General features: G+C 39.6%; 1 protein-coding gene and 1 pseudogene across 4 annotated transcripts; one reads left to right on the top strand and one right to left on the bottom strand.

Moving 5' to 3' along the window:
- Nucleotides 1–1,791: 1,791 nt before the first annotated feature.
- SMURF2 (SMAD specific E3 ubiquitin protein ligase 2) lies at nucleotides 1,792–100,862 on the bottom strand. Of its 4 annotated transcripts, none has more exons than XM_036339936.1 (19): nucleotides 100,297–100,862; nucleotides 43,913–43,951; nucleotides 38,386–38,494; nucleotides 35,620–35,753; nucleotides 34,055–34,120; nucleotides 32,319–32,403; nucleotides 29,655–29,738; nucleotides 27,101–27,303; nucleotides 24,576–24,660; nucleotides 17,619–17,777; nucleotides 16,994–17,189; nucleotides 14,087–14,190; nucleotides 11,375–11,489; nucleotides 9,464–9,642; nucleotides 8,587–8,724; nucleotides 6,133–6,277; nucleotides 4,005–4,206; nucleotides 2,669–2,744; nucleotides 1,792–2,370 (listed from the first exon to the last, which is right to left on the bottom strand). In XM_036339936.1, exons 1-19 carry the CDS (start codon nucleotides 100,346–100,348, stop codon nucleotides 2,271–2,273), a joined length of 2,271 nt encoding a protein of 756 aa, XP_036195829.1. In that variant the 5' UTR covers nucleotides 100,349–100,862; the 3' UTR covers nucleotides 1,792–2,270. The 4 variants fall into 4 exon arrangements, with proteins under 4 accessions (XP_036195829.1, XP_036195831.1, XP_036195833.1 ...); XM_036339938.1 differs by having other exon boundaries at nucleotides 6,133–6,253; XM_036339940.1 differs by lacking the exon at nucleotides 8,587–8,724 and having other exon boundaries at nucleotides 6,133–6,253.
- Nucleotides 70,754–71,228, top strand: LOC118671330 (annotated as a pseudogene).
- Nucleotides 100,863–101,942: the final 1,080 nt, after the last annotated feature.

Raw genomic sequence — 101,942 nt, 5'->3', positions numbered from 1 at the left:
TTTGAAAATGAAATCTAAATCATGTTTTTATAAATTACATTGGTGATACCACAGACTATTAGGGTAATTTATTTATTTAAAGCTCTATTAAGTCATTTTTATAAAATTTTAAAAGGCACTGAGAAAGCGATGGTATTTGCCTGCTTGATATTGTACTTTATGACAGTAGCATTTCATTAGCACTGCCTCCATCAGCTATGATTTCTCTAAAATGTTCATGTACTTAATTTTTACCGAAAGATTCTAAGAGTAGGCACAATGACACTGCACTAGTGCTGTAATATGAGAGAGATGGACCTGCGACTGATTATCAAATAACATACAAACCTTTTCTGTACCTTTCAAGATGTTCTTCCGTTGCTAAGAATGCAGAGGGAAAGCACAAAGTGGGAAGAAAAAGGTCAGCAAAAGCACAGTTAAGATTATGACTAGGTTTGCATGTAGCAGTCAAATTTGGCTGAATACAATGAATTTAAATTTTTAGAAACTACACAAGTAGTTTTCAACTTTTTTTAAAAAGCAGGTTTCTATTTCTTTTATCCTCCCCCTACCCCTGTGAAAGCTTACTTGGAATTCCAATATATGAGAGAGAAAATCTGGAGATGCTCTGAGTAAAGGGGGTGGGGAGTTAGAAGCCCTGCTGAATACCAACTAGTCCTTTCCTCTCCCTCACTCTGTCCCTCTTCTCACAAACCACTATTCTGAGGCACCTCTGAGGAACCCCTTCGCTCTATGAACAGACTGAAAACCAATCCATCCCATGAAAGAACACACGGGCCTATTCATTTGATAAGCCACAAAATTTAAACAAAGCTATATCATCAAAATTTGCTATTGTTGGTTTCACATCAATATATTGAAAAAAGAATAGTTCAGATTTCTAATGGCTGAATTTAAAAAAACCTGCCCATGATTTCAGATTTTTCCAGTCCCTCACTCCAGAATTTTGGTTGCCTTCTGGATCATGCGACATGCCTCACCCTGAAAGCTAAATCTGGATATTTCAAAATCAGATGCTGATCTTCAACACCAAGGGAACTGGGATTCCCTTACTTCCAAAATTCACTCTTCGGTTTAAAGTAATTTATACTATAGAGTTAGAATCACTGTTTCTTTAGTAATCACATCCCCAGCCGCACCAGCCCCACTGCATTTTGTTAAATAAAAGCAGGATGTTTTAAGTTTGCTAAATAATCTTTAGAGCAAATTGTTTTCTTTTCATAACTTTAGCTGATTAAAATATCATGAGCAGCTGAATAAAGATTTAGGATGATTTGCTTGATAGAAACTTACACCATAATTAAAATATAATATAAACTAGGTGTACTGGTCAGAGGAGACTTTGGTTTACAAGAAATAGTATATCTATTAAAGTTAAGTTGACCCAGCAAAAGAGTTAAAATCCTATCCCATCCACATGATCTGAGAAGCTATAAAAATGCAGGATTTCCATTTAAGGTGAAAAGTAAAATCCAAAACACCTGGTCATATTGATTCAAGATAAAAAATTAGGATTTGTTTTTAAAGTCTCTTAAAAATAGGGAGCCCCTGAAAGCATCTTATGTAGCAAATAAGCTACTAAGTTTAGACTAAATGGTTGCATTAGGAATTTGACAACCAAAATTATATAGCTGCATTCCAGGTAATTTGTACTTGAAAAAATATAAAAAAGACTCACCTAGGCTAGATTGAAACATATAATGCTTTTAAAATATAATGCTTTGCTATAGAAAAATGTAATTAAACGTGTAAATGGCTTACTTTTTTAAAGACAATGATTCTTTTAGCCAATTGTTTACAAAGGTAGAATAATTCAAAATAATTTTATTTCATTTTTTTACAAAGAGCAAGTACAGGAGCTGTTCAAAATCATGTATTCAATCAAAATGAAATGTGACTTGTACCGCCTGCTGAAGTTGTCTTGATGTCTGAGACTTGAAATCTGTGAAGCGATGTGAATAGGTTACCTTTTATAAAAATAGTAGTAGTCTTTAAGTGTAGAATACTGCCTAACTCTGGAAATGTAGGAAAAGTCAGCATTCTTTAGGTTCAAGATATTAATTTTAAATAGCAGCTGAATGCGGCCTCATGGCAATGCATAAAGACCTGTTTTTTTCCTTGAAAAGGAATTTCAAAATTGTCCTTTCCCCTCACAGTGTCCTAAAATTTAAAAAAGGGAGAGAGGCATGTTCCTGTATTTCAGCATTCCTTGACACTGCTGAGAGGAGGCTGTCGAGCATAAATAGTCCTGGGTAGAACCTTGAAGTCTGTCATTCCACAGCAAATCCACACGTTTCTTCGATGGCTGTTAGCAGCTTCTCATATAACTTTTCATAGCTCTCATAGGGTGGAATGTCGATTCGATTGAAGCTGTAAATAAGCACATCAGATTTAACACAGTTCCTTCAAGATAAGCAAACCAGCCTCCAATAGCCACATCGCTCTTTGTGTCACACAGAGAAGTAAAGGAATAAGGTTATATTTCTGTAGAGCAGAGATTACCACTTGTGGGTGTTCCTACCAATGTCAGAATAATCTTAAATCACTCAGAGTTGCTTATCATTCCTTTTAAAGGTCCATTTAATAGTAAGAACAATAAATGAAAAGCTACCTGTTTAAAACTACAACACACATGGAATAAGAGGGGAAAGCTACAAAAATAACTCACCACGTGTGGGCTTTGGGCAGGTTGTTAGTGCAGGCATCAATCTGGTGGATGGTAAAGAGTCGTGGGCCTGCAGCACCTGCCAAAGGAGTAAACATGGGTCAGTTCACTGCAGGTGCCTGTACTCATCTCTAAAACATCAGGATGAAACTGGTACATAAACCACAGGGTCTAGGGATAGAGGAAAACTGGTGACTCCACACAAGCTGCCAAAAAAAATTCTTTTCCCAGGAAAAGAATCTGGGTTTGAAAGCTGGAATTGACCTTGGATAGGCTGGATTCCTTAATATCCTAGCATTTCAAATTTGAGAAAAAGTTCAGGATTGAAATCCTCTGCCAACTTCTTTCTTATATAGGATATCAATGTCCCAAAAGCATGAGAAGAAAAGTAAATGGGCAAATCCACGATTAAATATACACCATTCAGAAAGATGATGGCCTAAATGCAAATTTAGGTTTTAATGGCTCAGACTTGGCTGAGAGTAAAAAATCAGCAGTCTACAGAATAAATTTGTTAACATAAGACAGCCCATACAAATATATGTAGAAATACAACTTCACTTTATGGGCAGTCTGATAAGGATGAGTTCTCCAAGTAGGGACTGTCACACAACTCCGAGTATGCTTTCCCCAGGGACTTCTGACACTGCGCTGTGGGCAACACTGTAGGAGCATGTACTGTCTGGCTTTGTATATCCTCAGTCATCACCAGCAGCAGCAACTTGGAAAATGAAGAGCTTCAAAGATAAAGCACTGCCATCCAGTGAAGCGCCATCGTCCAGTCATTAGCAATATTACCAACTCATCCAAAAAGCAAGCAGCTATTCCACAGAAAACTATGCTTTAACACTGAATATGGTTGTAAATAAACAGGCTGATGCCATGCAATGCACATGCGCTGACCCAACAAATGGCTTCCACAACTCATGCTGCCTCTTTCTGTTAAAGGATGAAAAAGGAGAGGGGAGAGGCACCCAGGGGAGGTGTGGGGGTAAACGTTCTGCCAGGCTGAGATGTGGAGATGGCAGTGGACAGACTTTCCCCACAGGAATGTGCAGCAGAATCGAAAGCAAGGGGCATGGAAAGGCAGAGCATCACCACACACAATCGAGCGTGCGGCACTCACTACAATCACAGAGAACCCCAGCAGAAAAAGCTCTTGGGAGGGGAAAAAAGAGAAAGAAGGAGAAGAAGGGATCAAGATGTGAGAGTTACAGATCAGAAAGAGGGTGAAAAGAGAATCTATTGATAAGCACCTGGTTGTAAACCAGCTAGATAACCCAAATACAGACCCCTCCCCAAATCGTGTGGGGACAAGCTGGGCCCTCTGGCCGACTACCTTGTAAAGCTTTGAAGCCCTGCAGAGGCACTCGAGACGATCCCGTCACAAACTGAAGCAACCGTGCTCGCTGCTCTTCATCAAAAAACTCCACGGCTTTCCAGAACCACTTGACCACGTTGCTGTCCGGTGTGCAGTGTTTCAACCGGGTGTTGACCTTCCAGTCGTTAACATCTATCTTTCCAAGTCCACAAATAATGAGCTGTTAAAATATTGCACAAAGCATGAGCCAACGGAAACCCAAATTAAGCCAAAAATTCCTCAAAACAGAACTTCAGATTTGTAGTGTTGGCTCTCCTAGGGTGATTCTTAAATTCGAGGGTACACACCAGAATCATCTTGAAAGTTTTTCAAAATACACACACCAGGTCCTATGTGCAGAGATTTTAATTCTGTGGATTGGGGTGATACTCAGAAGCTGTGTTTTAAAAAGCTCTATATTCACTTTCAGATTACCCACCCAGAGTCTGAGAACCATCCCTGTGAGTGATTCGGCAAGATGAAGTTCTATAATTTCACATAATTCTACTTTTTTTATTTTAATGGACAGAAACTAGACTCCACAAGTAAATACAATTTATATGTGCCTTCCTTAAGACCTGCATCATATTCTAGTTTCAACACTTACTAGCTTGGGGATTCTGAACAATTCAGTACATCCCTTGGCCAGTAATTAGTTCCCTATGGCAGTAACATCTATTTTACTGCATCCTTGACAGCAACCCGTGGCATACAGGAACTCAAGAAATGTGTTGAAAAAGTGATGCAATATGTTTGATAATCTCACAATTGTATCAAAGTACAAAATACATAAAAGCACTGATCTAGTACTCTGTGTGGCGTCCTGATGCAGGGTCAGTGGAGGTGAACGCCATCAACATCACCTAAATGCTATTTATACTTAGGGTCCTTCGGGTCCAATGCTAGCTCATCTCAGTAACGTGTTTCTAACAGTGAATTAGGATCGTGTGTAGTGTAAAACATAACTTGCAAATCCTATCATTCTATTAACCCAGTATAACACTAAAATAAATTATATATTTTTGTAAAATATATAAAAATTTTTAATTTCATTAGCAGCAGAAGCTATATAATAAACCCTATCTCTATTGAGTAAAATCTCCAACAAAGCTTCTATAGGGTTCCGAGGATTATGGAGCCACAGCCACACTGAAGAGGGAAGTGGCTATCCAAATAGGATCACAGAAGTATTTATACCAAAAAGGTAACTCCTAAATTCTTTTCTTCAGAAGTGGTAATTATAAGGCCAAATTCCTCATTCATTGTATGAACTAATGAAAATGCATTGTATTTCAGCTTTATTGTCAATACTGTTTTCTTCCTCCTCTTGACCATTCACTGTTAAGCAGTTCAATCACAAAGAGGAAAGGGGATGGTACTGAGTCAAATCCATTTTTAGACTTGTTTACTAACAGGTTTGTTAACAGATTTAGTTTTAAAGACACTGAGGTTAATTAATAAATCATGTAGACTTTGAATATTTATGCTCTCCATAGTTAAATTTGGAACCTCTGGTAGAATAAAACCTCGATTTTTTTTACAAAGTAGTTCAATGAAAATTCAGATGTATTTGTTAAAGGTCTTACTTAAAAAACCAGACCTAAGGTGCTTTAAGGACCAGCTTTAAAAGAAAACAAAACCAAAAAAAAAAAAAGTTAACTTTACTACTGCTACTGTTAATAATGAATATTTCCAAAGAGACTGGGGATGTTTAGACACAGTTTATCCTAAGTGTTTTAATTATTTCCTCTATGATCTTGTTTACCAAATGCCTTCTTGCAAAGCTCTGTGTAAACCGACTGAACTTAGGATTTCATTCCAAATAAATTTCAATAGAAAACAACATTGGAAGAAGTTACACATAAGACATGAAATCTGTTGAAAACAAGAACAAATAATATGGAAAAAAAAATGTCCACAATATAAGGGAGATTGCTCATTTGTAGAAATTCCACAGCAAGATGGACTTCCTATGAATAAGAGTGCTCACAGTCCTGCACCATGAAACTTCAAAAGTGCCAGAAATACAACTTTCCTCTGAAACTAAGAGAAAATTCCTAACCTTTCCTTGCTACACTAGATGATGTCATGACATTAATATACTGACCTCTAACTCCTTCTCATCAAATGTCTTCAGCAGATGCTGTGGAATGACTTCATTAAATCCTTTCTGCAGAGCCAGGAACTGAGCCTCGATGCCTCGTAAAAACCTCCAGTTCACATAGAGCCTAGAAACATGGGGCGGGGGTTTCCTATGATCCAATATGTTCAGATTTGGTCATTATGATGAATCTCTACTTTAGCAACATTACAAGGTGGCAACCTTCCACTAACAAAAGCTGCATCAACAAAGCAACTCTTCCCATCAGAGAAATTCCGAGTAAACTGGAAGTTGGCTGGAGCTCGGATGGGTCTGAAGTCACAATCTGGATGAAACTTCCTTCAGAACTTCTAGCCAAAAGCCATAGACAAGAGCCCATTCAACAAAAATCACTATTTTTCTGGTTTCACTTGAAAATATGGTCTGAATATGTTAGGTGTTTTGTTTATATTTTGGGAGCAGTAGATGAGGGAAGAGGTAAAGAGAAGGAGGAGAAATAGTAAAAGCCAATAGTAAGCACTTTTTAGTTAAATATTCATTGTTCCCTGGAGGCTTTAAAACCCCCAGAAGATGTAATTTACCAACAAAAAGTACACTACATCCACTGTGTAGCTTTTCTTATGCTTTTGACTTGTAATTTTATAAGTGAATTGCTTTTTAAAAAATCTACCCAGGAAAACCTCTCCATCTCACACATCTCAGAACTATTCATCTTCCAAGTTTGTCAACATATCCTTTCCCAAATTTGGAGAAATAGTTCTCTACTTTAAGAAATAAGTTACTTAACATTATATCCTTTGGGGGACCTTATTTTTGTGTGTTTGGTTAAGGGGACACCAAAACTGCTCATCTGCAAAAAGGTTTTCTTTGTCTCAAAACTCTACTGGATGAGGGATATTACTAAGCACTATAAACACGGCCAGGGGCTGAGCAGTCCACACCAGGTCCTGGAAGTGACGCACAACAAATTCAGGAAATGCCCATCCATTCTTTCATTTTTTAATTAGAAATATAATAAATGCTTGTTAGGTAAAGAAAAAAAACAAAACCCCTAACTGTGGAGACAGAGTAAAAGCTGAAAGTCCATTATTTTACTCTCTTTTCCTTCTCTCCTCCCAGGCCCGGCACCTCTACTCCCTCATCCCAAACACTTTGGTGAACAGCCTTTCTGAACATCTTCCATATAATTATAAAACACAGAATGTCCCTAGATAATTTTTCTAAGACTTGCTTTTTAAATCTGACAGCTTATACAGAGTCTCTCTTCCTTTTAAAAATCCACATACTATTCTGCCAAATATATGTATTTAATCATTCTCCTCTAAAAACATTTAGCACTTTTTAATTTTTTACAAGTAATATTTAGTTGAACATCCTTTCTCGTAATTATCTAATTACATGTGTTTCCACAGCATAGATTCCTAAAGCTGGGGCTTCTAGTTAAAAAGCATACACATTTTTATTTTGGAAGCTATTCTCAAACTGCTTTCCAAAAAAAGCTAACTCAATGCTCACGCCCGTCAACCATCTGTGAGGCTGATGGGCCTTGTGTATAAAGTGGGACATTTTAGCCAGTTAAGACTTGGGGACATAATCTATAGAAAGTAGTATAATGCATGTTTTTGTTTACACTCCTCATTTGATTACCAGAGTTTTATGTTCAGGAGAACTTTAGTTGCCATAGGCAAATGATCTAACCCACTACTTTTAAATTCCTCCATCAACAGGTGATTTTATAAAACTTGGGGAACATTTTCTTATATCTACCCTTAACCTCACAACATGCTTATTTGCAACAGGGCAGGTACTAGAATACAGCACAGAAGTGCTTCTGCATAGCCAGCCCTGGTAGCTCGCGGCACACGCCTGTGCAGTGTTTCCTGGTATCTGTGCCTCTACAGTCTCCTCCACAGTGATCCTGGGTTGGCATGTGACTGGCTCTAACCAAAAATATACAGCACAGACGTGGCGCTGGCCAGTTCTAGGCTTAGGCCTTAAAAAGCTCCGACAACTTCTCTTGTGCTCTGGGAAACTAGCCAACCACCCCTCTACCTTGCTGGGGAGAGAGAGGCCACGGGGAAAGTGAGAGACCTCTGATTCCACGTGGGTGTAACCATGGAACCCAGCCAACAGTGAGAATGAGGCCCCAGTGGCTGGTCCAGCCAGCCCCAGCCCTCGGAGCCCCCGACTGAGTCATCAGACATGTGAGTGAGGAGGCCATCTTGACGTTTCTGTCCCCACCAACACCACGCGGAGGAGCTGTGTGCTATGCTGTTGTTTATCCTAACTCCTAACCCTCAGGACTGAGCAAGAATAAAATAGTTGTTTTTAAGCCACAAATTTCTGCAGAAACCTGTTTTGTAGCAATAAGTAACATGACCTAAATACTAAAATGTTTTTCTGTTCTGCTATTCTAGAACATTCAAACAATTCTCAGTCTTGGGAACACAGAAGTGTTACCTGACATATTCCTTTTTATTTTCTTCGGTAACGGGGATACTCTTGCCATTTGGCTTAAGTTCATGCTGAATAATTTCCCCATATGCATTATGTTCAACACAGAAGGTATGGTCCAAAACACCTGTAATATCATTCTCACTAGAAAAGAAAGAGAAGGAAAGATACTTAACTGGGAAATCTAAAACACAGATTAACTGTGAGACGAATAAAACTAGAACAGTTTATGGCATGACAAATATAAGGTCAGATTCCTCTGAATATTCCTATACTCTAAACCTGGTTCTGGGGCAGAAAAGTCAGAGCTTTAACCCTCATTAACACCAGGAGCATTTCATTTCCTGAGCCACAAGAAAGGGCGCTGGCCACGGCCAGGCTTTACGGGGAAACTTCAGTTGTGTTTGGCCTGCAGGTAAGAGGCCCTACTTGAGTCTCATTGGTTTGGCAAGTAAGTATAGCTAATATACCTTCATAAGCTAATGCCCTCCCACAACACAGAGCTGGTTCTTACAGACGCCCCTTCTTAAAGTACAGCTTCAACAATCATTACTTCTGCAGGAATCTGTTATTGTAACACATGCAGGACGGGAAACAAACTTGCATCACTTTGGGAAAATCACTTACATATAGTAGTACTTCTTAAAACAGGACATACTAGATATTTTTTTTCTTTTAAAGTAATAACGTTCACTAACTTTTAGGAATTTGAAATATACAGGGAAGCAGTAAAAAAAGGAAAAATCTAATGTGGTTCTATCATTCAAATAGTCACTCTTGGTATTTTCTGTGTTTTTTAAATTTTAAAGAAGTATATCCATTGAGACAGGGTATTTTTTAAAAGCTCAGATTCTAACTATAATGAACAAGACTCAATACATACAGTATCCACACTAAACTGTTATGAAGATCTGGATCAACTAACTCCATGTCATCCAAAGTAATTGACTTCCCAAGCAGCTGTTTATAAAACGGCAATGTGAAGCCACCATCAATATAATGTCCATGAAACACAGCCATTCCCATTATTCGTCCAACAAAGTGGAAATATGATAAGTGTTCCTGAAATTGAAAAGAGTTTATATAAATACTGAAGTTAGACACCGTTCAGGGAATTTTTAATAAAAAATTAAAATTTAAGCAACATTAATCTTTTTATATCAACTTATACTCTAATTTACAACTATTTCAATGGAATAGGCTATCATACCAAAATTCAGTAATCATTAGGGAAAGTTTCTATTGGGCATACTCAAGATTCCCTACATTGTTATAAAATGTTACACCAGAGTCAATGCCTCTCTCAAAGGATACAATCACTTTGTAAAATTCATCTTTAGAAATTAAGTCCAGACAAGAGTCCCACTGCAGCTTCATTAAACCACCCATAGATCCTGTTCTCTTCCTCTCACATCCTGCTAAGCCCTTTACAATCTTGGCTGTCATAGAGAAAAAAAAAAAAAAGCTTTCAACCCTAAACCTCCCTATTTCCCTGACCTAACCAGAAACTGAAATTCAAAACCTCACAGATTTAGGGCACAGATTTCATGTCTAACTTGGACTTGAGTCCCGATTCTGCCAGTTACTAGCTATGCATACTTGAGCAAATTACTTAATTCCTATAGGATTAATTTTCCACATCTGGAAAAATAAAGGCAATAATAGTATCTAAAAAGGATCTCTGTGAGGAGTAAAAGATGATGGAGCCCGTGGCACTGCAGCTGGCAGAGGGTAAAAGCTCAACGAACATGAACTGTTATCACTACAACTACAATGGCAGTAATGGGGCCCCAAGCAGAACCTTCGCCTGAAAATCTGCCCTTTGTGAAGGACTGCCTGCAATGAATATAACATTCCTACCATGTTTGGGTATATCTGGTCTTTCCTGATAAATTGTTTTGTTAATTAGTATTTTAAACTTCTTTTATTTCTCTATTTAGTAAGTGATCTTTAAACCCCCCTCTTATCTTAAAAACAGCATTTGTTTCCTTGTAAAAAGTAATATATGTTCACTACCCATAGTCTAATACCCAGAAGTAACTAATGTCATATTATAGGGTAGAGCCTTTCGATGTTGAAATATATACCTATTTACCAAAATTGTATCATACTCTATTTTCCAACCCTCTTTTCACTTAATACATCACAAATACCATCTTAACATGTCATTAACTTTTATCCCACAATGTCATTTTAGAGGCTATATAATATGCCCTTGTATGGATAGCTAATGGAAATAATGTAGAAACAAATTAGTAACAGCTGCTAACTTTTATTGAGCGATGAATAATATTTATATGGTTAATAATGTAGAGCACTATGCTAAATAGTTAATGTGCAAGATCTCATTAAATTCTCACAACCCTTCTCTGAGGTACAAACTCTATTTATTATTTTTAGCAATAATAAAATTGAAGCTCAAGTCAATGAATTTGCCCAAGGTCACAAAGCTTAAGTAATGGGACCTGGTTATGATCTCATGTCTAACTCCAGAATCTGTTTTGTAACTGCTAATGTCATTCTGCTTCATGTCACAATGTAATCAACCCTCTGCTTATGGAGTGTGATCCTCTTTCGAATTGGGGCTACTACAAACAAAGATGCAGTCAATATCCCTAGGCCCAAACTGCTGAACATATCCATAAGCATTTACTTGAGAAAATTTTCTAAAGAGGAACTGCTAAGTCCAAGGCTGTGACTAGGACAAGGAAAGTAACCCAAGCTAATTGACATTTAAAGATGACAAGTATTGTAGGTCACTTGTTAATTCACGTCACCAGAACAGCAAGCATACCGGGTTAACTGCAGAATCAGGATTGATCTGCAATGTATAGATATCATCTCTTGAATACTGGAAGAGGCCATAGTATGGATTCAACATTTCATGCGACAAGAGATATAACCACTCCCTAGAAAACAAGACATGACAAAGGAATTTTTTGTTAAAGAATTTATTTTTATTAAAATATGCTATTGATCATTTTAGCAAAGAATTTTTTAAATAAAAGAAAATAAAGCACTAACTAGATATAGATCACACTAGAAAAATCTACCATGCCCAAAAAGCAAATGGAAACTCTTGTTTTATTATTATGCAGTCACTTCTCACTCATGCAGGCAACTTTATGACATAGCGGCAGAGTATAAAGGTATTACCCAGAAGTACCAACTCCTAATTACATAATGCCTCCCAGCAGTCTGCTCCTTTTAATTGCTAAATAAATTTGTAATCCATCATAAATATAAAATAAAGGGAAGGGTATGGTTCAAAATGTACTCAGTAGCACAGACACAGCAGTAATCCACTCTCGCTTTCGGCTAGGGCAGTGGTCAGCAAACGGCGGCTCGCGAGCCACATGCGGCTCTCCGGCCCTTTGAGTGTGGCTCAAAATACCACGTGCAGGCGCACACGTACAGGGAACGTTGTGGAGTGAAAGAAGATGTAGTGTCGAGGATTGAGAAAGGTATGTTGAGATGATTTGGACATATAGAGAGGATGAACGAAAGGAGATAGACGAAACAAGTATACGAGTGTGGATCGGAGAGTTGGAAGGGGTCAACCTCAGCAAACGTACCTCAATCAGATTGAGGACATTTTTAGCAAGGCCAGCTTAGGAGTACCCTAATTAAGTTAATAACAATGTACCTACCTATATAGTTTAAGTTTAAAAAATTTGGCTCTCAAAAGAAATTTTGATTGTTGTACTGTTGATATTTGGCTCTGTTGACTAATGAGTTTGCCAACTACTGGGCTAGGGTGTGCTTGCTGTTGGTATTGTTTTAAAAGGAAATTCCATTATCCATTCCATCATCTTTTTTGTGTAAACCTTGAAATGTGGCGTGATAAAAGTGTAAGAGTTCACCTAAAACCAAGACGTGGTATAGAACATACCAAAAAATACATGTTTGTCCTAACATGTATTTTTTGGTATGTTCCTTACCACTTCTTGGTTTCAAGTGTAAATATTTTTAAAACCTCATAATAAGTAGCACTATCACCTTAAATTTATTAAATCCTTCATATTTTTCAAAGGATGAAAGATAACACTCATTTTGAGGAAACTGAAATACAATCACTAGACTATCACAGATGTAGTTCTCATCCTGATTCGTGTCCTTCCTCACCTAGGAAAGGTATTTAAATGATATGTTCTGTTATTATGAAATAAACACATTGAATAATACACTTTAAGGAAATACAGTGAAATACTTTTAATAAAAAGTTAAAGAAACAAGTTTTCAGTTCTATAATGTGATGAAGTCTAGCTCACATCACCACCATTGAGGTAATATTTGAAAAACTCGAGATTAAAACGAAAGGGAGGTCTCCATATAAGAACATTCACAACAGGTAACACCCACAGACGTGCCTTATACGTGTCATGTGTATTTTTTAAAGAAAATCCTAATTTTTGTTTTGTTTCACCAAGTATTTAGAACACACATGAAAGCAGAACCCTACTTTTGGCTTCTAGCATGGAATTAGATCAGAAAAAGCAGTTCACTGCCACATCCCAAACCCTGAGGGTAGTGAGGTTAAGAAATAACAAAAAACGATTTATTTAGCTTATACATATAATTATAGCATTTAGATCCCATCAACAGGTAATTAATAAGTTTTCACAATAAGCATTAAAAACCAAGTTATAAATAAATCATAAGAATTCCACAGAAACTATCAAGTCCTAAGTATGATGTACAAGGGATCAATTCTAAAAATCCAAATGAAAGGAACTTCCATTTGCAGGTAAAAAGGTTGCAGAATGAAAAAAGTCTACAGGTAAAAACAAGTAATGCTAAGTAATAATTATGGGACTTGGTGAAAATACAATTTAATTAAGCCTGGATTTAGATTCAGGTAAGTGGAATTATCATGATGGTCCTTTAGAATGTTTCAATACAGAGCTATAATGTTTCTGCTACATTTATATAAAGTGAATTTTCACACCTAAAAAAATACTTTGTTTATGAATATAACATTAGGACCACTGAGGATACACACACACACACACACACACACACACACACACACACACACACACTCCTTCCTTTAACAAGGTTAAAAAGCATGGCAATGAAAGCAAAGGGAGCAGTACTCCATTTAGATTATGTCATTAAAGCCTGAAGACTGTCCCTGACAATATAAAGCAGAGGGAATAACACACACTAAAGGGGAGATGAAGAAAATACAGGGCCTATGGTCCACCAACAGTCCATGTATGGCTGCAGCTAGTTTTCAGAGGGTGTTCCATTGGGCTCTATGATCCATGAAGGAGTCCCAAACGGAAAGTCCAAAAAAATTTAAGTAATCATTACTGTTCTCTTCTGGTGAAAGTACTACCCTAACCTCATTATGAATGTATTGATTAGGATATCCTCCTATTGTAAACATTAGGGAATATTATACTAGAAAATAAATATCAATGAGAAGGTTACACCACAGGGAGTATCTTAAATTTGTATATATAAGGATTCATATGGCATTTCCTAATGAGCGAGTCTTTACCTGGCAACCCCTCCATAATCAAGACCTTCTTCTCCACGAAATTTTATCATCAATCGCTTCCAAAGATCTTTTGGTCTCATTTTCATGACCTGTCGATAAGATTCCTAAAAGAAAAAAAAAAATAATAATATACTATAATTACTAGGTGCTTTTAACCTGTTATTTAAACTCTCCCTCCCATTCTACCTACAGAGCATGTTTATAAATAAGGTGAAATTCAACAATCAAATCAATGATTAAACTCCAAGTGTTTGAAACCTCTTGGAACTTCTAAAAACAAAATGAATATAGCTTAATGCTACTGAAACCAATTCACGTGATAAATATTATATTAAAGCCTACTAAGTGCAAAACTCCGTAGTTAAGTTCTATGAACCACAGCAATGATTTCACTCATATTAAAAACAGAATTTGATAGAAGTACCAAAATTTTTCAAGTTGGTTGACCTAAATCTAGGTAGGTCACAGGCAACAATAGAAAGTAAAGGTAAGAAAAAGAAAATTCTAAAAGAATATCAGTAATCATTAGTGCTCTCTTCATTAAATCAACAATGTTATTATTTTAAAATACAAATGATGGACTACAGACAAGGCCAGACTGTTCTGAAAGAAAAAAAGTTCATCTTTTGGGAAAAGGGTTCTCAAGTCCCCAAACCTCTTGCCCAGGAATCCTCTAGAGTGGGAAGTGGCTGCCTTGGAGCTCTGCCACCAATTCTGTAAGAACTCTGAAGGTAGTGTTAGGGGTATAAACTCCAAAGGTAAAGAGTATAGTAGGAAGGAGGATTTTCTTTTTTTTCTTTCTTTCTTTCATTCTTTTTTTTTTTTAAATATATTTTATTGATTTTTTTACAGAAAGGAAGGGAGAGGGATAGAGAGTTGGAAACATCGATGAGAGAGAAACATCGATCAGCTGCCTCCTGCACACCTCCCATTGGGGATATGCCCGCAACCAAGGTACATGCCCTTGACCGGAATCGAACCTGGGACCCTTCAGTCCGCAGGCCGATGCTCTATCCACTGAGCCAAACCGGTCAGGGCATGAAGGAGGATTTTCAATAAACGAAGGAAATAGTCCAATAGTAATGAAACAAAATGATTTTCTGAGTTAAAAGCCCCTCACCTTTTGGAAGCACTAGAAAGTAAGAGGTGGATGATACTTATGGTCTTTCAAAACTCATTATTAACAAACACTGGCAATGGAGAGGCCAAGCTGAACCACCTGGAACACCAAACACTCTTCATCCTATTTAAATGTGTACCTTCTACATTAAATCTCTCCCATGTTATTGCCGTTAATCCCCACAATTGAAAAAGAAATTAATGAAAACTCTCTCATTCTAAAGAGTCTCAAAAAGTTCATTGGAAAACAGAGCAAAACACTAAAATGTTATCTACACTAATAAAAGAGAAACATGGTAATTGGCGTATGACCGCTACCCTTCCCATTGGCTAATCAGGGCAATATGCAAATTAACTGCCAGCCAAGATGGCGGCCGGCAGCCAGGCAGCTTGAAACTAACATGAGGCTTGCTTGCTTCAGTTTCGGAGGACTCCAATGTTCCCCGCCAGCCGCTGCAGGCCTCTGAGCCTGCAGTTTCAAACATTGTAACAAATATAGACGCCCAGAAACCAGCTTTTAGCCGGCTGGGATCTCAGAGCTGGAGTTGATACAGAGTTTCGAGAACCGAAACAAACCAGATACCTGCTTTCAGGAGCGGAGGCCTCAGAGCTGGAGCCTCAGAGCTAAAGCTGGCCCAGAATAAAAAAGAAAAAAAGAAAAAAGGAGCAGTTGGGAGCTTCAGTCCCAGCCTGAAAACAGCCCTCAGCCCCTCACCCAGACTGGCCAGGCACCCCAGTGGGGACCCCCACCCTGAAGGGTGTGTGACCAGCTGCAAACAGCCATCATCCCCTCATCCAGGCTGGCCAGGCACCCCAGTGGGGACCCCCACCCTGATCCAGGACACCCTTCAGGGCAAACCAGCTGGCCCCCACCTGTGCACCAGGCCTCTATTCTATATAGTAAAAGGTAATATGCCTCCCGGCACCGGGATCAGTGTGACGGGGCAGCGCCCAAACCCCCTGATTGCCCTGCGGCTCTGTGTGTGACAGGGGGCGGCGCCCCAACCCCCTGATCGGCCCTGCTGTTGTGTGTGACAGGGTGCGGCGCACCAACCCACCCCCCACGGGCCCTGCTCTGTGTGTGATGGGGTAGAGCCATAACCTCCCCATCGGCCCTGCCCTGAGTGTGACAGTGGCGGCGCCCCAACTCCCTGATCGGCCCTGCTCTGTGGGTGATAGAGGGCGGCGCCCCAACCCCCTGATCCACCCTGCTCCGTGTGTGACAGGGCGGTGTGCCAACTCCCCTATTGGCCCTACTCTGTGAGTGACAGGGAGGAGCTCCTCAACCCCCCGATGGGCCCTGCTCTGTGCGTGACAGGGGGAGCTCCTCAACCCCCTGATGGGCCCTGCTCTGTGCATGATGGGGGGGAGCTCCCCAACCCCCTGTTTGGCCCTGCTCTGTGCGTGACAGGGGGTGGCGCCACAACCTCCCCATCGACTCTGCCTTGAGTGTGACAGGGGGCGGTGCCCCAACCCCCCAATCGGCCCTACCCTGAGCGTGACTGAGGGTGGCATCGCAACCTCCCGATCCGCCCTGCTCTGTGCATGACAGGGGGCGGCGCCCCAACTCCCCAATCGGCCCTGCTCTGAGCCCAACCAGGGGCTGCACCTAGAGATTGGGCCTGCCCTCTGCCACCCGGGAGCAGGCCTAAGCCATCAGGTTTTTATCTCCCAAGGGGTCCCAGACTTCGAGAGGGCACAGGCCGGGCTGAGGGCCCCCCCCCCCCCCGAGTGCACAAATTTTTGTGCACTGGGCCTCTAGTTTTTCAATAAGACTTGAAAGTTTACCTCAAAAATCTCTTCCCTGGAAACCTCAATGCGGCAATGGCCAGCCTGAGGCTGTTGTTGGGAAAGTTCTTGCCGCAAAATTTTTAGTTTCTGGACCAGGTCTCGCTTGTAGCGTGGGACCGTCAGACACTCAGTGTCATCAGGGCATAAGGATACCACCTGCTGTTGTTGTTGATCTTTCAACTGATTCTGCCGACTAGAAGTAAACAAAAATACTATTAAACGAAAAAGATTATAATTACACATTTAAAATAGCCACCAATCATAAAATAAATCTACTATATCATTTCCACACCTTACTGTGTTCTTGGCTTGTCATTTTTGACAACGAAAAACTAGCTCCAAAGTTTATTTCTGAGAATCCGTATGAATGTATGGAGTTTTATCCATCTACCCCATAAAGCAGCCTGTCTCTTCAGGTGTGCCACGGTGCACGTTGTTGCTTTAGCACAGCAGGATTAAAATACTCATATATCAAAGTAAAACTTGTCATACTCTTATATAACATTCTGTTCAATGAAAGTAATAATTGAAGACAGCAGTCTATACCACTTATTACAAAAACCATCATCAGTCTTCTCTTGTTCAGACTCTCATTTTCACACATATTGTTTCAAAAACTTACTTTAAAACTAAATGCAAGTTAGCAGAAAGCCGAGGATCTGTGAACTGTGTTGTTCTGTTGTTATGGTCAACAAAATAAACTCTGCCTGTTGCCGTATTACGGATCTCCCATCCAGGAGGCAATGGACCAAGCTCTTCACAATTGATGTTGCTAAGATCCCTGCAAAACAAATAAAAAATAAAAAATACCTCATTGCTGGGCCTGCTGAGCCAAGCAAGTGTAAATGACACCGAACAATTTCATGAAGTCTGAGAAAATGTATTGTTTCAGAAACTTGAGATGTTCAGCTGGAATCTTTAATTCCCAATGGTTTAACAAACTTGCATACTCAAAACTCAATCCATAAATGGCCCAGAAACTTATCACATAGCCTACATTTTTAAAAAGTTTGTTCCTGGGCTTTAATGTGACACAGATTTTAAATTAATATAAAAGCAAACACAATACTTGCCAACATAAACTGTACTTCAATCCTTATCTGACAAAATATTGTTTTACAAATGTCAGTGGTATAAGGAATGAGATGTTTTCTAAAATTTCCCTTCAATTTTTCTTTCATTACTACACTGTAAAATGTGGGTAAATCAATGTTCATTCCATTTTTAATTTTAAGCTCTCAAACAAAACAAAACTATAAATTATATTAAAATTCGGATCCTTAAAATAATCACAGTATATATTTTAACGAATAACGTCTGCATTTTGAATTTGGAAGCTAGTAAATGAAGAACCTGTTTAAGATACGTAAGGGGTTCTGGAGAAACCAAGATGGCGGCATAGGTAAACACTGGAGATTGCTGCCTCACACAACCACTTCAAAAATACAACTAAAAGACGGAACAGGCATCACCCAGAACCACAGGGAGGCTGGCTGAGTGGAAATTCCACAACTACAAGGAAAGAGAAAAGCATACTGAGACTCAGAGGAGGCGCACAGTGCGGAAGTGAAATACTAAGGTGCGGAGGTGCGCGCGGAGCGGGCTGGTGGCTGAGGGTGCGGTTGTCTGTTTCAATCGGGAGGGAGTCTCAGGCTCTGAGCTCCAGCTCCAGGCGAGTCTCTAGGGACCCAGACTCAAACAGGAGAAGCGGGACTTTCTGGCATCGGTCGGAGGTCGGAACTCGAGGGCAGCTTTCTCTCCGAGGTTTGCAGCAGTTGCTGGGACACTGAGGGCAGAGCCTCTGGGGACGGGACTGAGAGAAGCCATAACAGCTCGCTCCGCCCGCCCTGTTGATCCCCTGGGACCCGCCCCGCCCAAGCCCTGCACAGAGGCATTTGCGGGATAGCCTCAGGCAAAGGCTAGACGAGCCCCTCCCTAGAGGACAGAAGTTCTCCCACTGCAGACACAGCTGATTCCCACAGCCAGCTGGCCTGGAGGTCAAATCCCTCCCAGTGTTACTTACAACAATCAAGGCTTAGCTACAACAAGACTGCGCACAAAGACCACAAGGGGGTGCACCAAGAGTGTCTACCTCAGGTAATTGGGACACTTAGCACAGAAAGCCACTCTATCGACACAGTGAAGCATAAAAAATGCCGAGACAAAGAAACAGGACACAAATGACAGAACTAGAGGAAAGCAGGCTGCTGGATATAGAATTCAAAACCACACTTTTGAGGTCTTTCAAGAATCTTCTAGAGACTGCCGATAAACTTAATGAGATGTACAAGAAATCTAATGAGACCCTCAATGTTGTGATAAAGGTCCAACTAGAAATTAAGCATACACTGACTGAAATAAAGAATATTATACAGACTCCCAAAAGCAGACCAGAGGAGCGCAAGAATCAAGTCAAAGATATGAAATGCAAAGAAGCAAAAAACACCCAACCGGAAAAGCAAAATGAAAAAAGAATCCGAAAATACAAAGATAGTGTAAGGAGCCTCTGGGACAGCTTCAAGCGTACCAACATCAGAATTATAGGGGTGCCAGAAGATGAGAGAGAGCAAGATACTGAAAACCTATTTGAAGAAATAGTGACAGAAAACTTCCCCTACCTGGTGAAAGAAATAGACTTACAAGTCCAGGAAGCGCAGAGAACCCCAAACAAAAGGAATCCAAAGAGGACCACACCAAGACACATCATAATTAAAATGCCAAGAGCAAAAGACAAAGAGAGAATCTTAAAAGCAGCAAGAGAAAGAAATTCAGTTACCTACAAGGGAATACCCATACGACTGTTGGCTGATTTCTCAACAGAAACTTTGCAGGCCAGAAGGGAGTGGCAAGAAATATTCAAAGTGATGAATACCAAGAACCTACAACCAAGATTACTTTATCCAGCAAAGCTATCATTCAGAATTGAAGGTCAGATAAAGAGCTTCACAGATAAGGAAAAGCTAAAGGATTTCATCACCACCAAACCAGTATTATATGAAATGCTGAAAGGTATCCTTTAAGAAGAGGAAGAAGAAGAAAAAGGTAAAGATACAAATTATGAACAACAAATATGCATCTATCAACAAGTGAATCTAAGAATCAAGTGAATAAATCATCTGATGAACAGAATGAACTGGTGATTATAATAGAATCAGGGACATAGAAAGGGAATGGACTGACTATTCTTGGGGGGGAAAGGGGTGTGGGAGATGCAGGAAGAGACTGGACAAAAATCGTACACCTATGGATGAGGACAGTGGGTGGGGAGTGAGGGCGGAGGGTGGGATGGGAACTGGGAGGAGGGGAGTTATGGGGGGGAAAAAGAGGAACAAATGTAATAATCTGAACAATAAAGATTTAATTAAAAAAAAAGATATGTAAGGAAGAATAGTCTAAGGCTTGCTGCTACAATAAAAAAAAAAAAAAAAGCAGAAAGACTTTTAATGGACCAAAGACCATTGTTATGTATCACACATTCTTAAATATTATTATATACAAAGACTTTAAGAATTTTATATACAAAGACTTTAAGAATTTTATATACAAAGACTTTAAGATTTACAAGACTTTAAGAATAAAATAAGAGCAGCATGTCTAATGTAAACTTAAACTATAACAGATAATTATAATGACAAATATCTTCAAAATCATGTTTTAAAAGTTGAACTAGAAAAAAATTTTGCCTGGTCATAATGAAACACAGCTATGGGCACATATAAGCACCAATAGATTTGTTGAAACCATAATTCTGACTTTTGCTTATGGGTGCTTCAAGAGACTCCCGCTACAGAACTATCGCTTGACAAGAACACACTATTTGAGACACTGCTAGTCTCAAAAGAGACAAGGGGGAAAGTTCTAAAAATCCTTCTCAAATTTAAAAGAAAAAGTGGATTGAGCTTGCCCTAGCTTACACGGCTCAGTGGTTAGAGCGTCATCCCAAGCACCAGAGGGTCAAGAGTTCGATTCCCAGTGAAGGGCAAGTACCTGGGTTGCAGGCTCAATCCCCAGCCCTAGTCAGGGCACATGTAGGAGGCAACCAATCTGTGTTTCTCTCTCACATGGATGTTTCTCTCTCTCTCTCTTTCTCTCTCTCTCCCTCCCAATATCTCTTCCACTCTCTCTAAAAATCAATGGGAAAAAATATCCTTGGGTGAGGATTAAAAAATAAAGTGGATTGAAATGGAGCTGGTACCTGAGTGGCAGGAAGGCACAGGGGTAGGAGGGGTAGGACTGCTGGTGGGTAGCTGTTAATTGGAAAACAGCCTCAGGCCAGCAGCAAGGTTGGAAAAGCAAATCTGACACTACCTCCCTGAGCTGAAAACTAAAAAAGAAAACGAAGGAAAACTTCCTAAATTCCAACTTAGGTTCACAGAACTCAAACCAATTAAGATCAAATAAATTCACACAGATCACCAAACACTTCAGAAAAGAAAGTCATGCTGAGAGTCAGTAGAAACAATAAACCACAGAATCAGATCCCCAAGTACTGTCAGAGATCAGAGAACAGCTATGACATGCGACATTAAAAAAAAAGAGAAAAAAAATAATAAAATAAGGGAACAATTACAAAGGCAAACTATCAATGAGAGATTATTAAAAATGAACAGCTGGATTTTTAAGTGGAGCTTTTAGAAATGAAAAGCAAATACTGAATTCAAAGAAGAATCTTGATATAATGCAGAATTTTATTTACTTTTATTTAGAACTTTATAAATCTACAGTCATACATGGAGAGCTCTAAAGAATTGATTAAAAGAGCAGAAAACTGGGAACAATCTTTATTTCCACTTGGAAAATGATTGAAGAAAAATGTTTCACAGCCATAAAAAGTAATACAGAGCTGTATTTCAAGACTACACAGTCAGGATGCAATGGCATTAATCACTGTTTTAAAGAGATATGCAAAACTTGATGAAATGGGAATTCTCAGATAAATCTAAGTTTACTGGATATCTTTAACAGAAGTATCTGAGTTACACTATTTTATAAATATCTTTGAATAGTGATTTTTAAAAAATATACTTTTATTGATTTCAGAGAGGAAAGGAGAGGGGAGAGAGAGATAGAAACATCAATGATGAGAGAATCATTGATTGGCTGCCTCCTGCACGACCCCTACTGGGGACTGAACCCGCAACCCAGGCATGTCCCCTTGACTGGAATCGAACCAGGACCTTTCAGTCCACAAGACGACACTCTATCCACGGAGCCAAACCAGCTAGGGCTGAATAGTAGTATTTTAATAGAATCTACATATTTAAATAGTCTGCTTTGATAAAAGATCCTCCATGCAAACAGCATGTTTACTAAAGGATCCTCCAAAAACAAAAGATATGATGATACTAGTGGCCTGGTGCACAAATTCGTGCACACTGAAAGGAAATTAATTAGAAGAAATATTTTAATATCACTATTCGCCCTTTCTCTATAATAGAAGTGTCAACCAATGACAGATGGAAACACACACATATGACTGGCGCTAGTGAGAGCTTTATATGTATCATGCATGTGCGAGTTAACTTAGCCTTTTATATATATAGAATAAACTTGCTTAATTAGACCTGCTTTCTGATTTAGCTAACTTTTTCCAGCCCAGTGAAACACCCCAACTTCTTTTTCAGGTAATTGTCAGCAACACAGCAGTAAATATCAACATGAAGCAGATTATTATTGTAGATCATGCAGGGAGAACAAAGGGTAAAATATTTAACTGAAGCAGTATTTGACTATATTCTGCACAGTGAGAAAACCTGAAGTCATTTTCAAGGTCTACCATTTCTTACTTCTTTTCAGTCAGGTCAAGTTTCTAAGCTTTCTAAATCTCCATTTTCTGGCTAATGAAAAGAAAATAGGATTCCACCAAGTCTCCTATCTACTTACTCCAGGACTTCTGTGAGGAGGATCAAATTAAATGAGGCATGGGGAATGCTTCACAGACATTTGGTTAAAGTGTAAAATGTTTCCACCTTGCTATAAAGCAAGTCGTGTTCCTGGGCTGAAGAAACTCCAAGGAGGCTAGTTGCTAGGGAAAGGAAGCCGGGTGTTGTTATGTGATGTCATTACCCAGACGGACAGTTAGCATATTAGCCTTTTATATATACAGATATGATGATATGAAGATATGATTGTTAAGATAACAATTTGGAGTGAGAGATTAAGGAGAAGAAAAATAATGCAGAGCATAGTTTCATAAAGCCATTATTCAGTACTCAACATGAAATATTCTTAAACCTTTACTGAAATCATGTATATGTTAATGAAAAACTGACACATTTCCTTAGGAATAAGAACATATTACCAACAGTGCTGCCAAGACCTCTCTCTATTTCATCTTCTGATGCCAGCTTACATGCTGTTCTTTCAACAGATAACTTAAGGTCTACTTTCTCACTACTGTAAAACATTTAATTTTTAAAAATCACTTTCTTCTATACATTTCCTTCTAATGATTTTAAATTATTTTATTGAAAAGCTTGTCACTGACCTCAACTGGATAAATAGAATCCATACCACTTTTTATAATTTACATAATAAAAGTCTTGTTGCTAAAAGTTAAGCCCATGGATTTTTTTCAATGAGCTTACTAATAAAACAAAAATTTCCTCCTCACTACTTTTTTTAAACTAAAAACTTATATTACCAAGACAGAGAAATGGCAATCTTGATACAAAAGTTAGTGATAGCACATTTCTTTGGTTGCCAACCTCAAAAGACTCTAATCAAGTTCTATGAGAAAGTAAAATATTTTTATTACTTTGCTTTAGTTATAAATAAAGAGAGGGTATCAAAGCAATCCAAGATCAGCTAGTCACATCTGGTTTTGACATGAATCTTGACAAATAGAGCTCTGAGTATAAGCTTTGGCATTTAATAGAAATTTCATTTAATTAGGTTATTTATTTTCTATATTAAAATGAAGCTTTATTAAGGAACACATAAAAGAACACTGGATACACTCATATAAGGTTAAAATAAATAAACCTTTTGTAAAAAAGCCTAACCAGAAATAAAAATATCAATTTACTACCCTTTAAAAAATGGGTATGTTTTTTGTAAGATTTTGTATGTTTTTTTCCCCAGGTCAGTTTTCAAACTCCTAAAAGACTCATGTTTTTGCCCAGACTTTTTATTATTTAAAACAATTTTTAATGTATTTTTATTGATTTCAGAGAGGAAGGAAGAGAGAGAGAGAGAGAAACATCAATGATGAGAGAGAATCATTGATCGGCTGCCTCCTACTAGGGATTTAGCCTGCAACTGGGGCATGTGCCCTGCCCGGGAATTGCACACTGATCTCGTTCACAGGTAGAAGCTCAACTACTAAGCCACATTGGCCAGGTATTTTGCCCAGACTTTTTAAAACAGAGTGGAGAAGGACTGGTTAGGGGATAGGGCACTGGGGTAGGATCACAGAGAGGTAAGTAAGACTTTCTACAAACGTCAAACTGAAATGAGTATTAGAAAGAGCCAATCTTTTACATAAGCTATTTTAAGACAGTAAAGATTAAATAATCAAAGAAATCCTAAGTAAAATGAAGATTCAATGGTATGAGGAACATTTAGAATGTGTTCTTACCTAGGCACTCTTGGATCATGCCACGTGCTCACGCCAGTTTGAGTATGTAAGAAATACACCTGACCTTGTTGTGTTGTCCTCTGTTCTGTAAAATTAAGAAATACTAATAATAAAGATATATTCAGAATGTCCAAATCAAAGACAGCTAATAGACATGAGAATATTATATTAATAAGTAAGTTATCCAAATGACCAATCTGTATCATTACAACAACTTTGTTTCACAAATCATTTGTTCTGAACTCCTGGAGAATACATGTTCTCCTAAAAACAACCTTGTAAGTAGTGATGAGGGGTCACAGGCCAGCTATTTAAAGCCAACTATACTTATAACATGGCTCAAATACTAACCATGGTGCAATGCAAAATAGAATTCAACAAGACAAACGTGAAGAAATGATCCTTTATTTGTCTTGAATGTGGAGCGTGAGGGAACAAGAGAAGGCTCAGAGTAAGAGGCTAGCCAACTTTGGGAAGATTCTGAGGAACTTTCAGAAACTTTCAAAGGGTTTGCAGGACAGTAATGGGTTTTTTTTCCTTATGCCTAATTCTTCTCATTTTTTTTTTTTCCTAATTCTTCTCTTTAGAGAGGTGTATTCTCGACTACATTTGGACTTAACGAGAAGCAAAAAGGATGGAATACAGGGGAGACTCTCACTCTATAGTCAAAAATAGGCAAAGATGAGGACTAAACAGCAGCGTGCATATTGGGGAGTGAGGAAGCCAGGGCAGAGAGGGGGGTCTATGAAAGGTTCCTTCACTGGTGGTTTTGGTCTTTATTTATCCATTTTTTTAAACAAAATCTAATGAAAAATTCCAACATATTAAATGACAACACTATTGCTAATATTTATTAGTATAAATTTGTTTATAAACTTATAATTAAGTCAATGAATTTAAACTTTAAACTTTTTAAAATTATAAACATAAAAATATTTAAAATTGGTTATATAAGACAGCTCCAAAGATTTTTAGCCTTGGTACCCACTTTACTTCTATGTTTTGGTTGGATTTTTAAAAATTTTAATCCATATCATACAAATATTATAAAAGTATAACCACCTCCACTCCAAGCAGCTTGCCTTATAATCTCAATTAAAAAGAAATGGCAAGAAATACTTTATTCTGAGGTCTGAGCATTAATAATAGCAGCTACAATTTACTAAGTTCTTTCTATGCCAGACATTGTGTCAGGCACTTCAAATGAAATCACCACTTATTTCTTGTAACAAGCCTACATGGTTGGTACTATTATTTTCCTCTTTTTATAGAAGATAAAATTGGGGTTCAGAGAGGTTAAATAATGTGCCCACTATTACACAACTAATATGTGGCCAAGCCAGGGTATAAACCATGCCTGCCTGTCTCCCAAGCCCAAGCTGTGCTGTAAGTTCACCTGTGAAGCATAGCACAGTGGAAAAACAGGGTTTTTAAAATTTAAGTAAAGAGTTCAAATACGTTAAAAAATAAAGTTAAAATCATGTGTCTGCAGAAAAGTTTAAAAAATATCCTACATTAAAAATAAAAGTAGGATCAGGCGATTCCCAATATTGGCCACTAGGCGTCACCAGCAGTCCAGGACAGTTTATGGGCAGGCTGTTGAGAGCACAAGGATGTAAGTAACTGATTAGCATTTAGCAAGAAAGGAGAGGACAGTTGAGTTCATACTATCTGCAAGAGTGTTCACAAGTTATGATTTAGAAAGTTTCGTATTCAACCAGAAGATTCCTGTCATCCTCACATGAAATTCTACAATTCAGGAAATTATATAAGATTATAATGTTAAACAAACAGAAATGACTAAATCATTTATAACAATAACCCAATTACTCAGATAACTCAAAATTATAGGCAATACAAATATATAAATACCGTTAGAAATATGCTTTTGAAATTATTTCTAAATATGTATGTCTAGAAAATTACATTTTAGGTCTGACTGCAGATTTCCATTATCAATAACAATACCATCTTACCTTTATACAGTGCCTATTTACAAAGAAGTAAATTATTTCATATGTTACTCACGATACTTTTGTGATCTATTTCATTATAAAAGAGCAAAAAGGCCCTGTCTGGTTTGGCTCAGTGGATAGAGCGCCGGCCTGCGGACTGAAGAGTCCCGGGTTTGATTCCTGTCAAGGACACATGCCCAGGTTGTGGGCTCAATCCCCAGTTGGGGGCACGCAGGAGTCAGCCGGTCAATGATTCTCATTATTGATGTTTCTCTCTCTCCCTTTCCCTTCTTCTCTGAAACCAATAAAAATAACTTTAAAAAAAATAAAAATAAAAAACATAAAAGAGCAAAAAGGCTGAGGTTAAATGACTAGCCCAAGGTCAAACTGTTGGTTAGGCAGTCTTTTACCACTTCAAAGACTTTTCAAAGTTGGGAGGTTTTACGTTTATTTTCATGCAGAATTCCTAAACCTAGATTAATAACTTATTTAAAAAGTTGATTTTCCAGATTTCTTAGCAAGCTGAAATTAGTAAACCACACTTTATTTTTCCTTTGCTAGTTGTCATACCATAGCCTTCTGGTAGGTCTGGAGGCGTATGTAAATGTGTCCTGCTCATGTAATTTCTATGTCGCTGTGACCTGACTCTCCTCTCTGCCAGTCTGGGATCTGAAGATTGTCCACATGTTGCACCATTTGTTCCACTAATTGGAGTGTTCTCATCAACAAAGCAGCTAAGCGGTCTGCCAGGACTAGAATATTCAGAAGCCGGTCTATTGAAAAGTAACAGGGAAAAAAGTTATTCAATTCAAATATCAAAAGTAGAGCTCTCTAAACAATGTATGCACTTGCAGTAACCATCACTTATAGGAAAATGGAATGACTAATACAAATATAATGATTTCACAAACTCTGAATAAAAACCTGAAACCTCTAAGCACCAATGAAACTCAACTCATCAGCAGAATGTCAATTACTAGTATGTCTTTAAATCATTTAATATTTAATTACAGTTTATATGAAATCCACATATATCAGTAGATATGAGTATTAGTTCACCAAGCACTACTTGACTTAGCTACAGCCCACCTCTCAGACCTGACTTCCCACCATTCTCCCACTCTGCTTCTGCCACATTCACATTCTCGCTGCTCCCTGAACCTGCACAGGTCGGCTACCTTTAGTTCTAGACAGTAAGCTCCTCCTTCTACCTAAAATGTGGTTTTTTTCCTATTCCATCTAGGCCAGGCTCCTTTATTTGTGTGTGTGTGTGTGTGTGTGTGTGTGTGTGTGTGTGTGTATGTATCATTCAAATCGTAGCTTTAGCTTAAATGTGGCCTTGAAGAGGTCCTTCCTGACATTAGAATCTGAAGTAATCACCAGCATTTGATAGTACATCACCCTACTTCATCAGCATGGCAATTATTTCTGATATTTTTCTTATTTGCATCCTTGTTCCGTCTGTCTTCCAGCACTTGAATACTTACTGAGAGACTAGAGTGCCAAGTTTGTTCCCCACTACACATACCCCCACACCCAGAATAGAGCTTGGCATACATGTAAGAGCAGCTCAATAAGTATTGAATGAATAAAGGAAAGAAAATAGTCTGTCTCTTCAAAGAGCTTCCAGTCTATTGAAGGTCATCCAAAATAAGAGGATAATCAAGAGTTAATTTTTAAACTAACACTTACAACACAATCAACTTTATACATGTTGAAATTAAAGTCAATTTTATCAGTTTGTATGAAGTAGAAGGAAACGGATTTCACTAAAACACTGACATAAGTACACATTCGTTTACACTCAGATATAATAAAAACGGCTATCTGACTTCAATAAAAACCTTGGTCACTTAATTCAACTCTCAAGCATTTTTTTTTAAGAGACTGAGGTAGGCTTTTATTTCAGAAAGGCAAGTCTGATAAACAGAGTGAAGGCTGGGCATGGAAGTAAATTCTAACAGCAGAAAAAAAATTTCTGCTAGACTCTGAAAGTCCAGGACAATAACCTGACACAAAAACCAAAATGCTAATTTGCTCATTTGTGCTATCAAGCATTTTTTAAAATAGCAACATGAGCTAAGTGTTTAACCAAGAATCACAATAGGGAAAACTGTGATCCAATGAGTTAAACAATTCTTAGCAAATAACAGTACGTATAGCTAATGAGAAGCATTTGATGTTCTGTGTCTGGTGCCAGCCAGGCCTGCTCGGGAGGGGGGGGGGGGGGAATTAAAAGGGTGGGGGCATAACAAACACTGAGTACAGGTAGCAAATAAACTTTGTTCTTACTTTCTTTTGTTGTTATTGAACTTTGTTCTTTTAAGAAAATAAAAAAGTATTCAGCCACTTATCCTATTCATTTTCAGTTACTTATAAAGCACTCCCTCGGACTTTCCAAAAAGTATCTTGCATCCCTGTCTTTACACATTAAGCTCCATGAAGGTCTTTCCAATGTGTTCAATGTTACGGCCCAAATGCTGAGCACAGTGCCCGGCACATAACCATTTGGTGCACTGAACAATAGCTGTGAGCACTACTACCCTGAACACTTTTCATCACCTTCCCCTTACCTGGCTAAATCCTAACATTTTTCAGGATTTAGTTCAGAGATTCTGCTCCTTTGGAGTTTTCCTCTGCAAGTTCCACCATCCCCTTGTCCCCCATTCTAAGCCAGGTGCCCCTCCATATAATCTCAGAGGATTTGGTTCTTATCCTGATTACAGACCTTACTGGACGCATTATAATATATTCATCCCCTTACATGACTGAACAAATGTAGATCCTGTATACATACTTTGTTACAGCCATTCAATAATGGGCTCAAAAAATTTTAAGAGTCCTAGAAATAAGATGACTTCTCAATTTATTCATTTACTTTATTTAATAAATATAGATTGAGTATCATCGCAGGCCCTGCAGCTACAATAACAGGATAACCTGCTAAACAATCCTTATTGAAAATTACTTGTAAAAATAATAATGGCACTTGCTATAAGATCTACTGATCTAGAGCAGTATAAACCAAGATAGGAAATCTGGTAAAGCTGATAGCTAAACAGAAAGGAACGCCTTCAGGAGGGTGAACAACATAGACCATGGGAAGATATTTGTATGTTCTTACCGTGTTGGGCGTTCCCATTGCGTAGTTCTTGTTATGTGGTTTAGATACTGGATTCTTCCAGAGGCAGTTCTCCTTTCTTCCCAGCTTAAATAAAAATATTGAAAAATAAGGTATTAGTAGGAAGCTGGATAGAAAATGTTTTCAGTGCAATAACCAAGCCAGGAAAAGATGTGAGTATGAATCAAGAATGACAAATTGAAAGATCAAGTCACAGACATAGGAATTTTTTCAACTTATTCTTAAAATGTACAATATATTTTCTGGAATTCTGAAGCTTCTAATATATTTACATTGAGGTGTAATTAATATTTCCCATCAGCCAAATTGAGAATTTTTCAATAATGTCAAGAAGGTTCAATTAAATTACACTAATTTATCCAGAATTTAGTGGGGAGGGAGGTGCAGACCAACTAAAAATTACATAATTTTTTAAATATTTAATTTAAGAAAATATATAAAAGCTTTTTAAAGCATTTAACCTACTCAAACTAATTTTTTAAAAAGCAAGAATGCCACCTTTTCCTCAATATCTTATTTACATAACAAAAAATAGTCTAATGACAATATTGCGGTAACGTTAATATTTCCACTAAAACATTGGCAGACATTGGAAGGCCTTAAAAAACAGGAAATAAGGCCTGGCCATCGTGGCTCAGTGATTGAGCATCAACCCATGAACCAGGAGGTCATGGTTCAATTCCTGGTCAGGGCACATGCCCCGGTTGCAGGCTCAATCCCCAGTGTGGGGTGTGCAGGAGGCAGCCAATCGATGATTCCCTCTCATCATGGATGTTTCTATCTCTCCCTCTCCCTTCCTCTCTGAAATCAAAAAAATATTTTTTTAAAAAAGAAAATAAGGAGATGTTAACATGATCTCTTCCCTGTGATTACAATTATATAGAATAATATAAAGCAAGTTTAGAATAATTAAGCCTTAGATTGTTGTAATCTCTCAATATTGATTAGTTATTTCACCTTAAACTTCCCCTTAAAAACTACCATAATCTACCTCACATCCATAAAAGTTAACGGATATATCAAGAAGCTAAGAGATCTATAAATTGGACAAACTTAAGTTATAGCAATTTTTACCAATTTAAATAAAATGAGCAAATGCCACAGCTTGGATGTCAAATGTCATGTCAAAAATAATTTAAATCACAACTCAGCCACTTATACACTTTATATGGATATAATCTATAGAATATAAACTGCTCCTCATTGAAGTTAATTAAAAATACTTTGAAAGTTAAAAATAAAATCAGAAAAGTGTCAGAACTAGTATCAAAGAAAGAGAAGAATGATAAATAAGCATGAGCTTTGGAATAAAATTTAGATTTATGTTCCAGCTCTTGCCATCTACCATGTGGCCTTCGGCAAGTTACATAATTTCCTGAGTTTCGGTTTTTTAATCTGTGAAATGAATGAACGTAACAAGGATAGTAGCAGCAGTAATAATAATAAATTATTTTTTAAATTTTTATATATGTATACACACACACACACACACACACACACACACACATATATATTTCTTTATTGATTTTAGAGAGAAAGGGAGAGGGAGAGAGAAACATCAGTGATGACAGGGAATCATTGATCGTCTGCCTCCTGCACAACCCCTATTGGGGATCAAGCCCGCAACCTGGACATATGCCCTTGGCTGGAATCAAACCTGGGACCCTTCAGTCCGCAGGCCGACGCTCTGAGCCAAATGGTCTAGGGCAGTAGCTAATTATTTATTAAACACTTATTATATGCAAGACATTGTGCTAAGTGATTTACACGAATGATTTCATTTAGTCCGCACAACAATTTATGTCATATGTACTATTAACATCATCCTCTTTTATAAATAGGTATAAACCAAAACTTACAGAATTAAATAAATTCATTATATTCATACAGCTAGTAAGCAGAAGAGTAAGGATTAGATATCAGATGGTCTAATTCCAGAACCATATACTATGAGAATTAAATTATATAAATGCATTATATAAAGTGCTTTTAACAGTATCTGACACATATATGCTCAATAAATGTTACTATGTTATTATAATTACTATTATATGGATTCTCAATCCTATACCTCTAAACAGAGCAATGTCTCAGATTCAGTACTTGCTAGTATATACCCAGTTTTGAGTAATTTTTTAACATATACTTTTATTGATTTCAGAGAGGAAGGGAAAGGGAAAGAGAGATAGAAACATCAGTGATGAGAGAGAATCACTGATCAACTGCCTCCTGCACACTCCACAATGGGTATCGAACCTGCAACCCAGGCATGTGCCCTGACCGGAAATCAAACCGTGACTTCCTGGTTCATAGGTTGATGCTCAACCACTGACCCACACTGGCCAGGCTTGAGTAATTTAATAAAACAAAAACTGTGTTTTTTTAAATATATAATATTTTCAAGAGTTCTATTTGCCAAAAATTCGTTTCCTAATCAAAACTCTTAAAAACCAAATTTAACATCTAATTCGTGGCTTATTTTATAAATTTATGACAAGATCCCTTACTAATTTTCCAAGTACAAGGAAAACCTAGATTTTGAAATTGATCCGCAAATTTTTAAAGTGACGTATACAATAAACACCAACTTCTTTCTCATTATTTTAAGGATGTTACCCACATATTTCTCTAATGATTTTAGCTTACCCATCTGGTAAATCGTTATCAAACAAGCGACTGCAGTCCACAACTTGTCCTCCTGTGCCTATCCGGTCTCTGGACTGAAGACTTACTATTAAACAACAGAAGCATTACTAAGAGTCATAGATAATAAAGAATTGTTACAATTTCATAAGACATCTGGCTTAGTTTAATATTTTAGAATGAACTCTTTAGTAATTTATTTTTCCATGAGATTTTTTTCCTTTACGAGTGATATTAGAATTTTAAGGTTTTCTACGCTTTCTCATGTTCATGGAGAAGAGTCTAATTACTTTTTTCCATTATAATGGGCAATGCAAAGCTACTACTTCATTTAAGAAGAGGCAGAACACATGAACAGTATATTCATGTACAGAAGAATTTGAAAAGATCACATTAATTTCAGTTTAATTCTTGACTTGTCTTTTTTAAAAATACACTAGATTCCGGCATTGGGCAATCTGAATTCCATGAGTTAAAACAGTACATCATCATCCAGTGTAGTATAAAACTATCACTATAAACTTGGCAGCAAGAGATGTGAACTCTAAACCAGGCTATAGCAACTAGTTTAGCTCTGTGACCTTGAACAAAACACTTAAGTTTTTGAGGGTAAGATAATCCCAATCTGAATAATGAGGAAGTCTGGCTAAATAATATGCCTGAAATCCTTGCTGTTTTATTATTCTTTAGAGGCCCGATGCACAAAATTCATGCAAGAGTAGACCTTCCTTCCCCTGGCTGCCGGCACAGGCTTCCCTCCGGCACCTGGGACCCAGGCTTCCCTCGCAGCCCAGCTTCACCCGGAAGGATGTCTGGTCTAATTAGTATATTACACTTTTATTATTATAGATTGTATTTTTGGCAACTCTCTCAAATCTAGAAGGGATACAGGAAACTTGACTACAGCCCAACTTCTTAAAAGAACACTATATAAAGTATGACAACTTACGACCCTTCTAGGAAGGGTCTCAAAATTCTGAAATTTTCCAGGTCTGTAAAAATTTTGAAAAATCAGTTCAATGCATTGTTCCATTTACAGGAGACAATACCCTAACACACCTTCTCAGTGAATGCAAATAAGACATTAGTGTTAGAATTGTACTAGAAAACTATATCAGAAAGGCTAAGTGAAATGTTTACCACAATACAATTACGGCAGAAACAAGGTTATTTTCTCATTAGCTTTGTTTAGAATAATATTAAGGATCAAAGCTATAGGATTTTATAAGCTTCAATGTACATCTCCAGAATGCTGTCTTTCAAAAGACTTAAGAAATTTTTAGATGATATTCTGATTTTAAGTAGCCTAATTCTAACAATATATAAAATAAGTCATAGAAAAACTATGTTTATCACAGCACTGCTCATAGTATTAAAACATCAGAAACAACCTAAATGTCCAACAATAAAGACTGGTTAAATTAGTTATTTTTTACTAACTAAAAAATCCCTTACTACTAATTGTAACTAATTACCACAGACTACCAAACAAAATTTTTAAATGCTATAGAAATGTATCTATGTGCCCAAACAGACTACCAAACAAAATTTTAAAATGCTATAGAAATGTATCTATGTGCCCTGACTGGGCATCGAACCCATGACCTTCCTATGCATGGGATGTGCTCTACCAATTGAACCACACCAGCCAGGGCTGCACTTTTATTTAAAAGGTATTTAGAGTTTAGGTCAGCTTAAATGAAGGCAAAAATTCATGTAACTTTGAGTTCCACACTTACCTACTATCTGTCCTCTAACTGTATCATTGTCATTTGGCCCAAGTTTGCAGAGATCCAACCTCTGATCTATTTCAAATCAACAACAACAAAAAGCAATGAAAAAAGAGGCTGGTATCAGAAATTCTAACATCTATTAAGTGATAGCAAATTTCCACAATCCACTGGAAATCAGGCCTGTCATTTAAAGTAAGCATGTCAAACTCGCCAGCAGGCTGAGTTTGTTGACATGCTTGATTTAAAGAATTAATCATGTTTTAATGATGAAACATGTTTTAAATTTTCTGACTGTATATATAATTAATATAAATGTCTCAACAAAAGTTTTGATAAATTTAGATTTCAAAAAACATGAGACACTGGTGTAATACTGCCAATATGCAATTACTTTCTCTCCAAAGATTTCAGACCACTTGAGTCTTGGCTCGAGTTGTTGTTCTTAACACCTTTCGTACCGCTCACGAGCTTTCTCGTGTTTCACGCACAATGTGTTAAGGACCGCTCACGAGTTTTCTCGTTTTTCACGTGCCATCTGTTATGGACCTTAGATGTCAACACACTGTCTTGTCCACATCGAATGAAGCGATCTCATTGGTGGAAACCGTGCAGGTCAATCTACGAAAAACTATATAATTGCACGAACCCATAAAGCATTGCAGTTACTTGTATTTTGGTCATTCGAATAGTCTTCGTCTTCAAGTTCCTGGCGCTTTTAGAAAATGTTTTACGCAGTACCATACATTAAAAAAGTACTAGGAACTTTAATTGTTTAATTGTTTTTGTAAATAAAAATGTTATAATTATTGAAAAACAACACCTAAAGTGCATTATGATGATTTAAATAACGTGCAGTTTGCCCAAAAACGTGCGGTCCCTGGCGTATGTCTTAGAGATTTCTATGCGGTACGAAAGGTGTTAACAATTCATCTCTGAGTAACATTCAATAAATATTAGTGTCATTGTTTTTCTCTCTAACCACTTCAAACACCCCCACCCCCCCCCAACCACCACACACAAAGTAAGTACTAACAAGCAGCCAAGTATTAACTGTAAGATAAGGGTTTGAGTCAGTTCTGCTACTAACTCATGTAGGGGCAACTCATTCTCTCATGTCTCATCTATAATGTTTACCTTTCTATAACTTTAATTTTTTTCAGTTTTTATATATCATTTTTATTCACTAATAATTCCCCTTTAACTACCATCTTAAACACTCCAATTGCCTAAATAAAACTCACTTTATCTCAAAAATCCACCAAAACCAGAGAAGGGTGCTAAGAAATAAAAAAGGCACATGTATTCTAACATCTTTCTTATTACTCTCTGGAGAGCAATCATTTCTGAACCCTTACATATTCACTGGAAACCTAGCACCAGCTCTGATTCAGTTCTAGGATTCACATATCTAAAATGTTTCGTTGCTTTTTAAAAATAATATCTAATAAATTTAGACCAGGAATTATAACCAGTGTTTCAAACATACACAGAAGTTTTTGAGCTCCTCCCCCAAACATGTATGTATGTGTATGTATATATGCACATTTTTTAAAGTACTAGTATCTACTCACAACCAGTGTCTTTGAGGCGGTTGATGGCATTGGAAAGAAGACGAACACAACCAAGAAATCCAGCACCTTGTTTTTTATGGATCTTCTTGTGATTCCATACACTGATAGTAACTGAATCAGACTTTCCAATGTACCTAAAAACACAAAATGACTACATGAGTAACTTGGCAATTATAAGTAAGCAGTATAAAATTTTTATTTTGCTTTTGTAGCCTAGAGTCACAAATGTTTCAGAGTATGGCTAGGTAATGTAAAACATGTTTTGAATTCAATCAATCCACAGTATTGAATTTAAATATTTTTTTAAATCTTAAGAGTAAAAGCTAAAATGAATTGGTTTTTAGATTGCTTTTTAAAGAGAGGAAGGGGAAAAGAGAGAAAAACATTGATGTGTTGCTTTCTGTAAGTGCCCCAACTGGGGATCGAACCCACAAACTTTTGGTGCATGGAATGATGCTCCAACCAACTGAGCCACACCAGCCAGGGCTAAAAAGAATTTTTAATATATCCTTATCACATCTGCCACTCTCAGGTTGAGTAACAATTTTTGTTAGTGAAAAAAACTATTTTTAGTAACTGGTGTTAAATAACACCATGAGAGTGTATGGTTATTTCTTTCCAAGAACAAAATCTTGTAAGAACATCTTTATAGTCACATTTTAAATATATCTCAATGATATGACCTGCTACCTCATAGAGTACTCCGTTCATTCTCAAGGGGCAGTGTCAAGGCTGACAGACCAAAAATCTGACATACCTGTTATGTTTTTAAATGCTGTAGAACAAAAGCTGACTGTAACGCTTTTTCCCTGCTTCTTTCCTGTATGCAGGCCTTGAGCGAGCAGGACTCTTGCAGATTTCACTTCACTGCCTGCAGACAAGCAGAGCAGGGAAAAGCGTTACTACACTTGTCTGTGCATATACCTGAAAGCATGTAAAAGCTCTACCACAGCCAATTGTTCACATGGTGTCATCCCATGCAAAAATATAATAAGATAACATAATTCTATCAGCAGGACCCTAACTGTATTTCAGTGTCTCAAAGAGGTCAAATTTTTGGTCCAGCAACCTTGATCTTAATGTCATTAATAAAGCAGCAAATTCAGAAAAATTCACCTAATACATTAAAAAGCCTAAACCAGCAAGTGAGGACTAAAACTTTTACATGAGGAACATGGAAGCCACATGTGTGCTCCTGGGTCCAGCTGTCTTTAAAGCATGCCCACCCAACCCCCTAACTTTTAATTAAGCAAGCTTCTACATTCTCTTTTTTTTTAATTAGGCCAATTTGAATTTCAGGTCTGTTGCTTGAAATAAAATATCTGAACTAAGGCATCACTCAGTATGAATGTACCGATTTTCAAAAAGACCTAACAGACCTAACATGACCAGTATCTACCACATGACATGTTGAGATTCTAGAACCAGATCAGGTATTAAATAGCTAAATATCCCAAACCAAACATTTTTTTTAAAATCACATTAAATCAGTTTCCCAACTGGGAAGCTGATTTATAGGAACGCTAACATACTGATTCCCTCAGGTTTGAGAACAGCCCACCATGGCTGAAGTAGCCTGTTGGGAGGCTAGATGTCAAGGCCCATAGAGACCCTGAGACCACACACTGCAAACAGGGAAGCTTCTGCCAGCCTGTATTCCTGAATGACTGTATGACAGTGTCCCACCTCCCTGCCAAATGGACTCTATACATAAGCCAATGAAAATTTGATGTTGTCTGCTCTAATCAATAGAGAGGACAAGTCATAAAGGGCCTTGTCAGCCACAGTATGAACTCTGGCTCTTACCTGGAAGTTAAAAATGTGAGAGCAGAAATAAGAAGGAAGCAGAGAATTGCATTTTCCCATTAAAAGTCCCACAGTAGTATCACTTGCCATTTTGAAAAAGTACATTTCCTATCCTATATAATAAAGCCTAATATGCTAAGTGTTAGGTCGCCCGTTCAACCAATCAAAGTGTAATATGCTAATGATATGCTAAGGCCACTCAACCACTCACTATGACATGCACTGACCACCAGGGGGCAGAGAGTCAACCGGTAGACCAGTAGCTACGGTGTGCACTGACTACTAGGGGGAAGACGCTCCGACTGGTAGGTTAGCTTGCTGCTGGGTTCTGGCTGATCGGGACTGAGCGAGACAGACTAGACACACCCCAGAGCCCTCCCACGGTCCCTCCCTGGCTAGCCAACCTCCCACACCCCTCCCCGGCCCCAGTCGTGCACCAGTGGGGTCCCTCAGCTTGGCCTGCAATCTGGGACCCCTCAAGGGATGTCGGGGAGCCGGTTTCGGCCTGATCCTGCAGGCCAGGCTGAGGGACCCCACAGGTGCACGAATTCATGCACCAGGCCTCTAGTATTATTATGATTAAAATAAAATTTAAAGGAAATAAACCATCCATATAGAAGCAAAAAGAATGCCTATAAGTGAACCCCAATTATGATTTCTGGTTTTATACTTATATTGGCCTAAAGTGAATGCCTTCATTTAATTGATAAAAGTGGAGGGAGGGGAACTGCTCTATACTGTGTAAACATTTTGTTCTTCATAGAGTCATAAAGGTTACTTCATCTTCCAAAACCAGCTATAAATTAACCAAAGTACCTTCTCAGTAGGTTTTATATCCCTTGGTGAAGGCCAAATTATACCACAGATCAAACTCAGATCTTTTTTAGTGATTCTTTTCCAAGACTTTATCAAATAATACTGATTTCTATGTTTCATTTCAGATTAATCATTTAAACCTACAGGTCATAATGCTGATTCCACTTTGGATCGAGTGTATTCTTCACAGTATCTGTAGAATGGCATTGCCCAGATCCATCAACCACCACCTTAGCAAATGGGTCTGGAAGTCCTGTGAAAAAGGAGATGATTTTTTTAATTAAAAAATATTTGACATGGAAGATAGAATAATTACATAAAGATTATTATTTGCTACAAAGATTACTTCATTCTTTATAAAAGTTTAATGTTTACTTATAAAAGTGATCCATTTTGAAAACTAAGATTAAAGTTAATTCTACGTTAAATACCAAAAACTACATTTTTTCTTATTCCTAGCTGAAAACATTCTCAGCTTTGAACTACCGAGGTCTAGAGGTTACCTCAAATATGGAATTTTTGTAGATCTTTATTTTTGACCCCAGAAAGGAGAATGCTTAAAACACTCCTGGCTCTCATAGCTTTCCCAAGGTCTCCCCGGGTAGCTTATTTAAAGAAAGAGCTTACTAAAGGTTTTCACACAGGAACATGGGCCACAGAGAAATTAAACTAGCCAAAAAGTTTTACTGAGTAACTTCCATGAGTGTGAGAAATTGAAACAAAAAATCTAATACCCTGCCTTAAAAGAGATTAATATCTAATTGGGGAAATAAGAATGCCACACACACACACACAGCCCTGAGAATAAATGTTTGATTGTACTGATCTGCAATATGATGAATGTTTTACATATGTATTAAATCTCTTAATCCTCACAATAACCCTATGGAGTAAATAATACTATTATCTCTATTTTATCTATAAGGAAACTGAGGCACAAAGGGTAATTAACTAGTCCAAAGTTACAGTAGTAAATGGCAAAGCCAGGGTCTAAAGTTTAGAGTCTAAACCCAAACACACACAGTCTGGTTCTTGATTTCATGCTTTTAACTACTATGCTGTACTATACCTCTCTCTTACTATGTGATTCACCAGTCTGTACAAGAGCTTCAAAAAAAAGAACAGTTTGAGTGTGAACAGTAAAGAAAAGCTTTTATTTTCTTTTGAGGGGATGGGGCTCATTTGGGCTTTAAAGAATAAGTAGGAAGAGCACCAAGGAGAGTATGATAATATCTGAAGGGTTCAGAGAAGTCTAACCAAAGGGTTTGTGCTAAGGTGTGAAAAATATGGTTGGAGAGATAAGACTGATCCAAGAGAGGCTTAAAAGTCAGAAAATCCAGGCTCAGAGTGACTGAGGTAGATAGCAGGGAGCCATTTTAGGTTCCTGAGCTGGCTGTGAATACATTTTCATAATTTCTATTAGTGGTATTCAGATGGACTAAGCAGCATAAAGAACACTAAGACGAGTAGACTCTGAACTAGCGAAGTCACATGGAAAAGAAAAGGAAATGAAGTGAAGAAAGCTACTCTCAAAGATCTAATATAATTCATAAGAAACTAATATCAAAAAATGACACTACATTTTTCAGCCCAGACAACACTTTAAATAGTAGCCTTTTTGACCAAAAAACGTTAGGAGAAAGTAGAGCTAAATAAAATATTAAAAAGACAAAAATGACCGTTTAGATGTGAGACATATTGGGATGGTATAGATTTCCTATGGACAGCTGAAAATACTTCAACAAAATTTGCTAAGTGTTAATAATTGGAGAAACTTTGCACCTAGACATCTATGCTAGTTTCTTTTTAAAGTCATGATACTAACATGCCAAGATTCAAGGTCAGACAGAAATCACCTAGCCAGTTCCAATTCTATGCTTCTGTGATCTGCAACTTCAAAATAATGAGAGAAGACCTAACCTAAGAGTGTTAAGTATTTAAGAAGAAACTTGGTAAATTAGGGTATCAATTTATTTAACTACTAGAGGTCTGGTGCATGAAATTCGTGCACTTGGCAGGGGGGGTAGATAGGGGGGGTCCCTCAGCCCAGCCTGCACCCTCTCACAGTCTGGGACCCCTTGGGGGATGTCTGCCTGCCAGCTTACTAGATCCCCCGGGATCAGGCCTAAGCTGGCAGTCAGACATCCCTCTCACAGTCCGGGGCTCTCGCAGTCTGAGACCCCTCGCTCCTTACTGCCCTCCTGCGGAGGCAAAACAGGCTCCCGCCACCACCGCTGTGCTTGCCAGCCATGAACCTGGCTCAGGGCTTCTGGCTGAGCAGCGCTGCCCCTGTGGGAGTGCACTGTCCACTGGGGGCAGCTCCTGCATTGAGGGTCTGCCCCCTGATGGTCAGTGTGCATCATAGTGACCAGTCGTTCTACTGTTCAGTTGATTTGCATATTAGGGTTTTATTATATAGGATATTGTTCTTGAAGTTTACTGCTGTTCATATTATTTCCATAATGCCTAACAATTTATAAATGCGTTCAACAGAAAATACTTTTCCCTCTACATTCACTAACATTAAGTATTTTCTCCTGGGAGTAATGTACTCTATCTTGTTCTTTTGATTCTTCAATATAAGCATATAAACATATAAATATATGATTGTAAGCAAAAACAAACAAAAAATCACATTGAGGATTAAGAAAAACAACTTTTTCCACACAAAAACACTAGGTGTGTTATATGTATAACCCATAGACAACAGTGAGGTGATGGCCTGAGGGAAGAGGAAGTGGGGGATGGGTAGAGATGGGCAAGGGGGAAGGGGAATGGGGACATCTATAATGGTGTCAACACCTAAAAATAAAGTTTTTTTAAAAAGTATGAATGCCTGAATCTCACCTTCCTATTTCTCTCTTCTGTTAAAGAACACAAAATACAAGCTCTATATCCTAACCAAAAAATACCTTTTTCAACTTACCTAATTATATTATTCTACAGAATTTTCACTTGAGAGCCAAGTTAATCTAATGTGGTCAAGAGCTATCAAATTTGCTGAAGTTAGTGAGACCTTTAAGAGTGGTAAATATAAGGTGGGTAAAATATTTTCTGTATTTTTTTAAATTTCTCAATTCTCCCTATCACTCCTGAGTCATATAAAATAGGTAAAGTTCAAGAACTTTTTCACTACACAAATTTACTTAATGAGCTGAAGTTAATAATAAAATAAAAATTTCAACTTAAAACTGAGTTACTTACTAGGGAAAAGAAAGCTTTGTTTTTGATTAGGGGAAGAAAAAATAATTCAGCTAACCAATCTTGGTTGAGTGACTTCAGTATGGCCCCTATACAACATCTCAACAGAATATGTTACACACAGATATTGTATTTAAATGTTGCATAAAAGAAAAAATAATTTGATGCTAATAGCATTCTTTTAAAAATAAACATAATGGATATATGGATAAAGTTAATAGTAAAATCAAATGGTGAGTTTTCACTGTAAAATTCTTTATATGTTCCCACAGGTTGAGAACCGCTGTCTTAGAGGTTTACAAAGAATTAAAGTAAGATCCCTCTAGATTTCCTAGGAAAACTGAGACAAGGCTATCTGGATATTTCATTGGAGAAAGTGTATCTTGAGGCTCTGAAGGAAGGAAAACAATTTGGGGAGGAAGGCTGGAAGACAAAACTGAAGATTTTCTCTTTAAAACCAGAGCAGATGTCTTGGGAAGTATGCAGCTGAACATGTGCAGTCCTCACTTCCCCATCCTTTTCTCCTTGTCACCAACCTATCCAATCCTACCCGCCATACTGCAGTCCTACTAGGATAAATCCTACCTCAGAGCAACCTTAAGAAGGGTAAAAAGAGTACACACTGGCCCAGCTGGCGTGGCTCCGTGGTTGAGCCTCCACCTATGAACCAGGAGGTCACGGTTCGATTTCTGGTCAGGGCACATGCCTGGGCTGTGGGTTTAATCCCCAATAGGAAGCATGCAGGAGGCAACCAATCAATGATTCTCTCTTATCATTGATGTTCCCATCATCTCTCTCCCTCTCCCTTCCTCTCTGAAATCAATAAAAATATATTTAAAAAAAAAAAAGAATACACACTCGTTACTAGGTTATTAAAGATAGGGTTGATTGAGGTGAGTAGTCCAGCACCAGCTGGTGAAGACAATAGTAATTAGTGGTAGCCCAGAGAAAGACCACTGGGTACAAAATTGGGGCATAGGGTACATGGAACATCAACTGGTTATATCTTTATTCTTAGCTATGTCCTTTAGCAGCACAGACACCATACAAATTTTAATTATAGAGTTTTATAAGAAGTTATTTTATAAGCTTTAATTCAGATTCTACACTAGGAAGATTGGAAGTAATAAAATTTCAAGTGGAATGAATTAAGTACGATTTAAAAATATATCAAGAGCTTATTATTTCTTTTAACCAAACCCTCAAGAATTATCTAATGTCATATTAAATTAGCACTTACAGCTAGTTTTTGCTGGCTGGTAGGACATGAATTTTTTTTTAATACATTTTAATTGATTTCAGAGAGGAAGGGAGAGGGAGAGAGATAGAAACATCAATGATGAGAGAGAATTATTGATCAGCTGCCTCCTGCACGACCCCTACTGAGGATCAAGCCTGCAACCCCCGGATATGTGGCCCTGACCAGAATCGAACCTGGGATCCTTCAGTACACAGGCCGATGCTCTACCCACTGAGCAAAACCAGCTAGGGCTAGGACATGAATTTAAAAATCTAATAATTCTTTATTTCTAACTTCAAACACTTTACATATAAAATTTTGTTGGCTTAGAGTTTTTAATAAAAATTTTATCATGTTTTACTCAATAAATTAAAGCTACCCACAATCCTCCTTCACAAACCTTAATCCTAAATAAAGCCACAAGAAAATTCACAACAGATCAGCAAAAAGACTGCAAATACGGGAACCAAATGTCCACTTTGGAGTCTGAAACAAGAGCATCTATGCTCAAATGTGACATAGATTTCTTTCCTACAGCCTGGAAACTCCAAGCAAGCTGAATGACTTTGCTACTTTCCAAGGAATCCTGAATGCATGGGTAAAATTTGCTATAAAATGTTAGGGGGGAAAAAGTTCACAAAATAATCTCAAACTTTTTCTAGAAATCTAGTAGCATGAACACCTTTAATATACATTACACACATCTGCATATACACAGCACCATGCGCACATGCGCACACGCACACACACATACACATTTCACACAAATATATGGGAGGGGTGACTAAAGGGAAAGGGGTTAAACTAAAAAGATCAAAATCCTCCAAAAACAGAAAAAGTGCCCTAGCCGGTTTGGCTCAGTAGATAGAGTGTCGGCCTGCAAATTGAAAAGCCCAGGTTCAATTCTGATCAAGGGCACATGCCCGAATGGTGGGCCTGATCCCCAGTGGGGGGCATGCAGGGGGCAGCTTATCAATGATTCTCATCATTAATGTTTCTATCTCTCTCTTCCTCTCCCTTCCTCTCTAAAATCAATAAAAAAAATATATTTAAAAAAACAAAACAAAACAGAAAAAGTGATGCCAAAAGGCTCTGAACCAAAAAAAAACAACAACAACAACAACACTGAGTATATTTCTGAATAGAAAAAGTCCTAAGTCAGACAATTCTGAAAACGCTACCCAAAAAATTCACACACAACATACAAGATTTAAAGTTAATTTTACTTACGGAAAAAATCCTTTTTCACCAAGTTTTTTGCACAGAGTACTGTAAAGGAAACAAAAAATACAAAGGAAAATTAAAATAAAATGGTAAGACTGCATTGTCAAAAGTGTCATTTTTAAACACTGAAAACACCACTGAATAATAAACACTAACTACAGCAATGTATGAAATATGATCACAAACTTTCATTAAAAGACTAGCAGAAGACAGTTGAACCAGTGGTTGCATCTTTAGCAATGTAACAACTGAGGACAAAAAGTTTGTAAATCTGGTATTCTAATAACAACCCAATTCCTATCTTCCACCAAGATCTGTTCTCAGGGTAGCCTGGTGGCAAGGGGAAAAACAGTTCTAAGGCAGAAATATGTAAATTCGGGTTGGCATATATTTTAGGACAGTGGTTGTCAACTGATGGTCCGTGGACCACTAGTGGTCTGTGAGGTCCAAAGGGTTGGCGACCACTGGTTTAGGAGATAATTTTATGCTTAAGAAGATCATAAATAAAATAAAGCTTCCCTGATATAGATGAGTTTTTTAAAAATAACACTGTTGGACAGAAACTAAGATGGCGGCATAGATAAACACCGGGAAATTGCTGCTTCCCACAACAATCGATAAATGCATCAAAAACACAAGGTGGACATCATCCAGAACTACAGGAGGGCTGGCTGAGTGTAAATTCTACAACTAGAAGGAAAGAAAAGCACACTGCGAGCGGGAGGAGCTGCGGAGGTGGAGTGCAGAGGTACGGAGGCTTGAGCGCGCGGAAAGGGTCTGGCACCTGAGGTCGCGGCTGTCTTTTTGAATCCGGAGGGAGACACAAGCTCCCGACGGCAGCTCTGAAATCCGGTTCCGGGAAGTCTCTGGGGACCCAGGACTCATACGGGGAGATACTGGACTGTCTGGCAGCGGGCGAGCTTGAGAGCGGCTTTCCCTCAGAGGTGCTTGCAGCCATTGCCGGGACACTGGGACTCGCCACTCCTTAGGGCGGGGCTGAGGCTCCGCCATAGCTGCTTTCTCCGCCCTTTGATTTCTTGAGACCCCGCCCCGCCCAGGCTGTGGCAGAGGCTTTTGCATATGAATGCCCCGGCCATTTGCAACCTGTAATTACCTAACCGCAGCTGGGCCAGAGAAGCTTCCAAGAGAAGGCCCAAGGCCCCACAGCGGCTTGCATTGCTACACAGCTGAGCATCATCAGGGCACTTCCAAACTCCAAAAAAAAGGAAGGGGAATCTGCAGTTCTCTTCGTAGTTCCTGCTGTGTAACCTCAGGCAGAAGCTAAATTAGCACCTCCTTAGATCCAAGAGCCACTGTACCCAGTGGTCAGAGGGGAACCATCCAGATCACAACTCCTCAGATCCATAAGGGACACACTCAGGGTGCAGTCTCAGTGAGCACCAAAGCCCCACTGAAGCAAGTCTTGCCCCAGAAGGGTGTCTCCAGCACAGTTCTCCCACTGCAGACACAGCTGATTCTCGCTGCCAATTGCCCTGGAGGTCAATTCCTCCCAGTGATCCTACAACAACCAAGGCATAGCTACAACAAGACTGTGCACAAAGCCCACGAGGGGGTGCACCAAGAGTGTCCACCTCAGGTAACTGGGGAGGCTGAACCACTGGGCCCTACAGGACACCTAGCACACAAAGCCACTCTATCAACACAGGGAAGCAGCCAAAATGCGGAGACAAAGAAACAGGTCACAAATGGCAGAAATGGAGGAAAGCAAACGACTGGATATAGAGTTCAAGGCCACGTTTATAAGGTTTTTCAAGAATTTTATGGAAACCGCCGATAAATTTAATGAGTCCCTCAATAAGTATAGTGAGACCATGGAGGACATGAAAAAGGACCAACTAGAAATTAAGCATACACTGACTGAAATAAAGAATAATCTACGGAGATCCAACAGCAGACAAGAGGATCCCAAAAATCAAGTCAAAGATTTGAAATACAAAGAAACAAAAAATACCCAACTGAAAAAGAAAAAAGAAAAGAGATTCCAAAAATATGAAGATAGTGTAAGGAGCCTCTGGGACAACTTCAAGCGTACCAACATCAGAATTATAGGGGTACCAGAAGAAGAGAGAGGGCAAGATATTGAAAACCTATTTGAAGAAATAATGACAGAAAACTTCCCCCACCTGGTGAAAAAAATAGACTTCCAAGTCCAGGAAGCGCAGAGAACCCCAAACAAAAGGAATCCAAAGAGGACCACACCAAGACACATCATAATTAAAATGCCAAGAGCAAAAGACAAAGAGAGAATCTTAAAAGCAACAAGAGAAAGACAGTCAGTTACCTACAAGGAAATACCCCTATGACTGTCAGCTGATTTCTCAACAGAAACCATGCAGGCCAGAAGGGAGTGGCAAGAAATATTCAAAGTGATGAACAGCATGAACCTGCAACCAAAATTACTTTATCCAGCAAAGCTATCATTCAGAATAGAAGGTCAGAGAAAGAGCTTCACGGATAAGAAAAAGCTAAAGGAGTTCATCACCACCAAACCAGGATTATATGAAATGCTGAAAGGTATTCTTTAAGAAGAGGAAGAAGAAAAAGGAACTCTTATCATTTGCCACAGCATGGATGGAACTGGAGAGCGGATAAATACCACATGATCTCACTCATTTGTGGAATATAATGAACAACATAAACTGATGAACAAGGACTGATCCAGAGACGGAGAGGCATTGATTGGACTGTCGGGCTTTGGAGGGAGGGTAGGTGAGGGTGGGGGTAAGGGGGAAAGATCAACCAAAGGACTTACATGCAGGCATATAGGCCTAACCAATGGACACGGACAACGGGGGGGGGGGGGGGGGCTAGAGGGTAACGTGGGGACAAGGACACATATGTAATATTTTAATCAATAAAAATATATTAAAAAAATAAAAAAATAACACTGTTATATACCCTGCATCTAAATGCCACAGAAACTTTACAGGAGAGATAAATTACCTTCTAAATTATCAGCTCAACTAGTGGCCCAGTGCACAAATTTGTGCACATTGAAAGGAAATTAATTAAAAGAAATATTTTAATATCGCTATTCGCCCTTTCTCTATAATAGAAGTGTCAGAAATGAAAGAAAATTAGTAAAATGTATATGGTAATAATATGTAAATTGATTAATAAACAATAACATGCCATAACAACAGACATGATATAAAAACAACTAAAACATGATATAAAAACAAAATATTATATAAAAACATTGATAAAAACAATGACTGATAAATTGATTAAACTTATTCTAATATCTCCCTGTATACCACATTAAGAGTAAAAACACTTTCAGAGTGCTTGACTAATTTCCCTTGTGATGAAATTTACAACTTTAACGTCACACGCTCTTCAAACTTGAGAGAAAGTAACATATAACTGACCATGTCTGAAAAGGGGTTCAGGTAGAAATATTCCTACTCTGTCTAGAGTTTGTCCTTGTAATTTATTAATAGTCATTGCAAATGCTGGCTCACAGGAAACTATCTTTGAATTAATTTAAATGGGAGGCCAGTGTCAGACGGGGACAAATCAATTCTTGGAATCAGAACTACCTCTCCTTCCACAGATCCTGTTAATACTTCAACTTCGATTATGTTAGGTTGCAATCTTTTGATAATAAACCTAGTACCATTACAAAGACCCCATTTACTATTAAGATTTCTCAGTAGCATGATGATTGCACCCACTTTCAATTTTAATTTATGACAAGGCATTCCCGAAGGGGTAATACTATTAAGAAATTCGATGGGAAAATTTTCCATTCTGGCATCATCTGTCAAATCAATGGAATCATCACTCAAATAAGTGTGAAAAACTCCAAGTATATCCAAAATGTCTTCATTTAATTTATGAATGTGCTCATTTTTAGGACAAAGAATCGCATCTTTAAATATATTTTTAATATTATCTATAGATATACTATTTCCAAAGGTAGCTTCAACAATAGATCCATTACAAATCATTTCACAGGGGATTTCAATAATATCCATTCTGAGAGCTTTATATGTATCACGCAAGCACGATTCAACATTTATTTTTTAAATTGCCAGTGCATGTCAGATGTACTGGCCAGTTGGTCAGTCAGACAGTCGAATGGACAGTTGGTCACTTAGCCTTTTATATATATAGGTGACAAGATAGATCTACTATATCTTAACAAAAAATAAAAGTTAGTATACTGAGCTAGATATCCCAAGCTACATTCTCTTGATTATGTTGTATTAAATTATTATTTATAGGGTGATAGATGCAAAATCTTGTGAATATATTAAAACCACTGAATTGCTGCCCTGGCCAGGTGGCTCAAGTTGGTTGAAGTGCCATCCTATAACACCAAAGGTCTGGGGTTCGATTCACAGCCTGCGTACACAGCTAGGTTGTGGGTCCGACCCCCTAGTCGGGACACATATGGGAGGCAACCAACTGATGTTTCTCTCACACATCGGTGTTTCTTTCTCTTTCTCTCTCTCTCTCTCCTCCCTTTACCTCTCTCTAAAAATCAATTTTAAAAAAATAACACTATTGAATTACACACTATAAAGGGGTGAATTTTATAGCATGGGAATTATATTTAAATTAAAACATTATTGCCTATACAGAGTCATAAACTTCACTTTTTTAATTCAAACCCAATACAAGTGAAGGGGAAACATCAATTTCCATGTATTTATGGTTTATAATTTATAAAATATCTATGAAAGTAATGGCTGATTAATTTCTACCTACTTCTACTCACCATTAAATAGTCTATTCAATTAGTTACAATTATTGGAAGTTCAGTGTGTAAAAATTCATTTAACATTATAAACCTTGGGAACAAATCTAAATATAACTAATCACTTTTCAAGTTCAAATAAAAGTCATTTTGAAGACAGAGGCCATTAGTAAATGAATAAAATTATTAAGTAAGCACAAGGTACAGATTTACTAAGCAAAGTCTCTTAGAAACAGTTTTATTTTTCAAATCATAATAACTCAATCATGAAAACTATGGCCATAACTAAGTACCAAATCACAAACTTGATTGGAAGTCTTCTCCAAATTTTTATTATCATCATATAAACTAAATAGAATACTTAGGATCAACACATATACAATATAAATACAAATTATAATCTTCAGTATTAAAGAGGTGATCATAATTCAAGAAGTGAAATGATTTCACATCCTACTTCAGAGAAAGAGAAAAATATGCAAATTCTCTCAACTTCTCATTACTAAACCTACAAACTTAATGCTTGGATACTCATTTTTTTTCTTCCTTTCACTTACAATGTCCACTCTACTCTCCCGCCTAACTCTACTCTACTGCCTTTGCTCTGGCTCTTATAGCCAACTCACCACTTTCTCAAGGATATTATCTCTCCTCTCCTCCACGGAAGTCTCGTCAGCACTTAAACATACTCAAGTCTCACCCATGTCTCCTACTTCCAGCCACCATCCAACCTCTTCTCCTTCATAATGAAACTACTTTAAAGAACTGTCTACACTTTGTGGCTCCACTTCTTTACCTCCCACTGTATAGGGCTTCCTCTCCCACCATTTCCCTACACTGCTTCTCCAAAGCCCTGGGAACCTAATAACTAAATCCATCCAATGGACACTTTTCATTCTTTATTACATTTGTTCCCTGAAGGGCATTTGCCTCTACTGACTACTCCCTCCTCTGGCACCTCTCTCTTCTTTTTGGTTCTGTTTAACACCACATCCACCTGGTTTTACAGTAGGTCATAAAACTCATTCTAAGTCTCCCTTGCCAGATTTTTTTTTCCTATGTACCATCCATGAAAGTTAAGGTTCTTCATGGTTTTGCCCTAAGTTTCTTTAAATCTATAACCTGAGGAACACAGATGCTCATATTTGTAAACATTAGAATTATTTGTAAACTGTTATATGTACATGAAAGAACTCACTTTTTTTTTTTTTTTCTGGAAGGAGGTTCATACTTTAATAGACTCACAAGTCTCTTCCCTCTCAAAATATACATCTGAAAGGCCATTTTCCCATATATTCCTCCCTGGTCTGTACCATTTTAATGACACCTAAATCTATAAACCCAAACCTTTGCTCTCTCCTGAACTCCAGGTCCACACAGGCAAACTAAATATATCCCCAAAATAAAATCCCCATCGTCCCTCTCCCCCCAAACTTCCCATTTACTTTTTTTCAGTAAATAGCTTTGCTTCCACTCCATTGCCTCAGACAAAAACCTTCACAGCAGCCTTCACTACTCCTCCCTCACCTCACCTCCCAGCAATTTCCAGTTCTAACTAATACCCTTCATCTGGCCACTTCTATTATCAGTGCCACCACCCTAGTACAGGCCACATCAACCACTATCTACGTCAGTGATGGCGAACCTTTTGAGCTCGGCGTGTCAGCATTTTGAAAAACCCTAACTTAACTCGGGTGCCGTGTCACATATAGAAATTTTTTGATATTTGCAACCATAGTAAAACAAAGACTTATATTTTTTATATTTATTTTATATATTTAAATACCATTTAACAAAGAAAAATCAACCAAAAAAATGAGTTCGCGTGTCACCTGACATGCGTGTCATAGGTTCGCCATCACTGATCTAGGTCATTACAGTAGCCTCCCAATCAATCTCCTGCCTCAACCCCCTTCAATCAGTTCTCCACACTGGACCCAAAGTGATCTTCCTAAAAATATGATTAAGTCCTTCCATCCATTCCCCTCCTTCTAATATTCCAAAGCATCCTTAAAGCATTCCTCAAAACTATCCTTTTGCCTGTGCTCTGTAGCTCATACCCAACCTACCCCTTCCTTAGGGACCTTGTCTCTCTCTCCTCTGCTGACCTTCATCCTTAAAACATTCCCAAGGTCTTCAGGCCCCAACTTTACTCTGGTTTACAATACCCTTCTGGCCTTGGCTCCTGCTTACCCCTCTGACTTCAGCTTTCATCACCATCTCTCCCTTCCAAGCCCCCAAGTCCAAGATCCAGCCACTCTAAACTTTCCCTTTCTTAAATGTACACTCTCTCACCCACAACCTTCCCAGGCCTGACAGATTTTTCTCAGGCTTCATCTTCTCATCTTTTAGGTCTCAAAAGGGAAGAAAGCCTTTTAGAACATGTTTCTCTCAACCCTCCGCCCACTTGTATTTTCACAGAAGCCCATTGCTATCACAAGCATTTATCACACTTCATTATAATTGTTTAAGTGTAGAATGTTGCTTATAACTATAGAGCTGGAAAACTCCATACAGCAAAACTCCATGTCTGCCTCATTTCTTTGTACTTCCAGCATCAAGGACACATTGCCAGGCATTTGATGGGCCCTCAATAAATACTTGTTGAATGAATGAAACAGACTTCAAAAAAATCTAAAATAATTTCACTGAAAGAGGAACTTTTATTCTATATGATAAATTACCAATTCTCAAATCATCATGATGTTGACTTATGAAATCTTATTTTTAGTGTATTCCTTTATTTAAAACATACTCATCTTCTTTTAAAAATCACAAATAAGATGTTGCTAATATATAAAAAAGTTTCAAAGGGCAACTGAAAAATCAAAACAAAGAATTTTAAAATCAAGTTTAAAGTTTATGAAGAAAAACTGAATTTCAGTAACCCAGAGACCAGGGAAGATAAAACAGGGTCCTATGAGAGGTTCATTTAAAGGTTAATTTAAAACATAAAGAAATACCAGGATTGGTCAGACTGCTAACCTTAACACTAGATAGACAGCTCCAACCAATTTTGTTTTAAGATTTTTTATTGATTTTCAGAGAGAGAGGAGGGGAGAGGGAGAGAGAAACATTGAGACACTGATAGACTGCCTCCTGCACATTCCCAGCCAGGGATTGGGCTACAACCCAGGCATGTGCCCTGACCAGAAATCGAACCATCAACCTTTTGCTGCATGGAATGACGCCCAAGCAAATGAGCCATACCGGCCAGGGCCAGCCAGTTTTTCCTTAAATTATTTTATACTCTAAAAGAAAAAAAAAAACCTCTCAGTTGTATATTTTAAAAGACTGATTCTTAAACATAATTTGAGATTTGGTAATTTATTTGCATAGATAAATTATTTTCATGCCTTGGAGTCTTTATTGCACTGTTCTTTTTCTTAAGAATATACTCTGGGTACTTGAAGCAGCGCCCATTGATCTTTCCATCCTTAGTACCAATTATAAGAGCTCAGGTAATGCTCAGAGAGTTAATGTATTTTTTTTATAAATATTTTTATTGATTTCAGAGAGGAAGGAAGAGGAAGAGAGATAGAAACATCAATGCTGAGAGGAAATCACTGATTGGCTGCCTCTTGCAGGTTGGACCAAGCCCACAACCTAGGCATGTGCCCTTGACCGGAATTGAACCTGGGACCCTTCAGTCCGCAGGCTGACGCTCTATCCACCGAGCCAAACCAGCTAGGGCGAGAGTTAATGTATTAATAGGACAAATCTAATTTGTCACCATAATAAATTCTCAACTAAGGAGGTACTGTATATATCAGAATCTCCAGGGCAGTGGTTCTCAACCTTTCTAATGCCGCGACCCTTTAATACAGTTCCTCATGTTGTGGTGACCCCCAACCATAAAATTATTTTCGTTGCTACTTCGTAACTGTAATTTTGCTACTGTTATGAATTGTAATGTAAATATCTGATATGCAGGATGTATTTAGGCAACCCCTATGAAAGGGTCGTTCGACCCCCAAAGGGGTCGCGACCCACAGGTTGAGAACCACTGCTCCTGCGGAATGTATGCACCATATTATAATGTAACTTTATATTTGTAACAATTTATATTTATATTTGTATAAATTTGTATTTGTAAATTTAACATCTTTTGTAACAGATACTATCGAAAGTTGAAACAAGATTGGAAATCATGGAGCTAGGGAGGGGTAGCAGTGTGGAAGAACTTTCATTTTAGTTTTCTAAATGATTATTACAGGAGAAAGGTAAAAGTAATTTTGAGAAATGCTAGACTAAGCTACTAGAAGGGACTAACAGGAGAGAAAGCCTGTAAGGTAGATGGGGCCAGAGCAAAGGCTAGAGTATAGACTTTCTCCTAAATAGTTACCAATACTTGAATAATTTTAATGTTTAGTAAGCTTTCTACTGAAGTAACATATACAGAAAGGTGCAAAAATCTTAAGTATATAATTCAATAAATTTTCACTAATTTTTGTACTAAAACAAAACATTAAACTGGACTCTAGATATTTATGTAGCAATCATGTGTCAATTTGATTAATGCTAACTACAAATGTGGCATTACACCAGCACAACGCCATTACTCCAGAATCCATTAGGGACCATGTCTCACATGGCCTATAGATTTGCACTAGATTAATCTTACTAGACTACTTTAATCATGTACCTTTCTCAAATCCCTTCAAAGCATTTCTCATTCTTAAGTTTACACTCCTTAAACCTATCCTGTTCTAGCTATTCTAATCACCCCTTCTACAGATAGATGGTTTGAAATAGGTGGAGGAGATTATCAAAATAAGCTAAGGTTGGCCTCATTGGTATACTGGTAACTCCTATTTCACACAGATGCTGATGTGACCATCGTGAGATGCTTAATGAGAAGGGAGCATTGCCTATCAGTGGTTCTCAACCTTCCTAATGCCGCGACCCTTTAATACAGTTCCTCATGTTGTGGTGACCCCCAACCATAAAATTATTTTCGTTGCTACTTCATAACTGTAATTTTGTTACTGTTATGAATTTTAATGTAAATATCTGATATGCTATATGTGTTTTCCGATGGTCGCGACCCACAGGTTGAGAACCGCTGGCATTCATTCTTTCATTCAACAATTCCTGAGCACCCACTTTGAGCCAAGTGCTATGATACATTCTGCAGATACACAGATAAATAAGATGTAGTCCTTTGCCCTCAGAGCCTGTAAGTCAAGTATAATTCAAATATGCTATAAATGCCTTTGTTGTTGTTGTTTTCTCAAGAAATGTTCTCAAATTTTGCAAAGATCCCCTTTTAGTAACTTTTATTTGAGGCAGTAACTGGAGGAAATCATTTGCAGAAGTGCAGATGTAATAAATATTACCATTTCACTTAAGTCAATAATTCTTTTCTGGATGAAAAAGAGTTACTACATGCAAAACACTATGTAATAATATCAGAGTATAAATCCCAGCTGTAGAAATAGAATGCTATTGCTGTTCTTACTGAGTTGTACTCATAATGAATGGCTGTCTATGCTTCATCTGAATAAAACTCCCAACTGCTCAATGTCTTCTTGCCAAAAATTCCCCTTCCTCCTCCAGATTGGAGTTGCATTCCAATTACACTGCTGATTGGAATGAGACTGCTTGAGAGAGAGGAAAAAGAAACACTCAGACATCCCGTCTTCCTTCACTGTACAAAAACAGATTTTATAATACTGTTCTTGCAACTCAAAAGTTGTACAGACTATTTTTGAACAGAGTAGAATTCTCTGGGCTTTCTTTGAAATTATATTATCATTGTAAAATAAAACTGAAGTTCAGGATAACATTCCTATGCAAATTCCAACAAGATGGGCTAGTGTTTTAAAAATGTCTACTAATATGCACCCTTCCTGATTGCTGGCACATAACAGCAATTTAGATTTTTCTGCTCCAAGAAACAACCTCTACCTCAGCTCTTAAATGTGAAGTGAAAATGAAATAAGTTCTACAGAAAATTGTACACAGTATAATTTTTTTTTTTTATTTTTTTTATTTTTTTATTTTTATTTTTTTTTTATTTTTTTTTTTTTATTGCTTAAAGTATTACAAAGGGTATTACATATGTGTCCATTTTATCCCCCCGCCCTAGACAGTCCCCTAGCCTCCCCTATCCCCCAATGTCTTATGTCCACTGGTTATGCTTCTATGCATGCATACAAGTCCTTTAGTTGATCTCTTACCCCCCTACCTCCTGCCCCGCAACCCTCCCCGGCCTTCCTGCTGCAGTTTGACAATCTGTTTGAGGCAGCTCTGCCTCACAGTATAATTTTTATAGGTATGTGTTTTAGTAGTTACTGTTGCTTGAAACAGGAGCACTGCACAAAGAGCCACATTCAAGAGGATTATTATAAAACTAGAGGCCCCATGCACGAAAATTCGTGCAAGAGTAGGCCCTCCCGCAGCTGCCGGCACCAGCTTCCCTCCAGCACCCGGGACCTGGGCTTCCCTCCTCCGGCCACTGGCAAGCACCCAAGACCCGGGCTGCTTCCCTCCTCCGGCCACCCACAAGCAGGCACCCAGGACCCGGGCTGGCTTCCCTCAGGCTGCCCACAGACACTCAGGACCCGGGCTGGCTTCCCTCCAGCCGGGCTTTGTCAAGAATGATGTCCGGAAGATGTCTGGTCTAATTAGCATATTACCCTTTTATTATTATAGATGTTGCAATGAGCAAAAATATCAGATACAACCCTATTTGCCCAATAATAATCAAACGGATAAGGATAACAAGCAGCATCTTGAAATATTACAGAGCCATTAAAATTATGTAAATATGTTTACTGACAAAATATTTTCTTAACATGCTATTAAGAATAAAAGTCTTCCATAGTGGCTGCACCAGTCTGCATTCCCACCAGCAGTGCACGAGTGTTCCTTTTTCTCCACATGGAGTTTCCTCAAAAAACTAAAAATGGAACTCCCATTTGACCCCGTGATCCCACTTCTAGGAATATATCCCAAGAAACCAGAAACACCAATCAGAAAGGATATATGCACCATATGTTCATAGCAGCACAATTCACCATAGCTAAGATCTGGAAACAGCCTAAGTGCCCATCAGTAGATGAATGGATTAGAAAACTGTGGTACATCTACACGATGGAATACTATGCTGCTGTAAAAAAGAAGGAACTCTTACCATTTGCAACAGCATGGATGGAACTGGAGAGCATTATGCTAAGTGAAATAAGCCAGTCAATGAAGGAAAAATACCACATGATCTCACTCATTCATGGATAATAGAGACCATTATAAACTTTTTTTTTTAATATATTTTATTGATTTTTTAGAGAAAGGAAGGGAGAGAGACAGAGAGCCAGAAACATCGATGAGAGAGAAACATCGATCAGCTGCCTCCTGAACATCTCCCACCGGGGATGTGCCCGCAACCCAGGCACATGCCCTTGACCGGAATTGAACCTGGGACCCTTCAGTCCGCAGGCTGACGCTCTATCCACTGAGCCAAACCGGTTTCGGCCCATTATAAACTTTTGAACAATAATAGATACAGAGGCAGAGCTGCCTCAAACAGATTGTCAAACTGCAGCGGGAAGGCCGGGCAGGGTTGGGGGGCAGGAGGGAGGGGGGTAAGAGATCAACCGAAGGACTGGTATACATGCACATAAGCATAACCAATGGACATAAGACACTGAGGGGTAGGGGAGGCCAGGGGATTGTCAAGGGCGGGGGGGGGGGGGGGGGGGGAAGGACACATATGTAATACCCTTTGTAATACTTTAAGCAATAAAAAATAAAAAAAATTAAAAAAAAGAATAAAAGTCCAACCCTGGCCGGTGTGGTTTGGTGGTTGAGCATTGACCATGAACCAGGAGGTTTGATTCCTGGTCAGGGCACATGCACAGGTTGGGGGCTGGATCCCCAGTATAGGGCATGCAGAAGGCAGCACATCAATGATTCTCTCTCATCATTGATGTTTCTATTTCTCTCTCCCTCTCCCTTCCTCTCTCTGAAATCAATAAAAGCATTTTTAAAAAGGTTAAAAGTCAATTTACAAATAGTACATTTAATACAATGTAATTTTAGTAGGGAATATAAAAAGATTGTATAACATTTACTGAATATATGTGCAAGTATATATCAACCACTCTGTGAAGTCAATAGTATTACCTACATTTTATTTATATCACCTACATTTTGTTTGTATCACCTACATTTTAGAAATAAAGAAACTAAAGTTCAGGCATAAAAGACTTGCCAAAGATTACACTGAGTTCTAGAGTTTACATTCCAAGTCAAATTAATTTAATTACAGAACCCAAACTCTTAACCATCATATATAAAATGAAACAGTCCCTAAAGTCAGCTCTTCCTTTTCAAAGCAACTTAAAGGAATTATTGGTGATACAGTTTCAAAAAATGGTTAATAAAAACCTAGATTGCAGAAGAGCCTTCTCTAAAACATAAGAGTTTTCTCCCACCTTCATGTAATCTTCCCTCCTTAATTCCAAATGCAGAAAAGAAACTGCAAACTGTCATTCTGGGAAGCACTGTTCTCAGTCTGTTGAGATCTTGCTTCCAGATATACCCTCTGTTTGGCTCAAATAAACTCTAATAAATTATTTTTAAAAAACACATAAGAATTTTCCTCTTTCAATAGATATAATAGTTTACCCTCTATAACCATATTAGACCTACTTTTAGCTAAATATCTTGCTACAATGCCATCTAATCAAGGAATTTTAGGCAATTCATGCTGCAAAACAAACTGGACCTCTAAGTTTAACTTACTGTACTTAGTATCTGGCAGGTAATTTAATTAGTGTATAAGATGATGTATTAAAAGACATAGGTTCTACCACAATGAGGTAAATATTCTTACTAAAACAACAAGCAATATCAGCATTTAAATATTTCACCAAAGGAAAAACTGGTTCTCAAGTTAACTAATTAAAAATGACCTTTCTAGCCTTAGCCAGTTTGGCTCAGTGGATAGAGGGTGGGCCTGTGGACTGAGGGGTCTTGGGGTTTGATTCAGGTCAAGGGCACATACCTCAGTTGCAGGCTCCATCCCCAGCCCTGGCCAGGCCTCATGCAGGAGGCAACCAATTGATGTGTCTCTCTCACATTCTTGTTTCTCTCTGTGTCTCCCCCTTCCTTCTACTCTCTCTAAAAATCAATGGAAAAATATCCTCAGGTGAGGATTAATAAACAAAACCAAAAAAATAATAAATGGACAAGATTTTGAGGGTCAGTGGTTAGAATAATAGCACTTGAGATGAGGGGAATATTTTGAATAAAGGCAAAGGCAGAAAAGTCCTGGGCTTATTAGTGGGAACAAAGAGGTTCAGATTTTCACTCTAGAGGTTTATGAGAGAGACGGCTAGGATCACTGATAGCCTTTTGTATGAGGAATCTATAGAAAAAGAGGATGGAGCCTGGATTCAGAATGCTCCTTTTACTAGGTGACAGGTTAGGGCAAGCCACAACTCTTAGCTGTAATTTCCTTTTCTGTGGATATTAAACATAACTCACAAACTTTTAAGGATCAAGCAAGAAACTGTGTGTGGAGGTCTTTTGGCACATTATAAAATAGATATATTATTTAAATGTGAATACTGGAAATGGAAATAGGCAGAGAGATATGTGATACTTGATGTAATCTGGCAAATGCTTTAGATGTGGGGTGGTCAGGGAGAGGGAGAGATAAGGAAGACATTTGCTTTCTGGATAATGGGAAGCATGTGGTGCAGTTCACAGAACCAGAGAAGTCGAAAGAAAGAAGAGCTGGTTCACTAGGGAAGCTGATTAATTCAACTTTGAATAAATATAAGTTGAAGTGCTGGTGAGATTTCAAAGTGGGTGTGTGGTAGTCGATTTGAAATGTGGGCTCTGAGCTTGAGAGAGGAGTGAGGCTAGACATACAGAGTTTTGTGTTTTTTTGAGACATACAGATTTAGACGTACTTATTCATGTTTACTGAAAGCTCACGAGATGCATAAACTTTGTTATTGATTGAATGTTTGTGTCCCCGAATTTCATATGTTGAAGCCCCAATCCTCAATGTGATGACATTTGAGGGTGGGGCTTTGGGAGGTAATTAGGTCCAGAGGGTGAAGTTCTTAAATTTGGATTTGTGCCCTTATAAGAAGAGACTTAAGAGAGGTCACCATTTTCTTGGCCACATGAGGATATAGCAAGAAGGCGGCTGTCTACAGAATAGGAAGAGGGCCTTCACCAGGCATTGAATCTGCTGACACCTTGATCTTGGTCTTCTGAGACTCCAGAACTGTGGGAGATAAATGTTAAGCCACCTTTGTGTTATGGCAGCCCAAACGAAAACAGGCTTCTCGCCAGGTTGTGAGAAGATCCCTTTCTTGCTCTTTAAGATTCTTGCAACCTAGTGGATTAATTTTATTTTAAATTTTAGAATAGAGGAATAACAATAGCTGATATTTATTGAGCACTTGTTGTATATCAGGTAATATTCTAAGTGTTTTATATTTCAATTTATTTAATCTTTAAATCGGCACTATTTGGTATCTGTCTCATAGTATCTTCATTTTTACAGATATCTGAGATAAAGAGCTATTAAGTAGTTGGTCACAAGTTAATAAGTGACAGTAAAACCCAGGCATCTGACTCTAAGTGTTTAACTTTATATAGTCTTTTTTTTTATAATATATTTTATTGATTTTTTACAGAGAGGAAGGGAGAGAGATAGAGAGTTAGAAATATCGATGAGAAAGAAGCATCGATCAGCTGCCTCCTGCACATCTCCCACTGGGGATGTGCCCGTATCCCAGGTACATGCCCTTGACCAGAATCGAACCTGGGACCTTTCAGTCCGCAGGCCGACACTCTATCCACTGAGCCAAACCGGTTTCGGCTAACTTTATATAGTCTTATAGCTTAACACTAAACTATGGTGTCTTTTATGAGTGTCTATAGAAAAAGAAGGCAAAGGAGAAAAACTTAGGAATGGCCAGAAAGTGATGCAATTTCCTCCCTACATATAGAATAGTGTTGTGGCTTCACTGCAACTATTTACTTGAATCATATAAGGTTTCTTTCTCTTGGTGTTCCCACGAAGAAAGTAAATTATTGTGTCGCTAAATTTAGATATACTGTATCAAATCTATTGAGCAGTCATCCTATATAGTAAAAGCCCAATAAGCAAACTGTCCCCTCAGGCGGTCGTTTGACCAGAAGACCGAGTTCAACCACTTGCTATGACATGTGCTGACCACTAGGGGGCGGGGGCAGGCCACGGTGGGCATCAGCGACGCAGTGCTGGCAGTGGGCAGCAGTGGAGGTGCTGCCGGCCCCTGATACGGCCCTGATGAGAGCTGGACTGTGGTGGGATGGTGGAGCAGGTGAGCAGGAAGCACCAGGCCAAGGCGGGTGCAACCGAGGGTCTGATCGCCCTGTCAATAGTCCCAGAGACGGCGGCGGCAGGGGGCGAGGCCACTGCCCAGCTCCCAGGCACTGAGGGAGATGGGGTGGGGGGAGTGGCCCCAATCGATTGCCCCGCAGACGGGATGGTGGAGCAGGTGAGGGAGCGGCGCCAGACCAAGGCCGGGTGCCAGGCGGGACTGCGGGGCTGCGAGGTTGGGGGCACAAGCTGGGGCCCGATCTCTATAGGCCACCCTGAGGGACCCCACCCATGCACGAATTCGTGCATCGGGTCTCTAGTCATCAATAAGGAAGTGGGTCTGTTTGAATGAAGGTGACCAGTAAAGAGAAGGTGGTGAGTGGCTGAGTCTCCAATAGCACTAGCCAGGATAGTGTTCAGTCTACAATTAGCATAGGAGATTCTTAAGTCATAGTGAATGAAAGTACTTTTACGTGTTTTCATCCTCAAGTTGGAGAAATGAAGTTACAGAATTATAAGACATATAGCTGAAATGCTTTCAGATAGTGCAGTAATAGCTTCCACAGTGTGCCTGCTATATGACAGGCACCTAGACTACTTGCTTTGCATTTATTTCGTGCTGAATGTCTTGCTTGGCTTTAGCTGAACCTTATTTTTTAACGTGAATTTACACCAGAACGTGATTATTATGTTCCTAAGAGAAGCTTTCTTTTAAAGCTACCTCTGATCTCTATAAGGTAACCATTTACAGTTGTGGCTGGCTAGAATAAACTTTATCTGCATTTATTATATCAAAGTAGAGCATTGTTTTTGTGTTGAGAAAGTTAATAAATTTGCACTTAACTTAAAAAAAGCTTTTTTGTATATCCTAATCTTGTTTCAGTTTTATTCAGTTAAAAACTACACTTACTGGGAAACTTTTTGACTAAAATCTTCATACATTTGATATAAGTGAGCCATTTTTGTTGTTGTTTAAAATATATATTCAAAAAAAACTTAACTTCATACTTTTTAAAAATATGTTTTTATTGATTTCAGAAAGAGGAAGAGAGAGGGAGAGAGAGATATAAAAACATCAATGATGAGAGAGAATCATTGATCGACTGCCTCCTGCACCACCACCACCACCACCACTACCACCACCACCCCCGCCCCCCTAAGGATTGAGCCTGCAACCTGGGTATGTGCCCTGACTGGGAATCGAACCAGCAACCTCTTGGTTCATGGGTCAACATTCAACCACTGAGCCAGGCTATAACTTCATAATTTTGAAGTATTTCCTGTGTTAATAGGGAATTACTAAATTTAATAAATTTTTTCTTTTAGAATAATTTTAGATTTACAGAAAAGTTACAAAGATAGTACAGTGTTTTCATATACGCACACCCATTTATCCTATTAATATTTTACACTTGTCACACTTTAATGAACTAATATTGATACCTATTAACTGAAGTTCATATTTTATTCAAATGTCCTGAGTTGTCACATCTTTTATCTGTTTAAAGATCCCAATGAGGACACCATATTACATTTAGTCATCATGTCTCCTTAGACTCCCCTTGGCTATGACAGTTTCTCAGATTTTTTTATTGTTTCTCAGACTTGTTATTAATGACCTTGACAGTTTTTAAGAACAATGGTCGTTTTGTAGAATGCCCCTCAATTAAATTTGTCTGATTTTTCATGGTTATTCTGGGTTCATAGGTTAGAGGAAAAACCACAAAAGGTAACAGTATCGTTTTCACAATATCCTATCAAGGGTATATACTATCAACATGACTTACCACTGTTGATATTAACTTTGACCTGACTCAAGTTGTGTTTTTAAGGTCTCTCCACTGTAAAGTTATCCTTTTATCCTCCTTTACATACTGTACTCTTTGGATGGAAGTCACCAGGGGCAGCCCATATTAAGAACCAGGGAGTTATTCTCCCCCTCCTTAACAATGGAATGGCTACATAAATTATTTGTAATTCTGCATTGGAAATTTGTTTACCCTCTTCCATTTATCTACTTTTTTTCAATCACTTATTTATATCAGTATAGATTCATAAATATTTATTTTATACTTTGGGTTATAATCCAATTCTACTTTATTTTATTGCTCAAATTATTTTAACTTTGGTATTGGGAGCTATTACCATTGGTTCCTGTGTTTCTTTGACATACCCACATCACTGGGGAGAAAGACGCACACTTCCATACTTTCTGACTCTAGAAAAAGCTATCAGCTTATCTCGTATGTTCCCTGGCCCAGTCCAGGAAACAGTCATTTCTCCAAGAGGGCCGAGGAATTACCAAATTTAAACATTCATAAAGACCCACATTTTTCAAACAAACAGTTAAGCCAATATTAACCCTTCAGTTCCTAAGGTCTTCCTCAACTACAACATTAAACTCCATGAGGTCAAGAACTTAATTTTTATCTCCATTGCATCCCCAGAGCCTAAAACACCATGCACAGAGTACACAATTCAGTAACTACTATAGATACCAGTCTCAGACATTCTGAAGCTCTATAGCAGGGCTCAGGATTGAGTCACAACATAACTTGCCATTCCAATGGAATCTGCCTAGATTTATCATACTTAGACTCCTGTTCTAACATCGCTATGTCTAATTCACTGCATTGTTTTACAGTAAACAAAAGGCTTCCTTTTTCCACTGCTCCTCCCTCTTATTCCACTGCAAGCCAAACGTGTGTTAAGTATTCCCCAGGAAAATTTCCAGTGCAAAGGACTAAGCATCACATTTCCTAGATTTTTTTCTATAATGGCATATTGCCATTTACATCATTCTGCCCAAGCTCTATTCAAATGATCATTTTAACTTGCTATGTGTAGTTTAAATGAAAGGCACAATGCCAAATTCTTATCAACATTGGCAGAAGAAAAATCACTGACAATGAAAGTGCCAGAAATTCACTGATACCTATTTATACATAATGCCCCCTCAAACACCCAGTGAGTATCCATGTAAAATAAAGCACCTGAAACCTATCAATATCTTTTTATAAATCTGTAAATATGTAGAAAGAAAAAAGCATAAGCTAAACATATACTGTCTTATGTGTATAGGGTTTGATTACAATTTGAAGGCATGTTTCCACACTCTAGCCAATTACATGCAAAAATAAGCCAAGATTATAATAAGATGGTTCTATTAAACTTTGTATCTACAATTTAATTAAAATATTCACTAAATAATTTGTGACAGCTTATTTTTTAGAGATAATTTCTATAAGGAAAAAGAAAGCTACTCACTACTGACCAAAAGGAAGACACATTTGTATAGTGTGACCTTTACTCTGGCTAACTTACTAGGTTAAGGCTTGTCTGTAGATAGCACTGTCAAGTTAAATGCTTTACAGAGGCATATATTTACAGATTCCAAAGGAAAAATGAGCACAAAACAAAATTATAGCAGCCCTAGAAGCCCTTGTTTTCTTGTGCATACTGGCCTTTCCCAACCCAATGTTGCATCCAATACCTGTACTCTGGACTAAAGATCTTATGACAGAATATATGGTGCTGACCCTACTAAGACTTCAAATTGATCCTTACAAAGCCCTGCTTGGTTGCTCCAATATTCATTTAAACCTTAAATGATTATCAGGAATAAATTTCACATTGAGTCTTTATTAGAAGAAAGGCTTATTGTAATAAGTCTTTTGTAATACTCCCCTATTGCTCCTTTAGAAAATTAATGGAGCCAAAACCGGTTTGGCTCAGTGGATAGAGCGTCGGCCTGCAGACTGAAGGGTCCCAGGTTCGATTCCGGTCAAGGGCATGTACCTGGGTTGCAGGCACATCCCCAGTGGGAGATGTGCAGGAGGCAGCTGATCGATGTTTCTCTCTCTCATCGATGTTTCTAACTCTCTATCTCTCTCCCTTCCTCTCTGTAAAAAATCAATAAAACATATTTTTTAAAAAATTAATGGAAAAAACTACAGACTCATTCGAGTTTTCAGGGCAATCAAAAGAATTGTGATGCTTAGAATTCCTGTAGCTCTTAACCAAACCCCTCCTGATCCTCCATTTCTTCCATAAGAAATCGAACAGCAGTGTTCACACCAGAAGCCTACTGCATATCTTGCTAAGACATACCCTCCCTGCTTGCATTTGGTGGCACTTTTCTACTCACTCTATGGATCCCACATGCTATGCAATTCTTATTACTTCTAAGCAACATTCAATAATTTGTCAACTGAAATCCTTTTTTATTAAATCCTTTTCTGTTCCCTTTGCATATCACTCTTCAACTCTTTATTCAAAACTTAATTTTGCAACAGTACTCCCTCTTTAGATGAACAGGAACTACATGATTATTTAGCAATAACTCAAAAATTAATATGCCCAGCTCTAATCCTAAAACTACCTCCTATTGTCACCTCTGATTTAATATTGTCTGTGGAATGACTTATCTTTAAAATAACCAAAAATAAATAAATAAGGGCATTTCCTGTGCAGGATACACTGTTACCATTAAACATGCAGCCACTGAAGCAGGTTCACTGCTTAATGAAACTTGGGGAGTCCCTACTTTCCTGTCAAATGACCAAGAAGTTTGTTTCACTGGAGGAGTTAATTAACCACAAACTGGGTAATATCCTCTCTTAACACAGAAATTCCACAGTTCATATCATCCTCAAAGTTTCAGAAACCTTTCATGTTTCCCAGCCTGAAGTTTTGCCACTTGCACTAATGGCCATGTAGTTGTTCCCTCAGAGCTGAGGGAATGATTTCTACCTATGAAATCATTATAATGTGCCCAATGCAAACGGGATCAATTCCACTAAAAACTTACTCTGTACTCTTACATGAAAACCTAACTAAGTAATGTCAGAGACTAACCTGATTTACTCAGTCTTATACTGAGCAAGTGTAAGTTACACCTTTCTTCTCTAGAAAGGATCTCACCTAAAGGGATCATTTTCAGGTCCCCCTGTCAACAGCTACAACAGTCAAGCTTCAAAGTGCTGACACATAGGTTTATGTGTCACAGTAAAAACAAGCTACCAATCCAGACCACCAGATTTCCATGCCCCTGAGTGATCTTAAACTGAGCCTAATTAAAAGGACTCGGAAGCAGATGACTCCAAGAAACACACAACTTGCCCCAAAACTGCAGCTCAAGTTCGTAACTACATATACTGACAGATGCTGCACAAGATTTTGGAACACAACAGAATTATATGTTCTTTTTTTTAACCATCTGTATGCCATAAGCATCTATAGACGCAAGCAGCGGACCTTTTTTAATTAAATTCAAAATATCGTGGCAGTTAACTGATTAAAAAGGACTGCTATAATATTTTTCTGGTGATTTAATTTAAATATAAAGTGATGTTGTTTTCTCTTAGTTTAGTGGAAATGAGCTTAACTATGTTTAATTCCTGATACACTTCAAACATGTTTTCAGATTAGCCTGTGCCTTGGCAGCTACCTACACACCATAATCGCAAGACAGGTACATATGTATATACTCAAAACATATACACAGACCACTTCTGGCTGATACACTCCTTGTCTGACCAACAAATCCATATGTCACCAGCCTATCAAAAACACTCAGGGACTTTGCTATCCTAATATAAACCAGAGAATTATATAAACCAGAGAACCTCAAGGTCTTCTAGCTACTCTATTTCTCCTTCCCAAAAAGTTGTCCCCAGCCTACCTAGACTCTGCTAGATCCGGTTCCTTGCTTGGCAATGCTTATTTTTTGTTCTCTAATAGCCTTTGTTTTTCTCTTTAGTAACTGTTTCTAGGGTTCCCCACTATTAAATTCTTACTCATCTTTCCCTCTCTCCTTCGTTTAACAGCATCACCAATACACATAGTCATCAAGGAAGCCTAGAAATTTACCTATTATCCATATACTTTCCATAGCAAATTTTCTAAAACAGAACTCAGACTACATCACTTACTTGCTTAAAATCTTTCAATGGCTTGCCAAAACACCTTAGCACACACAGTACTTTATAATTTGGTCCAGCCTAATCTTCCTACACACTCACAAACACCCTTCATCCACTATACACTTTCAATACAGAACGCCTTCTTCACTAACCTCCAACTTACATACCTGGTTAAATCCTACTAAGCCTTAAAAATTGAGCAAAACCATCACTTCCCAGCAAAAAGTGATCCTTAACACCTACTCAGACCTCTACCAACCTGGCCAAGTTCACTTTTCCTTTCTTAGTCTCTTCACAGTACTTTTATCTCTATCATATTAAAATACCACACTGTAAGCTACCTTAAAATCAAAGATAATATCTTCTTAAACCTCTTCTGCTACCATAGTGCCTGACCCTTAACAAGTACTCAATAAATAATTCTTTACTGATTGATGCTCTCAGTATGCTAGACTGTCTCTGTTTCTCTTACCCCCAACCAGTTTTATTGAGACATTATTGACATATAACATTGTGTAAGTTTAAGGTGTACAACATCATGATTTAATATACATATATTTTGCAAAATAATTACCACAGAAAGCTTAGTTAACTGAGGTCCATTTCTCAAGAGGGAATAAAACCTTTGGTATGCACATGCTCAGTATCTTCTAGACATCATCTTTTATATAAACTGTCCTTTTAGTCCCACAAAAATTATATGAGGAATATATAATTTTACTGATGAGGAAACTGAGACTCAGAGTCTCAAAACTACCATGTAGAATAGGAAGCTATAAATTCAAATTTTTCTCAGTTCAAGATCCATACTCTTCCCATTATGTTTTGCTGTTTATTTATAGGTAGAATCTAGAGAGAAAATAGCTCCCTTCATGTACTGTTTTATTCCCACCCAAAACCTCATTATAAATTGTAAAGGGTATTTAAGAACACATAAGGCGCCCTAACCTGTTTGGCTCAGTGGATAGAGCATCAGCTTGTGGACTCAGGGGCCCAGGATCGATTCCGGTCAAGGGCATGTACCTGGGTTGCGGGCACATCCCCAGTGGGGAGTGTACAGGAGGTAGCTGATCGATGTTTCTCTCTCATCGATGTTTCTAACTCTCTATCCCTCTCCTCTACTCTCTGTAAAAAATCAATAAAATATATTTTAAAAAAAGAACACATAAGGCAAATTAGAGCAATTATCACTGCACTGGAATTAAAAGGAAAACCAGACCAAGGTAAACCACGAGTTTCTAAAGAGATGAAGTTTCTAAAGGAATCAACTGATGTCCTGGGAAAGAATCTTAGAGGCTGAGACTAATGTCCCAAGGCAGAATCTTGAAGACAACTTTTTAGTAACACTGCAGTAAAAAGGCTAGAGCGAACGACAGGTAAGCGAAATTTAAGAAAAGAGGCTAAGCCTGGCAGGTGTAGCTCAGCGACTGAGCATCGACCCAGGAACTAAGAGGCCGCTGATTCAATCCCCTGTGGGTGGCATGCAAGAGGCAGCTGATCGATGATGTTTCTCTCTCTTAAAAAAAAAAAATCAATAAAAACATTTTTTTTTAATAGGAAAAGAGGCTAAGATGAACAGCATGTTAGTAGAATTTTAAAAACATAGCAAAAGGAAACAGAAGCAAACAGAAAAACAGAACTAAGAGAACAGAGGCCAGGAAAAGCAATCTTGATAACAAACAGGTAAACTATCCAGAACCAAAGTAGGTCTATTCAGAAACCTCCTACTGAAAGAGCCTAGAACACTCACCAAAAAGGCTGCCTTGACACAAGAATTTCGGCCTAAAGTCTACAGGAAATTAATTTGATGAATTGACTGCAAGAAAAATACTTATCCAGAAACCTAGACTACTGATAGAGAAAATAAAGGGTTAGGCCCGGAAGATGTAGAGACAACTTATAAAGACAATAACGCTTAAGTGTTAGTTAGGTTTAGAAGAATGACCTGAGAAATCACAAAAGGTACCTGGAAAGAGCTATTTAATATTTGAAACAAGGGTCAACCTGAGAGACATGAAACTATATGTAGTTTGAACCCAGAAATGCTCTCGTAATATGAAGATTAACTGTTTACCTGATCTCGGTGAAAAGGGTGGTTTTACAAAAAGGGATAATGAATGACAAGGAAAGACCAGCCACTTGAGGTGACTGGAGAGAATAATCATCTGCTTTTACCCTTAGGTAGTGAAATATAAACTTAATGCAGATTAACTGAACAGCAACAATCTTAGAAGCTTTTGCTGGTTTGTCAATTTATTTTATAAACTTCCAAAGACTTCATACCTGCATCAAGTAGAAAACCACTTCACTTGAGAGATTATCAGTCAACTGGGAATTTCTAAAATATACAATCCCAATCAAATTAAATGTCACAAAAGATGTTACTCTGCAAGTGAGCAGAGAGCTAATCTGCCCAAACACAATAAATGAGTTCCTGCCACCACACCCAAACTGGTGCAACAGGTTGGTATAAGCAGTAAGACAGAACTATCTCTTAATACTGTTCCACCTAAAAATTTCTACAGGCTCTAAGACAATCATCAGGGGAGAGAAAACAAATGATGGTCCATCCTCAGTTGAAACAAACTGAGCCAAATTGGTTTTTTTAAACTGTCCTTAGAAAACTATAAAAGCACCCAGAGTTTGCTTCTCATTAGCTGAACTGATAAAGATAAGAATAAGTTGCTTTACAAGCTCCTTGAAAGATCCAGGTAAGAATTTTCCTTGGATGATTGGGGAAAATTTTAAATACCCCCTGAGGCCCTACTTTCAACAGCACTTAACTAGCTCTAGGATGACCTTAAAAAGCAACTACTAGTCAAATGAAGTACATGGTGAGGTCAAGAAAGGTAAGACAGAAAAGTCTCCACACATTTTATCAATTAGGGAACTAGTATCCTCACCAAAAGCAGCTTTATAAGAGTACCGAACAAACACTGAATTAGCACTTAAATGAAAGGTGGGAAATGTGGATAGAAATGAGAGTAGACTACTCTTTTCTAAAAGTCAAACTTGAAAAGAATAAATACAAAAGCCCTGGCCAGTATGGCTCAATTGGTTGAGTGTCATCCCATGTGCTGAGAGGACACTGGTTCAATTCCAGGTCAGAGCACATGCCCAAGTTTCGGGCTCAGTCCTGAGAGGGGGCCTGCAGTAGGCAGAACCAATCAATGTTCCTCTCTCACTGATATCTCTCTCCTCTCTCTCCTCTCCCCCCCGCCCCCCACAAAATCAATAAAAAACATATTTTTAAAAAAGAATGCAGGAGTTAAAGAAAATGGCCTGAAGGACTTTTTAATATGGAAAGCACATGTGAATATTTAAATTCTGAAAGAAATAGAAAAATGTACTTGATAGGGCAAAGTTCCAGATCCCAGAAGGAAAATTAATTGCCTTGATGTGGAACACACCGTGACAGGTGTTCTTTGAAAACCCACTCAAGTTCCTATGACCTACTCTTTCATGACACCAAATGCACTTAACCAATGCCCTCACAAGATCCTAAATTCTACTTCTGAACTCATTTCACACCCTATTTATTGAGTGTAAAAAGTATTGACACAATAATAACTAATATTCATTGAGCATTTACTACTTCCCAAGTACTTTATATGATTAGCTCATTAAGTTCTCTGGATTAATAATATTTTTCCCATTCTACAAAAGAAAAATAAGGTTTGGAGAACAGCCACCCAGTGAGGTTGCACTTTACTGTGACTGTTAACTACCCATCATTCTAGTTTTCCTCTAAGCCTCTCTTTTTTAAAAAGGGGGGATAGGCAACACTTTCAATCTCCGCAAGCTTTGACTTGATTAAGTTTTGGCACATTAATCACAAATGTCTCCATTAGCTTAGAAGTCTAAAGGTACAATGGTCAAAGTATCCTGTGTAATCCACACCACATGGTTAATAACTCACCACACCCCAACATACTCCAACAATCAGTCTTCCCAGGGAATATTTGCCAGTTAAACAAAATGAATCTCCAACTGACTTAACATTCAGTCAGCTGTCAAAAGAGACATGGGCAGAGAAAAAACAAACTTCTCTTAATCCAAAACACTCACTCAGCCTATCTGACCTAAAACCTGGTTCTAAGGAAGTTACAAACGCTTCTGTCTCCCTTTTCTTTTCTTTTTTTAGCTGGAGGGAAAACTGACACAAAAAGGAACTGCTTAGGGGGAAAAACTGTTCAAAAGCCTCCAGACCTCTCTGTCAAGAGATCTTAAACAATTTAGGAGACAGTGTAACACAGAGCTTAGAAATGAGAGAAAAACACATCTGTTTTCAAATTCTAGCTCCCTCCACTTACTAGCTTTGAGCCCTTGGACAAATTACTTAACCTAAGATCAGTGTTTGCTGTTAATATTTGTACCCACCTAAATCCTATGAAATAATTACTTTGTGAATTAAATGAAATGATTTAGGTAAAGAATTTAATAGTTGGCAAATAGAGGTACTTGATATTTACTATTATAATAAAAGGAAGAATACCTAATGACAGGTTCCTCTGTATCCCAAGTATTGGGAGTTGATCAGGATCCCTTAAATTGGAGCAAAGGGACAAGAACTTCAAAGTGTATAAAACAGAAATAGAGGCAAGAAACTCCCTTCCCATTGACTCCTCCACACCCACCCAAGTATCATTCCATCCCAGGTGAAATGTTTGTATTAGCTGGGTAAAAATAGTAACTTTATTATTATTAACATGTAAATTATAATAAATTTATTGTTAGTTAGTAATAATAAAGATATTAAAATAACCATTTCCATAAATCCCTTAGTATTTATTTACAATCCTCTGGTGAGTATCAATAATAGCAACAACAACAATGTATATATATACATACAGGGACTTCGGCGCTGCCTATGGAGGTGGCAGCCATCTCCTACTTGGCACCATGGCTGCCCTCAGACCCCTCGTGAAACCCAAGATTGTCAAAAAGAGGACCAAGAAGTTCATCTGGCACCAGTCAGACTGATATGTCAAAATTAAACAGAACTGGCAGAAACCCAGAGGCACTGACAATAGGGTGCATAGAAGATTCAAGGGCCAGATCTTGATGCCCAACAATGGTTATGGGAGCAACAAGAAAACAAAGCACATGTTGCCCAGTGGCTTTCGGAAGGTTCTGGTCCATAACGTCAAGTAGCTTGAAGTGCTGCTGAAGTGCAATAAATCTCACTATGCTGAGATTGCTCACAACGTCTCCTCAAAGAACCGCAAAACCACTGTGGAAAGAGCAGGCTAGCTGGCCATCAGAGTCACTAATCCCAATGCCAGGCTGCGCAACGAAGAAAATGGTAGGCAGATTGTGTACACATTGTATTTGTGTTAATAAAATCATAAAATTCTGCCAAAAAAATAAAAATAAATAAATAAAAACATGAACTTCACAGAGGTAGAAATGACAAATAAAAATATAAAAACATGATTTCCACACTAAGAATCAAAGAAATTAAATATCTTTTTAAAAAAATCCTCACCAGAGGATATGCTTATTTATTTTAGAGAGAGAGGAAGGGAAGGAGGGAGGCAGGGGGAAGAGAGGGAGAAAAACATCAACTGGTTGCCTCTCTCATGCAACTTGGATATATGCCCTGACCAGGAATTGAACCGTAAACCCTTCAGTGCATGGGATGACCCTCCAACCAGCTGAACCACCTGGCCAGGGCTAATGATAACATTTTTAACCAACCAAATTGGCAAATATTTTTAAAAATCTGTTAAAAATGAGCTTTTAAAAAGTATATTATGTATACATTATAGAAGGATTCTGACAGTATACATCAGGCATATTTCCTGCCCTTAAGAATTTTATAGTCTAGTAGAGAAGCCATGATTAAAAATCATAAACCTGCCATAGCTGGTTTGACTCAGTGGACAGTGTTGGCCTGCGGACTAAAGGGTCCCAAGTTTGATTCCAGTCAAGGGCACATGCTCGGGTTGCAGGCTCAATTCCCCAGTAAGGGGCATGCAGAAGGCAGCCAATCAATGATTCTCTCCCATCATTGATGTTTTTATCTCTCTCTCTGTCTCTCTCTCTCTCTCTCTCTCTCTCTCTCTCTCCCTCTCCCTTCCTCTCTGAAATCAATAAAAATATATTTGAAATAAAAAGATAAAAGACATAAAACTACCATCAATTTAGTGCACAAAAGGTAGTCCAAAATAGAAAAGTTCAATTAACAGAATATTTATCAACCACAAGTACATAAAAGCATTGTGCATGGGAAATAAACGCCATAACTATCTATCTATATATATAAAGCTAACTAGAGGCCCGGTGCACAAAAATTTGTGCACTCGGAGGGGAGGCGGGGGTCCCTCAGCCTGGCCTGTGCCCTCTCGCAGTCTGGGAACCCTCGGGAGATAACGACCTGCTGGCTTAGGCCTGCTCCCGGGTGGCAGAGGGCAGGCCCAATCCCTAGGTGCAGCCCCTGGTTGGGCTCAGAGCACGGCCAATTGGGGAGTTGGGGCGCTGCCCCCTGACATGCACAGAGCAGGGCGGACTGGGAGGTTGCGATGCCACCCTCAGGGTAGGGCCGATTGGGGGGTTGGGGCACCGCCCCCTGTCACACTCAAGGCAGGGTCGATGGGGAGGTTGCGGCGCCACCCCCTGTCACGCACAGAGCAGGGCCCATCAGGTGGTTGAGGAGCTCCCCCCTGTCACTCACAGAGTAGGGCCGATAGGGGAGTTGGGGCACCGCCCCCTGTCACACACAGAGCAGGGCGGATCAGGGGGTTGGGGCACCGCCTCTGTCACACTCAGGGCAGGGCCGATGGGGAGGTTATGGCTCTACCCCATCACACACAGAGCAAGGCCCGTGGGGTGGGGGTTGGGGTGCCGCCCTCTATCACCCACAGAGCAGGGCCGATCAGGGGGTTTGGGGCGCCGCCCTCTATCACCCACAGAGCAGGGCCGATCAGGGGGTTTGGGGCGCCGCCACTCTCACACTCAAGGCAGGGCCGATGGGGAGGTTATGGCTCTACCCCATCACACACAGAGCAGGGCCCGTGGGGGTGGGGGGGTTGGGGTACCACACCGTCACACACAGAGCTGCAGGGCGATCAGGGGGTTGGGGAGCTCCCCCGTATCAGGCACAGAGCAGGGCTGATCAGGAGGTTGGGGCGCCTTCCCCTGTCACAAACAGAGCAGGGCGGATAGGGAGGTTGTGGCCCCGCCCCTGTCACACACAGAGCCGCAGGGCAATCAGGGGGTTTGGGCGCTGCCCCCTGTCACACTGATCCCGGTGCCAGGAGTCCTCTCGGCTCCGCTGATCCTGGTGCTGGGAGGCATATTACCCTTTTACTATATAGAATAGAGGCCTGGTGCACCGGTGGGGGCCGGCTGGTTTGCCCTGAAGGGTGTCCTGGATCAGGGTGGGGGTCCCCACTGGGGTGCCTGGCCAGTCTGGGTGAGGGGCTGAGGGCTGTTTTCAGGCTGGCGGGTGACTGAAGCTCCCAACCGCTCCTTTTTTTCTTTTATTTTTATTCTAGGCCAGCTTTAGCTTTGAGGCTTGGCTCCAGCTCTTAGGCCTCCGCTGCTAAAAGCTGGTTTCTGGCCTTTGTTTACCTTCTGTATTTGAAACAATGATGCGATCCTGCTGGCTGAAGCCCTACGGACTAAAGCAGGTTTCTGGGGTTTTGTTTAGCTTCTATATTTGTAACATAGTTGCTTAGAGTTGCAGCTCAGAGGCCGGCAGCAGCAGGCGGGGAACATTGGAGTCCTCAGTCACTAAAGCAAGCAAGCCTCATGTTAGTTTCAAGCTGCCTGGCTGCCGGCCGCCATCTTGGCCGGCAGTTAATTTGCATATTGCCCTGATTAGCCAATGGGAAGGGTAGCAGTCGTACGCTAATTACCATGTTTCTCTTTTATTAGATAGGAGGATATGCTAAGTGTCCGTCCGGGTAATGACGTCACATAGCAACACCCAGCTTTCTCTCCCTAGCGACAACTAGCCTCCTTGGAGTTTCTTCAGCCCAGGAACACGACTTGCTTTATAGCCAGGTACAAACTTTCCACACTTTAACCAAATGTCTGTGAAGCCTTTTCTCGTGCCTCATCTCATTTGACCCTCACAGAAGTCCTGGAGTAGGTAAATAGGAGATTTGGTGGAATCCTATTTTCTCTTCATTAGCCAAAAAACGGAGATTTAGAAAACTTAGAAACTTGACCCGACTGAAAAGAAGTAAGAAATGGTGGACCTTGAAAATGACTTCAGGTTTTCTCATTGCGCAGAATATAGTCAAACGCTGCCACAGTTAAATATTTTACCCTTTGTTCTCCCTGCATGATCTACAATAATAATCTGCTTCATGTTGATATTTACTGCTGTGTTGCTGACAATTACCTGAAAGAGAAGTTTGCATGCTTCACTGGGCTGGAAAAAGTTTAGCTAAATCAGAAAGCAGGTCTAATTAAGCAAGTTTATTCTATATATATAAAAGGCTAAGTTAATTCTCACATGCATGATACATATAAAGCTCTCACTAGTGCCAGTCATACGTGTGTGTTTCCATCTGTCATTGTCGATCGTGAATTTGGTTGACACTTCTATTATAGAGAAAGGGCGAATAGCGATATTAAAATATTTCTTCTAATTAATTTCCTTTCAATGTGCACGAACTCATGCACTGGGCCACTAATGTTATATAATCTAGCAAGGCTGTTAAGACAAGCAACAATAGAAAGCAGTAAGTGACAAGTGCCTTAAGTACAAGCAAAGAGTTCTGAGATTTCAGAGCAAAGAACTCAAATTAGCTTCCAAATTATTTGAAGAAGCTCTACAAGGAGGCACAATGTTAACTGAACTCTTGGGATAGGCATAATTTTTAACCAGTAGAGATGAGACTAGAGAAAGGATGACCCAGGAGAAAGAAATAGACAAAATTAATAAATAGAATGGGGCTAGAAACATGAGAGGGTAAAAGGATAATTCCAAGTTCGCTAGAATCCAGGTTAAATAAAGGGGAAAAGGTAAGGCTTAAAAGGTTGACTGGATTAATTTTTGGAATGCCTTGAATGGCTAAGAAGTCTGGATCTTATCCTATCAACAACAGGGAGAGATACTAAAGGTTTCTGAGAAGGAGAAATATATGATCAAAATGAAGCTCTAAGTAAGATTAATCTAATACTGGTGTCCAGAATGGGCTGCAGGACAAAGGGCTTTAAAGCTGAGAAATCATTTATTAGCTACGGCAGCAATCTCAGTCTGATGTAAGAAGGACTGAATGATGGTATTGGAATGATTAAGAATGGAAAAGGAAGGGATACGTTAAGAGAGTTTTCAAAGGAGAAAAAGTAGGATTTGACCATTAGGGCTGAGAGGAATGGGAAATGAATTACAAATTTTCCCCTTGTTTGGAAATGTTTAACTCCTGGCTACCTACTAGATAAAATCCAGGCTCCTTAGCCTATCATTCAAGTCACTGTACAATCTGACCAGGTGTTCCTTTTTTCCACCACCACCACCCCGCCCCGCCTACTCCATATACATAACTTGGTATTTTATAGCTTGTGCTTTTTTTGCTCATGCATCTCTCTACACCTGGAGATTAGAACAGCTTGAGTCAATGAGGTGGGCTTAGACCAGTGGAATTACTTGGACTGTGAGTGAGACAGAAGAGGTTCCTAAAAGAAAAAGAATAAGTTACCAACAGAAGGGGCAAAACCACAAGCATCCTCTACTTTAGCAGTTAGCAATTTGCAAAGTAGGTGAAACTGGTAACATTATATCTGGGGGAGGACGTTGAGAAACTAGGCACACATATAAATTAATCTTTTCACTGTACAGTCTCTGTACAAGCTAAATTTGCCATGTATATAAACATTTTAGCTTATTCTATTTCTTTAACTTTTTTAAATCGTGCACGAAAGACACAGAAACTGGATAACAACTTTTTTAAGTCACCTCACATCAATCACAATATCAAGAACATAGTTCAAGCCAAAAAAGCATTACCCCAAGATAATTCTGATCCTTCCCTCGCTCACTGTGTAGCAAAGCTGAGGGGGGGGGGGAGGGGGAGGAAGGAAGGAAGGAAGGAAGGAAGGAAGGAAGGAAGGAAGGAAGGAAGGAAGGAAGGAAGGAAACTTTTAAATAGAGAGGGAGAAAAAAAGAAATTTCTTGACTGCATATCAATATAAATCTATTTTTAAACTTAGAGGGGAAAAGTACCATAATTTCCCCATTCAAGAACATTTCTGGGCCAAAAACTATTAAACAAAGAAAATGTTTAAATATAATCCAAAATGTAAGGTAATCTTGGGGTAATGATTTACTTTACTTTTCTAGTACTTAACAGTAATTTTCAAAATTTCTAAAATGTATCTGCACCATGTATTCAATCCAATTTCCTACATTACTTAAGGCCTCAATGCTAACATGTATTCAAACTGACATTCAAACTGCAAGAGTGGGAGATCATGGAACAGCCTTGAAGACATTACTAACTAGGGCAAAAAAGGAGATTTACATTTTAGAAAAAATTTCAACACAGCAGATAAGACAACCCAAGTTGTCCCTAAATACTCATTCTTCAACAATTCTATAATATATTTATAAAATGTGTGTGTGAGAAAGATGTGTACTTTAATACTTTAGGAATTTTTCTTCACAGTTCTTTTCCTTCACAAACAGAAACGTGTAAAAATTTTGTTCTCCATAATGCTAAGGACTATTTGAAATGTCTATTTTAGGCTGTCACTTTTTTAACTTTAAGGTGTTTTAACATAGTACTATAATACTCAAAAGAAACTCATTGGTTCTTAGATTCATCTTATTTATTATACAATGTTCAAGAAATTTAAGTGATCACGCAACAAAAACTATACTAATTCAGAACCATGAAGACAGCATGATATAACAGGGAATGTACATCAAAATAGGAGTCAGAACATCACTGTTGAGTAAGCCCCTGAACCTTTCTAAGCTTGTGTGATCTGAAATTGAACCCTATGCCATGGGGCGGGGGGGGGACACGAAAACCTGTCCGCATATACAAATTTACATACAACCCAGGGGATTCATAAATTCCACACAGTCCCAGGAGCCAATCCACAGATTTTTGAACGGTCTACATATCCCAGGTTAAGGTAACCACTTGTTTCTCAGCCAGCTCTAAAACTTGAGCATTTCTATGAGTATTTTAGCAATATATCCATAAAGTAATTGGCAAAGCAGATAAAAAGAAAAAAAAGCTGATAATGAAAGTAATCAACTTTTAATAAAAGACTTTCAAACTCAAAAATTTTTAAACATACCATTTCACTCACCCACAAAATTGTCAAAAACTAAAAAGTTGATAATGTTCATGGCTGGCAATGCATGAGTTTGGCTTTTGGTCATCCTTAACTAGAGCCCCAATGCAGACTGTCTCCCAAGAAAATATATACAAAATGTTGCATAGAATTTCAGTCTCTTGCCCTAAACTTTAGGTTCATTGTCCGGGACTTCCCTTCGCCTCTCTCTGCCTTTTCCTTTGTGTGCAGGGATACAATCATCTGTGTGTTCCTCTTTGACAGTGTGCTCCCTCTCTTTGGGAGATACTATATCCTTCAGTAGCTTCCTAAAAAGGAACAAGTGGAAATAACGTTTTGAGATCTGAATGCCTTTATTCTGCCTTCACACTTGACTGATCAAATGGTTGGGTTCTAGGCCAGAAATCATCTTCCCTCAGAATTCTGAAGGCATTGTTCCACTCTCTTACTCCTGTTGAGAATTTAGGGCCATTTCTAATTGTTCATATGAAGTTTAAAGACTGAGTGGTCGGACTCTCGATCCCCACCTGCCAACTGATAAATTTCACTGTGGGGTGTTTGGCGGGGTGATCTAGCTAAGGAGACTTTACATATCAGTATTTGTAAGTGTTTTCTTTTTTAAAAAACGTATTTTATTAATTTTTTACAGAGAGAAAGGGAGAGGGATAGAGAGTTAGAAACATCGATGAGATGCCTCCTGCACACTCCCTACTGGGTATGTGCCAGCAACCAAGGTACATACCCTTGACCGGAATCCAACCTGGGACCCTTCAGTCCGCAGGCTGACGCTCTATGCACTGAGCCAAACCGGTTAGGGCAATAAGTGTTTTCTGTTAATTGTCTCATTTTTTCCATAAAGGATAAAAGACACAATTGGCTGCTAGTGTTCTTGAAGCTGAGCAGTGAAAGTCCTGAAAGTTTCACTATTTAAGACGTTGCCAGTCCCCTCATTTTCAGGTGAGCCCTTACCCTCCTACCTTCTACAGTGCCAGATATCCTGGGTCTAAAACCAGTTTGGTTAACTTCCTCCACAAAATAAGTCTAATTTTTTGTGAGGGTTGAGGAAGAACAGTCACTAGGCTGCCTGGTATGAGGTATGTACAGAAGTCTTCAGCTTCATATACCACCTGCACCCAATTAGCCAATTTTTTTTTTTAAATGAAGCTGCTCTGTGGAGAATGGATTGTAGAGGGCTAAAGAAAAACAACGCAGACCCAATGGGGAAGCACTACAATTATTTTATTCTTAAGCCTGAATTATAATATTTTTAATTATAAAAATAATTACAGAGAATTATTTTATTTGAATAAAATTATTTCATTTGAATAAAAATGTATGCCTTCTTTCTTTTTACCAGTCTGCTTCTGTTTCCATTGAGTATCTTTATTATTTACCAAAATAATTTATGGATTTTTATACTTTAATAATAAACCATCATAACTTTTCTAAAAGATGTTAAAATTTTTTATGCCATTAAAGTGCTCTATAAAAAAAATTCCTAGAAACTTCAAAGACAGAACATAACAACTAAATTATAAAATCTTGGAAATGGTATCTATTAGATTAGGATACCAAAGAGTATGTAGTCTGACCCAAAAATCAAAAGATAGCAGTAGAAGCAGCCACTGTTGCTGCCATCTATAAAATTTTTATTTTTTATTTTTTTTATTGATTTCAGAGAGGAAGGGAGAGGGAGGGAGGGAGGGAGGGAGAGAGAGAGAGAGAGAGAGAGAGAGAGAGAGAGAGAGAGACATCAATAATGAGAATCATTGATCTGCTGCCTCCTGCACGCCCCCTACTGGGGATCAAGCCCGCAACCCAGGCATGTGCCTTTGACTGGAATCGAACCCGGGACCCTTCAGTCCACAGGCCACCCTCTATCCACTGAGCCAAACTGGCTAGGGCTATAAAATTTTTAAATGACTGCAAATTCTTGATACTTTTTCCATTAAGAGATGGGGTCAAAAAAAAAAGACCCTGCCAGCATGGCTCAGTGGCTAAGCATTGACCTATGAACCAGGAGGTCACGGTTCAATTCCCAATCAGGGTACATGCCCGGGTTGCAGGCTTGATCCCCAGTGGGGGGCATGCAGAAGCCAATCAATGATTCTCTCATCATTGAGATTTATATATCTCTCTCTCCCTCTCTGAAATCAATAAAAATCTATTTGTAAAGAAAGAGATGGGGTCTATCCTCTTGCCACTTGACTCTAGAACTTGTAACTAACTAACTTGCTTGTAACCAATAAGATGTGGCAAGGACTTCCTATGCTAAGGTGGAAAGGAGATGCAGCTTTCACCTTGCTCAGTGGGCAATTCATGTTGGTGCCCTGGGCCGGGCATAATTAGCAGTGTAACTGCCATAAACTAGCCCATGCAGACAGACCACCTGAAGAGAGAGAAATGCTCAGCCAACCCTCAGCTATTCCAGCTCTAGCCACCATCTGAATAAAACACAGAAGAGACCCTGAGCCAAAAACATCCAGCAGAGCCCTTCCCAAACTTATATCCCACTGAAACTATGAGAGATAATAAAAAGTATTGTCTTAGGCCTCTATGTTTTGGAGTAATTTTTCATGCAATAAAAATAAGCCTTTATAGCAAATATATGATAATTAATTCAACTACTTGGGGGGAGGAAAGAATTTCAATCAATAAGGGTGGTTTTCAATAGGGGTGAATTTTCCAGATAGAGACCAGCTTTCACATATTTATGAGATTTGAAAAAGCTATGTAATAAGGCACACTCTTCCTGAAGTCAACATTTTTATCTTACAGACTCTACAGATTCTTTTCCTGCATCATGATTTTTCTATAGAAAAGAAAGGGCATAAATATACTAACCAAGCCACTGAGCAATCAACTCAGAGTCCTGCATTATAATTCTTCTAAATGTAGTAACCTATTATGGCCTAAATTAATCTCTGGCCTCTCTTCAACCAAAATGAATGAGCCAGTTATTGCAGAAGCATCAAAACTGCCAAACAAAGCAAATATTATTAGATTTACTCTCTTCTGAACAAAGAATCACCACACACAAAGAATGACCACACTTTACCACTAAGTAAGACAGACCTTTTAAATTATGCATCTCATCCATCTTTTTTATACTTTTATTCATTTAATTAACAAATATCTAATGAGTACTGTGGTTATACAAATATAAATAAGAGACAGTTCATAGCTCTAAAGAAGTTCATGGTGCTATGGGGAAACATTAATACAAGCAATGAATTTTCAGTCAATATGACAAACGATACAATGAAGTATGCTAAAGTATTACAGGAGTATAAATAGGATGTGCTGGATGTTTACTTGCTCCTCCAGAACCATTCTCCTTCCTTTATCCAACGCTTAGTGTCCTAGGAGGCTTACCTTTATGAACTACATAAACAGGGCTCCCTTGCCCTCTGGATTCTAATTGGGTTCAGTAAATCAGAAGCAACAGTGAGGTATTTCTGGTTCCCGTAATACTAGCTCCCTTTGTTCATGCTGGCCCAAAGATGGTGCAACTTCCTTCCTATCTTTGCTAGTTCCTGGGTGCTGCACTTCCTTGTTGGATTCCCTTATCCCTGCCATTCACTGTAAGTAGTCCCTTCAGGACATTCCCTTTCACCTATTGTGGGGATGTTAACTGTTTCCTATTTGAACCCTAACTGATGGAGAAGGGTACCTAACTCAGACTGGAAAAGTCTGGGAAGACTCTAAAAGAGAGTAGATTTGGCAGAAAAGTAAGGAAGGAAGGTAATAGAGTCTAAGGAAATAACACTGTCAAAAACTTGGAGACAGCCTGGCCGGTGTGGCTCAGTGGTTGAGCGTCGGCCTGTGAATCAGGAGGTCACAGTTCAATTCCTGGCAGGGCACACGCCTGGGTTGCAGGCTTGATCCCCAGTGTGGGGTGTGCAGGAGGCAGTCAATCAATGATTCTTTGTCATCATTGATTTTTCTCTCCCTCTCCCTTCCTCTCTGAAATCAATAAAAATATATTTTAATTTAAAAAAACAAACCTTGGAGACATGAGAGAATGTGAAAAGAATAAGAAAAGGTGAGTTCAGAGTGGTGTAACATAGGAGTATGATGGGAACACAGATATAATGAGAAACAATGTTAGAATCAAATTATAAAGTTTTTAGATTAAGGTATTTAATAGACCTGATCTCTGTAATAAATAAATTCAAAGAAAATTCAAAGAAAAAAGGGGGGAGGCTATAGTTTAAAAGAGATTTGAGACATACCAACCAAATAGACCTTTTCTGTATTCTGATTGGAACAAACCAATTATTCAAATATGGGAAGGGGGAGAGGAGGAAACGAATTTAAAATGCATCTCTTCATGAGATGGATAAGGCTTTCTTATTTTCCATTAGTTCATGTATCTATGAGTAAATATTGTTTACTGTAAATACTCTATTCCTATTCTACTCCTATTTTTCAATAAATATAAGTGCTAAGAAAACTAATTCACATAAATAAGCAGGAGAGTTTTATTATAGCAATGTCAAATTTTTTTAATTCTTTAATTTATATGCCAATAATGTATCATGATTTTTTTAACTTTCTGGAAAGTAATAGCATTTACTTGACTTCTCTTTTATTAAAATACTAGAGGCCTGGTGCACGGGATTAATGCACTGGTGGGGGGCATCGCTTGCGGAGATCAGCCCACTGTGGAAGTGCCACTCATCCTGGTCAGCCAAGAAGCTATGGACCTGCCCTCTGAGAAGCTGCTCCCTGGTCCGGCATCTTCTGTGGTGCCAGAGCACTCGCCTCTCCAGGGGACCCGGTCAGAATCTGGCCCAAGGACAATAGCACTGAGAGGCAGCAGAGTAGGCCTCAGTCCTGCGGCAGCCATGAACCCGCCTCCCAGCCTCCAGGGTCAGCTCTACAAGCTTGGCCACCAGGCTGAACAGGCTGTGGGTATCTGGAGGAGATGGCAGGGAGCGAGGCGGAGGAGCCTAGGGCGAGGAGGCCACGATCGCCCGTCGGCCAGGGGCTTGCAGTGGGAGCAGCTGCTCATCGCGGTCAGCGGAGCAGCACTCCCACTGTGGTAGCACACTGACCATCGGGGGCAGCTCCTACATTGAACGTCTGCTCCCTGGTGGTCAGTGCACATTATAGCAACTGGTCAACCAGTTGTTCTGGTCATTCCACCATTCAGTCGCTGGTCTTTTATTATATAGGCTATCTTTATTGAATTCAGAAAGAAAAGGAGAGGTAGAGAGCAACAGAAACATCAACAATGAGAGAGAACCATTGATCAGCTGTCTCCTGCAAGCCCCTACTGCGAATCAAGCCAGCAACCCGGGCATGTGCCCTGACCGAAAATCAAACCATGACTTCCTGGTTCACAGGTTGATGCTCAACCACTGAACCACTCCAGCTGGGCAAGAAAGTTATATTTAAAGCCTAATGACATAAGAATATAATAAAAACTATATATAGCGCCCTAACTGGTTTGGCTCAGTGGATAGAGCGTCGGCCTGAGGACTGGAGGGTCCCGGGTTCGATTCCAGTCAAGGGCATGTACCTTGGTTGCGGGCACATCCCCAGTAGGGGGTGTGCAGGAGGCAGCTGATCGGTGGTTCTCTCTCATCGATGTTTCTAACTCTCTATCCCTCTCCCTTCCTCTCTGTAAAAAATCAATAAAATATATATTTAAAAAAAAAAAAAAAACTATATATAGCATATAGTTTATATAAGAAAGTTTATCCTAAAGTATGAATTTGTATTAGAAGCCAGCATCACCTTTGGTAGTTTCAATTCTCCAACTCCATTTATTTGAAGTGCGTACCCTCATTTAGATAGTCCCAGTTTTACAGGTCTTTACTCACTCTTGACACCTACCTGTACAGAAATAATCCCATCTACTGGGAAGAGGTGAAACTACAGGCTATTTTTTTTTTTATTTAAATTCTTTATTGTTTAAAGAATTACATAAGTCTCCTTTTTCCCCCATTGACTTCTCCCCAGCCACTCCCACCCCCCAGCACATGCCCTCACCGCCCACCTACTGTCTGTGTCCATTGGTTATGCTCATATGCATGCATGCATACAAGTCCTTTGGTTGATCTCTTACCTTCCCACCTCCCCCACTTTCACTTTGAGGTCTGTTCGATGCTTCTATGACTCTGGCTCTATTTTTGTTCATCAGTTTACTATTTTTGAAAGTGCCAACAAGCTACAGGGAAATGTATTTAAGACTTGGGTCCAAACAGTTCCCCCACCTCCAAAATCCTAAGCCATTCAAACTGTTCTTTCTTTCAAAAAAAAGAGAGGGGAAAATACAGTTAATTTTCTAAGCATTGTCTATATTACTTAAAGATAAAAATTATCACAATAGCTAATTTAATTATATAATTTCTTTATGATATACTAATACCCCAAAGTGGGTAAGACATTTATACCTCTGTTATAAGACTTGATATCATCTAAATCAATACCTACATCAATGTTGTACTTGCTCCTATAAAACACAGCATATAATTAGTTACGACTAAATTATTTAAAACACAGTCTTCGGTAAAAAATGACAAAACACATTAACATGATACCTTACAGCTTAAACAATATTTTTCATATACATTATATCTTGCCCATTAGAATTCTAAAATAAATATACCATAATTTAAAGAATGCATTTATAACTAAAAGCAGAGGCACCAAGAAAGTAAGTGATTTGCTTGACGGCACAAAACTCATCAGTGGCATAACTAGTATCTGAATCCAAATTTTCTGCCTCCAAGTTCTACATTCTTTCTACAACATCCCAACTGCCTCCCACAAAATTACCACCTATATCTTTCACAGTAAATAAGATCTACATTATGATGTCTGCTTTGACAGTTCCGAGAAATGCAAAGTGGTCAAATAAAAGCCTACTTGGATTTTAATAAAATTAAGTTTCTTCCTTTCTTTTGTCATATAGAAAAACATACATGATCATAATATAAAATACAAATTTGAAAACTAGAATCCAATTCACATTTAATAAAACAATTATATACTTTCTTTTCTACTGCCACATTTTAGAGATGTTTATTCTTTTATCTCACCTTTTCCAAATATGAATTGAGGAGGATGGATAACAGGTAAATAGGCAAATCCTATTAAGTCATGCTTGTTGCAATTCATTTTCTTTTTTTTTTAATTAAATCTTTATTGTTCAGATTATTACAGTTGTTCCTCTTTTTCCCCCCATAGCTCCCCTCCACCCGGTTCCCACACCACCCTCTACCCTTACCCCGCCCCCGCATCCTTGTCCATAGGTGTATGATTTTTGTCCAGTCTCTTCCCGCATCCCCCCACACCCCTTTCCCCCGAGAACTGTTAGTCTACTCCCTTTCTATGCCCCTGATTCTATTATATTCACCAGTTTATTCTGTTCATCAGATTTTTTATTCACTTGATTTTTAGATTCACTTGTTGATATGTACTTGTTGTTCATAATTTTTATCTTTACCTTTTTCTTCTTCTTCCTCTTCTTAAAGAATACCTTTCAGCATTCATATAATACTGGTTTGGTGGTGATGAACTCCTTTAGCTTTTTCTTATCTGTGAAACTCTTTATCTGACCTTCATATAGCTTTGCTGGGTAAAGTAAATTTGGTTGTAGGTTCTTTTTCTTTTTTATCTTTTTTTAAAATATATTTTACTGATTTTTTACAGAGAGGAAGGGAGAGGGATAGGGAGTTAGAAACATCAATGAGAGAGAAAAATCGATCAGCTGCCTCCTGCACACACCCCCCTGGGGATGTGCCCGCAACCAAGGTACATGCCCTTGACTGGAATCGAACCCAGGACCCTTGAGTCCACAGGCCGATGCTCTATCCACTGAGCCAAACCGGTCAGGGCTGGTTGTAGGTTCTTGCTATTCATCACTTTGAATATTTCTTGCCACTCCCTTCTGGCCTGCATAGTTTCTGTTGAGAAATCAGCTGATAATCGTATGGGTACTCCCTTGTAGGTAACTGTTTTTCTCTTGCTGTTTTTAAGATTCTCTCTTTGTCTTTTGCTCTTGCATTTTAATTATGATGTGTCTTGGTGTGGTCCTCTTTGGATTCCTTTTGTTTGGGGTTCTCTGTGCTTCCTGGACTTGTAAGTCTATTTCTTTCACCAGGTAGGGGAAGTTTTCTGTCATTATTTCTTCAAATACGTTTTCAATATCTTGCTCTCTCTCTTCTTCTGGCACCCCCATAATTCGGATGTTGGTACACTTGAAGTTGTCCCAGAGGCTCCTTACACTATCTTCATATTTTTGGATTCTTTTTTCTTTTTGCTTATCCAGTTGGGTGTTTTTTGCTTCTTTGTATTTCAAATCTTTCACTTGATTCTTGCGGTTCTCTAGTCTGCTTTTGGGTCTCTGTATAATATTCTTTATTTCAGTCAGTGTATGCTTAATTTCTAGTTGGCCCTTTTTCATATCCTCGAGGGTCTCACTAAATTTTGTCGGCGGTTTCTAGAAAATTCTTGAAAAACCTTATAACCGTGGTTTTGAACTCTATATCCAGTAGTTTGCTTTCCTCCATTTCTGTCATTTGTGACCTGTTTCTTTGTCTCCGCATTTTGGCTGCTTCCCTGTGTTGATAACAGTGGCTTTCTGTGCTAGGTGTCCTATAAGGCCCAGTGACTCAGACTCCCCAATTACCTGAGGTGGACACTCTTGGTGCATCCCTTTGTGGGCTTTGTGCACAGTCTTGTTGTAGTTAAGCCTTGATTGTTGTTGGTATCAGTGGGAGGAATTGACCTCCAGGCCAATTGGCTGTGAGATTCAGCTGTGTCTACAGTAGGAGAACGTCTGTGCTGGAGACACCCTTATGGGGCAAGACTTGCTTCAGTGGGGCTTTGGTGCTTTCTGCATCTGCCCCCGAGTGTGTCCCTTATGGTTCTGAGGAGTTGTAATCTGGATGGTCCCACTCTGACCACTGGGTACACTGGCTCTTGGATCTCTAAGGAGGTGCTAATTGAGCCTCTGCCTGAGGCTATCCAGCAGGAGCTACGGAAAGATCTGCAGATTCCTCTTCTTTGTTTGGGGTTTGGAGGTGCCCAGATGAGGCCCAGCTCTGCACTTTACTTCTGCATCTCCTCTGAGTCTCAGTGTGCTTTTCTCTTTCCTTCTAGTTGTAGAATTTCCACTCAGCCAGCCTTCCTGTGGTTCTGGATGATGTCCGTTTTGTCTTTTAGTTGTATTTTTGAAGTGGTTGTGCGAGGCAGCAATTTCAGGTGTTTACCTATGCTGCCATCTTGGTTTCTCCTCCACTGCAATTCATTTTCAGCCAGCAAGAGAAAAAAAATTAATAAATTTTTTAAAGATCCTTAATAGAAATTTTGAAAAGAAAAAGAGAATCCAATCTAGGTATATTCTGATTTCTTATATCATGTCTGACACATGTCAAGAAACTGGTACACTTGCTAAGTGAAATAAGCCAGTCAGAGAAAGATAAATACCACATGATCTCACTCATTTGTGGATTATAGAGAACAACATAGACTGATAAACAGGGACAGATCCAAAGGCAGAGAAACAGTGATCAGACTATCACTCCCCAGAGGGAAAGTAGGGGAGGGAGCAGGTAAGGGGAAGAGATCAACCAAAGGACTTGTATGCATGCATATAAGCCAAACCAATGGACACGGACAACAGGGGGATGAGAACATGAGTGGGGGGGGAGGGGTTAATGGGGGGTTAAGGACACATTTGTAATACCTTAACTAATAAAGAATTTTAAAAAAAAGAAACTGGTAAACATTTGTTGGCTGATTAAACAAAATAAAGGCTCTAGAACATTACAAGATTTTAAATCATTATAAGATTCTAAATTTAAAAGATGCAATTATGCTATTAATCTATTCTTATAAAAATGTTTATGAAAAGCTTCTACATCAATGTTCGAAATCAGAAGACTTATGTGAAAGCTACAAAAATCAAAAATAAAGTGTGGATTATAAATGATAAACTTATAAATAGTAGAATTATAGATAAAAGGAACAGAAGAGAGTCCAGAAATAAAACTACATGTATATTATCAATTGATGTTTCAGCCAAAGTGCCAAGATAATTCAATAGAGGAAATACAAATATTTTTAACAAATAGTGCCATATATATATATATATATATATATAAAGAACTGTGATTCCTACCTCTCATATCATATTAAAAAATTAACTTTAGAAGAGTCATAGATCTAAATATAATAACTAATGTTCTAAATAATGCAGAAGAAAATATAAAAGAAAATCTTTAGCACTGAGAATTAGGAAAAAATTTCTTAGCTATGACATAAAAAGCTATACCATAAAAGAAAAAAATGACAAACAGGGTTTAGTCAAAACCAAAACTTCTGCTCTTCAAGATACTACTGAGGGAGGAAAAGTCACAATATAAAAGAAAATACTTGTAAAACACATATCTGATAAAGGACTTATATCTGGAATACAAAAAGAATTCTCAAATCTCAGTAAGAACACAGCCCAATTTTAAAACTATGAGCAAAAGCCCAGTGGATATGGCTCAGTGGTTAAGCATCAACCCATAAACAAGAGGTCATGGGTCCATTCCCCGTCAGGGCACATGCCTGGGTTTTAGGCTTGTTCACCAGTAGGGGGCGTGCAAAAGGCAGCCGATCAATGATTCTATCATTGAGGTTTCCATTTCTCTATCCCTCTCTCTTCTTCTCTCTGAAATAAATTTTTAAAAAGCACATTAAACTATGAGCAAAAGATTTGAATAGCTATTAACAAGGATAACAAGTCCATGAAAAAGATGCTTAACACTGTAGGTCAATAATAAAATTACAATTAAGGCTATATTAAAATATCTCTACATACCAATTAGAATAGCTATAATCAAAGACTAACAACAGCAAGTGCTAAGTTTGGGAGCAATAGGAACTCTCATACATTTTTTTAAAAATTCTTTATTGTTTAAAGTGTTACATACGCAGCGGTTCTCAACCTGTGGGTCGCGACCCCTTTGGCGGTCAAACAACCCTTTCACAGGGGTCGCCTAAGACCATCCTGCATATCAGATATTTACATTCGATTCATAACAGTAGCAACATTACAGTTATGAAGTATCAACGAAAATAATTTTATGGTTTGGTCACAACATGATGAACTGTATTTAAAGGGCCAGAAGATTGAGAACCATTGACATATAGCATTATTACATATGTCTCCTTTTCCCCCCATTGACCTCTCCCCAACCACTCCCACCCCCCAGCACATGCCCTCACCCCCTTACTGTCTGTGTCCAATGGTTATGCTTATATGCATGCATGTAAGTCCTTTGGTTGATCTCTTCCCCCCCCCCTCCCCCAACCCTCACCTTCCCCTACCTTCCCTCTGAAGTCTGATGGTCTGTTTGATGCTTCTGTCTCTGGATCTATTTTTGTTCATCAGCTTATGTTGTTCATTATATTCCACAGATGAGTGAGATCATGTGATATTTATCTTTCTCCAACTGGCTTATTTCACTTAGCATAACACTCTCCATGTCCATCCATGCTGTTGCGAATGGTGATAAGAGTTCTTTCTTTTTTACAGCAACATAGTATTCCATTGTGTAGATGTATCACAGTTTTTTAATCCACTCATCTGCAGATGGGCACTTAGGCTGTTCCCAAATCTTAGCTATTGTAAATTGTGCTGTTATGAACATAGGGATGCATATATCCTTTCTGATTGGTGTTTCTGATCTCTTGGGATATATTCCTAGAAGTGGGATTACTGGGTCAAATGGGAGTTCCATTTTTAATTTTTTGAGGAAACTCCATACTGTTTTCCACAGTGACTGCACCAGTCTTGCATTCCCACCAGCATTCCCACATCCTCGCCAGCACTTGTCATTTGTCGATTTGTTGATGACAGCCATTCTGACAGGTGTGAGATGGTACCTCATTGTCATTTTGATTTGCATCTCTCAGATGATTAGCAACTTTGAGCATGTTTTCATATGTCTCTTGGCCTTCCATACGTCCACTTCCAAAAAGTGTCTATTTGTCCTTTGCCCATTTTTTTATTGGATTGCTTATCTTCCTTTTGTTAATATGTATGAGTTCCCTATAAATTTTGGAGATTAGGCCCTTATCTCATATAACACTGACAAGTATGTTTTCCCATGCTCTCATATACTTCTGATAAAAATGCAAAACTGTACGTCTATGAAAAATAGTTTAGCAATTTTTTTTTAATATATTTTTATTGATTTTAGAGAGGAAGGGAGAGGGATAGAGAGATAGAAACATCAGTGATGAGAGAGAATCATTGATCGGCTGCCTCCTGCATGCCCCCTACTGGGGATCAAGCCGGCAACCCAGGCATATGCCCTTGGCCAGAATCGAACCTGGGACCCTTCAGTCCGCAGGCCAACGCTCTATCCACTGAGCCAAACCGGCTAGGGCTTTAGCAAATTTTCTTAAAGTTAAATACATATTTACCATACAACCCAACAATCCTAATCATTGGAAATAAAAACATTCAAAAAGAGAGGTATACTCAAAAGGTCATAGTGACTTTTCATGTCTAAAGTCCCAAAGCAACAAATGTCTGTGAATATATGTGAACGAATAAACAAAATGGGATATATGTATACAATGCAACATTTCTCAGGAATAAATAGGAACAACTGATACACATGAATGGACCTCAAAAGCACTATGCTAAGTGAAAGAAGCCCGATTCCATTTACATAAAATTTTAGAGAACGCAAAACTGTAGTGACAGAAAGTAAACTAGTGGTTGCCAAGGACTAGAGATGGGAGAAGGGGACTGGCTATGTGAGGGCACAAGGAAACTCTGTGGGAAGAAAGAAATACCCTTTATGCAATCATCTATGTAGTAATTCCTACTAGAATGAATGCAAGATTTATTTTAAAACTGAAGTTTTATGTCTGCTGTCAATTTTTAGTAAGAAACTAAACTGCCAAACTTGAGATACATGTTGATACTTAAAGCCTTGTTCAATGTAGTTTTTTTTTTTAATATATTTTATTGATTTTTTTACAGAGAGAAAGGGAGAGAGATAGAGAGTTAGAAACATCGATGAGAGAGAAACATCGATCAGCTGCCTCCTGCACATCTCCCACTGGAGATATGCCTGCCACCAGGTACATGCCCCTGACCGGAATCGAACCCGGGACCCTTCAGTCCGCAGGCCGACGCTCTATCCACTGAGCCAAACCGGTTTTGGCTCAATGTAGTTTTTTTAAAGCACTCAATACTTTCAGAAGTTCCTCTAAAACAAATTAACATAAAATTCCTCTTTTTATACTAATTATACATTAGTGGGAAAACCTAAAAGAGAAGAAAAATGTTAATATTCAACTGCAAAAACTGCCAGATACTGATACCCAGACAATTGGCATCAAGTGAAAAATTAAGAGGCTTCATGTTCTGCAAAACTCTAATGAAGCAGAAATATGCATGATGGCATTCCTACATATAAACCATAATGAAGACCAGAAAATACAATGAAATGCCACAAATATAAATTAGCTGGAATTACATTAAAACATAGGAAGAGCCCTAGTCAGTTTGGCTCAGTGGCTACAGTGTTGTTGGCCTGTGGACTGAATGGTATCAGGTTCAATTCCAGTCAAGGACACATGCCTGGGTTGAGGGCTTGATCCTCAGTAGGGGGCGTGCAGGAGGCAGCCAGTCAATGATTCTCTCTCATCACTGATGTTTGTCTCTCTCTCTCCCTCTGCCTTCCTCTCTGAAATCAATAAAAATATATTTTAAAAAAACATAGGAAGAAAACTATTAAACTATTCTGAGCAATACAGACAAATGCTTAAGTAAGTATAAAAACATAAAATGCTCCTAGGTGAGAAAACTAAAAACTGCACTTAAATACCTCCTTCTCCCAAAGTAATGCAATTCTAATTACAATCCCAATGAAATTTCTTTATAAATTTAACAAGTTTAATATTCATATAGAAAAGCAAATATATAAAATACCAAAAAATATTAAACTAAATTATAAAACTACTATAATGAAAAAATATGGCACAGAACAAGAGATAATCTGATTCTACCATAACTAATTTAACGTGACTAAAAAGATATATCACTGTGGAAAGGAAGAACTGGTTAATAAATAATGATGAGGTGACTAAATAGCAATTTGGGAGGAAAGAGCCTCCTAAACCATTTTTTTAAGACACTAAAATAAAACGTACTTAAATATTTACTAAGCCTCTTGAAGAAAAAGGCCTTCCTAAGTATAGAAATAATAGGAAAAACAAAAGAAAAGTTGGACAGATTTGACTCCTAAAAATAACAAATTTCTGCGTGTCCAAAAATGGTCAAAATTAAAAGACAAATAACAGACTGGGGAAAATGTTTGTAGCAAATATGACAACAGACTAATATCTTTTTAATTCTCAGGCAAATCAATAAGAAAAAACTAAAACCCTAACAGATAACTAGGACAAAGCCAAACAAGTCAACAAAGAGAAATATAATTAAGAAACAGAAAGGAAAATATTCAACTTCACAAATGTTTAAAACTATATGCTAACTCCTGACCGGTTGGCACAGTTGGTTGGAGCATCATCCATACCAACAACAACAAAGGTTGTGGATTCGATTCCCAATCAAGGCATATACCTAAGTTGTGGGTTCCATCCCCAGTTGGGCACATATGGGAGGCAACTGATCTATGTTTCTTTCTCTCTCTCTTTCTCTCTTTCTCTATCCTTTCCTTCCTCCCTCCCTCTCTCTAAAAATCAATAAAAAATTGTCCTCAAGTGACAGAAAGGGTGAGGATTTTTTTTAATTTTTTAAATAAGAGTTAATGCTTGTAATAGAATAATAAAAAGAGAGATTTACTTATCCATTGCTGCTCTAAAATAGGCACAATTCTTTCAGGAAGCAGACTGAGAAAAATTAATCAAGAACCTTAAAAGCATCCATACCCTTTAACACAACTGCACTCTTTCTATAAAATATCCTAAGAAAATAATCCTTAAAACAAAAAGTTATCTACATCAAGATGTTTATAGCAATTATCTGTAATAACAACATTGGGAAATAAAAGTGAAAAGAAGAAAATCTCATGAAGAATGGTTTTTGTGGCATCCTCTTAACTGGTTATCCTAAAAAATCAGTCTTCACGATTCCCATCCCAGTCCATCCTCCCTATTGCCCCAAGATTAATGTTACTAAACATCAAATATACCAAAGCTTATAATCCTCACCACCTTAAAAAACAAATCAAACTTCTTGGCAAAATATAACAGGGTCTTAAATGGGTTTGTCCCTATCTGTTGCTTCATGTCTTGCCACTCACATTCAATGCATTAGTCACAAAGAACACATAGAAAATTACATAGAACCACTTCTGTGTCTCCATCATCCTATCTAATAAAAGAGAAACATGGTAATTAGCGTACGACCGCTACCCTTCCCATTGGCTAATCAGCGAGATATGCAAATTAACTGCCAGCCAAGAGGGCCGCCAGCAGCCAGGCAGCTTGAAACTAACATGAGGCTTGCTTGCTTCAGTGACAGAGGAAACCAATGTTCCCCGCCTGCCTTGCCGGCCTCTGAGCCTGCAGTTTGAAACATTGTAACAAATATAGAAGCTAAACAAAACCCCAGAAACCTGCTTTCAGCGAGCCAGGATCTCAGAGCTGGAGTTATACATTGTTTCGATTATAGAACCCAAACAAACCAGATACCTGCTTTTAGCAGCAGAGGCCTCAGAGCTGGAGCCAGAGCTAAAGCTGGCCCAGAATAAAAAAAAAAGAAAAAAAGGAGCAGTTGGGAGCTTCAGTCACCCGCCAGCCTGAAAACAGCCCTCAGCCCCTCACCCAGACTGGCCAGGCACCCCAGTGGGGACCCCCGACCCTGAAGGGTGTGTGACCAGCTGCAAACAGCCATCATCCCCTCACCCAGGCTGGCCAGGCACCCCAGTGGGGACCCCCACCCTGATCCAGGACACCCTTCAGGGCAAACCAGCCAGCCCCACCCATGCACCAGGCCTCTATCCTATATAGTAAAAGGGTAACATGCCTCCCAGCACTGGGATCAGCGGAGGTGCAAGGCATCCCAGCACCAGGATCAGCGGAGCTGAGAGGCTTCCTGGCACCGGGATCAGTGTGACAGGGGGCAGCGCCCAAACCCCCTGATCGCCCTGCGCTCTGTGTGTGACAGGGGATGGGGCCACAACCTCCCTATCTGCCCTGCTCTGTTCGTGACAGGGGAAGGCGCCCCAACCTCCTGATCAGCCCTGCTCTGTGCCTGATACGGGGGAGCTCCCCAACCCCCTAATCGCCCTGCAGCTCTGTGTGTGACAAGGTGCAGTGCCCCAAACCCCCCCCCCCAATGGGCCCTGCTCTGTGTGTGATGGGGTAGAGCCATAACCTCCCCATCGGCCCTGCTGTGAGTGTGACAGTGGCGGCGCCCCAACCCCCTGATCGGCCCTGCTCTGTGGGTGATAGAGGGCGGCGCCCCAACCCCCTGATCCGCCCTGCTGTGTGTGTGACAGGGGGCGGTGCCCCAACTCCCCTATCGGCCCTACTCTGTGAGTGACAGGGGGGAGCTCCTCAACCCCCTAATGGGCCCTGCTCTGTGCATGACAGGGGGGAGCTCCCCAACCCCCTGATCAGCCCTGCTCTGTGCGTGACAGGGGGGAGCTCCCCAACCCCCTGATCGACCCTGCTCTGTGCGTGACAGGGTAAGGAGCCCCAACCCCCCTGATGGGCCCTGCTTTGTGCGTGACAGGGGGCAGCACCCCAACCCCCTAATTGGCCCTGCTCTGTGCGTGACAGGGGGTGACGCCGCAACCTCCCCATCGACCCTGCCTTGAATGTGACAGGGGGCGGTGCCCCAACCCCCTAATCGGCCCTACCCTGAGCATGACTGAGGGTGGCATTGCAACCTCCCAATCTGCCCTGCTCTGTGCATGACAGGGGGCGGCGCCCCAACTCCCCAATCGGCCCTGCTCTGAGCCCGACCAGGGGCTTCACCTAGGGATTGGGCCTGCCCTCTGCCACTCGGGAGCAGGCCTAAGCCAGCAGGGCGTTATCTCCCGAGGGGTCCCAGACTGCGAGAGGGCACAGGCCAGGCTGAGGGACCCCCTCTTCCCCCCACGAGTGCACAAATTTTTGTGCACTGGGCCTCTAGTCCTATATAATAAAAGCCCAATATGCTAAGTGCCTGGTTGGCCATTCAACCAATCAAAGCATAATATGCTAATGATATGCTACAGTCACTCAGCCGCTCCATATGATTTGCACTGACCACGGGGGGGGGGGGGGGGGGCAGGGAGACAGTCGACCAGTCGCTATGACATGCGCTGACCTCCAGGGGACAGATACTCCGACCGGTAGGTGAGCTTGCTGCTGGGGTCTGGCCAATCGGGACCGAGCAAGATGGGCCGAACACACCCTGGATCCCTCCACAGTCCCTTCCTGGCTGGCCAACCTCCCACATCCCTCCCTGGCCCCATGCAGGAGCTGCGCCCTGGTGGTCAGTGTGCTCCCACAGAGGGAGCACCACTTAGCAAGATGCCGGGTTCACAGCTGGCCAGCACAGAGGCAGTGGCGGGACCCTCTCCTGCCTCGGCTGCAGGCGGGCAGTAAGGAGGGGGGGGCCCAGACTTCGAGAGCCCCGGAGTACAAGAGGAATGAATGTCTGACTGCGGACAGGTGGACATCCCCTAAAGCAGTGGTTCTCAACCTTCTGGCCCTTTACATACAGTTTCTCATGTTGTGACCCAACCATAAAATTATTGTCGTTGCTACTTCTGTAATGTTGCTACTGTTATGAATCGTAATGTAAATATCTGATATGCAGGATGGTCTTAGGCAACCCCTGTGAAAGGGTCGTTTGACCGCCAAAGGGGTCGCGACCCACAGGTTGAGAACCGCTGCCCTAAAGAGTCCCAACTGTGAGAGGGTGCAGGCTAGGCTGAGGGGTGTTTCTCCCCTCGCCTCCCCCCCCCGCCCCCCCGCCACAGTGAACGATTTTCATGCGTCGGGCCGATAGTTGGTTCAATAAAATGCCAAAATGCTCTTAATCCATGTTGAAACAGGATTCTGCCTTCATGGATTTTACAGACAGAAACAACAAATGCCCCTCTGTGAGTTACAGAGGAAAGGTCAACTCAGGTCAAGAAAAGTTATAAGGATAAGGGTAATCCTGAACTTAAATCTTAAAAGACTGGCAAGGCCAGCACCGGTTTGGCTCAGTGGATAGAGCGTCAGCCTGCGGACTCAAGGGTCCCAGGTTCGATTCCGGTCAAGGGCATGTACCTTGGTTGCGGGCACTACCCAGTGGGGGGCGTGCAAGAGGCAGCTGATCAATGTTTCTCTCTCATCGATGTTTCTGGCTCTCTATCCCTCTCCCTTCCTCTCTGTAAGAAATCAATAAAATATATTTAAAAAATAAAATAAAAATAAATAAAAGACTGGCAAGGATGGCAAGTGTAATTCCAAATAAATGGAAAGTATTTGTGTTTCCACACAAAATCTTGTAAGTTTGTAACAGACTTTCTATATAGACAATTCCAAGTTAACCTCTCCAACTTTCTATCTCTTGGAGCTATTGTGAGAATTAAAGCTGATAACAGTATCTGGCACTTAATAAGCATTCAATACATGTCAGTCATATGGAAACATAACTGCTGATTACAAAAGTATATTTCAAGGGTCCAGCACTCTTAGAACAAAGAAGTAACAGTAAACAAGACCAGGGTAGCCCTGATAAATAATTTATACTCATGAATCATAAATAAAACACTAAGTTCTGATAAGTATGGTCTATTTTAAGGAGTAGGACATATTACATCTTTAAAAGCCTTCAAAATCTTTAAGACATCAAAAATAGCTAAAATAAGCCCTGACCAGTTTGGCTCAGTGGATAGAGCGTGGGCCTGTGGACTCAAGGGTCCTAAGTTCGATTCCAGTCAAGGGCATGTACCTTGGTTGCGGGCACATCCCCAGTAGGGAGTGTGTAGGAGGCAGCTGATCAATGTTTCTCTCTCGTCGATGTTTCTAACTCTCTATCCCTCTCCCTTCCTCTCTGTAAAAAAATTAAATATATATTTTTTTAAAAATAGCAAAAATAAAAATCTTGTTGCCTAAAGTAAAGTCCTTCATTTACATTGAAAATTTAGTGATATGAGAAATACACTAAATTATATGCTAAATAAATGACACGTTAGTATGCTGTGATAGTTAAAATTCAACCAAGAGGAAAAAAGTAGAATCCATGATTAAAACACACACACACACACACACACACACACTTTACATGCCAATGAAAACCAAACTACATGTAGCACCTAGGCCTGTCTAAAGGTTAGAGTAGACGAAATAACTTAAAGAGAAAAGGAAGGAGGTAAACTAGATTGGTTTCCTCCTCAGAAACCAAGAAAATAAAATGAATTGGGGATATTCAAATCACTAATACCACTAGAATAATTCATTATGGTATATAGGCATTTTCCTACTCAGAAACCTGTGAGATATAATCAGGTTGTAATAAAGCCTTGAATCAATAAAATATGCAGGAAAACAATACTAAAATACCAGCATATCTAAAGTGAGGTTTTTAAAGTTAATTTTTCATTTTTTTTTAAACATTTTTATTGATTTCAGAGAGGAAGGGAGAGGGAGAGAGAGATAGAAACATCAATGGAAAGAGAGAACCATTGATTGGCTGCCTCCTGCATGCCCCCCACTGGAGATCAAGCCCGCAACCCAGGCATGTGTCCTGACCAGAATCGAACCTGGGACCCTTCAGTCCACAGGCCGACGTTCTATCCACTGAGCCAAACCAGTTAGGGCTAAAGTTAATTTTTTATTAGCAAGACAAGGTTAACCTCATTACTGCCAAGGGTTTTATAAATTAATAATATGAGGAGCAGCATACAAAAACATTTAAATTACAAAAAGGTCTGGAAAGGTCATCTATTACTTCTCCATATCTAAGAATTTTAAATATTACAATTATATTAAACTGCTTTTTCCAAATAGCTAGGGTCAAACAGTTCGTTGGTTCTCAAAAACAATGAATGGAAAAAAAAACAAATATTAAAAAAGTACCCCCAACATTTTACTATAACCAAATACAAAGAATATGTAAGAAAAGCCTGTTATCAGATATTCATAAGTGTACTGTATATAAATTTTATAATCAATTTGCCCTAGAAGTATTTGTTAAAATTGATATCTTTACCACAGAATTCATTATAATGAACAAATATTAATTCGTCATAAAGATCATCAGAAGTAGCTTAATGGACTCAATCTGATTTTAACCACTAATGGCCTGAGGAATCTCAAATTTGGGTTTAAATTAGCCCTACCTTCTTAGCATCAACAAGTACCAAACTGTTCACTAGTTGATGTGGTCTTCAGAATAGGTGGAAAAATCTAATATCTGTTGTGGGCAGAGATCTCATACTTCAAATATTTCTTCTCCTTCAGTTTGTGTGTATGTGTACTAGTAAGTGAGTAAGGGTGTGTGTCACCACGTAAGAATTGTTTACACCTTTCAGTAAAGGGGCATCTCTACATTAACAATATAATTGAGTAACTACAGTTCATTAAGCACCTTGAAATCAAAGACACTGTACATTTAAAATGCTGGTATTGTATTAACATAAAGCAAAGAACAATAATCTAAAGCATCTAACAGATCCAGTGTATTGTAAAACGTATAAAAACCCATTGTGTGATCTGCTTTTTTTTTTTTTTTTTTTTTTTTAGCGATTTTCCTCTATTATGGAATTCGGATCTAAATGAACTGTTAAACACTTAGTCTAAAGGTATGCCAAACATTTCTTAAGGTCTTAACAAAGAACCAACTTTTTTTTTTTTTTTCCAGAAAACAAAATGAGGCCTAGGTTAAATATTTTATTTGGCTTCTCAAGATGGACTGAAAAGTTGGGCACCAGCTCCAGACCAATTCCTGGACGCACATCAAACACAGCCCTGTCATTTATCCAGTCAGTCAAAACAATCTTTTCCATCTAACCCTTTAATGTTTATGTCCTAAAAAGCTGCTAATTGAATCCAGCTCTTGAGATCTATTTGTTAAAATATATACCATCTAATTTGTAAATGAACAAAAAAGAAAAAAAATATATGTTAACTTTCCTGGCAAAACAGAAGAAAATCCATCACATGTAACCAAAAGGGAAAGAGCAGTGTTTTTTTAATATTTGAATATTTTTCTCTTAAAATACGACAGAGACAAATTCCCAATGGTTTTATGAAATTCAGAGTACCTTAACTGTTTTTACAATTACTAGTAAGGGGACACAGTATATTTAAAATTCCTCAGAAAAATCTAAAAATACAAAATCATTCTATAAATTTAGTCCAGTGTTCCTGTCCTTCCCTCCTCCCCCCAAAAAATAATAATAAGTAATCTTTTCTCCTAACTTTGTGTATGAATTTTTATAATATATCATATGCATCAAGAAACCACAGATAAATACTTTGAGATCTAATGAGTCACACAAAAAAACCTCAAACTTATTTTATCTGCAGAAAATCAAAATCCCTGTTTTCTCCCTCTTTTTTTCATCATGTATATAGACTAGAAGGAAGTAAATGGCCAACAGCCTATTTCTGATGCTTTCTGCACACCTGGAATCACAGGTTCTTTTCATAATCACTGACTCAGGACTGACTCGGAGAGGAACAGCAGTAGATAAAAAAGCAACAAAGATCCCTTATAAAGGTTTCCATTGATTCATAAGAAAATAAGGAAACTGAATGGGGGAAACAGGGGAGACAGATAGGCATTCCCCCAGTCCAGGTTGTCCATTAAGAACCACTCAGTTAATGATTCTTTGCAATTTTCCCTAGGGAAAGTAAAACTGTCATTAAAGTAATATATTTTTTAAACTGCAGCCAACAGAGGCTAACTTCTCAAATACCAAATTCACTGCAAGTTTGTATCTCGAAAGTTCAGCCAGTGGACTGGGATGTGACACACAAGCATACAATTACAAAAATTAGTCCATATAAATCTCAAAGTCTAGTGTAGGCAAACATAATTACAGTTTACTCTTACACACACACACACCACTGCGCCACACACACACACACACACACACAGATTAAGAAAAAACCATCTTTCTCACCACACATCCGAAAATCAACGTGGGGAATGTATGCATAAGTGAATGGTAAATCGCGGATAACGACGCTGATTTCAGCTACACTTTTCAAACCAAGAATTAATGTTTCCTTAAAACGTGTAGCACGGCTGTGTAAGCATGCCAACAATGGCATGGTGAGCAAAATGGATCTGTGATGCTAAAGATTCAATGGCCCTGGACGCATGGACACTTTGCAAGGGAAGCCTTCCATCTAGCAACCCTCCAGACATTCTTTTCCATCCAGAGGAGGGAAGGGGGGGAGGTGGAGGAGAGAAAGGAAACTTCGGTTGAAAGTGTGTATGAGCACATACTTAGACATGCACGCAAAAAAGAAAGAAAGAAAGAGTGTTTGTAAAGCCGGCCTGGAGTTCGCAGGGAGACAGTTGTGCGGCCTACAGGAGCAGCCCGAGCACGCCGCCCTGCAATCAAACGCTCCCAAAACACAGAGGGCAGGAGCCGGAGCGGCGGGCGGCGGGCACGCCGGACGGTGCCCCGCGGTGTCCTCCCTCCCCGGGACGTGCGGCCAGGTGTGTGGACGGGCTACCGGGCTGGCAGCAGCGCGCGGGGTTTGCACGGAGTCACGAGTGGGCGAACAAGCGAGCCGCCGGGGACACACACCCCCTCCCGTTAAGCGCTCCATCTTTAAGGAGTGCTGACGGCGCGCAGCCCGCCGCCGGGTTCAGGAATCCCCGCGCCGACCCCACCTGGGCCGCCTCCCAGGGCCGCTCCCCGAGGCCCGGGGGAGACTCGTGTTGCTCGGCCATGGCTCTTCGCCCTCAGATCCGCCTGGAATGCCAACCGGGTCCCCTCCCCTCAACAAAAGACCCCGAGTCACCTTTAGCTTTCTCAGGAATTTCCCAACAAGGGCGAGTGGTGTGGCGCTCACTCTCCCTGAGCTAGGCCTTCCCACGTCCCCGACCCCCCAACTCACCACTGATCGCGACCCCGGCCCTTCCCAAGGCCACAGGCACCCCCGCCGGCTCGCCCACCCGCGGCTGCCCAGCCGGGCCCGCCCTGCCCCTCACCTGTCAGGCGCAGCTTGACCGGCCCGTTCCTCCGGCCCCCGGGGTTAGACATGTCCCCGGCGGCGGGGGCGGCGGAGCTGCGGCCGCGGCGCGGGGCCCGGGCCGGCGGGCGGCGGGCGGGGGCGACGGCGAGGCGCGGCGGAGTCACCACAGCGGCCGGGGCTGGGGCCCGAGCAGCCGGCGCCGCGGCCGCCACGGCCGGAGGGTCCCGGATGTGCCGAGCGTCGTCGCCATGAGCCGCGGAGGGAGCGGGACGCCGAGCTCCCCCCTCCTCCCACTTCTCCTTCCTCTGCCCGGGCCGCACAACAAAGCGGCAGCCGCGGCCGGCCGCGCCGCCTCGGCCCGCGCCCGCGCCCCCGCCGCCTCCACGCAGCCGCCTCCGCCTGTCCCTCCTCTCGGCGTGGCGGGGCCCGGAGCCGATGGGGCTGGTCGGCTGCGGCGGGCGGTGCTCGGCGGCGCCGGAGCAGACTCGGGAATCGGCCGCTTCCTCCTCCACCCGCCCTCTTGTCTGAGCGAACCGGGTCCTGCGGCCGCCGCGGCCACTCGTCGGCTGCGGGGGGCAGGGAGCAGACGCGGGGGGAGGAAGGGGGAGGGGGCGGGGTCAGGAGTGATGGGCGGGGAGTGGGCGGGGCATGGGCGGGCGCGCGCGGGGGCTCGGGGCGCGAGGCTGGGCTCTGCCCCGGCGGGCGCCCGCGGTCCGCCGGGTCCCAGGCCGAACTTGAGGGGGCCCCGCAGAGAAAGTGGCGGCGCACAGCTCTCCGGCACCAGGAGCGGCGTCGTGCCCGGGCCACGTCAGGGAGCGCTTTTGTCCGCGCGGCGCGGACTGCATTCACCGGGCGCCCACTGCGTGCAGCGCGCCGAGAGGTGGGGCGAACAGAGTTAGCACCGCTGCGCTCTGGGGGCGCAGCGTCGCGGAGGGAAGGGACACAATTTCCATACCGCGGATTCCAGCAAATGCCCCCAGGTGTTTTGCTCCTGGTATCGCAGCTGCCACCTCCATCCAGGACTCACCTGGTGAGAGAGATCAGGATACCTGCCTGCTCGGGCTCTTTCCAGCTGTAGCGCAAGGATAGGAGGATAATGACACTGCCTTCCTTACCGGATTATTAACAAGACAAACCTTGGAGAGAAATGTGTGAAACGCTTGGCATTCAGTACTGTGTGTCGTCATCTCAGGAGGGCAACACAAAAATAAGTGTACCTTATCTTTTGTCTCTGACATTGCACTCTTAGAAACTTATTCTTGACGAATAATAATACAGAAGATGTTCTTTGCAGAGTTTGGTTCATAACAAAAGGTGGATTGAGCAAACAGCCTGGTGATTATATTGCATCATCCGCATGGGGGTTTGTGCAGCCATTCACATGGCAGTTGTAAAGATCATATTTTATGGAAGAGTTTACAAATAATCAGAGTTTAAAAGCACAGTAAAAAGTTGTGTGTATGCATGCAAAAGTGTCCAGCACAGTGAAAACTAAGGATTACAGCATGGAGTGTTTTTTGGTTTTTTTTGTATGCTTTGTTTAAGGCTGGTATAACATTAATGCAATGTTAAATGTTTAATAAAGTCTAAGATCTTTTCATCTTAAATTAGTGTCAGTTGTTATTTCGAACTCATCAGTGATGTCACTTCATGATGCAGATG

The sequence above is a fragment of the Myotis myotis genome, unplaced genomic scaffold (assembly GCF_014108235.1).
Source record: "Myotis myotis isolate mMyoMyo1 unplaced genomic scaffold, mMyoMyo1.p scaffold_m19_p_17, whole genome shotgun sequence".
In the NCBI taxonomy this organism is placed as follows: Eukaryota; Metazoa; Chordata; class Mammalia; order Chiroptera; family Vespertilionidae; genus Myotis; species Myotis myotis.
The sequence above is the reverse complement of the archived record's forward strand: the minus strand, read 5'-3'. Positions and strand labels throughout refer to the sequence as shown.

What these genes read in the sequence shown, in the direction of transcription:
- SMURF2 (XM_036339936.1), bottom strand. Translation starts at nt 100,348, where the DNA reads ATGTCTAACCCCGGGGGCCGGAGGAACGGGCCGGTCAAGCTGCGCCTG. An exon ending in GGTCAAGCTGCGCCTGACAG is followed by an intron (nt 43,952 to 100,296) that starts GTGAGGGGCAGG and finishes TTTCCTTTACAG; the next exon opens with TACTCTGTGCAAAAAACTTG. An exon ending in TGGAATCAGCATTATGACCT is followed by an intron (nt 35,754 to 38,385) that starts GTAGGTTTAAAT and finishes TTGTGTTTTTAG; the next exon opens with GTACATTGGAAAGTCTGATT.